The sequence below is a fragment of the Lissotriton helveticus genome, chromosome 3_1, assembly GCF_964261635.1.
Source record: "Lissotriton helveticus chromosome 3_1, aLisHel1.1, whole genome shotgun sequence".
In the NCBI taxonomy this organism is placed as follows: Eukaryota; Metazoa; Chordata; class Amphibia; order Caudata; family Salamandridae; genus Lissotriton; species Lissotriton helveticus.
The window spans coordinates 1,310,132,912-1,310,277,090 of NC_136061.1; the positions used below are offsets into that span (position 1 = coordinate 1,310,132,912).

At 43.0% G+C, this 144,179-nt stretch overlaps 1 protein-coding gene across 1 annotated transcript; it reads left to right on the forward strand.

Moving 5' to 3' along the window:
* Positions 1–43,082: 43,082 nt before the first annotated feature.
* Positions 43,083–76,009, forward strand: LOC144824245 (mothers against decapentaplegic homolog 6-like). Its single transcript, XM_078683388.1, has 2 exons — positions 43,083–43,966; positions 75,918–76,009. Exons 1-2 carry the CDS (start codon positions 43,240–43,242, stop codon positions 76,007–76,009), a joined length of 819 nt encoding a protein of 272 aa, XP_078539514.1. The 5' UTR covers positions 43,083–43,239.
* The last annotated feature ends 68,170 nt before the right edge of the window (positions 76,010–144,179 follow it).

Genomic DNA, 144,179 nt, shown 5'->3' on the forward strand with positions numbered 1-144,179 from the left:
TAAGTGATCGATTCGTATTGTCTTTCTGTATACTTGACTATGTCCGACAAAGATACCTTGTCATACAGTGAGGATTATATAGCCAAACGAATCTAGGAGCAAGGGGCCTCCAATTTCCTTTTGGGGAACGAGAGATTACCAGCAGATGCTGGCCTTAGTGAGAAGCTAGCAAAGTTAGAACGTCTTGAGAAGAAATTGATTAGATCACGACTACATGGTCATGTCCTAACTAAATACCTTGAAGCCAATATAATACCAAAAGGTCTTCAGGTGCGCAACGTACCAGCCATTTTTATAGACGTTCCGAAGTTTCGTGAAGGCTTTAGTTACGTAGCCAATAATTGCTCCAGGCACTGGATGGTGCTTGGAGTTGAGACGGCTATCGACTACGTGAAGAAGCTGATACAAGAAATAGCGGTACTTAAAAACGAAATTCTAGGGGATTCGGCACTCACCAATGCAAAATAGGCATTGGAATGTGTGGAAAAAGCACATCACATTAGGGAGGAAATTGGACAAACTTGCCAAAGGCGTTAAAAACTATGACAAGAAATTAACTTACCCCTACCTCGCAGAGGACTATTACCAACAGGACAGTCAGGGCTTCTTTACCAACAAAGGGAGACAAGGTCCACGTAGGTTTTATACCTTCTCTAACTCCTCCGTAGGACGTGACTCGGACTCAGAAGCTAACAGACCCTCCACAAGTAACTCAGAATACCAGGCACCTCATCATTTTTTAAGGGACGGCCAACAGAGGGGGAACAGAGGCGGGGGCAGACAGCAGAACTGGGATCGCCCAAGGAGATGGGGGCGGACAAGGCCGACACAAGGAACATTCAGGGTCAGGTTTTACCAACCGGAAACCCATGGGGAGATTTCAACCAGAAGGCAAACATACAGGTGGTAATACCCCACATGACTTCTTTAGACCCCACTATTGCAAAAAACACCCTTAGTCTTAACATAATACATCTATCAGACTTTGAAACTAATCGGGCACCTTCACATGTTCTTCCACCAGATAGAGATGTTTTGTTACCATCTGTTGAAACGATCACGAACACAGATAGACCTCATTAACAACCAAGTGGCTAGACCTGTGACAATGGACTCTAACGACATGGACCAAATAAATATAGCGAACAACGGAACGAATGTGACTCCAGCTGAGATGAATGCACCAACTACCACAATACTAATGGAGCCATTATCATACTTGAACCCGGTGATTAATTTATCAAACCACAATCTGACAGATGTGGAGAAAGACATTTTATCCAAGGGGTTGTTATTTGTACCTACGGCTTTACCAGATTCATTCCAGACCAAATTGGAACTTCAAAGATTTTTCCGAAAAATAAGATTAAGATATTTCTTTGCGAACAATAGCTCTACGCAAGCACAAGCGGCTACAGCCTTTAGACCAATATCTACATTCACACCAGCCTCCTTTATGATGAACGAACGGATATTGACCTTTGAAAAAATAGTCTTGGAAGAAACCATGCAGTTGATGAAAGAAAAGAAATACATCAAATACAATGTGAGCAATGAAGAACAAGAAGCATTACAAGAACTCGCAGGAAATGAGGCTATAGTCATAAAGGCAGCGGATAAAGGGGGAGCAATCTTAGTACAGGATACGGAGGATTACATATGTGAGATAGAACAACAGCTCCAAGTACAGGAAAGCTACAAGAAGATCACCAGAGACCCTACATCAGAAATAAAGGCACTGATCAAAGCAGTAACCAAATCTGGAATCGACAAAGGTTTCCTGAGTCAACACGAACATGACTTCCTGAACCAACAGGACACGAGGATTCCAACGATATACACACTACCCAAAGTACACAAAAGACTGGAAAAACCACCGGGCAGGCCGATAGTCTCGGGCTGTGGCTCAATTCTGGAGCCCTTAAATAAGTTTATTGACCATTTTCTGCAGCCTTGGGTGCCGACTACAAAATCCTATGTGCGAGACAGTGTCCATATCATCCAGTTACTAGAAGGCCAAGCATTTGATGGAGAAAAACAGACTCTGGTCACATTGGACGTGTCATCTGTATATACATCGATTCCTCAAGATGCCGCGATTGAAATCATCAGAACCACTCTTGAAAGGAGAGACAGACCACACTGGATTCCAACTGAATTTTTGATTGAACTGTTAGAAATCGCAATGAGAAAGAACTATTTTATTTTCAAAAGAGAATTCTACTACCAGTACAAAGGCATTGCCATGGGGGCGACTTATGCCCCAAGCCTGGCAAATATATTCATGGATGGATATGAGGAAGAATTTCTATATGACTTGACAAATCCCTATCTTGATAAAAATTGATGTATGGAAAAGATACATCGATGATGTTCTGATGATCTGGTCGGGCAATGAAGCAGAGCTGAATGAGTTCCATACCTGGTTGAACAACAGAAGCGTTGATATTCAATTTACGATGACCCACAGTAGTGAAACCATTGACTTTTTAGATCTCACATTTAGAGCAGAGAATGGACGACTTTACACCGATTTATATCGGAAACCTATGGAGAGAAATACTCTCTTGATGTATGACTCTCAACATCCCAGGAATCTAAGGGATAACCTGCCCTATGGGCAGTACCTTAGACTAAGAAGGAATTGCTACCAGAGGAAAGACTTCTTCCGTGAAGCAGACAACCTAACGATCAGATTGAAGGAGCGGGGTTACCCATCGGGCCTGCTCAAACGTGCCAATAAACGTGCATGGTACCAACCACGTGACCTACTTCTAGAGACCAAGGAGAAACCCGAGGGAACTAAAGGCATGGTGTGTGTGACCACATACCACGCAAGGAGTTCAGATATCAAGAAAATTGTATAAAAATACTGGAAGCTAGTGGCAACGGAATTACAAATGGAGGAACAACCAATGTTTGCTTTCAAGCGAGTAAGGAACATAAAAGACTCAGTTGTCAGGGCTTTCCTTGAACCCCCGAAACAATTAGACCTAAGAGGCATGCTCAACCTCCCCCCAGTGGGGGGCCATCACAAATGTGGGAATTGTAAAGCGTGTGATTTTTGTCTAGAGGGATCTAGCTTCACCCATAACACTAAAACATATCGGCAAACGCAATTCACGAACTGCAACAGTACCCATGTGATTTACGCCATCATTTGTCCATGCACATTGGTCTATGTGGGGCAGACAATGCAGAAAGTGAAAACAAGAATTATGCAACACATGAGCAGGATTAGATGCAACACAGTGGGGTCTCAATTAGTTGAGCATTATAACACTCATGGACACAAACCAGAATACATTGAATGGAGGGTATTGGAGAAGGTAACCATAGGCAGTAGAGGTGGTTCCTTATCCAATTCGCTCAATTACAAGGAGTGCAGATGGATACATTCCTTAGACACCGTACAGCAAGGGCTTAACGAGAGGGAGGAGACAGCTAGACAGATGGGCCAATTGTGACATCCATGTCCCTTCCTCTGACATCCCCGTCTGATTGTTTACCATGAAATGTTTGTGGCATTGTCAAGTGACTGCACCAATACTACTATGTAGGTTCCATGAATATACTTGCGGCTCATGATACAACATAATGTCTAGTATTGGGGTCGATATATTTGTCAATTTACTGTATTTGTACATTTGCACTTGTTTTTACGCGGGCATCATTGCTCACCATTGACGGTTTAGAATGCCTTAGAAATAATACGTATATATTTTTTCACGTGATTGACATGTACTAATGAGATGAATATGAATGTACTTAATGATGCACCATTCAGAGCACATGACTCTATAATGTTGTTTAGAATGTTGCAAATACGAAAAAAATTCACAATCCCGCTTATAGTTGGCAAATTATATTTTAACATCATTACAACGTATGTTTACACAAGTATTTCCAAAGATAGGAACCATGTCATAGGTATATTTAGAACCCTAGCAAGGCACGTACCAAAATCCCTAGCCTCATTGAGAAACGTCTAATTCTACAAAACGCTATGACGTCATGCCACCAGACGCCTGTTTTGATACGTGGCGTCAAGTTACCTAGCAACCAGGCTGCGTCCTCGAGGTGAATTGGCTGGTATATACCGGCTTTGGAATCGTCCGGCGCTTCATTGCAGCCGGATACCCCGCTGGATGGTGACCGCGAGCGGGCTCCCGAGCGGTCTGAGAAACTGCCTTAAACGGTGAGTGCGGGGTGCCCGTTACGCTTCCGAGACAAGCAAACTGATCGTCTAAAACGGGTGACAATTGGAGGCACGTTTACTGACGGCTGCCTGTCCATTATATTTATTTCAGATCGCCGAGTTCAATGCGGCGGATCTATGATTGGTAATGATCTACACGCCAATAGACACTGAGAAGGATTCGGTAAGTCTATACGGAATAGAGAAAGTCCAATTTTAAAGATATCAGCCAATTACATGCCTGCACTAAGAAATGTAATATTAAAATATTATAGTAACAGTTACCCATCTTATTTTCAGATGGCCAAAATAACCACGCAACCGGCTCCCTCTCAGTAATTCCAAGTGACTAATTGTATGGTGAATCACGCAAAGTAAAGCGGGCCTGATTCCTTGGAAATATACTTACAGGGTGAGTGTGTGATAGTGAAGCCAAAGGCCACTTACTGAACTTTGAATGTTAGGTAAAAGACTTATCCTGTAATCTATATTATAACCCACAGATTAATTTCCTGATGTGATGACAATTTGACAGCGACATCCTTAGCATTAATCAACCAATGGATTAATAGGTGAGTCGCATATCACCTTATCGCATCTTGCGATTTTAAATGTATATATTTTTTAACATATACCGATTACAAATCCAAACCCTGACAGTTTTTCCGTCCTATCAACAGGCGCTCACACCCTCCCCATGCTCCTGTCCTGAGGAAGACCCGTACAGACCCACAATTCAGGTGTCAATAGGGTCGAAACGTCGACGATACTAGACTATAGGACTAGTGGACTGAATCCAGGATACAAAAGCTAAACAATTTAGCACACTGGACTACATGATCACTGAACTTCGAAAGAACTGGCCTATTAAATTAAATTGCCTTCCTTCTCCCCCTACTCTTCACTCACTTGTATATAAATCACTTTTTTTGTACCACTTATGCACAAATTGTCACAATTCACTCACTTTCTTGTGTTGCGCCGTTTATTGTAAAGTAACATATGAAGATTGATTTTCTTTTTATGCATTCATATTAGGTCTTGACTAAAAAACGACTTCTGACTAAGTGATTAAAACCTTTGTGACCCTATCCTACTGGTTTGGATTTGTAATTACTGGTTGACTTTATGTAAATAATCTCATTTGAAGCAGAATATGATGATGTACAGGTTGTAAGATACTTCGGATTCACACATGATTTAAGGCAACTAGGTTCATACCCGAAAGAACCATTGTTTATATTGAAAATACAGATGTTAGTGCGCCCAACAGGCGAGAAGAAGAAACAAACCACATACGATGGAGTGATTCACTCAGACACCGGAAAGGAGTAGGCAAACACACTCAAGACACCCGTGACAACGAGGAAACTGAGAGGAGACAACTAACACCATACGAGGGAGACAAAATGTCTTGGGATCAAACAAAAGAAATAAACGCTTGGCTATCAAACAATCTCTCCACTACAATAGCACAGAAGACCATTCGAGAGACGTACCCAAAGAAATGTCCCAAAGATAGCTCTGACTTCAAAAGCAGTTCGTCACAGCCTACCAGCTCAAGGGACTTACCAGTCAAGACACACCCAAAAGAACATCCTCAAAGAAAATCAGTAAAAGATTTATCTGATTTAGAAAGCATGTCTGCACAATCACTCAGGTCACCAGAGGCAAGATCAAGAAAACGCCCATGGCGTCCATCACCTGAATGCAAAATGGAATCAGAGAACGTTCTCCCCATCCAGAGCAAAACTTCACATGCTAATGACTCAGAACACTCAGTTACCCCATCACATGTCATGCCAGCTATATCCCCATCAAGACCTGAATAAGATACCGTCACCTTTGATGGGGTCAGCTAGGCTGACTCAAAGAGTTTGCAGAAGGAGAACGAATGGATGAGACATTACCCAACATGTTGAGAAAAGGCTGCCTCACCACTCTGTAAGAAAGGCAAAATGTGGATCGAGAGAAGTCATTCTCAAGGAGAAGGGGATGAGAAAGGAACCTGCAGATGCTCGGATGGTCAGAGACTTCAACAGTCCTGAACGCAAGTGGGAATGGGTGAGGCAAACAGAACAAGTAAATGGGTCCCAAACAGAACAAGTAAATGGTCCCAGAGTCCTCATGAAGCATCGAAACAAATGAAGTCCTGCGAGCCACACAGTGAACATGAGAACCTGGCTGCCACGGATCGCGAGAACAAGGACAGGATGAAATCATATGCAGACGCCCGGCGGAGAGCTAAATCTCCATCCATCCAGGAAGGGGACTGGGTGTTAATCAAACAGGAACAACAAAGGAAAACGGATTGTCGGTTTCGGGCTGATACCTTGGTACTAACACACCAGAAAGGAACCATGATAACTGCGGAATCTGAGAACAAGAGGTTCACACACAATGTCTCGCACTTTCAAAGGTGCACTCCAGCGGTCAAGGATGCCTTGGTCAAGACAACAGAAAGACCAGACAAAGAAGTGTCTCCAACAGACTCTACATTGTTGATGCCTGAGGAGCGGACTGAGTCTGAGCCTGGAAATGGAGATGCGTCTCTACGACCCAAGCGGACCATCCGCCGACCTGTGCGGCTGATCGAGGAACTATAAACATGTTTGAAGTTAATTTTATTTTGTGAAGAAAGGGGAGATGTGATATTGTACACAGCAGTCTAGTGTTCGGGGGTGGAGTCGTAGGAGGAGTAGGAAAGGGAGGAGCAGGGTACAGGAACCAGGGGCGGTCAGTGTAGGGAAGAGGTGACAAGCAGACGTGAATAATAAAGCTCCACTGAATAAACATAGTGTCCGTCTCTTACTTGCAAGGACGACACTACAGGGGGCTTAGTCTGACCCTCGGTCACGATGGCCGCCTGAGCACAGAGCTCTGCTGCTTCAGAAGGCTTCGAGTGGTGTATCGACTGCATCTGTATAATCGAGCTGGCAGAGAGGGTCAGCTTTCAATCTCTGCTGCCCCAGGGGCCATATTCGACACAGCTTCTGCAACTCCCTCTGCAGCCTCCGGCACACGATAGGAGAAGCTGCTCCCCAGCAGAGCGGAATTCAGAGAGTGGTGCTGCTGCTTCAGGGAAAGCCAGGGAGCCTGGAGGATGGCCCTGGGGTGGTGGCTTGCTGTCTCAATGTCTGCCCCTGTCTCCTTGAATTGGAGCCAGGGGCCCATGTATAAGGTCGGAGCGGGGTAATGCAGGCATCACACACCCGTGCTCTGTTTGCCTGGGGCATTCTGAGCCTAAAATACGTTTTGAGGGCCTGGGCCCTCACAGAGCTGAAGGATGTGCAACAAGTGCCTGATGCCCCATTAGGAAGGGGCTAGCACCTGACTTGAGGCCTATTGTTGCTCAAGGAGCATCTGGTCTCCCTTTGGGGACCACTGTTCCCTCATTTGAACCTCTGCAGGCCTGATCTTCGACTCCTGCCCAGGCCGGGGCTCCGCACCACCAGTCATTCCTGGTGGGTCCGTGAGAGCCAGGGCCGGCGTTAGGCATGGGCAGCTGCCCAGGGACCTGCGCTCAGCCCATCAAGATTGGGCCTCGCACCTTTAAAGACTCCATAGTTTCGAGGGCCAGGGGCCCCCCTAAGAATTTACGTCTTTCTTTTGTTATCATTTTTCCCTGCATTTTCAATGTGGGCCTAATGGCTGCATCTGCATGCTGAGGACCGCAATTAGACAAATAAATACAGTGCCCTTGCGTGTGAAGTGCGTCCTGCCCCTGTATCAACGAAAAGCAGAATGTCTTGCTGGGCGCAGAGCAAAAGATAGAATGGCGGCGCCAGTGCTTAATTTGTAAATTATTAAGTGCAGGTGCTCAATTTTTTTAGGAGACCACACCCACTTTACCTCGCTCCACCTACTTCCTCCACTGGCTCCACCCATGTATTTGTCTCCACCCACATTCTCAACTGGCACTGCTGAAAGCCAGATGTAATAACCGGTCTGAATTTCAGCAAGGGAGCCTTCCTCAAATAAAGGTTTGATAGGAGGTTCCCCCCACTCGAGAACATTTTGAAAAAATTGAATTCAAAAAGAGCATTTAAAACACAATTTCAGAATAAATTGTCTGACATGACTAATGTACTGAAAGGGGACACCTATATTTACTACCTTTTTGGCTACCGTCTTCCGATTGTTTATGCCTACGCTCATAAATTTAATGCCATCAAAATGCCATGGCAGAGCTAATACGGAGGGTTGAGTGCTGGCAGTGGAGCAATAGCCACGTAGACAGAGGCAGAGAAAGGACACGCTGTGAAGAAAGGAGAGAGAGTGTCATGCAGATGGTACAGGGCAGTGAAGTTGGAGTCACAGATGGTGCTAATTTTGAACAAAAAAAATCCAGGAGTTTGTCACAATATAGTTGTGATGCGCAAGGGGTTGTTCTGGGTATCTGGATTAGACAGTTCTTAAAAGATGCTGAAGGTTTCTCTTCTTCAGTCAGACCTGTTCAATTAATTTTGTAAATTAAGACTTTTTGGCTCTCTTTATGGCACTTTGGAGGCCTTATAGGTATCTCTTTGAGAGGGGCTACCTTCAGTCAAAATAGTCTTGTGCAACTTGCATTAGAGGGCGAGACTGATTTGTTTCAGTTCCACTGTCACCACATTGGACCATTTGTTGTGGATTTAATGCCAAATTTAATGTTTCTAGTTTTGAATGGGGCCAACTTCACAGAGAGCAGTGATGTATTGTGGTATTGATTGTCCAGTAAGGCTTCAGTGTCATCCTAGTTGAGAAAGTCAGTTATAACAACATTCTGTGTGTCCTCAAGCTCCTCTGTGCTGACATATCTGTAACACTTGGATGGAATAATCACATATTCTTTCTTTCTAAGAAATGCAAGCAATTCTACAAACCTGTGTCCTAGTCCGTTCATGTATATCATATGGAAAAATCTGGTATGAATGGTGCAGGTGTGATCAAGTCAAACCTAAAAGGTAGAGAGGCGCGTGACCGGCGATCTAAGATTGCCGCGCCTTTGGGAGCTCCGATGTGACGAGCGGCGCTCGCAAACGAAGGGCTGTTTTTTGGCGGCAGTTCCTGGATTGAGCTGCATTTTCTGATGTCGGAACAGTCATGCCTTCACTGGGTGCATTTTCGCCCGTTATAATGGCCTCATGAGTGAGTTTTTGATCATTTATTACTCCTCTCGAACTGTGGCCGCCATTTTTTTTTTTCACGCAGCATTTTTCTTCTCCTTTTCTCCACCTCAATGCTGTCTTTGGGCACCAGACTTTTTGATGTATATCCTTCCTTTGTGAAGGCATTGTTTTAATTCTACTTTGCTCTCATGGTATCTTTTTTTTACGCTGACTAACTTTCTATGCTGATGCTGGCAGCCTATCTTCAGTGAATTTTCTGCATGGATTTTACGCCAATATTTCCTCAAGCTTGGATCTCTATACCATCAGCGGCTGCCTCTATCTTCTCCTATTCTCTGCTATGAGTGTGGTCTCCTTGGTTATCTACTCACTAGCGATAACTTTGGTGGTTATTGCTAATACTTGACTCCTGTTGTACATTTTTTTGCCATTGTCTTGGGCTTATTTATTCAATATGGAATCTTCTCACAATGCCAAGACGCATGGCTCTGCCTCTAGCTTACGTAAAGATCCTGCAACTGCAACTGGTAAGCGTCTTAAAAAAGACCCTCCATCTCCATCAAAATCTCCCCCTCAGGTTACATTAGACGACATTATGGAGGAACTACGTTTTATTCGCCCTTTTATGACTGACACTGCCATGACTTTACAGAGGTTAGATGATAAGTGGTCAAGTCTAGATATGAGGCTAATGAACGTAGAGCAGAGGGTCAGTGATGCTCAGGATGTTGTTGCCAAGGTTGCCAATCTGACCAAGGAGGTTGACCAACTCAAGAAAGCTTCAGAGGACTTGGAAAATCGTAATCGACGTAACAATCTTTGAATTTATGGTATTCCGGAGAATTCTGAAGGATCAGACGTCATTCAATTTTTGAAAACTCAAGTCCTCCCTATCACTGGTATTCCTAAGCACCTAGATGTTAATATTCAATGAGCTCACCATCTGGGTCCAAAGAACTCCTCTTCCACTTCAAAGCCTAGAGGGATCATTGCTTATTTTCTTTTATATTCAGATCTCATGACAAACCTTCACAATGCTAAACAACATAAGCAACTAATATGGTCTGGTCATAAGGTGTTCTTCTCTCAGGACGTTTCCAAAGCAACTGCTGCTCGACAGAAAGAATTCCTGGATTTGAGACCCACACTTCGATCAATGAATGCCCGATATGGTCTCATACACCCATGCTTCTTCAAAGTAACTTATAAGGAACGCACTTTCAGCTTTGATGATCCGGTTGACCTTCGGAAATTCATCCACACTCATAGGGATGATCACATGGAACTCAGCAAACCTTAGTTCTTTTGTGGTTTTCTTTGTTGTCTGGTTCTGTTAATCTGTTGTTCTTTTCACTTCTTCTCATGTGCTAACATCTTTTTTTTCTTATCTCTTTGTGTCATAGGCTCCCTTTGTTCATTTGTATGGCGTAATTCCCTCCTTCGTGCTATTCTGATGTTTGTATTGTTCAACCCAGCTTGCTGCCATTCCCTCCTTTTCATTGGTAAGTTTCCTTCACATGTTCTTATTGGTTGCCATTGGTAATTTTCCTCTTCTTTCTACTACTTTTGTTTTTTTTTCTCAACATGACTATTGTGGCTTCTTTGTTATTTTTGTCTCCTGTTCGTGCGGTTGTCTGGTTAACGCCGCCCACCTCTCACTCTACTGTTTTTCACTTGCATGTCTTTTTTGACTGAAGCCATTTGGCTTTTTGTCATCCTTTTTTTGCTGTCATTTTTTGAGGGACTCATTCCCTCTCTTCTTCTTTCTTTCTATGTCTACTCCTTTCCCCCTTTTTCTACCGTTTTTTTCCTCTTCTCTCTTTATTCCTGGACTTTCTCTTCACCCGCTTTATCGCTTCCTCCTCTTTTCTTCTGGTACCTCTTCTACTATTCATTTATTTTTTGCCTTTTATGGTGCATATACAGATAGACTTTTCTCTCTACTTTCGCCTCCTTCATTCTTACACATTCCCGTTTCATTCTTTCCTGCTTTCTTCTTCATAATTTATTTTCTTTCTTTATTCTACTACTTCTATGCTTTATCTTTTCTACCATATTTAAATGACTGGTTTAAGAATAATTTCTTGGAATGTTAAAGGTCTTCGGAATCCGATTAAAAAAACAGCGCATTCTTTCTCATGTAGCAAGATTGAAAGTTCAAGTTGCTTTGTTGCAAGAAACACATTTAGCTTTACAGGATTTGTCTTCATTACGAAAACAATGGGTGGGAGGAGCTTTCTGCTCCCCAGCTGTTACTAATAAGAATGGTGTTAATATTTTATTTCACAAATCCTTAACCTTTCAGTTGTTGAATGAATCATATGATACTGATGGCAGATGGTTGTTTTTGGATTGTATTGTTAACAATGTCAAACTCTCTTTTTGTAATGTCTATGGCCCTAATGGTATCAATCCCACCTTTTGGAATAAGTTTTCTTCCCTTCTCTCTTCACATGACGCAGATGATTTGAATTCGGGGGGTGACTGTAACCAACTAATGGACTCCTTTCTTGACAGGAAATCACGAACTAAGTACATTACTAACAAGATGCAAAAATCTTTCCATAAGGCTATTTCTTCCAGAGGCCTTATTGATTCATGGAGGATTTCCCACCCTGACACTCTTGAATTCTCCTTCTTCTCTCCTGTTCACGCTTCGCACTCACGCATTGATTACATTTTTCTCACTCAACATGCTTTTCAGTTCATGACAAACTCGGAAATAGGTTCTAGTCTCATTTCTGATCATGCCCCTGTTATTTTGGACATGGATTATCCTTCTCCTATTCCCACTTCCAGGCGTTGGCGTTTCAACAACTCTCTTCTTTTAGATCCTCTGTTTGTTGATCACTTTTCATCGTTTATGGACAAATTTTTTCATATTAACCTTCTCTCCACCTCTGATTTTCATTTTATCTGGGATAAAGCTGCTAGAGGTTGTATTATTGATTTTGTATCTCGTAAAAAGAAAAAAGCCATAGCTCATTCTACTCAAATTCTTAACCAAATTAAACATCTGGAACACCTCTATTTCACTACTAATTCTCCTGATTCCTTGTCTTCTCTTATTAAAGCTAAAGTGCAGTATAACAAACACTCCTGGGATTCTGCTTCTAACAATCTTCTTAAATGTAATGCTAAAATGTACGGTGGGCGAAATAGGGCTGGTAAATCACTTGCAAACTATCTCAAAATTAAGAAGCAAAAAAACAAAATTGTATCTATTACTGACTCGCATGGTATTCAGCAATCTTCTGATGCCAAAATCCTTGATTGTTTTGTCCAATATTATTCCACTCTCTATACTCCAGAATCTGAACCCTCTTCGGCACAAATTGATTCCTTCGTTCAATCCATCCCTAAATCCTCTGATAATGTCGTGGACCTTTCTTCCCTGGATGCTCCTATCTCGGAGAGAGAAATACTCAATGCTACTAATCTTTTACCCAAAGACAAAACACAGTACATTTCTACCTTCACTTTAAAACTGTTTTAGTACCACATTTACTATCTTTGATTAAATCCTTCCTGACCAAGGGTGAATCACAAGGATCTTTTACTCAAGCCATGCTCTGTCTCATTCCCAAAAAAGACACAGATCCCTCCCTCTGTAAAAACTATCGGCCCATATCCCTTATTAATACTGAGTGTAAAATTTATGCAAACATTTTAGCCTTACGGATTAATCAAATTATTCCTGACCTCATCAACATATATCAGTCTGGATTTGTTAAAGGTAGGTCCATTACGGATAATTCAAGAACCCTCCTTAATATTATACACCTTGCCTCTAAATTTGACTCCCCTCTTGCGGCTATTACATTGGATGCCGAGAAGGCTTTTGATCGGGTTAATTGGAATTTTATGTTTGGAGCATTAAGATGGCATGGTTTCAGTCCTCCTATTATTAATTACATTATATTCTGATCCTTCTACTTCTATTTGGGTGAATGGTTCGCAATCTGAATATTTTTCTCTCCGGAGGGGTACTAGGCAGGGTTGTCCTCTTTTGCCCCTTCTTTTCGTTCTTGCTCTAGAACCGTTTTTAGAAAAATACACCGCTCTTCTTCTTACATAGGTTTTGTTTATAAAAATGTTGAGATCAAATATACAGCTTATGCAGATGACATTATGCTTTATATTTCTAATCCACTTACTTCTTTGCCTTCCCTTTTTTCTCTATTACAGGATTACTCTTCAGTCTTAGGTTACAAATTAAATATAGATAAATCCGAAGTTTTACCACTCAATAAGTTCTGTCTTTCTCATCTCTTTCATGGGTCTGGTTTTGAATGGAACCCCACTAGTATTAAATGTCTTGCCATTCTATATGCTAACACCTTCAGAGAAACCATTAAAATTAACCACAAAGATGTGCTTAAAAAACTTTCTTCCCTTATAACTGGTTGGTCTCCCCTTTTCTTATCTTGGTGGGGGAGACTTGCAACTATCAAAATGATGTTACTCCCTATTGTTAATTTTTGTCTTTCTATGCTACCTATTTCCCTCCCACAGTATTTTTTTAAATCTATTAATAGTTTACTAACTACATTTTTATAGAATAATCGAAAAGCTTGATTATCTCTCTCTCGCCTTCAACAACCCAAAAACTTAGGTGGAGTAAACTTCCCTAATATCTCCCGTTTTCACTCCGCCTTTACTCTTAAGCAAATATGGTCTTTTTTGGGTGATACTGGTTCCTTCCCCACAACTGCATGGAGTCCTCTAGAACTCGAGCAAATTGCCCCTTTTTCTTTTCTTACTGCTGCTCGTCTTACTCACCCTCCGACACGCTTTCTTGCCCCCACTCTTAAATACTCTAAAGTACGTGCTCTTTCTTTCTTTCGCTCTTTTCTCTCACACGCTGACTTTCACTCTCTTACACCCATATGGTATAACAAATCCCTTAAACTCAACAATAAAGCACTTTTTTGGAAGGAATGGATTGACAAAGGCATTACAACTTATTCTCATCTACTTCATGATGAAGTTCTGATGAACTTCTCTCAAGTTCGTGACACCTTTCACGTCTCCAACACACATTCTTCTCAATATCCACTGCTCATGCATCTTTTAACTGATTTTATTTCACAACAAAGTTTATTGTCTACCTCTCCCCTTTCTCTCCTCCACCTACCAGATTTTTCACTCCCCCTCAAAGCTGCTGCAAATTATAAAATCCTTTCTCCACCTGACGCTAATAGGGCTAAAACTAAACTTGAGTTACTTTGGGAACAAGATCTAGCTCAAGACTTTTCCTTGCAGTTATGGGACAAAATATGGTCTAAACTTCACACAAGCTCCCGATCAGCTAGCACTACACAGACTTGCTACTTTTTTTATAGCAGACTTTTTTTTACCCCTTCTGACTTATACAAATTTAAGTTACTTGATTCTAAAAAGTGTTGGTCCTGCCTTCATCAAAATGCTGACTTTTTACACATGTTTTTCTAATGTGCAGTAGTCAAGTCCCTATGGTCACGAATTTGGCTACAATTGAACAAAATCTTATCTACTGATTTTCCTTTTGAAATTGTACATATTTTCTTAGGTGGCACATCACCCATTTGGGATGTTCACTGTAATGTTCGCAAGTTTATAGATCTTTTCATAGCAATTTCTTTTCAGGTTATAACCACTAATTGGAAAGATACTTCTAAGATATCTTATAACGCCTGGTGGAATTTATTGTGTCATCACCACAGACTTGACCGTGCCTTCGCCACCACGACTTCTTTATTGATTAAGAGAGACTTAATATGGTTGCCTTTGACTGACTTCCTTTCCAGAGGTGTCACAACTTGAAGTTTTCTTTTTTTAGGTTTATTTTGCACCTGCAGATTTGTTTTATATAAATAGAATTGTTTACATTTGCATTACATCAAAATACTGGAGTTTATTTCGTAGGCTGTTCCCTTTCTCTCTCCTTCTTTCCCTTCTTTCTTTCTTCTCTCTCTTCTGTTTCCCCTTTCTTTCTCTCTCCCGCTCTCTACTTCTCTCTTAAACAAAATCCCCTTTAAAAGCTTTTGCCCTTAGTACAGTTTCTTTACCCCCTTTGGGGTTGTGTTTTCCGATGTATTTACTGTATCAAAATTTATCTATTTTTGCTGCCTTTTTATTTCTGTACTGATGTTTTACATTGTGTACTCTGTTTAATAAAGCTATTTAAACTCAAAAAAACCTAAAAGGTAGCTGACTTAAGATGTGCTGAATGCTAATCCTAGCGTATGTGACATTTATGTTTTTGAAAGGCATAAAGGAGCTTGGTAAAATGAGGTCAATGATGACAAATGTAACAAAATATGCACTTACTGGCTCCCTCCATCGTCATTATTTGTAGCCAAACACAAGACATGTGTTATTTACTCTTTATCAAAGTTCGATTGCCATAAGATATATATTCCAATTTAACTTCAATACATGGTGTTTGAATCAATTGAATATTTGAATTGAGGCCTGGGAATGTTTCCTGGCGTTACATCGGGGGTTATACCATCAGCATTGTTTTTTATTAGTACTCAAGACTTTACATTTACCCACATAAGGCTGATTTATGAAGGAGTTTTGCGGTCAAAAAGGCTGGGATTTTCAAAGCGGAAACAAAAAGTATGGAAGTGAGAAAAGGAAAAAAACATTATTGAAAGGAAAAGTGGAGAAAGGGTAACTAAGGGAACTAAACCCCATTTATGTCAGCCTCAGCGAACTGGAAATACGTTTTGTATTATTCCTTTGGCACACATTCAGAAGCCATTTTTGTTTGGGGAATCACTTTAAACCCCTATTTTATCATTAGCTATTACAATTGAGCACCAACTCCCCTTTAAACCTTTAGGGATGGTGCCCTGTTTCGCTCACTGGCGCCTTACAGGGATGGTCAAAGAGGGAGATATTTTTCTTTTCTGGATACTCCCTATAGCATTGATAAGCAATGCGACAAGGTATCACAGGTGCGCAGTGTGATAGGCTGGCGCCAGAGGGAACCACAAAGAGCTTGCACCAGGGAAGTGCAAGGACCCATCCTCACCCTACACTTCCCATCGCTCTGTTTCTATCTCTCCCCATATCGGGCTCGTAGCCTGAGTGCCGGAGATCATTATTTTGCACATAAATTCAATACCTCGTTCAAGCATTACACCAATGAAATCCTTTGTCATTGCAACTAATTGTCCCGTCACACTGTCAGCCGCGGCCCGTGGAGGGTGTTTTGGTGGGGCAGAGAGGCGGGGTGGGGGAGGGGCAGGGTGGGGGGGTGCTAAAAACCGGAGTATGGATAATTGAAGGTAAGTAAACAATTTAATTAATAAAACGAATTTCGTAGCGCGCACTGCATCGCAAAATGTGATGCAGGGTGCGCTACGAAATTCGTTTTATTTATTAAATTGTTTACTTACCTTCAATTATCCATACTCCGGTTTTTAGCACCCCCCGCCCCTCCCCCGCCCCACCTCTCTGCCCCACCGAAACTCCCTCCACGGGCCGTGGCTGCACACTGTGCAAAACAAACTTGCTTCACCCAGCGACAGCCGCACACCGAAGCTTCCAGAATAAACTGATAAAACCTTTCATTGACTTTTAAAGACATGGCAGACACTGAACATTTCAAAATAAACAGATGCCACCTTTCACGTGACCCCGAGAATCTGCGGTCAGAAAACATTTCAAAATAAGCAGATTCCACTGTAAAAGCAGAGTTGGTTACTTACTTGGTTTACTGCCTTTTTCATAGCTGCCAAGGTTTCAGATTGCTTATGTGTGGCATTTTCATAATTTCAGTCTAATTATGAGTGACATTCAACAACTATGAGTGACACTTTCTAGCGAGCAATATCAAGCAATGAAGAAGAGGAAAACAGTTAAATATTAGAAATAACACCAATCATAGCTGCCAAGTTTTCAGATTCCTTGTGTGTGACATTTCTATGGTTTCAGTTCACTTACGTGTGAAATTCACGGACCAAATGTGTGACACTTAGAGTAACACTTTATTGTGAATAAAATAAACAAAAAGATTAACCGCATGCAGAAATAAATATCAGAAATGACACTCCTTTGAGCAACAAGAAGCTTTCAAAAGGTCTTGAAACTGCTGCAAACAGGCTGGAATGGAATTTCACTAATCTACTGCCCCTTGATAAAATTATCCAAAACACTCTTCTCCAAAAGGCTCCCATAGGCGTGCACATTCTCCTCACACCCTACATTTCACACCTTCTCCACTACACTTGCTTGCAGTACCACGGACAAATCACATTGCTGTCTCCAGTTTAAAAATTGCCAGACCATTTTTGGCTACATACACTTTACTACAATACAAATTAACTCCTGACTCCTTCCTCTCATAAGTATACTCCACATTGCAGCTCTCTAGAGACATCACTCTCTAAGCGCTGTGTGCCCCTTCGGGTGTGGCCACTTATCAACTGCTGGGAAATGCTGGAGCTCTGCTGTAGTGGTCCCTCACAGTGGTGGACTGCTGTGGTCCGCAAAATTGCATTTGCCTCAATACTGCTAAGGCCTGAACTTACTGGTAATGCTGGCATCACACTGGTTGGGAGGCCCTGAGCCTCTCTCTCTTGATTCATTGTGGGAAGGGTGGGCATCTGACAATGTTGCAGCTGCTGCTACAATGAACGGTGAGCTGAGCCTGTCGCACTGTTACTCATGCCTAAAGACAGCGATTCCACTAGTTTGCTGTCTACCTCATCTCCTGCATCGGCATTTAGCAAGCATCACCTTTGCCTGAATGGTCACATGCCTGAGACCAATCTTTTTATTTTAATTATTTTTTATTTTTCCCCAAAAAATGTTCCACATATTCCTGTATATGTTACAGCACATAACAGTTTACAAATGATATTGTACATTACGACATTATTCTAATACATTGTGACTTAAAAAATTCAACAAATCAATATATGGCTATATATTACCTATTCCAAATCAATAAAGCAGAGATATGCATTTATAAAGTATTTTGACAACCTTCCGTTCACTGTCTTAGGTTTAACCTGTTGTTTTTCCACCTAGTGATAGGTTGCCATATTCTGTTACCTAGTAACTTAGCTCTCCTGCCTTTCCTCTCATAGATTGCTTTTTCTAAATTGTACGTAGATAGAAGGCTTGCAATCCAGACCTGAAACGAAGGGGGAGCCTTGTCCAACCAATTTCTTGCTATGCATATACGATAAACTGCAAGTGAAACAAAAGTAAACTCTACTGACATAACAGCTGCAGTGTCCCCCACCCCCAAAATAATTAATTCATCCGTCAGTTTAATCTTAATCCTAAGTGTTTTAACAAAGAACTCTTCGATAGCCATTTTCAGGGTAAACAGTTGTGGACACTGAGAAAACATATGCACAATATCTGCTTCAGCTGAGTTACATCGGGGGCATGTTATCCCAGTTGTGCCGCCCCACTGGGCGATTCTAGCCGGGGTGTGATATAACGAGAATATTGTCTTAAAGTGTTGTGATTGTAGGGTAGCGGAGCATAACACTGTTCTGCCGAGATCCAATGATAGCTGAAAGGTTTCAAGCCCTAACCCCAGTTTTCCCATCCATTTTTGGGCGTATTTCGCCCTTTCATCAGTTTTACTGTCTTTCAACTCCGCGTACAACTGTCTTATCGTACAGCTACTAGCTGTTTCTATATAATCCATAACTTTACATTGCCCCAACCCTGCCGGGCCACCTTGTTTTTGCATTACAAAACTTCTAGTTTGAAGATATTTGTAAAAATTATTGCGTTCTATCCCGAATTTTGTTTGTAGCGCCCCGAACTGCAGCATATTCCCATGACTATCAAGCAAATTCCCTATTTTCACTATGCCCTTGTCGTGCCAGTCCCTCATCGTAGTGTCCCTGAAGATGTCCCTCGGTAGTGAACAGTTTGTGTACAATCTCGTATAGTTATTAAATCTACCTAGTCCAAATTTTTTTGTCAATCCTTTCCAAACCCTATAAGCCGCCTTTAGAGTCTTAAACCGTGTATGTTTAAAATAAGTGAAGTCGGTTGTGTTCAGAAACCCATTCTCTGCCCCTTCTCCCAGTAGTGTAGTATATACATTAGTTAGCCTTGTCCTGATTTCCGCTGTGTGGTCTGCACCTCCCCCGCCTATTAACCCCTGGCAGTACTGTAACACAGCAGCCCAATAATAAAGCCTGAAATCTGGAGCCCCCCAACCTCCTTTTTCTCTAGAAACTGTTAGATGTCTATAGGCTCTCCTTGTCTTCCCTTTAACCCAGATAAATTTGTTCAGAATTGCTTCCAGCTTGTTAAACCATATGTTATCAAAAAATAATGGGATAGACCTAAACAAAAATAAAACTTTTGGGAATGTTGTCATTTTTATTAGGTTAATTCGGCCCATCAAGGTCAAATGCAAATTATTTATCCTTTCCATATTCGCTTTTATTTTTGCCAACAATGGACTCATATTGATTTCGACTAGTCGATCTAAGTCAGCTGTGATCTTGATTCCCAGATAAGTGACTTCGGGAGCTACCCTTATGTCATGAAAGTGCACCCAGTTATTTTGTATAATTTGTGTTTTTCCTTTATTCAGTGAATAGCCCGACACTGCCCCAAAGGCTACAGCCTCTTGCTCAATTTCAAGGATAGCCGACCCTGGTTCTGGGGTAACCACCGCCACATCATCTGCATAAGCAAGTGTTTTATATTCATGAGATTGTAACTTTATCGGAAAAATGTTAGGATTCCCTTCCACTCTGCGCAGGAGAGGGTCAAGGTATAAAGCAAATAACAGTGGCGAAGCCGGACAGCCTTGCCGAGTTCCGCGTCTTATGCGTATTCCCGCAGTGTATCCCCTGTTTATCCTTACCTTGGCCGTAGGATCTAAATACAGTGCCTGTATAGCCTTTATGTAGCCTGCTCCAATCCCAAACCATCACAGAGTCTTCCACAGATACCCCCAGGAGACCCTGTCAAAGGCCTTCTCTGCATCCAAGAGGATGGCCGAGGCAGGGTCCCCTGTGGCCCCTGCAGCATTCAATATGGTGATCATCTGTCTTGTGTGTTGCGTTGTCCCCTTGCCAGGTATGAATCCATGTTGTGTTGTGCATACCAAACCCTCAATTACCCTACTTAGTCTCTGTGAGAGTCCCTTAGAGTAGATCTTTGCGTCAGCATTCATGAGTGTTATTGGCCTATATGAGCCGGGATCCAAGTGTGGTTTATCCTTTTTTAAGATTACAATGATGTTTGCTCCAGCCCAAGATTGTGGTACATTTTCCCCCCTCTGTGCTTGTCTTAAAATTTCCAGCATATCAACCCTCACGGTGTCCCAAAAAGTTTTATAGAATTCCGCCGGAATTTGGTCGGGTCCCGCTGCTTTCCCTGAGGGGAGTTTAGTTACCGCTTTATAAACTTCTCCCAGTGACAATGGTAGCTCCAGTGCCTCTTTATTCTCCTCACTCAGTTCCTCATGTGCAATTCCTGTTAAATATCCCTCTATCTCAGTTTCAACATTTCCCAGATCTTGATCGTATAGATCAGAATAAAACTCACTAAACACCTCCCTCACATCATCTACCTTAGTCACAACTTTTCCCCCTTTATCCTTAATTTCTTTAATTTCTCCCGCTGCCAAATTTTGTCTGATACGCACTGCTAACATATGTCCTACCCTCTCATTAAATTTGTAGCATTGTTCTTTTTTCATTAAGTAATTACTTGCCGCTTTATTTGCCAGTTTTTCGCTGGCTTCTGCTCTTTTGAGTTCTATCTCTAATAAGATCTCCTCGACATATTCTTGATTTATTACCGCTTGAGTAAGCTGTTGTTCTAATTCCATTAGGACAAGTAGCCTATTAGTTAACTCGAGTTTTTCATTTTTGCACCTACGGAGAGTATAGGCCAGTGTTTCCCCTCTTATCCCTGCTTTAAAGGTGTCCCAGACCACTCCTGCTGATGCTGTGCCTCTATTCACTTCCCAAAATTGTCTAATCCATACCTTCATTTTATTTACATAGTCTCCCTCTTTAAGTAACCCTCTTTCAAATGTCCAGTTATATTCTTTAAAGATAGGGCTTAAATTCTGAGGGACAGTTAATATTAGTGGGTTATGGTCCGAGAAGACCCGTGGAAGCCTTTCTATTCTTACATCTGATACTACAGAGCTAGTGACTAAGAAGTAATCCAATCTAGCAATAACCTTATGGGGAGCGGAGTAAAAGGTACTGCCAGTTCCAATGGGATTGTGTGCTAACCAAACATCAACCAATACATTGTTAGACATTAAATTAGCAATAGACCTCCGTGACCTCCTTTTACGATCTCCCTGCATCCCCCCACCCAACAAACCCAACCCTGACAATCCATTAATGTTGAAGTCCCCACAAAAGATTATCGGTTCTGTCCATAATGCTAACTCAACATCTAGTAAGTCAAATAGATCGGGTTCGTCTTCATTAGAACCATATACAGATACAATTGTATATCGACCCCCAGCTGTTTTCCCTTCTACCATAACCCATCTCCCTCCTACATCTTCCTTCTTTTTCTCTACCTGCATAATTCCTTTTTTTGCCAAAATAGCCACTCCTTTTGTTTTTGAGTCTTGGTGTGTACATGCTAAAACTTCATAGCCTAGCTGATCCATAATATATTTATCCTTCCCCTGCACATGTGTCTCCTGAAAGCATATGACATCCAATCTCAGTAATCTACACATAGCTGCAACTTTCTGTTTTTTCCCACTGTCATTTAGACCACAGATGTTGATGGTAGCGACCCTCAACGCCATCTAGTCTTAGAGATTAATCCATCAATCGTCACCCTCTTTAATTTTACTACCACTTGCCTTCTCTTGCATATCTGTTTACCTTGTGCTGTACATGACCTTAACTCTACTCCATCCCTACCCCTCCCCCCCCTCTCCCACCCCCCAGAGACCCCCCCTCCCCTTGCTTCCCCCCCTGCTACAGGCAAATAGGTCAATCCTGACCTATGTGTGGCTGCTCACTGCTGTAGTGTCGCCTCCTTCTCCCACCCAACCTGCCCAAGTGTTATCATATACAATACTACCCTAGTACTGTATTATGAATCTTATGCTGGTTCAGTGTCTCTACTCTTTTTATTCCTCTGAATCTCCGTTATTTCTGTCAGATACTCGCCTGCCTTTATTTCTGAGTAAAACATTCTGACACGGCCCCCTGTGATAACTTTCAGTTTGGAAGGGTACATCAGGTACGCTTCGGATCCCTGACGCTGAAATGGTGTACTTAGCTGTCTAAGCTTCCACCTTCTTTCTACTGTTGTGTGGCAGAAGTCCGGCCTAGCAAAGAATGTTACCCCTTCGACTGACATTTTTTTATCTGGTCTGGCAGTATCAAACATTTCCTGCCTGGCCAAGAAGTTACCAAAGAAGACTAACATTGCCCTTGGCAACACATTTTGGGTAGCGCCTCTTGATTTCTTCTGCGTCAGTGGGAATCTGTGCGCTCTCTGAACCTCTAATTCCCATTGCCACTGTGCCTCTGGGTATGCGCCTTTTAGCAATTTGATCACAAATTCCCTCGGGTTCTTCCCCTCCACTCCTTCCTCCAAACCCAAGAGTCTCAGATTATTCCGCCTCTGGCGATTTTCGAAGTCCTCCAGCTTCCACTGCAGGTCCTCGATCACCTTTCCTTGTTCCGTTCTAGACGTCTGCAAGTCTGTGACTTCGTCCTCCAATCTGCCAGTTCTCTCCTCCACCTGCACCACTCTTTCTTCGACCTCCTCATATTTTTTGTTCATTTTCCTTATACTTGCTTGTATTTTTTTAGTGTCTTGTCTAGCTCTCCTGCTTTCCAATCTGGCCTCCATCTGTATTTGTTTCAACATGGCGCACATTCCATCTAGAGTTGCTTGAGGCGGTATTTCGGCTGTATCTTGAGAGGTATTAGTGGGGCAGTTATCAGATGCTTCACCTGGACCATGTTCCTGGTACGTTTTAGAAATACTACCATAATCCCAGAGCAATTTCTTATTTGTACTTGACGCTTCTCTATCTATGTCTCTATCACGTCTTATCATAGTCCTTCTTTTCTTCCTCTGTGTTTCCTTACTTCTGTGCTCATTAGAGTGGGACCCTTCTGACTCAGACCCTGACGACAGATCTGTAGTGATGCCCCCCTCCTCTGAGCCCAATAGAGAGGAGTCAGAACCTTCAGTCACAGAATAGAATTTATCTGCCTCTGGGGAACATGCTCCCCTTCCTTTGTCCCCTTTAATGCCCCTTGCTGTATGACTTTCCAAGCTTTTCATGCTCCCCCAGTTAGACTGAACTAGAATATTACTGTCCCCAGGAGTGGGAGCAAGATTTACCTGCATCAGGGCTTCAAGCATTTGGGCATTATTAACATTCACCAGCTCTTCTTCTGCCTCCTCAAGTCCTCCATTACTTAGTTTGCCAGTACTGCTCTCCATAGGTGTAACTGCCGCTGCACCCGCGTCTGCCTCCATGTCTGCCTCCTCGGCTGCCTTCTCGGCATTTTTTTCCTTCAGCGCGGCTCCCGCGTGGGACGTGCAAGCCTGGAGCCCCGGTTGCCTAGCGACCGCCGTACTTGCGTCCTCGCGGTCGGCGGCTTCCGTGTTTGCCTCCGTGTTTGTAACTGCAGCGCTTCCAGTGACCATGATTGCCGGCTGGATTGCCGGCTGGATTGCCGGCTGGGTTGCCGGCTGGATTTTGCCCGCGAAAGCCTCCGTGACAGTAGACTGTCTCAAATCTTTACCGGGTGCAGGTAAGATGATTGCGTGTTTTGGCGCTCCGCTTTCAGATTGAAGGCGCCTCTGCTGTTGTGGACCCTTTGCTCCAGGGGTCCCCGCTTGTGCAGTTCCCTTGGGTCCCGCCTTTTCCTTTTCTTTTTCTTTGACGACTTTGTCCAGCTTCTCACTTCTCTTGGTCAGACTCTTTTGGGCAGCCGTATTCGCTGCAGTACTTCGTTTATTCATGGCTGTATTTTTCGGGATTGCTCCGGCGCGCTGTGACATCCCAATAACTGTAATGATGCCTTGAATGAGCGCTCTTCTCAAATACTCGCCAAAGTAAGATCGTAGAGCTGACAGCGCCTCCTGTAGCACCCCAATACTTCCTTCATTACTGGTTGCCCTCTGGAGAGTCAGCATGTCACAACAAAAGATTCCAGCCTCATATTCCTCGGATCAGGAGAAGGAGTAAATGCGACTGCTCTCTACAGTAGCATAGCGGCCATCTTGCCCCTCCAAAGCCTGAGACCAATCTTAACCCACATTAAGAGTAGAAGAGGGAAAACAACCCTCTTTAGTACGCTCACTTCATGCTGAAACATTTACCAGCATTTCGAAAAATATGGCTTTTACGGACTTCCAGAATGCTCCATATTTTGTGCTGCTTCACTTAAGCGCACCAACCTCTTCCACAGAGCAGCAGTTATGGGTTGTGCGTCGATCAGACGAGGCACCATTTTGGCAGCAACAGGCACACCATGGAAATCAAACCTGCCCACTGCCGCCTCAGTGTGTAAGGGGGCCAATCAAACTCCGCCAGGCCACAGTGGCATAGCTGCAAAGTTTGCCCTTGCTGTATGTAGATATGCATTAAAAATGCACAGAACATGCAGCACAAGCTTCACAAACTAAGAAGAGCAGCCAAAGAGACAGTAGTGGAGTAAGCTTCATTCCCATGCAGTACAACAGAATAGCCAGCTGCAGTGACATCTTCACCTGCACAAAGAAGAGTCCCAGAAAATTGAATGGCAGTGCAAGAATATTTTTTATACAGAAGAGCTACTGAAAAGCAATTGGCAATTTTATAAAGAGGAGAGTCGATATTTACTAGGGATGTGGAGTACAGATATGGTATAGCTGTCTCCACTTTTCTAATATTACCTTTTACTATATAGACTTCATAAATTTAAAATAGGCAGGCAGCAACACGTGGGGAGCAGCAGTTCAACCTTCACTCATGTTGTAATGCCATCTACAGCTACCTAACTTTATTTTTGTATCCCGCAATGCAAGGATGAGAATCACGGGGCAAATTAATCTTATTTATGTAAATTTGGCCCATGTTTACATCCAAAAATTCAATGACTCGTGAAAACCAAGCATTTGACTTTCGTGTTCCCAGGCTCACTCACAACCCTGTCTATTAATAATGTCATTCGTTTTGTCCAACAGGCTGCGTAGTACCATCTGGGGAAAACCCTTTGTAGATTTGATAACCCAACACACTAATTTATCAGGTCCTCACAGTGCTTAATTTGTGCCAGTGCTTTCCGGGGTGTTAAACGAGGGTTAATTATCCATATTTAGGACACTGAGTGAGGAGATCGAGGCTCCCAGACAAGAAACCAGAGCCAGTGGTTGGCACTTCCTACGGTAGTATACATTGGAGGGGACAAGATAAGGCTCTTACAGGCAGAATGTCACTTGTGGGCTGAAAGGTACATTCAAACAAAAAAGGGGGGACTCCAGGGCTTTGTTAGGGGTCCAGCATATGTGCCCTAAAACATTCATAAACAAGAAGGGTATGCTGTTCCCACAAGGCGGACAACGAAAAGGGGGGTAGAGGATGAGGGGATCCTCCTATTCGGAACTAATGTCCTCACACACCCAGCAAGCTAGGTGTCATGCTTCATCATATGGACTTGTTCCTCGTCGGGCCGGCACTGCAATGCCCGACAGGCACCCTAAATGGGGCTCCTATCGGAAATCTTTTGTTCCTGCCGTTTGGTGCATGGGTGTGAGGGCCCTAAAGAACAGTGTAGATGTGGTGTGTGTGATTGATATTAAAAAAAGTTTTTTTTAATGTTGCATAGTCCGCAAAAACCCTTTATTAAAATGGTAATCCACCTTCCTAAAAACAAGCTGAGTGGCTGTGCTCAGGCTCAATGGTTCAATAGAGCTCAGCTCTACTCATGTGAAGTGGTCGATATGTTTCATGCGTTGCGGTCAATACTGATCCATTGCATTTCATCAGGATCTATTCTATTCAGAAACTATCTACACGTGGTAGTGGTGGTGGACAACAATGCTCCTACCTACCACACTCCTTGGAAGCGAGCACGCAGTCCCGTCACTCCTAGTGGTCACCTAGCTAATAGCTGCTACTCAGGGTACATTAACACCACCTACATGTGTGACTGGAAAACGTGACAGGAGGTTCTGCATTGTGATTAAAGTTCCATGTTTTCCGTTCTTACTGATTTTTACAGAAAAACATTTATTTTCTTGTCTGTATATGTTTTTAAATGTGAATTTTGGGTGCTTCTGTGTGGATTGATAGGTAAGGGAAGTTAAAAGGAATTTTAGTAAAGAGGCCTAAACAGCAGTAGATATGCACAGGTTGATATAAAATGCAATTTTTTTCATATATGTGCATTGATTTATCTTCTGCTGCTGGTCATATCACTGAAACCTGGCAGGCATTCAAGCATTACGGCATATTTATTGATTAAACTGATGTAGAAATATACCCGTTTCAGCTTTATTTTATTTTTAAAAACATAATAAATAGGGATAAATACAGATAAAATTGGCAAAAAGTAAATATGGATAAATACGACGGAAATGTAAAAAAAAAATCATAAAACCGGGAGCCCTAATTGTGATTTATCTGGCTGCGGCCTAAAACCCTGCAAAACACCTGCCAAGGAAAAGTGCTTTAGCATGTTGCAAAACCTACTTTTATACATTAGATATGTCAGTCAAATAAGGCTTGTAGTACAGCGACCTCTTTAGGTTGTTTATTTTCATTTCCTGTCTTGTCAAGCGATCTGTTATTTAAAGTCCCCGACTATTAGTGGATTATGATGGGGATATTTGATGAGAAAATCTCCAGTGATGGCTGCCTGATCATCGAGTGCTTGGTTTTTCTGATGCAAAACTGGGTTGACGTAGCCATGAACATTAGATCCTGAGCTAGAGAGTAATAGTTCAAGTCAAGATATCAAGTCCCAATTTTTGTAAGTTTTTTCATTTTATTCTTCTTTGGTCTTTTAGTAGAGTTAATCCAATCTTCACACGTACAAAAACAACCGCTGCCAACACGTGTTTCGTCAAGGTCATCAAAACCAAACGACTTCGTCAGGGCTGTAAGCATTACAATAAATATGAACATAATTACATTCCACTCAGGAGAGGTTGTCAAGAGTCAAAAACATTTGCTATTTACATTAAGTAAGCAAAGCGGCTTTCGTTCAAACCCTAAAATACAACTTATTTGTAAAGTTACACCACAAGGGTTAGATAAAACTCACAAAGAGTATCTCAAAGTTGTCTTGAAAACACTCAATTTACAAGCCAACCAGCCAGGTGAGAGTTTTTATGCAAAAATAGTTCAAAATTCAGTTAAACCCATGTAAAACATTCCCGAAAAGAGAGGAGAGAAGTGAGAAAGAAAGGCATACCAAGAAAAGGTAAGTCAGTCTGTGCGAGGACAGATAGCACGTCCAGATGTAAAGAGTCAAAGGCAGACACCGTGATTAAGAAGTCCATTACGTAACCGGTGAAACAAGTGATGTTGTTATGAATGAGGGATCGAGTATCACATAGAGTTCCATAACGTGATATATCCAGAGTTGTTCGAAGGGCAAGGGATAGTCACCACACCCCACCAAACGGTACCGAATAAGTAAATATGAAAATAGGAAAATCGAATTGTACAGAGGTTCCATCAGAGTAAGCCAAACGGAGATACTAGCCCATAACTATTCAGCCTCGTGTAAAATAATAATGAACTAACAAAAGGGATGGGCTCACCCTGGAGATTTCATGAAACTGTCATGTAGAAGTCCGGAGATAGTAACTCCAAGTTCACAATCTGCAACAAAACTGCACACAAACAGCATATTGGATGACCCTTCCAGTTACAAAAATACACGATAAAAAGCGATTAGTATGAACCAACAGATCGTATATAATGAAAATAAGATGCTGCACTCACTTAGGCATGCAACATATGACGTATTAGTCAGTTCCAAGGGTGTCCTGTCCTTCCAAGCAAAGAAAAGCAGTTCATGTCCCAAATATCCAGGGACTAAGTCGCTAATATTTCCACGATAGGGTAATTACCTAGAAGCCAAATGTAACATAAACTAGGTTAATATTCCCCCTCAAAGCTAAACGTCAGCAGGGTACTACTACCGAGGCAATAGTTAAAACCATAGCGTACTCTATTAATTGCCAAGAAAATAAAACAATAGCGTTCAGAAAATAGTTAACGAATCCAGAGACGGACCAAAAGCCAAAACTGCACCCATGTCACAGGGACGTTAACCAAATTTATACACTAAATACACTTGCCAAAATATTTTTATAGCGCAAGTCAGTCTAAAGTTAAATCATAGAGCTATGTTTGATGTCGCGTGTTTGATGTTTTAAGTAGCTTGAACAACATGGCGCGGTAGCTGCACGCCGGTTTACATTGGGGAACTTGCTCCTGTTCGGTCTCTGCACTCGGAGGTACGTGGGGCCGCCTCATGATTTAACTTTAGACTGACTTGCGCTATAAAAATATTTTGGCAAGTGTATTTAGTGTATAAATTTGGTTAACGTCCCTGTGACATGGGTGCAGTTTTGGCTTTTGGTCCGTCTCTGGATTCGTTAACTATTTTCTGAACGCTATCGTTTTATTTTCTTGGCAATTAATAGAGTACGCTATGGTTTTAACTATTGCCTCGGTAGTAGTACCCTGCTGACGTTTAGCTTTGAGGGGGAATATTAACCTAGTTTATTTTACATTTGGCTTCTAGGTAATTACCCTATCGTGGAAATATTAGCGACTTAGTCCCTGGATATTTGGGACATGAACTGCTTTTCTTTGCTTGGAAGGACAGGACACCCTTGGAACTGACTAATACGTCATATGTTGCATGCCTAAGTGAGTGCAGCATCTTATTTTCATTATATACGATCTGTTGGTTCATACTAATCGCTTTTTATCGTGTATTTTTGTAACTGGAAGGGTCATCCAATATGCTGTTTGTGTGCAGTTTTGTTGCAGATTGTGAACTTGGAGTTACTATCTCCGGACTTCTACATGACAGTTTCATGAAATCTCCAGGGTGAGCCCATCCCTTTTGTTAGTTCATTATTATTTTACACGAGGCTGAATAGTTATGGGCTAGTATCTCCGTTTGGCTTACTCTGATGGAACCTCTGTACAATTCGATTTTCCTATTTTCATATTTACTTATTCGGTACCGTTTGGTGGGGTGTGGTGACTATCCCTTGCCCTTCAAACAACTCTGGATATATCACGTTATGGAACTCTATGTGATACTTGATCCCTCATTCATAACAACATCACTTGTTTCACCGGTTACGTAATGGACTTCTTAATCACGGTGTCTGCCTTTGACTCTTTACATCTGGACGTGCTATCTGTCCTCGCACAGACTGACTTACCTTTTCTTGGTATGCCTTTCTTTCTCACTTCTCTCCTCTCTTTTCGGGAATGTTTTACATGGGTTTAACTGAATTTTGAACTATTTTTGCATAAAAACTCTCACCTGGCTGGTTGGCTTGTAAATTGAGTGTTTTCAAGACAACTTTGAGATACTCTTTGTGAGTTTTATCTAACCCTTGTGGTGTAACTTTACAAATAAGTTGTATTTTAGGGTTTGAACGAAAGCCGCTTTGCTTACTTAATGTAAATAGCTAATGTTTTTGACTCTTGACAACCTCTCCTGAGTGGAATGTAATTATGTTCATATTTATTGTAATGCTTACAGCCCTGACGAAGTCGTTTGGTTTTGATGACCTTGACGAAACACGTGTTGGCAGCGGTTGTTTTTGTACGTGTGAAGATTGGATTAACTCTACTAAAAGACCAAAGAAGAATAAAACGAAAAAACTTACAAAAATTGGGACTTGATATCTTGACTTGAACTATTACTCTCTAGCTCAGGATCTAATGTTCATGGTTTAAACTGTACAAACGTGGCCCCCTTGGAGTCACACTTTGTCTGATCCTGGTTGGGTGACCAGTATCTGATCCTTTTTGAGCTTACCAAATATTGTTTCGTATTAATAATTTTTTCTTTCCAGCGCAAACTTTCCCCACTCACCCGTTCTCCTTTGTGTTGTGGGTTGACGTAGCAGTTGAATAATAGCAATCGAAACGGTTTATAGTGATTTTTTTTATTCCATTGATAAGTAATACTTGGATTTCAGGTGAGGGAGGTGCAAGTGTGATTACTTCCAACCTTCGGGAATGCTTGATGTAAACAGAGAGGCTGCCCATTGGCCGCCCAAAAACATTGTGTCTTGAAGCCGTGACATGGATTTCGAAGTACCCAGAAAGAGCTGTAGTAGATGTTGCCCATGTCTCCTGGTGACAGATTAGATCATAATAAAGGAAACGCCAGAAAGCAAATGGAAGCCTCAAAATTCCCCAAATGCAAGACAAAGAGGGGAAAAAGTGTTGCAGGGCGCCATAACTGGATCTCTTCGAGCTGCCTATAAGAAATGCGCATGGGAGCATCGTACTAAAAGAATAGAGGATGCCTGGCTTAAAATGTTCTCTCTTCTTAAGGAAAAAAATCCAGCTCCATTTTGGAAATATATTAAGCAAGTCAGTCATAGTGGCCAGTCTAAGGAGAATGGGGTACCCGAGAATGTTTGGGTGAATCACATCAATCAGCTCTACAACAGTGGGACAGGGGATCTGTCAGCCCTCCATTCGCCTCAAGCACTAAGGGCCATATGTATCATTCCAAATTGCGATCGCAAACACCGAAATTCACAGAATTTCGGCATTTGCGATCGCAATTTGGCTCAGTTGTATGTATGAAAGAAAAACTGCCTTGCAAAAACAGAAAAAGTGCAATTTGGCCTTAAGGAATTGCAAATTACCACCAACTTCAAGTTGGTGGTAATTTGCGATTTCTCAGAAAAATGCACCTTATGCCGTATGTGCACACATGCACATTTCAGGGATGCAACAGGGTGTCCTTTTGACACCCTGGCACCCTTGAAATTGCATTCTCAATTTGCAATTCTCTAATTGAGAGGCCCATAGGAAAGAATGGGGAGGTATTCCTTAATTGTGAATCGCAATTTGCAATTCGCAATTAAGGAATATGTAGGATTCGCAAAATTATTTGCAAATCCTACATACATAGCGTTTTGCGATTCTCACATAGTGATTCACAAAAAATCGCTATGTGAGAATCGCAAAACCAAACTTTCATACATAAGGCCCTTAATCATGAAAACATCCAGGGTCCAGGCATCTCTGAAGCCGAAGTGATCAAGATCATTAGTCGCATGAGGAATGATGGTGCGCCAGGGCCAAATGGAATACCTGCTACAGTTTTTAAATCATATCGATCCTTCTGGGCAGAGCTTCTTACACCTCTCTTTAAACAAGCCTTTCTTACAGCCACAGCTTCATCTACCTGGCAGGGGCAAATAATACATCTACTTTACAAAAAGGGTCACCGTTAAAATCCGGACAATTATAGGCTAATAGCTTCATTGGATATCGAAGCTAAGGCCTGTGCTCATGTCCTGTTGGCAGAACTCGAAAACTGGGTTACAGAAAACAGCATCCTCCCCCGTACTCAGTCAGGCTTCAGATCAGGCTGCTCAACGACAGATAATATAATAGCGCTGTCCTACCTGTCGTGGAGAGCCACCTTGGCCAATCAGCTACCTTTATTCTGCTGTTTGGTGGACTTCAGTGCAGCATTCGATAGAGTCAATCAAGCGACGCTATGGAGCAAATTAAATTCCTGGGGGATACCATCTGCACTCCTCTCTGCACTGATATCACTGCGTCAGAAAATCTGGGTGAGGATTAAAACAAGTGCCACAACAGTATCTGCAAAAATTGCAACAAAAAATGGTCTAAAGCAAGGATGCATATTAGCCCCACTACTTTTTAATCTTTATACCGCCGACTTGCCTAAAGAATTGGCAAGTGCAACTTTTGTCGCCCCAAAATTGGCTACAGATTAGGCAATATGCTGACGACATTATTATTATGGACCATACAAAAACAGGTCTACAAAGAGTGCTCACTGCCCTTAACACATATAATATAAAAAACAATCTTTTGATGAATGAGTCAAAAACTAAAGTCATGATTTTTGGGAAACATCAAAAAAAGAAAAACCTGTCTTGGCGAGCAGGTGGTCTACATATAGCGACCTGCACTAGCTATAATTATCTAGGAGTTTGGTTTAACGAAAGGGCAAATCAAGTAGCCCATCTCAAACATCTTCAGCCCAAGGGAGCAGTGGTTATACATAGTCTGAGGTGCTTGAATCAGCATTTGCACAGCCCCACAGCCGAGTCAATCTTAAGGGTCCTACGCACCAAACTGCTTCTGGCAGTGTCGTATGGTCACCTGGCTTTCCCTGGCAAAATGGATTAATTTTTAGTGAATTATCAAATAATGGCCTACAAGAAAATATTTTCAACTCCCCAGCACGCAAGGAGGGTGAGGCTGAGACTTGAGCTGGGCTTGGCAAGTGCAGATCTTCATTGTCTGGGAGACTTAATTAAATTCTATATCTACACGTTGTGTGCACCAGCTCAATCCATGAAAGAACAATTGCAATCAGTGTTCATGGACGAACTCTCTCCTTGGTACAGACAGTTGCACTTGGCCATTTCTACATTTAAGATTGAAACTATAAACTTCACTAATTCAATTAATCCCCTGTCAACGTGGAAAAAAACAATAAAAAGCCAAATTACTCTAGTATCATTTGAGATAGATATTGCCCGGCTTCCCAAAAAAATACTCCTTACAGCTCTGGATGCCTTGTATATCAAGTGGAAACCTCAACCATATTTTAATTACTCTCTCCAATCTCAGACTCGTAATAAAATTATTTATATGAGGCTGTTAGCCCTACCAATTCATGACTTTATCCCACTGTGGGCTTGGAGGAATGGTCAGCTAACTTGTAGGCTCTGCAATTATCCACAAGTCCTGGTTAGATCTGCTATGTTGTTGCCCTCATCTTGCCAATGATTGCCGACGTCTACTGGTCCCAGTCTATCGGGAAAAGTTACTGAGACATTGCAGGGAAGCATCTGATGTGTGCTTCAGTGATAATTCAGCCCAAGTTCTAGCAAGGGCTGGGAACTTTGTTAACATTATTTTAACTGCATTGCATAATGCCCAGAGCTAAGAAACTGACAAGTTTTATTCTTATTGCACAAATGAACAATGAAGAAAGTTAACCATTAGTAATAAGCATCGTGACACTTTTGTTATTTATTTTTCTTTTTTTATACTATACACTTCCCTTTTGGACTAAACGGCTAATTGTGATATATAGCCATCAACCTGAAACGCTGCTTTTGGAATTGACATTTATTTCATATTGCCAGATTTGATAAATGTGTATACAATTTTTTTAATTTAATTTAATTGAAATTTTATTAGGTATCAATATGATGTTTGTGTGTTTCGGTTTTAATTAACTGTATAATAAAAGAGAGAGATAAGTCAGTCCTCAGCGTGTCATGTAGCCCACAGGATTAGGTACTTATTCTAAAAAAATGGAGGAATGCTAAATATTAAGAACAGTCTGTCCTTGCAGTGACCAGCTGCCAAATGCTGCATTCTCTATATGGGTATATTTTGTGCTAGCATAAGGATAGGCTTAGTTGTGATGAAAAATTAACTAAACACCTCAAGTTCTTTTTATTATTTCCCAACGATCTAGCACAATTGGTGAAGGCAGATTTTTAATAACTTTATGGGAAAGGTAAGTTTATGAAACTGTACTTCGCCCTGCCTGAAGATTCCAGCAGTACATGTATTCAGTTCTGCTGTACATTCTGCCTGACTGTGATTTAAGCATTCATGAGGAGTAAAAAACGTTTATGCCAGTAAAATAATGGGACTACATCGAGAGCAGAAAGGATGATGTGGAGAAATCACTGGCCAAATATTCAAGTTTTGGCATTTGGGAGTGAAGGGGCACAGAAGGCCAAACAAAGTTCCTAACCAGAGGCCTGGTTTATGAGTAGGATTGTTCAAGATTTCATAATATTATTTAGAAAAACTTAACAAAGTTTTGTGAATATCATGTGAAAATCTAATCATAAGTTGCCAGTATCTTCCATGAAATTGTCTTTCAAGGACATACCTTGCATAAAAAAAGACACACTAGATGTAGGCAGGAGATAGGTTTCAGCAGAAAATGTCACTCAGCAGGACATTTTTCTGGTCAAGCCATTCACTCGCAAGCACAAAAATATGCAATACTGCATAATCCAGAATTTGTGCTTTAAAAAAAAAAAAAATTGACTCAACGCATTATAAGCGAATTTCGCAGGGTACTTACAATTTCACCACGGCTTACTATTACATTGGTATGTTAAGTGGGTCCTGGAGTGCAAGATGCCTTTCATCGTAGGAGTCCTCCTTAGCTATGCTTCCAGAAAGGAGAAAATATGTTTCCAACAGTCAAAAGGTGTGGATTCCAGTTTCCATGGGGTAGGACCTGGGAGAGGATTGAACACTCAGAACTGAGAAGCCATTCTTAACAAAGGCTTCAGGGATTGTCTGCAGACAAGCATGTGGGATGGCTGATTCTATGGGAACTGAGTCATGAGTTGTTACCAATCACAGGGTATTGCACAAGATACAGTTGAGACGTCCCCTGCTCTATCCATGAGCAGCTAATCCGAAATCTCCTGGACCTCGCGAATAATCAAAAGACGGAATCATTCTGCCTGAGCTGCCTTTGAAAATGACTGAAGTATATCATGTTTTCTACTTGAACCAAAAGACATGAACTGGCATGAACTGATCTCCAAGGATCAGTTGACAGACCTCTTGTACTTCCATGGGGAAATTAAAGAATGTCTCAATCTTGTGTGGCAGAAACAGCTGTCCAGTTAGGAGTGTACTGCACTATCTCCTGTGGGAGCCCTGCCTGGAGAGAGACGTAGTCCATAGGAGCCTTGCTCAGAAGGCGGAAGGAGTGGGGGAGAGTAGAAGTGACTTTTCAATCATCTTCAAGAGGGGAACTTTACCAGTTTTTGGCCTCTGGAGGATCTCAACAAGGCACCAACCGCATGATTCATCAAGCTAAATTGCACTCGCAAAGGGCAAGATTCTCAGAATCTTGCCTTTTGCGAGTGCAATTTTTGCATTTGGGATTCATCATCCCAAATGCAAAATTCGCTATTTAAGAATTCGCACATTTGCGAAGAATTAAATTTAAGGAATCTCTATTTGAGATTCCTTAAATGCAATTCATGAAGCATTTTAAAATTGCGAAAATGCAATTTTGGGCCTCTATTTACCGAGAGGTCAGACCTCTCGGTAAATAGCAAAAACTTAGAAAAATGCATTTAAATGCATTTTTCTAAGCTGCATGTTACACACACACATGTCCTTTGGACATGTGTGTGCGCAACACCAATGTAGATTACATTTCAGGGGTGCTACAGGGTGTCCTTTGGACACCCCTGCACCCTTGAAATCGCATCCTTATTTGCGATTAGCTAATTGCTAATCGCAAATAAGGAATAACTCCCCATTCATTCCTATGGGCCTGTAGGCCCATAGGAATGCATGGGGAGTTATTCCTTATTAGCGATTAGCAATTAGCTAATCGCAAATAAGGAACATGTAGGAATCGCAATATTTATTGCAATTCCTACATGAATCCCGTTTTGCAAGTCCTTAATAGCGATTCGTTATGAATCGCTATTAGGGGCTCGCAAAACGGGAGATTGATGAATCAGGCTGCAAAGTCCCTGAAGAAAGACTTGACCTACGAATGGTTGGAGGCCAAAATGGCTGTCCGATCTCTTACTGTTCCCTCTAACCAAAGGTTAATTCAATGAAATGTTTTCCATTGGATATAATATAGCCCTGATCGACTGTGGAAAATGGGAAGATCACCAAATTTGGAGTGCACATGTAGTGGTGATTAAGAAGGGCCATTTTATTAAATAATCTGGAGATGCCCTGTCATTGCCAACTATTGGTGGAAAATACATGATTCCCTAGTTAAAATACTACCAATACCCAACGGTATAGACCCGAGAGTGGTACTCCTTGGAGTAATGGAGGGTTGGGCTAATTATCAAACACAGAGGATAATGGTGGGCATTGGGTCTCTTGGGGACAAGGAGATTTTGCTAGATAGTGGAGATCCACTGAGTTGCCACCTTTAATGGTGTGGTCCAGAAGCATAGACTTCTGCTGCAAGGCTGAGAGAGAGGTTTACAAATGGAGGGTGTGTGCATGTGTACACCAGAGCATATGGAGCACTTGGACTTTTAAAGATATTGATGCCTGGAATGCTTGCTTTCAAATGCCATACTGTATATTTTATTATATATGAGAAGATGATTGTGACTCCTTACATGTATGGGGTAATGAGATGCCACTGTAGTTGGTGCCAATGTATTACGTTTAACTATGTTTGGTATTAAATTAAAACAATAAAAAGGTGTTTAAAAAAATTGATGTGACGTACGTGCCTCTGAATTGGTGTTTTTTTCCAGCAGACTTCGAGGTCACAACAGGGCTGCCATAACTTCCAGGCTCCTGCCTTACCCCACTGGAGATTTTTGAGAACCAAAAAATTAACTAAAAGAGTCACATAGACCCTGGTAAGCAGCTCACCTACCAACCAGGAGTGCAGAGGCGATGACATCTGCTCCCCTAGAGGAGGATTGGTCGCTATACTTAGAGATCGCTAACAAGCAGGCAAGGATTGCTGTGCCTTCAGCCGAGCTACTGGTGCCAAAGGGCGTTGAAGCTTTGCTGAACGGGTGTCATGTTTGATTACCTACTCTGCAGTTTTATTTTTGTTTTCAAGAAACAAACTCCTAAAGTGTAAATTTGTTTTTTGAAAACAAAAAAACAATATGGCCCTAACATGCAGCAAGATTTCGCTCTGATAATAGGGTACATTGTATGTTTTCCTTGCATGGGACTGCCAGGCCTCAAATGGCAGTCCCAGGAAGGTAAAACAAAAGATGGGTCCGAGTCCTTAATTAGATCAAGGCACCGCTCACTTTGACCTAACAGCCCCTTTGTGGATGATCACCAGGTCAAAGCAGGTGTTGAGATAGTGGAGACTTTGGAAGCATAAAAATAGGGGCTTACTTACAAGAAAGTGCTGCAGTGTGGCACAGCAAGCCCGTTGGCTGTGCCATGCTGCGGCACTTTCAAAACACAGGGATATGTCATATTAACAACAATAAGATGCATCCCTGTGCGTTCCCCTGCACTGGTACACAATCGGCTCAAATGCGCCACTTAGGCACTCTTGTGACATGGTGTAAGGGTGCCTGTGTTGCAGGAAGATTGATTCAGTGCAGGAAGGGGTACCTTCCTGCAAAAAACGATAAAAAAATAAATAAAAAGAGGTGATTTCCTCTTCCTATGTGTGCTACAGAAAGCAGCATCTGTAGAAAGAGGACCAAATGAGGAGAAGGTGCGCCTCACTACGCCACCACTGGAATGCGGTAGCATATGACACATTTTCAGGTTTATGAATTCTCGTAAATCTGGAAATGTGGCAGAATACATGGGTGTTGGGTGGGAACACCCACAGCAACACCCATGTTATGACCTTTTCATGCAGAGTGTTGCGTGAGAAGGGGCCATATTTAAAAAGACAGGAAAAGCTACGCAGGGTGGCTTTATGTGCCATGTAAATATGGGCAGGAGTTTGCGCCAGCGGTACGTCACAAAAAGTGACGCACAGGTGGCGCAAGCGGCTTGTCAATAATCCCATAGTACTTCCTAGACTTTAAATAGAGTGGGCCGATTTGGAGAGGTCCTCCCACTCCACCAAATTCTAAATGAAGCCCTTAGTCTTAACAAATAACTAAGGGACATATTATCAAGAAAGGGCGATACATTATCGTCGCTTTTATCGGCAGGAAACTGCTGCTAAAGCGGCGATAATGGGCCTGATAATATGCCCTTGTGAATTCCCATAGAAGCCCAGGTTAACACCAGAACCTGGGCTTCTATGGGAATTCACAAGGGCATATTATCAAGCCCATTATCGCCGCTTTAGCGGCAGTTTCCTGTCGATAATCACGGCGATAATGTATCGCCCTTTCTTGATAATATGGCACTTAATAACTCTGGACCAGGGCGACGCAGTAAGGACACCTTAATAGCAAAGTGATATCAACAAATACGAAGCAGAGCTTTCGGCACTATGACTAAGGGCTTCAGTAGGAACCAGGAATAAGTGCCCAAATCCAAGGGAGCCTCTCGAAATAACTAAGTACATTGATGTGACCCCTTACATCAGGTGTTGCTCCAACCTGACAAAAATTGCATATGCAAGATTTACTACTGTGACTGCACAGCTACCAAATTGGCTCTGGAGCTGTGTCAATATAGTGGTGATGAGGTAATTTAGGTATTCACCCCATTCCAATAACCACCTTTTGTTGAATACAGCGGAAGCAAGAGAAATGCACCTCACTGACCAAAATATATATAACACATTGTGGCAACTGACAAAGGCATCGCTTTCTGGTTGTAGAAAAAATCAACTCATAAACCTTCCCGGCAAGAGATCTGCATGCCACTGTATATCTGTGAATTTTTTATAGTGACGATAGTTAGCCAGCATGCAAAAGCCAGCATGCCCTCACGTTTAATGAATGACACATTAACATTATATATTCTTTTGCTTTGGATTCCAGCCCTGTTAACCTATTGTCACACAGCAGAGTTTCTCCCCACTTCTGCAAATATATACATTGTGGAATTCCAAGAACGCTTTATTTCTGATCGGCTAAACCTGGCGTCAAATTCTCCCTTGTAAATATTTTTTTTTTTACCTTAGTTGGAAATGAAACTTCGAAAGTTGTTCTGCTATAAATATTTTGCATGTTTTACAGGTCTGCAGCGGTGAAGTGTACATTTCAGACTTGAGTTAATTGATTCTGTGGTTATCTCTGCCTCCCCACTGCACTGTGAATTCTATCCAGTGGTCGCTGGGGACCACAGTACCTTTTTGGGGGGGACAAAGCACATTTTTTTTCTCATCAGACATTTACAGAGAGCAAGAGAGAACAAGCATTTACAATGCAATGGTTTCGACTTTTTTAAAGTTTGAGCTTTTGTTATTGCTTCAATCCCTGACTAAGCACAGCCACGTTTGTATCTCTCAACATCCTTCACTACATCCCAACACTTCCCACATAGACCATACTATAAACCCACACTACCAGACATCCATACCAAAAACGGTAGTCTCTTACCTGACAACCCGGAAATACTTAGTGACTTCTTCAAGGCTTTTGATCACTATAGAAATAAAACATTACTGCTGGATGAGCAAACTTCTTCCAGAGGTTCGAGAGATTTTCCAATCTGCTAAGGTATAGTTTTCTGGTGCTGGAAATAGATGGCAGAAAGGAACTCGTTGTTTGACGTTTCAGGTGGCTAGTTGCTAGTACGCTGTGGGAGACAGAGATCCAGACTGTACACAAGGGCTACGCGTACCATACCTGCAAGTCAATCATCGAGGAAACACGCTCGCTAACAACTAGGTTTTAAAGAGACAAAGACCGCAGTCGCCTTTAACAAGGACAAGAGTGGAGACACCCCAAAACCGAAAGTGATAAAGGCAGTCTACACCAGAAAAGAAGAAAGCTGTGGAAAGAGGCCGAACACGGGCAGCGCCTGAGTTGTACATGCAAGACTCTAGTGATAAAGCGCTATAAACGTGCGCACTCAGGGAGCTAGAACCAAGCCAACCCCGCGTGCGTGTCCGGGGTCTCATCAGCGCTGGAACACCCCCCTGTGAGGCACATGTATGTGACACGGCTTCACATGTCACGGAGATTTCCAAATAAAGCTCCTCAGACAGCGCCTGGATGGATCCGTGCAAGAGCTAGAAGGCACGAGGCCGGGGGGTGGCTCGCCCCATCCGTTCCCACTGACCCCCAGATTGGAAAAGCCCCCCTGGACCCCCGGGCAGCCTCTCCAGCCGATCCCGTCTCCCGGTGCTGGGCTCCTCGGCGCTTCCCAAAGATTAGAAGGAAACGAGGCGTGTGCTTCCATCCACGCTGACTCTTCGGGGCAGAGCATGTGTCCCCCCTTTATTCGACCCCCCCCCCCACCCCAGACTCTAAACCAGACTCGCGGTTTATAGCAGAGTGAGATCAATCTACTCCCCACCCCCATGACCCCTTACCGTACGCGGCGCCCCGGGCCCCCCGGCCCCTCTGCACTCTCAACGCCCACCGCAATGGACTATCTCGTGCATTTATTTAAGCGCTTTTGTATAGCGCTCAGTTTACCCCGAGGCGTCGCAGCGCTTTTACAATAAAGCGAAGTACAATACAGAAGAACATCAGAGGAACGCGGTCACAGCTGAGGTGACACTACGGGCACCTACACCAGTTATTATGTTGAGCGGTTCATATTAACACATTATTCCATATTCACTAAAGATTGCAGATCAGGAAGCGTTGGCGTGAATTGAATGCTTAAATACATGTGATATATTTACAGAATTGACTGTCTCGAGCTCCAAGCAGCACGCACTCCACCCCCCCCCACCATCTGACATGGGGTGACTCCCCACCCCCTCATCTGACATGCCCCCCCCAGGCCCTCAGACGGAGCCCCGACCGTCTGCGGCCACATTACACCAGGAGCAGCACACACACCGACTCGAAGGGCCGGGGGCCCGCGATATACCACAGAAAGTCCACAACGAAAGAAAGTACAACAAGCATGCAGAAGGTGCAGTGGCACCGGGGCCCAGGGGTCCGAGTGCCCAGCGCACCACAGTAATAGCTGCTTATTTTCCCACGAAACCATGGGATGGGTTCCTTCTTCTTGCTTTCCAGCAGCTTCTTGATATTTCTCACCGACGTGCCAGCTTTGCCATCCCACTGCTGAAGAGAGCAGGGCTCCTTTGCTTTATAAAAGCTTCTTTTTATCCCTACATAGTATCGCGACAGAAGGCTCTATTCTGCAAACGCCACGTGAACCAGACAGTGAGCCCAGTGAATGAAGCTGTTCCCGGGTATATACATCTCAGCACAGTTCAGCGGGTCCTTCCTGTGTGGGGGCGCCTGCTCCTCGGCTACAGAGGGTTCGTGGCACTAGCCAAGGCTCTGGGTGCATTTAAACCAAAATAGGCCTCAATTACGATGAAAAATATTCACCACTCATGGTGCCAAGGGTATCTTGGCACGGATCTGGAAGGAAGCTCGCGCTGATATGAAGACAATTCAAGTTAAAAATATTCGCTTTCCTTGACGCTGCTGGGAAGTTACAGGCCAAGTACTGGGCTATTTGGTTTTCTTTTAGAGTGTTCTCTTCGACGAATTAGGTGCCATTCCTACAGTGCACCTCGATACACACGGTCAGCGGGAGGGGGCGGGAACGGCACACAGTCAGCGGGAGGGGGGGGCGGGAACGGGCACTCACCTGGACTGCGGGAACGGACAGCGGGAGGGGGGTCGGGAAGGCCGCAGGAAAAACATGAAGCGCACGGACAGGGGGGGCGGGAACGGCCAGCGCGAGGGGGTTCGGGAAGGCCGCAGGAAAAACATGAAGCACACGGACAGGGGGGGGCGGGAACGGACAGCGGGAGGGGGGTCGGGAAGGCCGCAGGAAAAACATGAAGCACACGGACGGGGGGGGGGGGGGCGGGAACGGACAGCGGGAGGGAGGTCGGGAAGGCTTCCTCCGTTGGCGGTCAGCCGCCGAATGGCCAAAACAAACCTGGACGCCAAAAAAAAATAAGCCCCGCCCACGGCCGCGATGACGATGTGAAAAGGGTGGAGAGGGAAAGAATCGTCGGGAACGCCCACCAATCACCTCGGGAAATGACGGACAGTTCTCTCTTCCAATGGCTAGCCTCCATTTATGGAGCTAGCCAATGGAAGATAGAGGCTGAACTAAAGCACACAGTGTAACTCAAAAGATTTCGACCTGCGCCGAAAAGCTGCGCAGCGCAGCTTTTCGCCAGGTAGAAACCTAAAAACTCTTCAGAGAACTGCTGGAGCAGCCGGGAGCGGCGCCGCCGGGAGGCCCCTTCTTCAGAGCCAGCCGTGCTCCTTCTCGGACGCGCACTGGACCTCGACTCCCCTGCAGCCGCCGGGCCTTGGGGGCGAGGTCTCGGTTCCTTATAAACGCAAGGATTTTACAGGACGTTTCTTGGCCTCTTTGCTCGGCGCTGCAGTGGAAGTGCAGTTTTCCTGCTGCTTTTCTTGCTTCTTGGTAAAGCTGCTGTAGGGGGGTGGGGGGTGGGGGAGAGGCAGAGCTCGGAAGCAGCCGAGGGTCGCCTCCATTTCACAGGGTGAGCGCCCCGCATCTGTGGCCCTGCACACTCGAAACCTGTGTTTTATTCATTGCAATACAAGCGCCCCGAAGACTGTCCACGGCAGAGCAAGCACTTCGTCGTTCTCCTCCTGTTGGGGCCCCTCGTGGGGAGAGTATCGGTTTCAAGCACATGAACTTGAGAGTTCTCTCCGTTTTTAGCCTTAATTCTTTAATTTTGCCACGTTTGGCCTCAGAAACTGGAGGGGCTCAGCCCACGCAAAGAGGATGTTGGCACTTTGTGCCTCTGTGAGCTGATGGATTTCCACTTTCACGAGCAGTTCACATCCGGATTTACCTGGCTTTCCTCGGACGTGCTGTGACCCCACACGCGGACGTCACTTTAAAGCGAGTTTCTGCGCGCTTCGTGGTGTGCATGTGAAGGATTGAAATCTAGGACCCCCCCTCACCCCAAACCCGTTTTGGGTGATTCCTTGATGTGTGCGGGCTCCGGACGGGCATCTGTTGTTTGCAGTTTGATGGACGGTCTCTTCGGCTGAACGTGTGCTGCCCCCGGAGGGGTGGTGCACGGAGCCCCATGCATCTCCGGGTTCCTGCCCCCGAGGGGGACTAGGGAGCCAGGCAAGATCGGACCCAGGAGCCGGGGGAGGAAGGAGGGGGAAGCAACTCCGGATCCTCGTCGCATGTTCAGGTCCAGACGCTCCAGTCTGGTCCGGCGCCTTTGGAGAAGCCGAGTGCTGCAGCAGGGGGAGAATCGGGCCGGGGGGCGTCATGGGGGCTGCTCTGCCAGCCCTGGGGCCAGGCATGGCGGCGTTGCTGGGACCGACGTGGGGCAGAGCGCAGGTACTGCTGGGATCTCCTGGGGGCACCGTGGAAGCCCCGCGGAGACCCCTGGGGGGTGGACAGGGGACACCTCTGAAACCGACAATGGAGACACGTCTGCGACCCCCGAGGGGCTGGACGGAGGGGCAGCAGCGAGCCCGGAGGACTCGGACAGGACGGTGACCTGCTGCCTCTTCCAGGACAACTCTCCCTCGAGCCCCCGCACCCCGGCATCCCCCCAGTCTCCCGCCATGGGATCCCCACGGTCCCCCGTCCCGCCCGACCTCGAACTGAAAGCAGTCACCTACTCGCTTCTCAAGCGCTTACGGAGCCTCGAGGCGCTGCTGGAGGCTGTGGAATCCAAAGGAGCTATGGTAGGGGACTGTGTCCCGCTGCCCCCTCGCTTGGCCGAGCTGCGGGTGGGGGGCTTGCCCGCCTCCCCCCAGTGGCTACTCTGCAAGCTCTTCCGCTGGCCTGATATTCAGCGCCCTACCGAGCTCAAGGCGCTATTGGGCTGTCAGAATTTCGGGAGGTCGGAGGACAGTGCCTGCTGCAACCCCTACCACTACAGTCGTCTGTGCGGGCCAGGTGAGCTGGTGACGGGGTGGGTGTTGTGGGGGAGAGGGATGTGGTTGGGGCAGTGTTGTGGGAGGTAATGTAGTGTTGATTCGTTTCACAGTCCATACTTCTGATGGTGGGCAGTGTAGTGTGTCTCTGGAGTAGTGATGAGCCACTGTGTCCCTGAGCAGCGGGAGGGGGGTCGGGAAGGCTTCCTCAGTTGGCGGTCAGCCGCCGAATGGCCAAAACAAACCTGGACGCCCAAAAAAATAAGCCCCGCCCACGGCCGCGATGATGATGCGAAAAGGGTGGAGAAGGAAAGAATCGTCGGGAACGCCCACCAATCGCCTCGGGAAATGACGGACAGTTCTCTCTTCCAATGGCTAGCCTCCATTTATGGTGCTAGCCAATGGAAGAGAGAGGCTGAACTAAAGCACACAGTGTAACTCAAAAGATTTCGACCTGCTCCGAAAAGCTGCGCCGCGCAGCTTTTCGCTAGGTCGAAACCTAAAAAAAAAAACACGCACAAGGGAAAGAAGAGAAGGGCAGAAAACCTGCCACAAAGGGAGAAAGCAGTAACCCCAAGAGTGAGATAAAAGGGCAGAGAGGACTTGGTATTTGGATTAAAGAGTCAGGAGGTGAATTCCAGACTGCACAACCTTGGTATTCATTCATGCGCAAATAACACTTACCTGAGCTACTGAGCATACAGCCAGATTCATCATAGTAAAATCGGCTCGCAAAGGGCAGATTCTGAGAATCTGGCCCTTTGCGAGCGCTATTTTTAGGTCGAGGACCCAACGCTGGCTTGCCAGCCGGAAGTCGGAGGTTTAATGATGTTCAGTAGGGCAGTTTAACCCGCCTCTCTGCTCCGTCTCTCCTCCATTGGCTGGCTTCCTAAACAGAGGCCAGCCATTGGAGGAGAGAGGCGTCACTCGAAACAAGCCCCGTCTCTTTCGGATTCGGGGGCGTGTTTTTGGTGTTCTTTCCACCTGTGACGTCATCCGTCACTCAGAAGCCAAAAACACGCCCCCGAATCCGAAAATGTTCGGACGTTTGCGGCCGCCATTGTTGCTCGGGACAGTCTCGCTGCCACAGGTAAGTTTTCTTCTGTCCCTGATTGTGCCGTTTTTTCTTGTCTTGCCTTCTGTGTGTCTGACCCTCAGTGTTCTTGCCTCTGCCCCTTCGCTGTGCCTCTGCCCCTCTGTGTTCTTGTCTCTGCCTCTTCATTGTGTGTCTGCCCCTCCGTGTTTTTGCCTCTGCCCCTGGGCGGGAGCAGGGAGGCACCTCTCGCTGCTCAGATTGTGCCGTTTTTTTCTTGTCTTGCCTTCTGTGTGTCTGCCCCTCCGTGTTCTTGCTTCTGCCCCTTCGTTGTGCCTCTGCCCCTCCGTGTTCTTGCCTCTGCCTCTTCATTGTGTGTCTGCCCCTCCGTGTTTTTGCCTCTGCCCCTGGGCAGGAGCAGGGAGGCGCCTCTCGCTGCTCAGAAATGCGTGAGCGGGAGGAGGCTGAGAGCGCTGCCCCCAGGACACGAGGACCCCCGCAGCACGGGGCTGGAGGCAGAGCAAAGCCCGGGAGCGGAGCATGGAGCCCGGGGCTGTCCCGCTGCTGCTGCTGGAGATGTGCGGTGAGTGAGTGCGGCTGCAGACCCCCGGGTGGGTTGGGGGTGAACTGTTTGGGGTGGGGGTAGAAAGTGCCCCCCTCCCAAGGTGTGGGCCAGGAGATCCGCACTCCCACACTCGGAGACTCCGGACTTGTGGCGCCTAAAATGTTTCCCTCTCGAGAAACTGATCAGCTTCTCGTCCCATATAGCGCCTCGCACGCGAACCAAGGTCCGAAGTGCTCCTGTAGATGACCCCTTCATGGGCTTCAAACCTCTCCGTCTGGACAGACTTTAAATGCCCCCCCCCTAGATCTTCATCCACCCCATGACAGTGTTCCCTCTTCTGATAGATTTGGACACCATTCCTGATATGCTGTTTTTTCTGATCTACTTAGACCGTGCATGAAACCGACTTGCCTTTCTGCTAGCGTTGACCCCAAGATATCTCAAGTTAGACTTAGAACTCCCCGTTTTGATCCCCCTTTCTGGCTTCAACTCCCCTCCTCATTTATTTTCTTGACTTGCACCCACTACTGATAGACTTGAACTGCCCTCCTACCCCATCCCTTTGGATTGTCTTGGGTTCCAACCAAATTATGATTGCCCCCACCCATTTTGATAGACTTGGACCCCCCCGCCCCCCACCCATTAAATCAATTTTCGAAAAACATCCACTCCCTCCCTGGCTAGCCTTGGACTCCTCTTTTCGTGGTGTACTGTGTCCGGCGTTAAGTTGACCCCTCACTCTTGTAAGCACAATAGACTGAACGGAAGCACACCAAGATTGTCATTGTGTAATGTGGTTAAGTTGTGCAGTGCTTTACGCCAATAAAAGGCACCTCAAAGCACTCCTATACGCACCATAGGTTGAACAGAAGCAAACCAGGACTGTCCTAGTGTTATGCGGGTAATCTGTGCAGTGCTTTATGCCTGTGAAAGTGCACCTCCAAACGCTAGAGGTGCTGGAGAGGTGGAAAGAGCAAGATGCATGAACTTTCCTAACATATGAGGCTGTCAAATGTAAGACCAAGGCTGGAAACATGGTCTCTTCCCAACATGGTGTCGACCCCAGCTAGATCGGTTCTCTGTAAAGCAACATGTGAGAAACTGCTTCATGGCGCATTGTGTGCTCGTCGGAGTCATTCGTCGTGTCTTAACAGCATGTTTATAGCACTTTCTGCCAGTTGTATGACTGCATAGTGCTTACTTCATGTGCCCCGTTACAGACGGCTTCAATGTGATTTTCTCTGGTAGATGAGTTGTTGGTGTACCTTAGGCTCTCGGAAGGCAGTTGCTTCAAGGCGCTTGCCACTTGTGTTGGACTGGTGCAGAGCGCCATATATGTGAGAATGGCTGAGAGAACATAGCAGGGAAAGATGCAACAGAAGAGGGGAGGGGCAGAAGGGTGAAAGGTACAGGATGGGGAGGCGGAGACATGCACATGATAGTGCGGAGAGGAGTTAGGCAGCACGAGGAAAGCTGCGTGATGCGAGGAAGGAAGAAGGCGAAGGCACTCGTTTCCCGAAATGAATGGGGCTGCTGTTAAATCCTGAACATTACTCCGTCGCTTTCTCTTCCTCTGTGCCTCTTTTGAAAGCCTCTCGAAGATCTCTCGTACAGCGCCTAGAGGCCGCAGGCGTTGCTAGGCTTCCTCTGGGTGCTATAAATACCCCTTGCCTTCTGCCCCCCGATTGCACTCTTTTTTCTTGCCTCGGCCCCCCTGATTGTGCCATTTTTCTTGCCTCTGCTCCCCTAATTGTGCCATTTTTCTTGCCTCTGCCCCCCTGATTGTGCCATTTTTCTTGCCTCTGCCCCTCTGATTGTGCCATTTTTCTTGCCGCTGCTCCCCTAATTGTGCCATTTTTCTTGCCTCTGCCCCCTCAATAGCTTTTCTTGCCTTCTGCCCCCTGATTGCACTCGTTTTTCTTGCCTTCTGCCCCCTGATTGCACTCGTTTTTCTTGCCTTCTGCCCCCTGATTGCACTCGTTTTTTTCTTGCCTTCTGCCCCTGATTGCACTCGTTTTTCTTGCCTCTGCCCCCCTGATTGAGCCATTTTTCTTGCCTCTGTCCCCCTGATTGTGCCATTTTTCTTGCCTCTGCCCCCCTGATTGTGCCATTTTTCTTGCCTCTGCTCCCCTGATTGTGCCATTTTTTCTTGCCTCTGCTCCCCTGATTGTGCCATTTTTCTTGCACTTGGGATTGTGCCATTTTTCTTGCCTCTGCCCCTTCGTTGTGCGTCTGCCCCTTCCGTGTTCTTGCCTCTGCCCCTTGATTGCACTCGGGATTGTGCCATTTTTCTTGCCTCTGCCCCTTCGTTGTGCGTCTGCCCCTTCGTTGTGCGTCTGCCCCTTCCGTGTTCTTGCCTCTGCCCCTTCGTTATGCCAAGCTGCCATAAGAAATAGGGTACTTTACAATTCCCCAGAACCATCAGAGGTGTGGTCAATTTCTCTTCATCTGCTTAGAAATCTACTTCTCGCAATCTAAGTCCAATACCAAATATTAGAAAAATGTAAGATAAGCACCAGCAAGAGGTTCTTTAAATTCTACATAAAGACACCTGCTACGAGACAAATTCTTTCTCATCAAAACAAAATAATGGACTTCTTCATTTTGTATGCAATCTTTTGACTGAAGCTGGAGAAGAACAGCAGCTCACTGGCCGGTCCATATAGAAAGTATATTATGAGGTACTTTAAATTTTTCTAAGGCTCGATGATTGCTTTTACAGGGTGACCTAGTTAGCTTGCCAGCTTTTCCTCAGAGAGTGAGCATGGCCAAGCAGGGGACCCAAGATTTTGTCAATTTTCAGAAGACTTTCAGGAACCATATTTTGCCTGTTATAGTCTTCCCTCTTTGGATTCTTGCTCATCAAATCTTGTTGGTTATTCTTCATGCTCTTCCATAAATAATACTGTCCTTCTTGCATATCGGTGCAAGTGGTTCAGGGAATCAGGATTGTTTATCAGCCACAGCCAGTAGGTTCAGAACAATGGTGACGTCATATGAGCTACCAAGCTAGGCCTTGGGTGAAACAATATAATGGGCATAAATATTTTACCAATAATTGTACACACCTTGACTATTTTCTAGAGTAAGGCACCTCTTGATGCATCAACACAGTTTTTGTCTAGCATGTTTGAGGTTTGAGAACAGGCCTATTGGTGAAATGTATGCTTTGCTACGTTAAAAGCCTGTTCATCTGAAATGCCACAAATACTAAAATCAAAATAAAGAAAAAAGAATGCAGTTTTTTTACTCAGTTAGCAGATTGCATCAGCCTTTAGGCCCATAGGAATGAATGGGATAGCCATTCCTTATTTGCGATTTGCAATTAGCGAATCGCAAATAAGGAAGCAGTAGGAGTCGCAAAAAATACTGCGATTACTACCTGCATCCCCTTTTTGCGAGTCTTTAATAGCGATTCCTTAAAAATCGCTATTAAGGACTCGCAAAACGGGACATTGATGAATCTGGGGAATAGTTCTGAGCAACGGCAATCACTCTTTAGGCCCATAGGAATGAATGGGATAGCCATTCCTTATTTGCGATTTGCAATTAGCGAATCGCAAATAAGGAAGCAGTAGAAGTCGCAAAAAATACTGCGATTACTACCTGCATCCCCTTTTTGCGAGTCTTTAATAGCGATTCCTTAAAAATCGCTATTAAGGACTCGCAAAACGGGACATTGATGAATCTGGGGAATAGTTCTGAGCAACGGCAATCACTCTTTTCCAAAGAAAGCACTGACCCACTGTGGTATATAAATAAATAATACCGGATCTATTTTTGAATGTATGAATGAATAACAGATAGCTCAATAAAATAAGAGTCAAGATTCGAGGTAGTAGGAGTTTCTGCAGGTTTATTACAGCATAAGGACAGGATCAGGACAACCTGCATAGGATGACCCAGCAGCTGCTGGGGCCGGGTCTGGGATGAGCGCGCTAACTTTTAATAACAATACATCAACTTATATACATAGCGCAAACACATAGCATTACATTGCAGTAGGCGTAGCAGTGGGTGGAGCAGAAGGCGTGACGCGTAGCAGTCGCGAAAGATAACAGTAAAAGTAGGTGTAACTGGGAGTATACATAGACATGTGATGCAAACGTAACAGAATATGTCATGAATGGGCGGAAACATAGGAGGGGGCTACCTAAGGAGCCGGGACCTCTAACCTGGTGGTGCGCGAAAACTGGCAATGACGTGTTACTAGGAGAAGCTGGGGGCTACGAACTCTGTGCTAGGAGCAGAGACTAGAGTCTGGAGGGTTGGAGCGACATGTACCTAAACCCTATCTGGTATCTGATGTTTAGGGAACATGTTGATATAAACTAGAAGTCATGAGGGGAAAAGCTAACTTGATTCTAAGACTGGACCATGCATTATTCTACATGTAGTGCGTGATGAAGAATATTAAATGACCATTAATACAGTATTTCTCTAACGTGGAGCCGAATAGGCTAGACAATGACGGAAACTATTGATGCAGTTCAGTAGCTTAGGAATGCAGAGAAGAAGGACTGAACTGATAGCTGGAATCATAACATACTCTTGGCAGACTCAGAGGCAGAGCCAAGCTGCACCGGGCACTGCGAGGCAGGAAGTAAGTGAAGGGTCGAGGATACAGGTGGGGGCTGTATCGCTCCTCAGCGAGGCTTTCAGGAGACAGGAGCTGAATCTGTTGTCCGGGCCCTTTTGAGGCCTGGAAACGGGGACTTTATAATGAAATAACGTGCACACTGAGAAACGTGGCAATATAACTTTACATAGGCCTGATATTCGTAGTATTCACGAGGACTGGAAACTGACATACCAGAGGTGGACACAACTGTAATTGCGTCATTAATCAGACATGGGGAATAACATATGCATATTGGTCATGCACACATAACCTATGATGGATGAGGCGTAGGGACACAGAACATGGCAAAATTTACTTTTCCACATTCCCTCCTTGTCACTACGTTTCCATCAGGAAACATCAATTTTCATGATACCATCTATCATTTCATACAGTACCATTTGCTCGTCTCGAATTGTCTTGGAACGGGATTTAGAACGGGGCTTGGGACTAGGAATACAAGAGGTAGCACACATGCTGCAAATCGCAGGGCCACATTGTATACAAAGGCAGCAGCTGAATATGATCGCTACTGCAATACCTAGAAAGGACAGGACTTTCCATCCCCATGCGGAAATTATATTCCAGAACCAACCGGACCATGTCCAGGTGCCTGGATCTTGGTGTAACAGATGGGCAATTTTATGGAGTCTGGTTATAGCTGAATAAACAGACGGCGCGTTATTTGGAATGAAAATGCAGCAACTAGATCCGATGACTCTACAGGCCCCGCCCCTATCGGCCAGTATGACGTCAAGGACGAGACGATTTTGCAAAACGACAAATCTCATAGCAGATTGTTCTTCGGTTAGGTTACCTAGAGCAGAGGCAGTCTCATTTACTACAGCTTCAAGGGTTCTTGTTAACCTACGGATCAGTTTACTATTCTGGACAGGTCCTACAAAGAAGAAGAAACCTTTATTGAAATCTGTATACTGTTCTAGAGTAGTTTCAGTATAATCGACAATTGGGGACTCCCTTCTATGTCTAATGTGTACTAGATGTGTGTTTCTGTGATAATCAGATGGGGCTAGGAAAACAGGTGGCAGTAGGAAGGCAATGTAACAGGTTCCCTCCCAATCGAGGGGCAGACGGACATATGCGGTCTGACCACAAATAAAATAAGAATGACGTGAAGCTTTGAAAACAGATTTCCCACTGTCACTATACTGGATAACAGTAGTACATTCACTATGTCCTACATGTACAGAACCATAACTACGGACACATAATTCGCCTTTGACAGGTAGTACTGAAATAGCAGGTAAGTCTGGAGTAGTATCAGACTGAACATTCAGGACCATAAAATTCGACGAATAATTACCTAAATTATATACTTCATTTTCTAGATCTAAACCTGTTCTGTGGGGGAAACCTTGCTTGTCTGAAAAACATGTACTGTTAAGAAAAGACATATCTGTTGAGGATGACGTTAGCGTGGACCATGCTCCACACGAACCATTATGTGAGAATGGATAAGGAAAGAGTGGCAGAACTCCCTTCGGTGTCTGGAAAGGGGGGAGTCGACCACACACCCAACAATTAGTGGCATTGCTGGTCTGGTGTGAGTAATGTAACATACGGATAAATGTGTTGTTGCGCATAGCGAGGCGGTATGAATATTCGTGAGGAGGCAGATCACTAAACGTGTGCTCTACTGTAGCATTAGCAGACATATTTACATGAGGAACTGGAAAATACAGATAGAACGCATAGCTGGTGCAGGAAATCAAAATGCTGATGAATAATACGAAACTCAGAAAAACGATACATTGAATTGAACTTCGACTGACTCTCTCACTATGGGGGTCTATTTTATACATGTCAGAAACAGTCTAACCGTTTCACCTAGGGGAGGACTTATACAATCAAACTGACTGACTTATTAGACCTGAGCTTTTGCTTATACTCCTGCTGCGGAGTTTTCTCTAACCAGGGAGGGGTTGTAGTAATGTCTTTTGCGGGACAGTCCTTTAAAACAATGTTCTGACAATCTTTCAAATCCTGGGAAATGTTTTTAGAAACGGATTTCAATCCTTTAAAAAGTTTAATATGAGAAAGGTGGATCCATCCTTTTCTGCCTTCCAACTTGACGGCTGTACGGGTGGTGAGGAGGACCTGACGGGGCTCCTTCCAACGAGGCTCCAGCGGACTTGATCGGTCAAAATTCCGGACCATCACTAGGGAACCTGGAACGATTTCATGCGGTGCCACCTCGGTATTGTCTGGAAATGCGGCAGCAACCTGTGAACGACATGAGTTGAGGGCAGACATCAAGGAAGCTAGGTAATCTGTCAGCATATTACATGAAACATCGGTAATACTTCGGGGTCTAGGAGTACCCCACATATTAGGGGGGCGGCCGAATACGACCTCATACGGGGACAGACCTGATCTGGAATGTGCGACCATGCGCATATAAAACAAAGCAACTGGCAGAGCTACTAGCCAGTCCACACCTTTTTCTTTACAAACTTTGGCAATACGGATTTTTAGGGTTTGATTATGTCTCTCGACTAGACCGGCTGCTTCAGGATGGCGTACACAATGAAACTTCCACTGGTACCCTAACAACAGGGAAACATGCTTCATCAGTTCAGAGGAGAATGGCTGGCCGTTATCAGAATATACGACTCTAGGGAGTCCGTATCTAGGGAAGAATTCACGAACCAACTGCTTGGCAGTGGTCGCGGCTGTGTAATCTGGGACTGGATATGCTTCTGTCCACCTGGACAAAGCGCATACAACTACAAGGACATACTTGAAACCTCGACATCGCTCCATCTGAATATAATCCATCTGGAGGACCTCAAAAGGGTGGTCAGGAGGCTGGAAACCACCTTGTTCCACCGGGACACCTTTACCTGGATTAAACTGACAACATATCATACAGGTACGGACTTTCTGCTTGGCTGCAGCTCGTAAATGCTTGTTGAACCAAATGTTCTGGATACTGTCTAACATAGCTTTTTCTCCTAAATGTGCTGGACTATGTGCGGTATTGATAATGACTTGAACCATAGAATCGGGGAGAAACCATGTGGCTCTACCCTTCGTTAACCATCCTTGATTCGTCTGGACCCCTCCTTGTTCAGACCATTTCTTGATTTCGTCGGGAGTAGCATGTAACTGGATATCTATGACATCTTGTGTAGGGTCCTTAACTGTCATGCATGTAATCGGATCTGGAGTATGTGTCTGATTAACTGGAATGTCTAGAGTCTGTGCTGTAAGCTTGGCTGTGCGGTCTGCTAGATCATTACCTTGGGAAATAATGTCAGTAACTTTCGTATGTGCTTTGCATTTCATGATGGCAATGGATGTCGGTAAATGTATGGCATCTAACAGGGCTTGAATAAGGAGACCATGCTGAATCTTGGTTCCATGAGAAGTCATGAAACCTCTCTCCTGCCAGAGCACTCCGAAGTCGTGTACAACTCCGAATGCGTAACGTGAATCTGTGTAAACATTAACTTTCAGGTTCTTGGCATGTATACAGGCTTGTGTCAGAGCGACTAGCTCTGCTGCTTGAGCGGACAGGGTATCAATACGGTGTGTTTCAATAACTTCAGTGTCAGTAGTCACTGCATACGCGGCGACTAGTTCTCCTGTACTAGTTCTCATACATGAACCATCCACATAAAGTGTCAGGTCGGGGTCTGGTAACGGAATGTCTGTCAGGTCTTGTCTTGGCTTTGTCGTAATGTTAACTACTTCCACACAGTCATGTGTGGCTGGATTTGAATTAACTGATGGTAACAGTGTAGCAGGATTCAGGACGTTGCAGCGTCTAATTTCTATGTGTGGCTGGAACAGTGTCAATTCATAACCTGTTAAACGTGCAATTGTCAAGTGCTGAGTTTGTGTTCGGTTTAAAAGAACTTCTACTGAATGTGGAACTTGTACTGTCAGGGAATGTCCTAAAACTATGGAATCACTTTGTCTGATAGCTAGTGCTGTGGCTGCAACTGACTTGAGGCACGCAGGCAACGCCTGGGCGACTGGATCTAATGTGCTCGAAAAATAAGCACAGGGCTTGTATTGTCCTGCTTGATCTTGTGTGAGAACAGATAATGCTGTACCTTCCCGTTCAGTAACAAAAAGTGTAAAAGGCTTACTGTAGTTCGGTGTAGCTAGAACTGGAGCTTGGCATAAAACTTTCTTTAACTCGTTGAAACTCAGTGTATGTTCAGATGTCCAAGGGAGGACAGTCGATACGGCTGCCTCCTGTGTCGTTAACTGTATCAGTGACTTGGCTAGAAATGCATACTGGGGAATCCATTGTCTGCAATAAGAAGTAAGGCCGATAAAGGCACGTACCTCCTTCTGGGTTCTGGGCTGAGGAAGACTCGCTATTAACTGGATACGGTCTGGTGTCAACTGCCTACCCCTCTTGGACAGTAAGTGTCCTAAGTATACCACTTGCTGGACACAGAATTGAAGCTTCGAAGGTGACACCTTGTGCCCCATCTCGGCTAGAAAATACAAAACTGTAAGTGATGCTCGCTCGCAGTCACGTTCAGAACGGGCTGTGATCAGTAGATCATCGACATACTGGAGTAGGGCAGTGTCAGTTGGCATGTGAATGTTGTCTAGTTGTCTCTTGAGTGCTTGACTGTAAATACTAGGGCTTTCTGTGAAACCTTGAGGAGCGCGTGTGAACATATAGCTCCTTCCATTTAAACAAAATCCGAAAAGAAACTGGCTGTCTGGATGAATTGGAACACTGAAAAATGCATTCTTGAGGTCTATGACAGTGAAAAACGTGGCTTCGGAATCAATAGCTGTTAACAGGGAAGAAATGTCTGGGACAACTGGGTACTGAGGAATAATACATTTGTTAAGCTCTCGTAAATCAATCACTAATCGATATACTGGAGGTGCATTTGGATCAGTACGTTTCATGACTGGAATGATCGGAGAATTACATACATTGGAGTCAGTTTCTACAACTACTCCTTGAGCCATGAGCTCGTCAATAATTTTGGATAAGGCTGCTACAGCCTCAGGTGGCAATCTGTACTGTCTGATTCGGGGTAACACTACACCTGGTTTGAGAGTCACACGATGGGGTGTGATTTGCATGTAACCTACATCAGTTGGACCTTGCGCCCATAAATGCTGCGGAACTTTAGACAATCTTGAATCAAAATCTCGTAATACATAGTGACCCTTGAAGTCACGTAGGAACAGACGTATTCCCTCTGGGGAACAGCAAATAACTGCACCTAATTCTTTCAGTGTCTTAATGCCTAATAGATTTTCTGGACATGACTTAGTAAGTAACAGATCAGTAGTACGGGACAATGGACCTACTTCTAGAGTGACTGGCTTTGAAATCTCGTTAACTATTGGCTTTCCTGAAAATCCAAGGGAAACATTTCTTGAGCCTGAGAGCGGAGCCCCTGGAACTTCGGCGTGACTGATTGTGGTCCTACTTGCCCCTGTATCGATCAAAAACTTTCTGTCTTTCCCTAATACTTGACTGTGAACATAGGGACCTTCTTGATCTACAGGTATCTCGATGAGAGGCAAGCCTACCTCCCTCTCTAGGCTGTTTCATGAATATGGCTGGTACTCTGGATACTCTGTCTGAGCATACTGGTACATCTGCGATGTAACGTGCTGTGTTGCAGCAATGGGCTGCGGTGCGGGAACTGTCTGTTGTGCATTCTGTGGCTGAGGAGTCTGTGAAACTTGTTCTTGTCTAGGCGGACGTGGTCTTTCTTTAGTCTTACCAGTAGCTATATTATGTTTCAGAACTGCACACTCGTTTATAAAATGACCTGGCTGTTTACAATAATTGCAGTTCCCTTTAACGGGAGCTGCAGGATGACTGGCTTGATTCGGACCCCTCTTCTGACTGTCTTGAGGAATAGATTGTGCAACTAGCACTTTCATTTTCGTGTCTTTCATACGTTTTCTTTCGTGTTCTTGCTCTTCCCTGATTCTATTCTGGTGATACTGGAGCATCTGGAGCATCTGGGACGGGGTGTTTGCTTGCCAGGTGCTTTCGACTTTCAGAACTCGGTTTTTAATTTGTGGACTTGAATTCTCGACTAATTTAGTAACGAAAAGGTGAGGGTATGACTCACTACTTGTCTTGAGACCACTGTTAATACTGAAACATTTCTCAAATCTAGAATAAAAATCACTAATATCTTCATCTTGTTTCTGTTTACAGGCTGAGATTGCATCCCAGTCTTCCTTCCTAGTTGTCAATAATCTGGGTAAAACTTGAATCAATAATTCTGGTAATTCTTTACATTTATCTCCAAGACCGGTACCTGGTACCCGTGCCTTGTCTTCTGCTTCTAGGACTGCCCAATCGATCTTTTTCTCTCCCACCTCCCATTCCTTTTCCTTTAGCTTTTCATACACCCCTGCGGGTAGCAGGACCTTTAACATTTTAACGATATCTGGGTAAGTGTATTCTCCCATCCGGAGCATGTCTTTTAATTCTCTATGGAACCCTGCTGGATCTTTGTCATGACAGGGAATTAATTTCTTCATTTCAAGAAGTTCCATCTTTGAAATCGGAGTGTATACAAACACTTGTTGCATTTCGCCACCCGCCCCTTGGACTGGGTGGACTTCTCGTAACGGATTCTGTCTGTCTATGTAGAATGATTTGCTTTCTGGGGGTGAAACATGAACAAAATGCGGATTCAGAAACGTTCTATACTTGTGACGCTGTTCTAGAATGACACTAACTAAATCGGTACCTAGACCTCTCCATCTATACTGGAGTAACTCGTTCAGGATATCGTGTAACGGACCTGGATCAGAGTGTTGACCCTCATACAGAGTAATGAGGTACTGGATCATATACATACCCACCAGTCGTTGCTCGGCTGGGGGCAGTTTCAGAAACATTTGTGCCACTATTTCGTCTGGAAAAGTGGTAGAATCAGTAATCCATCGGACTGCTGATCGGGCTAGTTCTTGTTCGTGCATAGTACTTAATTCACTGTAACCGACTCGTGATTTCAGAATGTGATCGGTAGCTTGGAATACTTGTTCTAGAGAACCTTGTTCTGGTGCTGGATGATGAACAATAGACTTGTGTTCTAGACGTAAATGGCGATCTGGAAATCTAGATTTTCCTACATACGCTATTCTGGCGGGATTCTCGTTCTCTTCCTCTTCAGGATCAGAGATACTTTCTTTCTCGCTTACTAGTGCTGCTTTACGCTGTTCGTGTATCTTTATTATTTCTTTACGGATTTTCTTGTACATACTCTCCATAGCACTGACGGTCTTGTGCTTACCCTCGGCTATATTATCACTCCACCTTGTCAGAATTTTCATCTCGGCGGAATCGTTAGACGGGTAATCTTGTTCTCTTATTAGACAATTGATCAGGAACTTTGATATCATGAGCTGGATCTCGGCTTTCCTTTGAGACATAATCTCGCCAATACTTTCTGGATCATCCCCTGTACGGATGAAACGATATATTCTGTCTAGATCTTCTTTCATATTCGGTAAGGTGACTAGATACTCGGTCACTCTCCTTACACGTAAGGAATATAAAACCATATTATATTCGCCTGGAACTGGATCATAGACACATTCGTTAAGGGTTTGCCTGATTTCTGTAACAGACTGATGTTTAGGCGTGCGCTGTAACGCTTGAGCATGTAATTCGAGTAATGTTAAACGCTTGTGTGACGGCGGGGTTTGAGGAAGACCTCCTCCTGCGGCCCCTAGACTAGAATCGTCGACTGACATTCTTCGTCCTGGCAGGGTCGGTAATTGTAACGTGGGCTGGACTTGTATGGCGGGCTGGACCGGGGAAGCTGTTAAGGGCACCCCGGTGTCTGGAGGAGCATGAACTACCTGGTTTACAGGGACTGGCGGAGCGCGAACAGGATTTGCATATTCGGGGACTGTGTCGTCCAGATAGGACGAAATAAAAATATCAGCTGCGGTCGGTTTGTGACGTAGCTTGGTCGGAACTAATGGTGGCGGGAAATTACTAGATGCCTCTGGGGTCGCTTTTGGCAAACCTTCGGCAAGAAGAGGATACATACCCTTAATGAGGGCATGCCTCTGTCTGTCTGACTGTTCGGCTTTGACTTGTTCACCTGTCTCGATTAATTCTCTTTCTTGGGCTCGTTCCTGGGATTCTCTACTTAACTCTGACTTTCTGACTTCTTTCTCGGTCCTTCTATGGGCTTCCTTACGCCATAACTCGATGGCATCTTTCTGTGACTGTCTGGCTTTCTTTTTCCATAATGCTTCTTCTACTCGCATGATACATTCGGCATCCCATGTACCCGATACGGGCCATCTATACTTTTCGTCTAACTGTTTGGTATACTCTACCCATAAATCTAGATACAATATGGCGCTTATGCCATGTTTCTGATACATAAAATGACCTGGACTGTCCCTGGGCGGGACAGGAACTGCTTCCTCTAATAAACCCTTTCTAGTTTTTAACTGACGTAACTTGGAAAAGAGCGGCATTGTAAACTTGAATCGGAACACAATACAATACACGAAAAACAATAACAATTGGGAAAACAATTCAGGCATACCACGACATTGGAAATACATTGAACAACATTATAAATGACAGGTCGAACAGAATATTACCTGGAATACTGAGAACAGAAACAGAACAGAGTTTCTCGAGAACGGAACAGACTAGAGTTACTGGATGCACTGCTATAACAGTACGGAACATACCGGTCCCATAAAGGGACGCATCAAGACCCGTATCCACCTAGGTGAACACTTCGTTTGTGAGTCTGGGCACCACCAACCCACGGACCAGGAGTCAATTTAGATTGGTCCTGTCTAGATACTACCCCAGCAATGGTACTCACCGGGCAGCAAGAACGGAAAGGCCTCGGACTGGACTGGACGACGGACGACGAACTTCGGACTTCAGTTACGGGTGGGCCTCCGGATACCTCGGACCTTGGACTCTTGGCTTGGGCTCTGGTCGGGACTCGCCGCGTTCCTCCACCGTCTCGTTCGGATGCTGGACCGCCTCCTCCGTCTCCTCCGTGGGCCTGAGGGATACTTGAGGCAGAAATATCTGCACGTGGCCGGTATGGTTCCGTCACGGCTGCAGAGGGTCAGGGGGTCGGCGTGGCTTCACCGACGCGTGGGGAAAGGGCAAGTCCCTGTTCGGGCGCCATTATGTGGTATATAAATAAATAATACCGGATCTATTTTTGAATGTATGAATGAATAACAGATAGCTCAATAAAATAAGAGTCAAGATTCGAGGTAGTAGGAGTTTCTGCAGGTTTATTACAGCATAAGGACAGGATCAGGACAACCTGCATAGGATGACCCAGCAGCTGCTGGGGCCGGGTCTGGGATGAGCGCGCTAACTTTTAATAACAATACATCAACTTATATACATAGCGCAAACACATAGCATTACATTGCAGTAGGCGTAGCAGTGGGTGGAGCAGAAGGCGTGACGCGTAGCAGTCGCGAAAGATAACAGTAAAAGTAGGTGTAACTGGGAGTATACATAGACATGTGATGCAAACGTAACAGAATATGTCATGAATGGGCGGAAACATAGGAGGGGGCTACCTAAGGAGCCGGGACCTCTAACCTGGTGGTGCGCGAAAACTGGCAATGACGTGTTACTAGGAGAAGCTGGGGGCTACGAACTCTGTGCTAGGAGCAGAGACTAGAGTCTGGAGGGTTGGAGCGACATGTACCTAAACCCTATCTGGTATCTGATGTTTAGGGAACATGTTGATATAAACTAGAAGTCATGAGGGGAAAAGCTAACTTGATTCTAAGACTGGACCATGCATTATTCTACATGTAGTGCGTGATGAAGAATATTAAATGACCATTAATACAGTATTTCTCTAACGTGGAGCCGAATAGGCTAGACAATGACGGAAACTATTGATGCAGTTCAGTAGCTTAGGAATGCAGAGAAGAAGGACTGAACTGATAGCTGGAATCATAACATATTCTTGGCAGACTCAGAGGCAGAGCCAAGCTGCACCGGGCACTGCGAGGCAGGAAGTAAGTGAAGGGTCGAGGATACAGGTGGGGGCTGTATCGCTCCTCAGCGAGGCTTTCAGGAGACAGGAGCTGAATCTGTTGTCCGGGCCCTTTTGAGGCCTGGAAACGGGGACTTTATAATGAAATAACGTGCACACTGAGAAACGTGGCAATATAACTTTACATAGGCCTGATATTCGTAGTATTCACGAGGACTGGAAACTGACATACCAGAGGTGGACACAACTGTAATTGCGTCATTAATCAGACATGGGGAATAACATATGCATATTGGTCATGCACACATAACCTATGATGGATGAGGCGTAGGGACACAGAACATGGCAAAATTTACTTTTATGGAGTTTCCCCATAATTCTTGTCAATGGTGGGGATTTACTCCTGTCCTTAACAGTAATACATATTTGACTATTTACAGTGTGTGAATGGCCATATGAAAGTTTGAGAACACCCACAAATGTGTTTGTTGGTGTGCACCAACTTTCCATACCATCCACGCCAAAGAATGTTCACTCTCAGCCGATAAAGATTTAGGCTCTCGTGTATTAAAGAACCGTTACCGTTACCAAACCTGTTTTGCAAATGGTTATATAATTTGCGATGCGACCTATGTACTAAGAGATTGAATAACAATTTTGCATATTTGCCGAGGGTCTCAAAATAACCTACCTCATGAACATTAGTTCGGGAGCTCCTGAAAATAGCAGTGAATGCTAGAATAGGGGCCAGTAAGGACAGCAGACCATTATCCTTGAATTTGCATTCTCAAACAGGAAACATTTTTTTATTAAAAAGCTGTGCATACGTTTCTTATTTAGAAGCACCTGGGGGCGGGGGGAGGGACATGGTCCCCTGCAACAGTGCTTTTAACTGCAAACCCCCCTGAAGCTTACTGAAATGACTCCCAAAGGAGAGCCACGGACTCCCTTTGCAAATCATTCACCACCATGCTTGAGGTGTGAGTAACTTTTCAATGTTTTACAACTGCATTTGTATTCACAAATCATTGATAAATTAAGTTATAAATCACAACTTGAAGAGGTCGCCCCTTCGTAATGATTCATAAAAATCCTTCTGTGAGTAAGAAATGCTTTTTTAACTTGCAAAATTGTTTAGTACCTCTGCCATTTATGCCCACATGAACTCACACTATAACGGGGTAGATTTTATACGTAAGTCTGTTTAGTAGAGTAAATTCATCTTTTTTTAATTCCAAATTTGAATTTACACTTGTAAATCAAGTCATCTGCAAACCTCAGCTGAATTTAGAAGTTTCCCTGGATTTGTGAATCGGGCCCTTAGCTTCTCGTCAGTGATGTTGCTCAGGACTGTGTAGCACCGAAGACAATTACTAGCACATCCTTGTGGGACAACAAACTGGTTTTTGCACACACCTGAAATAGTTTGAGAATATCCCCCCAGTCCATGTGTTTTCTACTCATTTTGCTTGTTTCTTTCCTTTGTCCTGAGAAGAAGTTCAAAAATGGTTGCATGGGAGAAACTTAGATTAACTTCTAGTGTTAGCTTAATGTTATTACGCAATGGACATTTTTGGGTAGACAAAGATATTCTCTGCGGGTCCTTTAGCCCGTAAGCTATTTTATAATGTCATGCGACCAATTAAGTAAACCAGAAGGGATATATTATCACATGTGCTCTTGTTGTCAAGTTCCCTGTGGCAGAGTTTAAAAAAACAAGCATTGAAAATGCAATAGGTCTCACCTTTGATTAAGTTAAAGCCATTTGATTTGCTAATGGTATTGTATTTCAAGGCAAATGGCTTTAACTTAATGAAATGCGAGACCTATTGCATTTTTAATGCTTGTTATATAGACTTCCCATTGTGTGAACTATGTTCTAAAGGTCTGTCATTTGTGGGTAGTGGAAAAAATCATATAAGTTCATAAGTTTTTGAAATGAAAAATAACACACAGTACACTATCAGAAAAGAATGTTAAAGCTTTGCATATAGTACAGAGCACTTACCGCAGCACATAAATAACTGGGTTTTTTCATGTTTACGCTTAAAATTGTAATGACAAACATGTCAAACTTGAAAGTAAACAAGCATTTGCAATGCAATAGGTCTCGCATTAGGAACGTTTGAGCTATTGGTATTGTAAATGACACATTTTTTATTTATGTGTTGGTTTTGAAAATAGCAAAATTAATAGCTTTGTCATTTACAATGCCAATAGTTATAACTTTCGCAAATGTGACACCTATAGCAATTGTAATGCAATGTGTTGTATTTGCGTGACTTAGATGTATTGATATTACAAATAACAATGGCTTTTAATTTTTTAAAATAATTAATACTTAAATAAAAGTTATTGTAATTTATAATGGCAATAGCTTAAACTTTTGTAAATAACTTTTGTAAAGATTATGTTCAGTGTATTTTATTGTGACAAATCCAAGAACAGAAGTGAAATATTAACATCTTTTTGTAACATTTGTAATAAAGCTTAAAACATTGAGAGAACATATTTGAACCAGTTGTTGTTGAATGGTTGCACAGATTGATGCTGTGGTGGCGCTGAGTGATGTTGTGGTGGCGACGAGTGATGCTGTGGCGTTCAGTGATGTTGTGGTAGCGCTTAGTGATGTTGTGGTGCCCCTGAGTGATGCTGTGGTGGTGCTGAGTGTTGCTGTGGTGATGCGATAAATAGATGGAGAGAGTGTGATAGATAGATAGAGTGAGGGCGATAGATAGATAGAGTGAGGGCACTAGATAGAGTGATTGCGATATATAGAGTGAGGGCGATAGATAGATAGAGTGAGGGCTATACATAGATAGATAGATAGATAGATGGATGGATGGATGGATGGATAGATAGATAGATAGATAGATAGATAGATAGATAGATAGATAGATAGATAGATAGATAGATAGATAGATAGATAGATAGATAGATAGATAGATAGATAGATAGATAGATAGAGTATTTGTGTGGCGTGTAATTATGTGGCACTGAGTGGTATTTGTAGTGTATGTTGCGTTGAGGGCAGTGTAAATATGTAGCATACAATTGTGTGGCATGTAATTATGTGACCCTGAGTGGTATTGTTTTAGAGTGTATGTTGCATTGTAATTATGTAGCATAGAATTATGTGGCACTGAGTGGTATTGTGTGGAGTGTATGTTGTATTCAGTAGAGTGTAATTGTGTGGTGTATAATTATGTGGCACTGAGTGGTATTGTTTGGAGTGTATGTTGCATTCGGTAGAGTGTAATTATGTGGCTTGTAATTATGTAGCATATAATTATGTGGCACTGAGTAGTATTGTGTGGAGTGTGTGTTGCATTCGGTAGAGTGTAATTGTGTGGCGTGTAATTATGTGGAACTGAGTGGTATTGTTTGGAGTGTATGTTGCATGTTGTGCAGTGTAATTATGTGGCGTGTAATTATGTTGCACTGAGTGGTATTTGGAGTGTATGTTGCATTGAGTGCACTGTAAATATGTGGCATGTAATTATGTGGCACTGAGTGGTATTTGGAGTGTATGTTGCATTGAGCGCAGTGTAATTATGTGGTGTGTAATTATGTGGCACTGAGTGGAATTTGGAGTGTAAGTTGCATTGAGTGCGGTGTAATTATGTGGCGTCGAATTATGTGGCACTGAGTGGTATTTGGAGTGTATGTTGCATTGAGTGCAGTGTAATTATGTGGCGTGTAATTATGTGGAACTGAGTGGTATTTTGAGAGTATGTTGCGTTGAGCGCAGTGTAAGTATGTAGCATATAATTCTGTGGCACTGAGTGGTATTGTGTGGAGTGTGTGTTGCATTCAGTAGAGTGTAATGATGTGGTGTGTAGTTATGTGGCACTGAGTGGTATTTGGAGAGTATGTTGCATTGAGTGCAGTGTTATTATGTGGCGTGTAAATATGTGGCACTGAGTGGTATTTGGAGTGTATGTTGCATTGGGTGCAGTGTAAATATGTGGCGTGTAATTATGTGGCACTGAGGGGTATTTGGAGTGGATGTTGCATTGAGTGCAGTGTTAATTTGTGGCGTGTAAATATGTGGCACTGAGTGGTATTTGGAGTGTTTGATTGCATGGAGTGCAGTGTAATTATGTGGCATGGAATGATGTGGCACTGAGTGGTATTTGGAGTGTATGTTGCATTGGGTGCAGTGTAATTATATGGCGTGTAATTATGTGGCACTGAGTGGTATTTGGAGTGTATGTTGCATTGAGTGCAGTGTTATTATGTGGCATGTAAATATGTGGCACTGAGTGGTATTTGGAGTGTATGTTGCATTGGGTGCAGTGTAATTATGTGGCGTGTAATTATGTGGCACTGAGGGGTATTTGGAGTGTATGTTGCATTGAGTGCAGTGTTATTATGTGGCGTGTAAATATGTGGCACTGAGTGGTATTTGGAGTGTATGTTGCATTGGGTGCAGTGTAATTATGTGGCGTGTAATTATGTGGCACTGAGTGGTATTTGGAGTGTATGTTGCATTGAGTGCAGTGTAATTATGTGGCGTGTAAATATGTGGCACTGAGTGGTATTTGGAGTGTTTGATTGCATGGAGTGCAGTGTAATTATGTGGCATGGAATGATGTGGCACTGAGTGGTATTTGGAGTGTATGTTGGATTGGGTGCAGTGTAATTATATGGCGTGTAATTATGTGGCACTGAGTGGTATTTGGAGTGTATGTTGCATTGAGTGCAGTGTTATTATGTGGCATGTAAATATGTGGCACTGAGTGGTATTTGGAGTGTTTGATTGCATGGAGTGCAGTGTAATTATGTGGCATGGAATGATGTGGCACTGAGTGGTATTTGGAGTGTATGTTGCATTGGGTGCAGTGTAATTATATGGCGTGTAATTATGTGGCACTGAGTGGTATTTGGAGTGTATGTTGCATTGAGTGCAGTGTTATTATGTGGCATGTAAATATGTGGCACTGAGTGGTATTTGGAGTGTATGTTGCATTGGGTGCAGTGTAATTATGTGGCGTGTAATTATGTGGCACTAAGTGGTATTTGGAGTGTATGTTGCATTGAGTGCAGTGTTATTATGTGGCGTGTAAATATGTGGCACTGAGTGGTATTTGGAGTGTATGTTGCATTGGGTGCAGTGCAATAATGTGGCGTGTAATTATGTGGCACTGAGTGGTATTTGGAGTGTATGTTGCATTGAGCGCAGTGTAATTATGTGGCGTGTAATTATGTGGCACTGAGTGGAATTTGGAGTGTATGATGCATTGAGTGCAGTGTAATTACATAGCATATAATTATGTGGCACTGAGTGGTATTGTGTGGAGTGTGTGTTGCATTCAGTAGAGTGTAATTATGTGGCATGTAATTATGTGGCACTGAGTGGTATTTGGAGTGTATGTTGCATTGAATGCAGTGTAATTATGTGGCATGTAAGTATGTGGCACTGAGTGGTATTAGGAGTGTATGTTGCATTGAGTGCAGTGTAATTATGTGGCGTGTAGTTATGTGGTACTGAGTGGTATGTGGAGTGTATGTTGGATTGAGTGCAGTGTAATTATGTGGCATGTAATTATGTGGCAATGAGTGGTATTTGGAGTGTATGTTGCATTGAGTGTAGGGTAATCATGTGGTGTGTAATTATGTGGCACTGAGTGATATTTGGAGTGTATGTTGCCTTGAGCGCAGTGTAATTATGTAGCATATAATTATGAGGCACTGAGTGGTATTGTCTGAAGTGTATGTTGTATTCAGTAAAGTGTAATTATGCGGTGTGTAATTATGTGGCAGTGAGTGGTATTTGGAGTGTATGTTGCATTGAGTGCAGTGTAATTATGTGGCATGTAAGTATGTGGCACTGAGTGGTATTTGGAGTGTATGTTGCATTGAGTGCAGTGTAATTATGTGGCGTGCTGTTATGTGGCACTGAGTGGTATTTGGAGTGTATGTTGTATTGAGTGCAGTGTAATTATGTGGCATGTAATTATGTGGCAATTAGTGGTATTTGGAGTGTATGTTGCATTGAGTGCAGTGTAATCATGTGGTGTGTAATTATGTGGCACTGAGTGATGTTTGGAGTGTATGTTGCGTTGAGCGCAGTGTAATTATGTAGCATATAATTATGTGGCACTGAGTGGTATTGTCTGAAGTGTATGTTGTATTCAGTAGAGTGTAATTATGTGGTGTGTAAATATGTGGCACTGAGTGGTATTGTTTGGATTGTATGTTGCATTGAGTGCAGTGCAATTGTGTAGCACATAATTATGTGGCACTGAGTGGTATTGTGTGGAGTGTGTGTTGCATTCAGTAGAGTGTATTTTTGTGGTGTGTAATTATGTGGCACTGAGTGGTATTTGGAGTGTATGTTGCATTGAGTGCAGTGTGATTATGTGGCATGTAAATATGTGGCACTGAGTGGTATTTGGAGTGTTTGATTGCATAGGGTGCAGTGTAATTATGTGGCATGGAATGACGTGGCACTGAGTGGTATTTGGAGTGTATGTTGCATTGAGTGCAGTGTAATTATGTGGCGTGTAATTATGTGGCACTGAGTGGTGTTTGGAGTGTATGTTGCATTGAGCGCAGTGTAAATATGTAGCATATAATTATGTGGCACTAAATGGTGGTTGTAGTGTATGTTGCATTGAGTGCAGTGTAACCACAGGCCAAGAGATTCAAACATCAAAACGCCCACCTACCACCTCGGGACACCTCACACTGATTTATGGTACTCCTGCACCTCCCAGGTTTCGTCACGGCCCGGCCTGCCTCCACCCAGGCCGGCAGTGCGGTTATGTGTGCTGTGACAGAGGCTCCCACCGCCAGGGGACACCTCACACTGATTTAATGCACTCCTGCTCCTCCCTGGTATCCTCAGGGCGTGGCCCCACCTCCTCCCGGGCCGGCAGTGCGGTGATGTGTGCTGTAGCGTAAGCTTTTCAGTTAGCCAGAAGGAGGTGAACATTGCCATATGCTCAATTTGCGGAGCACGTGTTAGTTGGGGTAAGCTTGGTACAAACTTTGGTGGCAGGGGCCAAATGACCCATTTGAGATAGCACCATACAATCCGTTGGGAGGAACATATTAGCGGGCACAAAACTGCAAGTGTTGTTGGAGAAAGGAGGTGAAAGCCGTCTGAGCAGGGAATCTGAATCTGATCATGGTGGAAGGAGAAGAACAAGAAGACATCTTCATTACACAAAGCAGCCCTCTCCCCAGCAGTGCAGTAGTATCGCCCAAATCAGCAACATCGCAATGGCACAAAACTCAGGTCGAGACACCAAGGCAACAGAGGACAGTGACTGCCCCACTTAAAAGCACATTAAGCCTACCACAGCCTGGTCTCAAGAAGTCACCTGCATTAGTGGCATGAGGAAAGAAAACAATTCAAGCTACTATTCCTTGTATGTTTTGGCCAGAGGGCCAGTATGAATGCAACCATCCAACAGCACATTTGTACAATGCAAAGTGGGCTAAAATGTTCGTGCTGGATCTCCTTCCTTTTTCTTTTGTTGAAGGCGTGGATTTTCTTTAATATGTGGCAGCTATCTGCCCAAAATGAAAGGTTCCCAGCTGGTCCTATTTTGCTAGAGTTGCTGTTCCAACGCTACATCACAATGTGCTTGAATTGCTTGGACAAGCTTTGCAGCAGACTACTGTCCACACTATCCACCTGACATTAGTCATGTGGACCAGTTGCCAAGCGACTGATTACATGTGCATCACTGCACACTGGATCTCTTTTGTGGGTGTTAGAGAAAAAATATCTGCAGGTGTTGACACTGCTTAGATTTTGAATGCTGCTCGGAAGCATGCCACAGTAGCGATGTTCACAATGGAGAAATCACATACAGCTGCAAACATTTTGGAAGACTTTAACAACAAGGCCATTGAATGGCTGCGACCAAGAGGGCTTAAGATTGGATTTGTTGCCACAGACAATGGCAGTAATATAATTAAGGCCATGGCTGATAATGGTTATTTCAGGGTCCTGTGTTTGGTGCACTGCATCAACATAATTATACAGCACTTTCTCAAAAAAGAAGATCAAGTAAGCAACTTACTGTCCACCTGCAGAAGAATATGCACGCATTCCAGCCATTCATTTAAAGCACGGAAGCAGCTGAGGGCCAGTCAGCATGATAATAGAATGCCTGTTAAAGCACTCATACAGTGGGTGCCAACACACTGTAACTACACTTATTACATGCTTGAACGCCTGTTTGAGCAGTACACACCTATCAATGAATATGTCATGCAAAGAAGAGATGCAACTGTAAAGGCATGATCCTTGGGAAGGACCAATGGGGCCTAGTCAAATGCCTGACAGAGATGCTGCTTCCTTTTGAGGTGTTCACAAGGAAAGCAGCAAAGAAGACAGCACCATGGGCAAAGCTATCCCATTGATCGAAATGATTCGACCAGAAAAAGGCACATTTTATAATCTGCAACTGATCCTAGCTATGTGGAATCCAGCCGCTGCATCTTCACACCGCCCGCAGGCTGCAGTGGGGAAGGACGCAAACACCGAAGCGCCGTGCCGCAGCTTTTCCGACTTCCCCATTTCACGACCCCAGACTGTCTACCAGGGGGTCCAGCGGAATTTTTGAGCGTTTTGAGCATTCCTCAGCAGGTTCTCTCCGCTAGCCCTCCATTTGCCGCCCTCTTTGCCTCTTCGCCTCAGCCCCCGCCTCCACGGCCAACAGACAGCGACCGCTTCCTCCCCCCCCATCAAGATCAGCGCTGAAGCCCGCAAGCCACAAGAGGACTGCGCAGGGGGTGAGTGGGGGCGGACCTGGTCGAACTGCGGTACAAGTGGGGTGAGAGCCAAGCAACAGGCAAGCAACGACACAGGCAAGTGGGCAGGTGCGTCGGCGGGACACCGGTGGGTTCTCTAGTGTGTAGGACGGCGAGCAGGAGGTCGCAGATTGAAGCGCCCAGGAGAGTCACGGTGGGGGTCTGGCCTGCGATCCCCAGTGAAACCTGCTCTCTGCTTCCCCTAACCCCTTCATCGCCACCTACCGTTATTACTGCCACCGCAACCAACTGCCATCGTGCCACCATGAAACAGAACACAGAACTCAGCTGCCTCGCACATTCTAATTCCCCCCATCTAATCGCAGCCACACCCACTCCCCCCTCAAGGGGTGGTGTAACGGAGGATGCGGTCAGGGAGAGTTAGAAGCACACCTCCACTAAAGATCAAGGAGAAAGCTAAAGAGGCAGCAGCCAAAGAACTCCAATGTATGATCTCCCCTGGCCCCCGTCCTTCTGCCAAAAACGAAATACATCAGGGGCCAGAACCTGGAGCTTCAACAGACATGCAGCCACTGCTTATGAAAGCAACAACTGTAGCAACTGCAAGCAACTGGCTAACAGCCGCATTATAAATACCTTCAGCAGCAACTCCTGTAGTGAAATGGGGTGGCAGTACCAAGCCCGTCCCCATGGACCCTCCTAGGCACCACTCAGCACCAAACAACAGTAAATGGGCACTGATCACTGACTTTTTAAAAGTTGTAATAGAATCTACCTCATCTAACCGACACCGCCACCGCAGTAATTCCGGCGCCTTCAACACAAGAGGTGAAACCAGCACCAGCCCAGCGAGTGAGGTCACGACATGTACAGTGCGGTAGGAAAGGTTCCCAGTCACCACAACATTCGGAAGCCCCCCACGAAGCATCTACAGGCATTGCAAGCCTCCAGCTCCTATCATCCAAAGCTCTCATCCCTTTTGAACCCAGACATAAGCAAAATAACCAAGTCTTCGAGGCACAAATACATAACCCTCCCGCTTCTGTCGATTATCCCAAATATCAGACATCAATTTTATTTTCCCCACGTACAGATGGACCCCAAAGTTACAATGAAGGGCCCCCTGCCGACGAGACGACCACAAACATCTTGCACTCAACTGGGAACTCAACAGGGAACCAGACAAAACCCCAGGGCGTCCAGAACATCGGGGACCAGGGATTTGCCAACCCCAATCCCATTAAAAAGCCTGTTTTTTCTTCATTCCTGTTCGAAGCGCAAGCAGAACAGCATCACCGCCAGTCCCACCGCCAGGTAACCCAATAGGAGGTGCAGTCCTCCCTCCCCGCCATGCAGGACTTAAACATTTTTCAGCCATCACCCCAAACCAGGGAACAACTTAGCAGGACCCCGGTCTTTCTACACTCCCCTCCGTCAGCACGCTCAATACATAGGACAAACGGCGCCCAGGCCTCCCCAACCGAACCAGGCAGTACTTCAACCCCATCAGCCTGGCAGCTCTTGCTACAAACAATGGACAAAATTGCCAAAGCAAAGTCTTACCACGCAGACAAGCTGGATACCCAAGTGGACCTTCGAAACATCTTAGCAATCCACGTTCAAGGGGTAGTTTCAACGAGATGGTCTCGAGGGTGCAGCGAGACCAGGAAACAACATATCAAACGTTTAATTGCCATTGCACCCAAATAATAGACAAACTAGGGGAGGTTCCCACCATCCTGTCAGATCTACTTGTTACAACCAGGAAAGCCACAAAAAAGAACACCCCTCAAACAGAGTAAGACTACAATGCACCATGGGCGACAGATACCGAACCACCTAGCCACGTGGGCGAGCAGTCGCAAAGCGGCGCAGTTTCCATCTCAGAACAATTACTGATAGACCTCACAGCACCTAGTCCAGCAACCAACGCTACCAACCCAAACATCTCAGCCCCTCAACCAACTGAAAATGGGGAGCAACCACTAGCCGAGCCACTTACATCAATCAAGACACTAACCAAGCATGAGAGAAAATGCATAAGAAAAACAAGAAACAAAAGGCACTCTAGACAGGCAACTAATTTATTTCCAGTCTACACCGATCAGGGATTGAAACATAGCGACCACGATGCGGCCCTCACTTCTCCGAAATAACTTCATATAATGATCAATTGAACCCTCCATCCTCGCGTCCCACCCCTCCGAACCGCCTAAATAACATCAAAAGGGAACCACCGCAGCCAGAGAAAGTATATAGTATTTTTAACCCACCTGTCAGGGGACTTTAATATGAACTTACTGCAAGCCATTAACGAGCGTACACACGCACCGAAACAACGAGATACGGTTGGCAAGAGATGTGCGGCCAGTCTGACGGAGCTTTCAATGAGAATGCTAAACGGGAGCAGTCCGACAGACAGTCCAGCTGCATACACCAGGATTACTCAAAAATCAGCTTCAACCATACCTTCACGGATCACGAGTTCTTCCCATTTATCACAAATTTTCAAATATTGATTAGGACCGAAAGCGACCACCAACCGCAAACATTTACGTTACAAAGTAACATAGAAAACCTAGTGCTACCCAGAGTATTAGCCCACCAAATGCAATGTTTCAATTTAAAACGTCTGGCATGGAAATCAGATTCGATTAATGACATCATGGGGACATGCACCCACCTCCTAGAAAGATTTCAAACAGAACCCATAAACACTCAGGCATGGGAGCGCTTTACCCTAGAATTAAATCAAAAATTTTGCAAGCAGGCCACAGGAAAAAAAAGTAAAAAGACTCCAAGGGGCTGAATGGTTCACAAAAAACCTCAGGACGCAAAAACAACAATTGAACAAATACCTCAGGAGACTACGCACCCAGTGCTCCGCCCCCTCCCAGGACCTCTTGCAACTAATTACCAAAGCCAGAAAAGACCTAAAAAAAGACATTAAGGCTGCAAAAAAAGCGTTCCAAGAACAAGTCTGGGCCAAACTCCACCATTCCACCAAACAAAGGGACTCTAGGTTGTTCTGGGAAATAATTAACCAGTTAGCAAATGGCAAGAACCGGCATCACAATTCTGACATCATGGAGGACTACTGGAGTGCCCACAAATATTATCTATACAATGATATGTCAATGGTTTGTCTGGCAACGGATGGCTCAGAACCAGGCGTGAAGCCAATTGTAGCAGGCTGCATCAAACCCCCCCCCCCCACTCCGAAGCATTGGAATATTCTCCGCAAATCCGGAAGGAGCAAGTACTAAAAATCATTAAAAAATTGAGATCCGAAGGGAGCCCCAGGACCCAACGGGTTGCCAAACGCCTTGTTCCGGCATAATCCCTAATTCTGGTCTGAACTCCTTATGCCACTTTTCTCTTCAATCCTAGCTTCTTCTACCATCCCAGACTCCTGGAGGGGCAGTATTTTATATTACCTGACAATATATAAGTCGGGTGCCCGCTCCGACCCCTCCAACTACCTTCTGATAGCCCTAATCGATGTGGAGGCTAAAATGTATGCATCAAACTTGCTGGCCGACTTGGAGGACTGGGTCAGAAGTAGTCACCTCATTCCCTACACCCAAAAAGGATTTAGGGCAGGGATGGGAACACTCACGAACATCTCCGCGGTCACCCTGCTAGCCAACCAAGCCCTCGTAAAGTCCAGGCCTTTGTATGCATGCTTCATAGACCTGAAAGCAGCCTTCGACAAAGTCCCAAGAGCTAAGCTATGGGTAAAAATACTCAACTGGGGTGTTCCAACCAAACTCCTGGACGCCATAATCAAATTGTATTCCCAGACGTGGGTTCAGGTCAGGAAAGGTAACGGGCACAGCATAACCAAAAAGTTCCAAACCCTTAACCGGTTAAAACAAGGGTGTGTGCTGGCACCCTGCCTCTTTAACATCTACATCGCCGACCTAGATAATCAACAACAGTAAATTCAATCCGACCCCCCAAAACTGGGCAACGTCCCCACACCCAGTCTTCAATACGTGGACGATATTGCGCTCCTCGCTCTAACACCTGTAGGTCTGCAGCGACTCATCACCAAACTAGGAGCTTACACCACCAAGGCCCAATTTACCATCAACCACCAAAAAACAAAAGTGATGTGTTTTGTCAGACGAATTAAAATAAAGGCTCATCGCAAATTCATCTGGTACCTGGACGGGAAACCTTTGTCCCCGGTAGACTCATATGTTATGTTATGTTATGTTATATGTTTCGTATAGCGCGCAGCTGCCCCAGCCAATATCTGGTTTCCTAATAGACCGTAACCTCAACTTCAAATTACAATTGGGGCAAGGCCATACCAGAGCTAAACAACTGCAGTTCGCCTTCAGAGTCTTAAAGAAAAAACTCACAGGGTGCTCTACAGGCCATCTGCTTAAAGCCATCTCGGCCAAATTCTTACCCTCGATTTCATACGGCTCGGAAATCCTAAATATGAAAGATGTCATTTCCCTAAACTCAGCACAATGAACCCTCTTTAAGGTCCTGTTCTCCATCCCAAGACACATCTCACAATCCCAAATTCGTCTTAAGTACGGCCTGAGAAACCATATTCCCGACAGACAAGGGGCATTAGCCAAATACTACTGGAGAATGAGGGATGCAGAGGATAACACTCTTGCACACTACTGCTGGAAGAAAATTGAAATCCAATCCAGGCTAAGTAACTCAACGTTCAGTGTTCTGAAAGACTCCCTCGCGGCATTGCAGGTCAAGGAGGCCTGGCTCACCCTCCCCACTTACTCCAGTTTCAAAACCGTAGTAAATAACGCAATCAAAAGGACCTCCCTACTAATGGATAAAGCAGCTGTCTAAAAAAAAAAACAGGCCTGGGCCGTGATTCAAGGCTATCAGTGGCTGAGACCTCAACCATACTTTTTTCTTTTTTAATTTATCAAACTTTTATTGAGCATACAAGATTCATACAGCATCTACATGAGTGACGCTCAGTGAACTTCCTCATAATAAAAACCAAAGGTCACAATAAGTTGTGTCTGAAGACAAGCACCATACATAAAACAGTGTTAAATTGGTTGTCACCGATAACATGACCTCCCCACTTCCAACATCCCATGGTGGAACAGTAAAGTCCGGGCATCTCAAGGCTTACTGAATTCAGAGGCCATAGTTGCAGTGTTCATTCAGAGTCTAAATCAGTACAGGTAATTAAATACTCCCGCAGAGAGGCCCATAGATCTTTGGGCCGTGAGGAGAGTGAGAGTTCTTCTGCATGAGTCTCCAACTGGTCCCTACAGTACACCAAGTCTTTCAACCAGTTATCCGCTTTGGGGCACATCCGACTATCCCATGTAAACAAAGTGCGTCTTTTTGCCAATAATAAGGCCAACTGTACAAATCTCCCCATCATACCTCGAAGCTGGGGATCGTGACCCAGCAAACACAGTGACGGCGTATTGTGTAAGTGTACTCCTGTCATGTCAGTGATAAGAGCCAGGACCTTTTCCCAGTAAGTAAACACCTGCCTGCACTGCCACGCTAGATGTATAAAGCCAGCCCCCCCTAGCCCACATCATTTACACTCATCCGTCATTCTGAGACCGATCTTCCAAAGTCTGTGGGGGGTGTAATATGTTTTTGTAGGAATTTAAGGTGAATGATTCGGAGATTGCTATTGGACGTTAAGCGTCCCGTAATTGAGCATATTTTCATGCCTTCCTCCTCTGTGAACCTCAACCATACTTACTAGACCACTTCTCCCAGGAGAGAAAACACTACCTAACGTTACTCCGGCTGGGGTCATTTCCATCAAAAGACCTGACACCAAAATGGAAATACCCCTGGCAATCCAAGGAATGTCGCTTATGCGGAGGATGGGACGAGTGTCTTTTACACTTACTATGCATATGCCCTTCCCTGGTAGTGACTCGAAGAACGGTCCTCCGGGAAGCCTTCAAGAAGGAACAAATACGGACATGCAGAGCAGCCGCCATCCAATGTCTCGGAGGGCTATCAATCCAACTGTCCTGTACAGCAATAACATTTCTCAAAATGACAGCAAAAGAACTGGAAAAAAAGGAAGTCATTCACTAATTTAATAAGTTCCAGCATTCCCACTAAAGGCATTGTCTAAACGTTTTAAACTCTTCTGTTTTTAATATCAAAAAGTATTTTTACTAATGGTGGTTCCCCACCCTTTTATGATTTTTTTTAATGAAATTAAATAAAAGTATTTATGATTGATTGATTGGTCTATCCCATTGTTGAACGTGCTACAGGAACATCTAAAGGAGGTGTCTGCAATGTATGAAGGAAAAAAAACATGCGTATGGCTTGGTGGAGAGCTCAATCCTTTGCTTGTCTGCTAATACAAGGGTTCAAAGAGACATTGTGCCCTCCAAGCATTACATCTGTGCCACAATTCTTGATCCACGGTACAAAACGTTGCTGTCCACTCTCATTCTTTTCAAGATGGGTATGTTAGAAAATACAAAACATGGATAGCTGAGCAAGGCAATGAGCTTCGAAAAAGAACTGTAAGGAAATAGAGGCCCACTGGCCCAGGGCACAAGTCGTGTGGTGCAGCCTTCAAGTTCAGATCCTGAGGGCAGTGATGATGGCTCACAGCAGCAAAAACCAACAAGAAGAACACCATCAACAACACTAAGACCAGGAGCATCTGCCCCCAAATATGCAACTGAGTGGTTTCTACTGGCAGGGATTAAGTACAGCACAAAGGCAAAGGCAAAAGAGGTCGAACAAAGTGGAGCACCAGCAATGAACACTGCGCAAATGGTCCAGGCCTATCTGGATGATGCAACAAAGGTCTACCTTGATCAAAACCCATTGGTGTATTGGTATGGGAAGAGCACCACTGGCCAGTGCTCAGCAGTCTGGCAATAAACTATCTGGCTTGCCCTGTAGCCAGTGTCTCCACTGAGCGTGTTTTCAGTGCTGCTGGTGTCGCTGTCACAGTGAGAAGGACCAGTCTCTTGCCCCAAAATGTGGAGAGATTAACCATGATCAAAATTAATCAACACTTTATAACACCAGATTACACCATATGTGAAGTAGCACAGGAGGAATATGATGGAGACTCAGGCCATGGAAGTAGTGTTTTAGATGACCTACTTGTGAGAAGTTAGCCTGGCATATGCTGTCCACTAGTTCTAGTGGGCACCTTGCACCAGTCTAATCGACCCTTATTGATGGTGGTTTTAAAGTCAACCTTATAAAAAGCTATTCTAGTGGTAGCATGAACCAGCAGTCTTCAGGCTAAGACTTCAATAGGCCAGTAGGCAAGTTGTTTTACCATATATTATCCCTTGAATACCAAATGAAAGGACACCACACAAGGTATATATCAAATATATATGTATTTAATCTAAACACAACCCCTCTGCACTCTTTATGAGGCCAGAGGTCAAAATACAATACAAGTCACACAGTTAATATACAATAAGTTGCACAGTATACGGTATGCCCTAGGGGCCTCACAAACATATACTAAGAAAGGGGTATAAGTATCACGTGAGAGTTAGAAAGCAGGCCTGGGGCCTGTGGGATCGCTGGGTGTGAGAAGTTGGCCTGGTATATGATGTTCACTATTCTAGTGAGCACCTTGCACCAGTCCAAACAACCCTTAAGGTGATTGGTTGTAAGTCAACCTTATAGACAAGCTATCCTAGAGGTAGCATGGACAAAAGCAGTCTTAGGCTAAACTCGAGAGGGCATGTGAAGCCAGCTGTTTTACCATATGAAATCCCTTTAATACCAAATGAAAGGCTACCACACAAGTTATATATTATAAAATATATGTATTTATTACTAGAATAATCCTCTGTACTCTTTATGAGGGCAGAAGCACAAGCGTTTAAACAAAGAACTTAATATCATACACTAAGCTGCACAAGTTTGGATAAGGCCGGGTGGCCCGTAAAACCATATACTAAATAAGTGGTATAAGAACCACGTCACGAACAATGGTAGGGCCTAGGGCCTTGGGAATCGCTGGGCCTACACTGGAATAACAGTTGTTAGGAAGCAGGAGGCCCACGGGATGCGTGTACAAGGTCTAAATGCACATGCATACACACATAGAAGTCAATGGTCCGTAAAAGTTTTGAAAGTTAAGAGTTTGGAGACTTCCGACTGGACTAGAACTTAACCACCTAAAACTAGGACACTAGGGATGTAAATCTCTACAGGAGCACCGTAGTACTCGCGTTACCTCACCCACAGGAAGCGGGTGCATAGGTGTCAAAGTGTGTCGGGTTTCGTCGTGGAGTTCTATGGAGCCTTGGAGAAAAGATGCTGCAGGCGACCAGGAGAGAAGAGTCCGGTTGGATCCAAGGGTGGATCAAAGATGTAGAGTATCTGAAAGCAGAGGGGACAGAGTCTGGGTCACTAGCCAGTGACCTGAGTGGAAGCAGGAAGGAACCAGGCGATGTCGGGCGCAATCAGGTGGTTGTCGCAAAGCTTGTCTCTACTGCCACGTGGACCAGGAGGTATCAACGATGACCAGGAGCTGGGCACGGACTGTCCCACAAAGGCTCTCGCTGTCGGCGGTATCGGCTTCCGGATTGGAGTCAACAAGCCTTGGCGAAAGGCAACCCACGCAGGAACAGAAGAGGACTTCTTACTCAGACCAGCAAGGACTGAGGGGCTTCTCCTTCGCAGGGAAGCAAGGGCCAGTCTGGAGCAACCAAACCAGCAGTGTAGATGTGGGTTTAGTAGTCACAGAGGCCACTAGCTAACGGGCAAGTGACCGGACAGATGCATCGAGCAGGAAAATGCAAAAGTGCCCCACACAGCACTCGGTGAGTGTGGAGGGGTGATCTTCGGTGCAGTTGATGCTTGGGGCTGGGGCTTCTCAATCCCCAATGCACAGCTTCAAGGGTGCCTCGGGAGCTGCACAGGAAGCGTCTCGCAGTCTTTTCAAGATAGCCGGCCCCACGTCTCCTCCACTGGTCTCAGCTTTGCTGTGACTGTGGATCGGGCTGAAGGAAGTCTGGAAGTCTGGGTCTTGTCAGGCTTTGTGGTCGGGCTCTGGCGGGAGCGTTGGACAAAGCAAGTTGCTGAGCGCTTGATGGTGCCTGCTTGCGCAGGATGGCCACTCCTTGGCCACAAGGGAGATTCTTCAGTATCTTCTTGTAAAGTAGATGGTAGAAGGTCCAGAGTTCTGTATCAAAGTTTCAGTCAGGATAATCTGATGTCTTAGGACACAGCTCCTACCCTTATTCCAAATCAAGGGGCTGGATTTACCTGCTAGGTCCCTCCAATGGGTGGGACCAGGGAAGGGGGTGGTTACACCCCTTTCCCTTTGTCCAGTTTTGTGCCAGAGCTGGGGCTTGTGTGCCCCAGCACCGGTTTGAACTGGCCTATGCATGGGGCACCTTGTGCGCCCCAGGCATGTCTCGTTGTTTTCATCCCTCCCTGCCTCAATCCACTATCTCCTGTCTGGGGTGGTGCTAGCACCTCCCTGTGACAGGAAACCTATTGCCCAAGCCTCCCGTGCTGGAAGGGCTCTCACCAGCAGGAGGTCAGACTTGTGTCTGTGGCAGTAGCATCCATTTTGTGATGCTGGGGCTCTGGTTGATTTTAACCGCGTTTAAGGAAAGTAACATGTCTTCTCCCTCTAGATGGGTGAAATGCTACCCCCGTCGGCAGAAATGGTGAGGGGGTAGTATTCCAAAGCGTATGACACCTTACACAACATGTTTCGATAAAGCCAAACCAAAGTTAGCAATAACCGCGAGGATTATAATGCACTTAAGAGTATATGGTCTGGCAATATCATAGAACAGCTATAAGGACATGGTTCCGAAAGCTGCACACAGGCTCAGCTCATGCTAGAGCACCATCTCACATAAAACCAAGCACTCTGCCTTCAGGATTGTTAAGGCCTGCCATGGGAGTGACTTATAGGTGCATATGTGTCTCTATGTAAAGGTAGATATAGGAATACTATATCTAAGCAAGGGGTGAATACACCACCTTGCCCCAGCTGAGTGATCAGCCAGTTGTGTCAAATTGGAAGGCCAGCCAGGGGTGGCAAAAGATATGCTGCAGCCCCTGGTAGGCTTTGGATGCACATATGCCCTGGGTGCCTATGGCACACTATACAGGGGCTGATAAGGTGACCCAAATACCAATTGGAGATGTACCTAGAGTACATGGAGTCCATTTTACAGTGAGAGCAGATAGCCTGGGGTCCTGATTAGCAGGATCCCAGGCCAACTAAGTCGAAAACCAGCTAAACACAAGGAAAGAAATCTGGGGTAACCATAGTCAGATATCCATCCTCCTACACTGGGGCTACACTAAACAACCAAAGGTTAGGAAGTAGGAGGCCCACGGGAGACGCGTGCAGTGTCTAAACACAGTTGCGAGTTTCCATTGACTTTCCATGGGAAACGAAGAAGTTACAAAGTTACTGTTTAAGGACACTTCCGGATGGACTAGGATGGAACCCTTTTAAACTAGGACACTTCAAGAGTCAAGACCCATGGGAGCACCAGAGTACTCGTGTTACCTCACCATGGGAAGCCGGGTGCATAGGTGTCTTTTCGTGTCGGGTTTCGTCATCGTTTTCTATAGAGAGCTGCAAAGAAGTGCTGCAGGCGACCAGAGGAAAAGTGTCCGTGTGGATCCAAGTGGGTATCGGTGATGTGAAGAACCTGAAAGCAGAGGGGACAGAGTCTGGGTCACTAGCCAGTGACCAGGAAGGAACCAGGCGATGTTGGGTGCTTTAAGGTGAAGAAGGTGAGTTTGTCTCTTCAGCCACGAGGTCCAGGAGGCACTGATGATGACCAGACGCTGGATTCAAGCTGGTCCACAATGGATCTAGATGACTGCGGTGTCGGTGTCTGGATTGGATCCAACAAGCCTTGGCAGCTGCAACCCATGCAGGATAATGAGATTGACTCTGTTACAGACCAGCAAAGTCTGTGGCACTTCTCCTTTTCAGGGAAGCTGGAGCAAGCCTGTAGCAACCAGGAAAGTAAAGTAAATTCAAGAATGCATCTTCAGGAGGCTCACTAGCCAACGGGCAAGGAACCGGGAAGACACATTAAGCTCAAATGCAAAGGAGGGCCCACGGGACACTCGCGGAGTGTGGGGGCCTGGTCTTCAGTACAAATGGTGCTCGGAGCTGGGGCTTCTTGTACCCCAATGCACAACTTACTGAGGCTTCAGGAAAGGAGTGCAGGTAGCAAAATGCAGGATGTCTATGATGTCTGGTCCCACTTCTCTCGTGTCCGCCACGGGTCTTAGCTTTGCTGTAGATGTGGATCGGAGTCAGAGAAGTCTGGAAGTCCAGTTCTTGAGTCGCAGAGTCTTCAGGTTCCGACGGGAGCCTTGAAACTGCAGACTGGCAAAGTTGCTGGTGGTGCCTGTTTGCACAGGGTGGTCACTCCTTGAGGGACAATGGAATGTCGAAGGTCCACGATATGTCTTTCAAAGATTTGTCCAGGATAATCTAAAGTCCTGGGGACACAGCTCCTATACTTATACTAAGGATGGGGGCTGGATTACCTGACTAGGTCCCTCCTATGGGTGGACCTGAGAAGGGGGTGGTTACACCCCTTTCCCTTTGTCCAGTTTCACACCAGAGCTGGGGCTGGAGTGCCCCAGCAACTGGTTTGAACCGGGCTATGCATGGAGCACCTTGTGTGCCCCAGGCAGGGTCTAGATGCATTCACTGAATGCAGCCCTCCCTGCCCCAAAACACAAAACCCATGTCTGGGGAGGTGCTGGCACCTCCCTGCCAGCACCTCCCTGGACAGGAAACCTATTGTCCAGGCACCCTTGCTGGAGTTTCCCCCAGCAACAGGAGGTCAGACTGGTGTCTGTGGCAGCAGCATCCATTTTGTGATGCCGTGGCTCTGTTTAACTTTAACCGGGTAAAGCAGTAACCTACATGTATTTTCCCTCTAGAAGGGTGGAATGCTACCCCCGCCGCCAGAATTGGCTGTGGGGGGTAGTATTCCAAAGTGTTTGACACCTTACACAACATGTTTTGATAAAGCCAAACCAAAGTTAGCATTAACCCCGAGGATTATAATGCACTCAAGAGTATATGGTATGGCTATATCATAGAACAGCTATAAGGAGATGGTTCCGAAAGCTGCAGAAGGGCTCAGCTCATGCTAGGGCACCCTCTCACATAAAACCAAGCACTCTGCCTCCAGGATTGTCGAGGCCTAACATAGGAGTGGCTTATAGGTGTATATGTGTCTATATATAAAGGTAGATATAGGTATACTATATCTAAGTAAGGGGTGATTACACCACCTTACCCAGGCTGTGTGAGCAGACCTGTGGTGTCAGTTTGGAAGGCAAACCAGGGGTGGCAGAATACATGCTGCAGCCCCTGGTAGGCCAAGGGTACCCCAATGCCCTGGGTGCCTATGGTACACTATACAGGGGCTCACAAGAGTGACCCAGTAACCAATATGGTATGTACCTAAAGTACATGGTATAAATTTAGAGAGAAAACAACTGGGCTGTGGGTCTGATTAGCAGGCCCACAGCCACACTAAAGTCGAAAAACCAGAGAATCACAGCAAAAAGTGGGGGTCACCATAGGAAACAGACACTACACAAGCCCCCCCCCCCAATGCAGGGACATTAAACTAACCTTGACCAGTTGAGTCTTAATGTTCTAAGTGGAAATATCTGGCGAGTCCATCTGCATTGGCATGGTCAGTCCCAGGTCTATGTTCCACTGTAAAGTCCATCCCCTGTAGGGAAATGGACCACCTAAGCAGTTAGCACTTGGAGAAGTGTGGCTCAATGGTTAGAGCGGCAGACCCTGATGCAGAGGTCTAGCCCGGGACCAGGGTTCAATTCCCCGCCTCGGCGGGGCTTGGGCTCAAAAATTCCACGGACCTGATAATTCTCGCCTTGGTGCCTATTCCAATCATGGAGCCCCACTCTGCAACTCTGGGCAATAGCTTGCTTAATCTCCACAATGGCCCCCACAACGCTAAGGATGCCTGGCCTCCACCTTGGGGGTGCCCAGGAGTGGACACCTCACAGGGAAAGCCAGGATGGGTTTCACAGCGGTATGAATACAAGCGCCTTGAGACCCTTGCGGGTGAGTAGTGCGCTATACAAGTATCAATTTACAATTTATCAATTTACAATTTACCCTTCATCTGATATAGCCACAAGAGGGGCTTATGGTCTGACTGAATCTTGAAGTGAGTACCAAACAAGTATGGCCTCAGCTTCTTCAGGGCCCAAACCACAGCAAAGGCCTCCCTCTCAATAGCTGACCAACGTTTCTCTCTAGGGGACAGCCTTCTGTTAATAAAAGCTACTGGCTGGCCTTGACCATCTTTATTCAGTTGTGAAAGCACAGCACCTACCCCCAACTCAGAAGCATCTGTTTGAACAATGAATTCTTTGGAGTAGTCTGGACTTTGCAGAATAGGAGCAGTGCACATGGCCTGCTTTAGGTCATCAAATGCATTTTGACAGCTGACTGTCCACTGAACTTTCTTTGGCATTTTCTTGGAAGTTAAGTCATTAAGGGGTGTCACTATGGAACCATACCCCTTGACACATTTCCTGTAATACCCAGTCAGGCCCAAGAAAGCTCTGACCTGAGTCTGGGTGGTTGGCGCAGTCCAGTCCATTATGGTCTGGATTTTGCTCTGCAATGGTTGAACCTGACCTCCACCTACAAGGTGGCCCTGGTATACAACCTGACTCTGCCCTATCTGGCACTTGGTAGCCTTGATAGTTAGGCCTGCCTTTTGCAGGGCCTCCAAAACATTCTTTAGGTGGATCAGGTGATCTTCCCAAGTGGAGCTAAAGACAGCAATATCATCTAGATATGCTGCACAGTAGTCATCCAGCCTGAGAGGTCTTGGTTCACCAACCTTTGGAATGTGGCAGGTGCATTTTTTCAGACCAAAGGGCATTACCACAAATTGATAATGTCCTCCTAGGGTTGAAAATGCTGTCTTGGCTTTTGCATCATCAGCTAGTCTGATCTGCCAGTAGCCAGCTGTCAGGTCAAATGTACTCAAAAACGTGGCAGATGCCAATCTGTCAATGAGTTCATCTGCCCTGGGTATTGGATGAGCATCTGTCCTAGTGACAGCATTGAGGCCTATGTAATCCACGCAAAACCTCATCTCTCTCTTACCATCTTGGGTGTGAGGTTTAGGCACCAGGACTACTGGCCTGGCCCAGGGGCTCTCTGAGGGTCAAATGACTCCCAAATCCAACATCTGTTGGACCTCTGTCCTGATACAGTCCCTGACATGATCAGGTTGCCTGTAAATCTTACTTTTAACAGGCAGACTGTCCCCAGTGTCCACTTCATGAGTGCACCAGGTAGGCTGACTTGGAGTCAGAGAAAACATATGTCTGTAGGACTGTAAAACCTGTCTGCAGTCCTGTTGCTGTTGGTCAGTGTCATCATCAGGGTTCTGAGAAAGCAGGTCTGGGAGCGGGTCACTCTCTTCCTCCTGTCCCTCATCTGTAGCCATGAGCAAGCCCATGTCTGCCATGTCTGCCCTGTCAACATATGGTTTCAATCTGTTGACATGAAGCACCCTGTGGGGGCTCCTGGGAGTCCCAAGGTCAACCAAATAGGTGACTTCTCCCTTCTGCTCAACAATAGTGTGGGGTCCACTCCACTTTTCTTGGAGAGCTGCTGGGGCCATAGGCTCCAACACCCACACTTTCTGTCCTGGCTGGTAAACAGTCAGCACAGCCTTTTGGACATGCCAGGCCTTTTGCAATTCCTGACTAGCCTCAAGGGTTTGGATGCCTTTTTCATGTACTCAGCCATCCTGGAGCGGAGACCAAGTACATAGTCCACAATGTCTTGTTTGAGAGGTAACTCCCATCCCTCCTTCACCAGACAAAGGGGTCCTCTCACAGGATGCCCAAACAGAAGTTCAAAATGGCTGTAGCCAGCCCCCTTCTGTGGGACCTCTCTGTAAGCAAACAAAAGGCAGGGCAGCAGGATGTCCCATCTCCGCCTAAGCTTTTCAGCGAGACCCTTAATCATGCCCTTTAAGGTCTTGTTGAATCTCTCAGCTAGACCATTGCATTGTAGATGACAGGGTGTGGTGAACTTGTAGTTCACTCCACACTCTTTCCACATAGCAGTCAGATATCCAGACATAAAGTTTACACCTCTGTCTGAGATAACCTCCTTTGGAAAACCCACTCTTGAGAAAACTCCCAGGAGGCTCTTGCCACAACAGGTGCTGTTGTGGTCCTTAGGGGAATAGCTTCTAGGTATCTGGTGAAATGATCCACTACCACCAGAATAAACCTGTGCCCAGAGGCTGTTTGGGGATTCATTGATCCAACAATGTCAATCCATATACGTTCAAAGGGAACCCCCACCACAGGTAGTGATATTAGGGGGGCCGTTGTGGTGCCACCTGATTTGCCACTGGCTTGGCAGGTGACACAGGAGCGACAAAACTCCTTGGTATCCTCTGACATATGAGGCCAGTGAAAGTGAGGGACATGCATGTCCCAAGTCATGTCCTGGCCAAGATGTCCTGCAAGGGGAATATCATGGGCTAGTGTGAGAAGGAAGCCCCTGAAATCCAAAGGTATGACCAACCTCCTGGAAGCTCCAGGCTTGGGGTCTCTAGCCTCTGAACACAGGAGCCCATCATCCCATTAGACTTTTTAGGTCCCACTAGCATTCCCAGCAGCCTCAGCAGCAGCTTGCTGTCTGAGGGGTTCAAGAGAAGGGCAGTCCAACTGCGCCTGCCTCAGATCTGCCCTGGAGGGTCCCCCTGTCCCAAGAAACTCAACCTGATCAGGCTCAAGCTCTTCTAGGACAGTTTCCTCCTGGGTCTCACAATCAGCTTCCTGAGAAGGCTGATCCTCTTCCTGAGGCAAGGGGGAAGGCACTGCCTTAACCCTACTGATTCTCCTCCTGGTAGGCAACTGGTCCATTGTTCCAGAATCCAGTGCCAGTTCAGTGTTGCTATATCTGACCTGTGACCTAGTCACAGGAAGGACATGTGCTGATATCCCTAACATTTCTGCATGGGTCCTATACTCCACTTCAGCCCAAGCTGAAGTCTCCAGGTTATTGCCAAGCAAACATTCTACAGGGAGGTCTGAGCTAACCACAACCTTTTTGAGGCCAGTTACCCCTACCCAGGAGAAATTAACAATTACCATACTGTGAGTGGTAGTGACTTTGCTAGCATTGGTCACTAGGTAATTTTCACCTACAATGATCTGTCCAGGGTCCACAAAGCCAAGCGTCACAATTGTGACACTAGCACATGTGTCCCTGTAGGCCTGAGCCACTTTGTCATTAATTAAAGGAGTTTGTCTATACTTGCCCAAGTTATTGGGACTCACAGTGGAGGACAGAATTATGTCCCTTTCATAGATCAAAGCAGCTTGAGGTGGTATTCTGACTAGGCCAGAATCAATCTCAGTTCCCAGGGTTAACCCTACTACACCCTTCTGTTGAGAACCACCACTTGGAGCTGGACTAGGGGGAACAGTTGCCTTCGGGGCAATGGTGGCTGGAGCTGCCTCCTTCTTGGTGCAATCACTGGTCCAGTGAATATTTACCTTACAAAACTTGCACCATGGTTTCTTTGGACCTTCTTTCTTTTTAGATTGTTGGGAACCCCCACCCTTAGAAGCTTTTTGGGGACCTTGAGTAGACTTCTGGTCTTTTGCTTTCTTCCCACCCTTTTGGTCTTGCTTCTTCTGATCACCACCTTGGTTCTGTACCGTCTGCTTCACCCTGGTTCTGACCCATTTGTCTGCCTTCTTTCCCAAAACTTGGGGAGAGGTCAGATCAGAGTCAACCAGGTGCTGATGCAATAACTGGTTCTGACAGTTGTTAAGAATTTGTTCTCTCACAATCAAATTATACAATCCTGTATAATCATTGACTTTACTGCCCAGTAACCAGCCCACCAGAGCCTTAGTTGCACAATTTACAAAATCAGTCCAGTCCTGAGTCTGTGTCTTTTGGGCATCCCTGTACAGCAACCTGTACTGCTCAGTGGTTAGGCCAAACCCATCTATTAGAGCATTCTTCAGGACATAGTAGTTGTCAGCATCCTGTTCATTAACTGTCAGGAGCTTATCTCTGCCTTTATCTGAAAAGGAGAGCCACAGGATTGCTGCCCACTGACTTTGGGGTAGCTGCTGTACTTTGCAAGCCCTCTCCAAAGCAGTTATCCATTCGTGGATGTCATCCCCAATCTGATAGGGAGGGACAATCTTGTTCAAGTTTCTATGGTCATGAGACCTTTCCTTATCTCTAGGAATTATGCTGCCACCAGTGGGCTCTAGCCCACTGAATTTCTTCTCTCTCAAGAGCTAGGGTCTCTTTTGCAGGTATACAGACATAATATTGATTCAAAAATATAGAATAGCACAAATATCGAAGTATAAATATAGAATGGACAAAATATCGAATGGACAGAATATAGTGGAGAAAAATATCGTTTTGAAGGTAAGTAATTTAATATCGAATTTTTAAAATATAGAAAGTTAAAATATCGAAGTATATAATATAGTAATTAAGATATATCGAATTTGTAATAATATCGAATTTTTTTAAGTGTTTTTTTATGTTATTTAATTTTTGTGTAATTTAATTCTGTAGCGGGTTGTGGGTTTATAGGGGAATAGGGTGGGAAGTAATTTAATTGTAATTAATTAAATGTGTTAATTTATTTATAGGTATTTATTTTGAATTAATTGTTAATAAATTATTAATTTGTAAATAATTAATTTTTAATTGGTAATATATTTTTAATTGGTAATTAATTTTTATTCATTGATTAATTGATAATTATGCTAATTTTATTAATTTATTTTCCGTAGTGGGTTGTGGGTTTATAGGGGAATAGGGTGGGAAGTAATTTAATTGTAATTAATTAATCATTTTTATTTATTTATCGGTATTGATTTTTTATTTATTGTTAATTAATTGTTAATTAATCTGTATTAATAGGAAATTAATTCTAATAACTAACAGTTATTTGTATTTTTAATTGATTAATTATTACATAATTTTAAATGTGTAATTTATTTTAATTGATTTTTTATTGGTATTGATATTTAATTTATTTGTATTAATAAATTAAATGTTCACTTTCCCTACTGTTAAACTCACTAGAGTGTGAATAGTTATTTTTACCCCACGCTATCCAACGCTTTCCCAACTGTTGCACTCTCTGGAGTGGGAATAGTAATTTTTACCCCTACGGTATCCAACGCTTTCCCTACTGTTGCACTCTCAGGAGTGGGAATAGTAATTTTTACCCCTACGCTATCCAACGCTTTCCCTACTGTTGCACTCGCTGGAGTGGGAATAGTAATTTTTCCCCCTACGCTATCCAACGCTTTCCCTACTGTTGCACTCTTTGGAGTGGGAATAGTAATTTTTACCCCCACGCTATTCAACGCTTTCCCTACTGTTGCACCCTCTGGAGTGGGAATAGTAATTTTTACCCCTACGCTATCCAACGCTTTCCCTACTATTGCACTCTCTGGAGTGGGAATAGTAATTTTTACCCCTACGTTATCCAATGCTTTCCCTACTGTTGCACTCTGGAGTGGCAATAGTAATTTTTACCCCCATGCTATCCAACGCTTTCCCTCCTGTTGCACTCACTGGAGTGGGAATAGTAATGTTTACCCCTACGCTATCCAATGCTTTCCCTACTGTTGCACTCACTGGAGTGGGAATAGTAATTTTTACCCCTACGCTATCCAACGCTTTCCCTACTGTTGCACTCACTGGAGTGGGAATAGTAATTTTTACCCCAACGCTATCCAACATTTACCCTACTGTTGCAGTTGCTGGAGGGGTAATAGTAAATGTTACCCTCCCGCTATCCTACAGTAAAAATATTGTATATTTATATGTTAATATTTATATATGTATATGTTAAAAAATCAAATTGTATGTTTATTTTTATAACTTAAATTAATTATTTAATAATTTTAAAGTTATTTAAGTATTTTTAAATATTTTTTAGTTAATTATGGACATTGTTTCAATAATTTTAAATTACTTTTAAGACATTTAAAAAAATTCGATATTTTGACTTACTATATTTTTTTTAGATATTTTTGATTCGATATTTTTGTACTTTACCTGTTTGAAGATAGGACTTCGATATTTTTGCAAGCGCAACTTCTTGCCTCTTGATCCTACGCTTGACTTCTTTCATCCTAGCTTTGTGCTCTCTCCTCTGAGGGGAAGTTATCCTCCTCAGAGCAGAGGCACTGGAACCCACTGAGGAATCAGAGTGATCATAACCACTGGAAAGTGATATGCGCCTTCTGTTTCCACTGTTAGGCCTATTTGGAACGTTAGAGGGGGGTCTACCATGTCCCTCTCCACCTCCAGATAGTCCTGTGTTGCCCAGGTCAGCTTCATCAACTGCATCCTGGTCAGCATCCTCATCAGAAACCAGTGAATCTTCTCCAATGGTATTTTCCTCTGTTGAGAGATGGCCCCCCTCTCTACTACCTTGGTTACCTGTGTCTGATGCATTCTCTACATCACGAGCCACTAAGATATCTACCAGGTGGTTAAAGGTTGGACTCTGTCCTTGTCTCAGTCTTCTGGCTGAACACAGACTTCTCAGTTCTTGAAAAGTAAATGTGTCATATTTAGAAGGCACCCTCTGGGTTTCTTCTTGAAGAGGTCCACTAAGGCCTGCTTCCAATGGCATTTTCTAGGAAGGTGTGGTGTGTGCACCTACCTACACTAAATGGTTTCCTACTAGAACCTCTCCAGGAGTTGTAGTCAGGGTGTGCTAAGCCCTTACCACCTACAACTACTAAGTTCAGTAGAACTTATGTATATAAGACTTGATTTATATGTACCTACAGGTACCTTGATATGATCTTTCAGATGACATTACAAGATTATTTGGTAAAACAAATTGCAAGCTCTTATCCCAATCTCTGCACCCCAATGTGAGAAGTTAGCCTGGCATATGATGTCCACTAGTTCTAGTGGTCACCTTGCACCAGTCTAATCAACCCTTTTTGATGGTGGTTGTAAAGTCAACCTTATAGAAAGCTATCCTAGTGGTAGCATGAACCAGCAGTCTTCAGGCTAAGACTTCAGTAGGCAAGTTGTTTTACCATATATAATCCCTTGAATACCAAATGAAAGGACACCACACAAGGTATATATCAAATATATATGTATTTAATATAAAAAACAACCCCTCTGTACTCTTTATGAGGTCAGAGGTCCAAATACAATACAAGTCACACAGTTAATATACAATAAATTGCACAGTATACGTTATGCCCTAGGGGGCTCACAAACCATATACTAAGAAAGTGGTATAAGTACCACGTGAGAGTTAGACAGCAGGCCTGGGGCCTGTGGGATCGCTGGGGATACACTAAACAACCAAAGGTGAGCAAGTAGGAGGCCCGCGGGAGACGCTTGCAGTGTCTAAACACAGTTGCGAGTTACCATTGACTTTCAATGGGAAACAAAGAAGTTACAAAGTTACTGTTTAAGGACATTTACGGATGGACTAGGATGGAACTGTTTAAACTAGGACACTTTGAGAGTCAAAACCCACGGGAGAACCGGAGTACTCGTGTTACCTCACCCAGGGAAGCCGGGTACATAGGTGTCTCTTCTTGTCGGGTTTCGTCGCCTTTTTCTATGGAGAGCTGCAAAGAAGTGCTGCAGGCGACCAAAGGAAAAGTGTCCGGATGGATCCAAGGGGGGATCGGTGATGTGAAGAACCTGAAAGCAGAGGGGACAGAGTCTGGGTCACTAGCCAGTGACCAGGAAGGAACCAGGCGATGTCGGGAGCTTTAAGGTGAGGAAGGTAAGTTTGTCTCTTCAGCCACGAGGTCCGGGAGGCATCGATGATGACCAGGCGCTGGATTGGAGCTTACCCACAATAGATCTAGATAATTGCTGTGTCGGTATCCGGATTGGACCCAACAAGCCTTGGCAACCGCAACCTATGCAGGATGTCAAGATTGGCTCTGTTGCAGACCAGCAAGGTCTGTGGCGCTTCTCCTTTTCAGGGAAGCTGGAGCAGAGCAATCAGGAAAGCAAAGTAAATTCAAGATGCCGTCTTCAGGGGGCTCACTAGCCAATGGGCAAGGAACCAGGAAGATGCGTCAAGCTCAAATGCAAAGGCGGGGCCCTCGGGACACTCACAGAGTTTGGGGGCCTGGGCTTCGGTGCAAATGGTGCTCGGGGCTGGGGCTTCTTGTACCCCAATGCACAACTTACTGAGTCTTCAGGAAAGGAATGCAGGTAGCACAATGCAGGATGTCCAAGATGTCCGGTCCCACATCTCTCATGTCTGCCACGGGTCTCAGCTTTGCTGTGGATCTGGGTCAGTGAAGTCTGGAAGTCCAGTTCTAGAGTTGCAGAGTCTTCAAGTTCCAACAGGAGCCTTGAAACTGCAGACTGGCGAAGTTGTTGGTGGTGCCTGTTTGCACAGGGTGGTAACTCCTTGACCACAAGGGAGATGTCTTCCGTCTTCCAGTCAGAATGGAATGTCGAAGGTCCAAGATATATCTTTCAAAGATTCTTCTAGGATAATCTAAAGCCCTGGGGACACAGCTCCTATACTTATACCAAGGATGGGGGCTGGATTACCTGACTAGGACCATCCTATGGGTGGACCTGAGAAGGGGGTGGTTAAACCCCTTTCCCAGTTTCATGCCAGAGCTGGGGCTGGAGTGCCCCAGACACTGGTTTGAACCGGGCTACGCATGGAGCACCTTGTGTGCCCCAGGCAGTGTCTACATGCATTCACTGAATGCAGCCCTCCCTGCCCCAATACACAAACTCCTGTCTGGGGGAGGTGCTAGCACCTCTCTGGACAGCAAACCTATTGTCCAGGCCACCCTTGCTGGAGTTTCCTCCAGCAACAGGAGGTCAGACTCGTGTCTGTGGCAGCAGCATCCATTTTGTGATGCTGAGGCTCTGTTTAACTTTAACCGGGTAAAGCAGTAAGCTACATGTCTTTTCACTCTAGAAGGGTGGAATGCTACCCCTGTCGCCAGAAGTGTTTGACACCTTACATGACATGTTTTGATAAAGCCAAGCCAAAGTTAGCATTAGCCACGAGGGTTATAATGCATTTAAGAGTATATGGTATGGCTATATCATAGACCAGCTATAAGGAGATGGTTCCGAAAGCTGCAGAGGGGCCCAGCTCATGCTAGAGCACCCTCTCACATAAAACTAAGCACTCTGCCTCCAGGATTGTCGAGGCCTACCATAGGAATGGCTTATAGGTGTAAATGTGTCTATATATAAAGGTAGATATAGGTATACTATATCTAAGTAAGGGGTGATTACACCACTTTACACAGGCTGTGTGAACAGACCTGTGGTGTCAGTTTAGAAGGTAAACCAGGGGTGGCACAATACATGCTGCAGCCCCTGGTAGGCCTAGGGTACACCTATACCCTGGGTACCTATGGAACACTATACAGGGGCTCACAAGAGTGATCCAGTAACCAATCTGGTATGTACCTAAAGTACATGGTATCAATTTAGAGAGAGAACAGCTGGGCTGTGGGTCTGAGTAGCAGGTCCACAGCCACACTAAAGTCGAAAAACCAGAGAATTACAGCAAAAAGTGGGGGTGACCATAGGAAGCAAACCCTACTCTCCTACACTACTTCTGGGCGAACCATCAGAGTTTGAGACAAGCTCTACTTCCCTGACTACTAGGCTTTCTTTCTTTGACATCCAAAAACACAACAAATCTAGCTAGGGAACATTATTTGCTGTTTTATTTGTATGTCTGACTGTCTGGTTGACCAATTCATCCCCACCGACTTACTCTTAGACACGTTTTTATTGCTGGATATGAGTTGTTGCAACTGCGTGCAGTGAATGAAGAAGTCTGACTCGCCCTCTGAAGCCATTTCACTCAAGCCAGACATTGGACAGAGAATAGAAACAAATGTGTGCCTGCTGCCAACCCTGGGTGGTGACTATTTCTGCTTTACTACCCTAGAGGGATTGTCCCACCCACATGTGACATTTATAATTCGATTTACACTGGCAATTCTCTGCTCCGTAAACAAATCTAGGATCTGCATTCTGAAATGTACCACCAATCGATCACAGTGAGCACACCGGAGGAACAGGTAAATGCTGGCATGCATTGCACACTGAGTGATTGTTGTTTGCTGTTGTGATGTGTAAGTTGTTGTGATATGTCATCTTCAATTTGTTGAGGATTGATTGAGCAGAGATGAGATGATTCATGTGCAGACAGGCAGTGTGAGACTGGTTGTTTGTGTAATGTGTAAGTGATAAATTTGAGATTCTCAAAATGTTGGTGGCCTGGCCTCCGGCAGGTGATCTATAATTTTAAATTTTCCTCTGTAGGTTATTTTTTTTCCTTTCCCTTTGAAAGACAAGATAGCGAGATTTCTTCACCGGGTTCAACTCCACTCCACACTGCTTTGTTTTTTATTGCTTTATGCTATATATTTATACTCCACAAAGACTCAGACACAAGCAGTACCTTAGATAATGCAAAGTTTGCAAACACAAAAAGTGACTCAATCTTTCCCTTTTTGTTGTTCAATAACAAAAGTGTACTACTACAGGCCAATCTATTGCATTTTGAGTTGGGACACTGTTGGTACAGAGTTGGACACCATACTCTGGGTCAGACTAGGAGGATAAGAGATGATGGAATAACTCAGGGCCTGTGCGTGAGCGTGACTACTGCGAGAACTGCCACCAGAAGAAGATGGAAGTTTTCAAATTCACTGAAACTAACCGATTTATATGATGATGACTTTGAAGTGGCCTAAAGGTAAACAACATCACCAGACCTACACAAGTCTGTGTAGTAGTGGTGGTGAGTGGTGTGACTGACAGCAGTGGGTTGATTTTCTAACTGATTGGGAAAAACCTTTGTTGCTGTGTGTGAGTGCTTACTGCTCAGTGCTGTCTGGCTCCAATTCATCGTTCAATCGGAAGCTAAGTGGTGGTTGGCTGGGGAGGAGTGGTCTGTTGTTGAGGTAACTGCAGGAAACAGACATTTAGCCATGCTGTCTCTGAGTCTTTTTTTTTTTTGCTGAGTTTTATATAGCGCGAACTAGACCCGAACCGAATCAGGTATCAGAGCGCTTTACATAGCACCAGTTACGTTACATGAAGACACACTTTCATTTAGGCACGGGGAGATTAAGTGATTTGCCCAGAATCACAGGAGGTTTTTGGCGTTGTTACCGAGGCTCGAACCCAGATCCCCCGGTCCGAGGTCGAGCGCCTTAGCCGTTAGGCCAACTCCTCTCTTCTCTTCTTGTTGCACACTCCTCATTATGCAGCTTAACTTTTCTCCTTGACTCTTCAATATCCTTTCTGCTTTTCATTCTACAGGCCCTGTCCTTTACCCTGCACCAAACTGGAAAAACAAAGTAACATACTCACACTTACCTTACTAATCCGCATCCGCCAGGCAGCCAAGATTGACAGACAGTCCAAGAGGAATGCTGATGCAACTCCCAATTTGGCAATACAGTATCTTTCTTTTTAATCTTAATCAACCTTACAATTTGTGTGTTGTTTATGTTTGTTACTTGACTCCTACAAATATTTTATTTTTATTGGATATCTTTCAAAGCTTGTTACAACAGTTACAGAACATAATGTAACTTGGGTCTTTCGGGGGGCAGACAGACAATTTGATTTGGTTTACCTGTTCTCGTACCCATCATCATGAATGCATTTCCTTTTCCTCCCATAACAGATTTATGAAGGTCGGCTGCAAAGATGAACATGTTGTCCTTTTGTAGTGTTTGTCTTTGTCAAACGTTCCCTCAAATCCAAACAGATAGTATATCCTGAGCTGATATTCCCAATAAAGAGTCCTCAAAGACAAGTTGATCATCTCAATCTTCTTTTTTATTTCGTAGCATTTCTTCAAAGCAAAGGTCTAGCAGCCAACACGTGTTTCGTCCTGTGTGGTGTGGCAAAAAGAAGATTGAGAAGATCAACTTGTCTTTGAGGACTTTTTATTGGGAATATCAGCTCAGGATATACTATGTGTTTGGTTTAATGGTATGGTTCTCCACACCATTTGGTGAACGGTGGATGGCCGTTACCTTATCCTTTGAGCTATAATTACGTGGATTTGGGAAACCATGCAGCCATTGCTTTGCCTAATCACATGTAAGAGAAGAACTTTGGGAGATTGCTGTGTTACAATAATCTATATATTAGGGAAATTCATACACCCACACCCCCTCCAAATCCTTAGGGGTTAATATAGTTGCAGACTACAGAGACTAGGAGTAGAGAGTAGTAGGACAAGTGAGGGTACCGCATAACTATCTGCTGGTGTGTTACAGTACCAGCAGATTTTAAAAACTGGCTGTGGGCCTGTGCTGCAAAGGAAATAGTGCGAAGTAAAAGAGTAACCCGCAACAAAGAATTAAATCATATGTACAGCCATAAAACATTTATTTCCCTAACAAATCCCTCAACAACCAGCTGACCCATCTCCCTATCTCCAACAAATGTCCACAGACACTCCAAATGTCTGTTAAAAATGCCAAAATCCCCAAAAATCTGATTATCCCAACTCCCACATTCCCACCCTCTCCCCAACAAGTCCCACTCACCAAATAAAAGATTAAAAAAGGGCAGAGAGACCTAGCGGCGGGCTAAGACTCGGAGCTGGCACTCCAACTGGTTGAACCGCTCCTCCATCCTCGCTTCCTTTTGACCCATCCCCAGGAGCATGCGGCGCAGAAAGGCTCTATAGTCTATAAGGGGGAGCAGCAGTGGTTGATAAATAGTGGCGGGTGGGTTCCTGACCACAGCACCGTACAACTGGAGGCACTTGGGCCTGGCTGAGGCTAGGGGCATTGGAGGCTGCAGCTGCTGCCGCCTCCTCCTCCCCCAGGACCACCAGCCACTGATTGTTGGCCTCCAGCTTCCTTTGCTGGGTCCTGGCTGCTGTCCCCTGCCTTTGGGGTTGTGATGAGGATGATGGTGGATTGGCTAGAGTAACTATATCAAGAAAGAAAAAAGATACATCTTAACCAATACTCTTAGCAAAACAGTGTCACATAAAATGATATAGTGGTACAGTTACACTAGCAGTCCATAACATTTGCTGGTATCCTCGATTCCTCAGCCCATTCGATTTTGATGTGATTACAGTTCCAGGCATTAAGCACTATGGAGTATACAGCTATCCTTCCTCTCTATCATTTAGCTAAATGAATGCAGGCATGACAGCTCAGCTTGAGCCCTAGACAGACATATTTGGGTCGGGTTATACAGTACTTTGCTACTGTCTGCAGGTGGGGCAGCTGTACCACACAATTGTCTTTTTTTCTATCATGGCCATGTTAAATCAAATGCTCACTTTCACTCTGACTACAACAAGGCAGATGAATAGTTACTAATATATGAAGGATATACAGCGCAACGTGAGATATTACTATTGTAACTATGCAGCCAATAGGCCACCCATGGCTAACAGTGGTGAAATACCATGGGTAGGGAGGGCGCCTCGGAGGGAGGCGATTGATGATGATGGGTGGGTAGGGGTACATAATATATGTTGTGAGTCAAGGTCAAGGGAGTAATCTGAAATACAACCTCGCTCAAACCTTTGAATCAAAAACCTTGATAAAAAAAATGTTCTTGTTTACTCTTCTTCCCAGGGATTTTTTCCATTTTTCACTCCATTTTTCTTATAGCATTATTTTTATTCTCCACCCTTTGCTTTGCTACTCAGTCTCCATATAAGTTTTACCTTCCCTCCATCCAGTCTTCACTATGAATAATACTAGTACCATCCATCCATCCAAACATGGCTATCATTCTCAAACTTTTAACCAACATACATTTGTCATTTTAACTACCCATGTGTCCTTGTTTTGACCCATCAAACCGCCTGGAGGATTCCTTTCACCCACACACTTTCACACACGCAGGCAGGCATAATTTCTTTTACCTTTCACCCAACCTTCATCCATCCACCCATGCATGCATCCTATCAGCCAACTATATCCATCCTTTCACCCACACATCCTTCTCTGCCAGAGTCATATTACATTTCACCTGTCCTTCCTCCTTCCCTCCTTCTTTCCCATCAACCCATAAAGGTCTGACTCGTCTTCATGAAACTTTCTCTGCTGAGTTGAAGATAGAAGACGCCATTAGCTACTCAACTACGGCTGTATATGCTAATGCTAAGTAGTAAAGAGGGGTGTCTTCAACTGTTGACAACTTAGTCTCACTTTCAACAGTACAATGTACACCCTTGCTGCGTGTATAAGAATTGTCTATAAGCAACTAATATAACTTACCACCGTCCGCCATTGCCACTGGCTCACCCCATGCAGCTGCCACATCTGCTTGCTGGATGGCGACGTTGTGCCAGCTGGCCCACTGTTGGTCAGTGCGGCTAGAAAAAACATTTAAAACATTTTTAGATGCCATATGTGCTTGACCCTATTTATTGTTTTCTGTATCAAACTTGAAAATACATACACCACACACATCACTAGCACTTCGGCTACAGTCACAGTATGTCCTATCAAAAATAATAAAATATCCAGTTGGGCATTTTGTTTTTAATGGTGGCAATTTTTGAAAAGCCTCTCAAAAATGCAACCTGTAGTGTAAAGTAAAGGACTGTACTGAGCGGCTAAAGCTAATGGTGAACCTGAGTTTTTGAAAAATAATAAGAGAGGCCAACTGGCCGGACAAATGGGCATAAAGTCTTCTTGGTTGGCAAATATAATGGTGCTGTCCTCCTCATACTTCCTTCCAGCCATGGTGCAAGGTAAATAGTTCACCATCAACTGCTGCTAATAATACTAGGCCTAGATCAGAAGAAGACATAACTTTGGGGTGTCCAACGTGACCAAAGCCACTCTCTCGTTTTACTGATTGAGCATGAGAAAGTAAAATAAAGCCTTCTTATCTCAACAAACATGCGTAGAATACCTTACTTGGGCATGTATTCTGCACGGCAGAGAAGTAGTATTAGAAGTAGTACTAGTAGAGTAGTAAGGATCAATGGGTTCCCTGAACTTTACAGTACCTCCACTAGACAGTCCACATAATATATATAGGGGGAGTGAAAGCTGACTGAAAAATCAGAAGAAAAGAAGCAACAGAGAGGCAGTTTGAGGTGAAATACAGACACTAGAAACATAAAATAACTTTAGTAAATAATAGAATAATGCAGTGATCTCAAGATTTTTAAAACAAATAGATCAAAGAGGATTTGGGAACGAAAAAAACTAGGAAATATTTAGAAGAAATTAAGGAGCAGTAAAAGTTAGGGGAATATATATTAATATTAACAGCAGGTGGACTTACTGGGGCCAGCAGAGCTATCGATCGAGGAGCGTTCTTCCTGCTGGGAGGCACCTGCAGCTCCCTCACCCCCTTTACCCACCTCCGACAAGGTCTTCCCCCAGGATGCTGATGCATATAAGACATAACTAAAGAGACAAAAAATAATTGGTGGTAAATAAATAATTGCTCTAAAAAATGGGAAACAGCCATTGCAATAACATTGAACTTTCCTAAATCATATTGACTAGAAGTAGACTAGTATAGTGGACTGTCCTATTGATTCCACATTTCCTAAACCTACCTAGCTCACCTATTCCAAAGACTTTCGAATGAATTGCAACAAATTATATTTGCTTCTAAGTTCCGATCTCATTCGCAATTATTCTCAACCCCCTTTGACATGCCAATTTACTTAGGAGTCTATTATGATATCGGGCGGAGGCACCACCGTGGTGCTGGAGGTGGCAGAAAATGCATTTTCCGCACGCCAGCAGCAGTCCTCACGGCTGCTGTTTTAGTATAGCCAAAAATAGCCCATTTCCCGTTCACCGCGGTGCGAGGCGCACCAACATAAAAGTGCGTCTGCCACCGCGGCGGTGGGAGCCAATGGAGACTCATCGCCATGCGGAATGACGTCCCGTCTGGAGTACAAATCAGGATGCCCCAAACATCCAGTTGCACCGCAGCAGAGAAACCGCCAAACCAGAGATGGGAGAAGCACCACAGAGGAGCCCGAAACCAGAGTCCCGGTCCCTTCCAGCCGGTCCTGACCGCAATGGAACCAGCTCTACACGTCTTCAAGGTGCTGTACCTGATACATTACCAGCAACTCATGCACCATCATGGATGACGCCACAAGTACGCAAACACACAATCCCACACACAACCACAACACACAACTCCTGGGCTGATATGGTGTCCCTGGCCACACCAGACACCATGGTGGGGACTGGAACACATTCACAAGTGCAACCACACATGTCCTACCTGACACAAAAGCACCCCTCTGCATCCGGGTCGCCCATCTACCGTGATCTTGAATTAATGTCCCGGTCATGTCACCGCAGCAGTGAAGCCGCGTGAAAACATGCACACAATGCAGAAGGCATGGCCAGCGCCAGGCATGGACAGTGCACAAAGACCACAGGGTCACACCTCAACCCCCCACATACTAGCCCCTCCAACATGAAGGTACCTGCCATGTGCCTCTCCTGTGCTCCCCCATGCACAATTACTAGCCAGGTGAGCCCACATCCTGCACCAGACACCAAACAACTAGGGAGACAGCCACAGCAGGTGTGGCTTCAGAGGAACACACAGCACTGAAGCACAGGGCCAGGGCAACCCACACACCACAACAACACCACACTCATGGCAAGGAAACAGAGTCCAAGCACAGAATGAACATTCACACAGAATACCAACAATCACTCAACTGGACACACAGCCTTCCAAGTCACACAGACATACTCCACACTGACACACAGCCACATACACAGACCACATGCCAGCAGCAACGGAGGACAACAAATAGGAAAGCTAAAGTGAGGTGCAAACAAATGGAAGGGCAAGGAGCCAACCACCAAGCATGTGAACATCACATGCAAGACAAGGAACATATAACAACACCCTCAGCCCATCAAATCACACATGGCTGGCACAGTGAGTGAAGTCAAACCACACTGACCTCAGTGCAACAACTCAGGGAAACCGCAAGGCAACCCATGTGAAGGCACAAAGATGAAAGGAAGGGAATTAAGTCAAACTGTGAACAGTCACACATCTGTATCCAAACACTTGACAGGAGTATATCAGCAGCACAACACACAGGGCCAATTGCAACACTCTATGACTGTCAGACACAAGTATAACCCATCACACATATCCCCCTCCTCACACCTGCAGCACACAAAACCAGTGTCAAATACACACAAGGGTGCCAATAATGTCCAGTCAATATACTGACAAACAATCACACTCCCCGGGGGATCCACAAACATCACACACACAGGGAAACCTGGACCAATGTGTGCACAAAAACAACAGCCAAACACTTAACTCAATAAAAACACACACAGAACCACAACAAGAGCAGATAGGACATGTGCAGCAAAACTGTGGACAGGCAATGGGATCAAAGACACAACAGGAGTACAAAACCTCATCATCCAGGAACAATGCACAGACAACATACCACAACACAGAGAAGAAGTGCATCAAAACAAAACAACGATGGACACAAACTGGGAGAAATGTGCCTACAATGACACACAGATATACATACCACACAACCCATCAAGTCAACATGGTGTCATATTGTACCACATGCATGCACATGCACACGAATAACAAGAGACAGCTCAAATATGAGAGAAGGAAACACCACGGAACACCATCACAACCCCAGGAACTAGAATGGGCCTCAGTACATGTGACAGACACACAAGTAAGGCGCAAAACACATCTGAATGAAACACACAAACAAAACACACACACAGGCATGCAAATACAACACCACACACGGAGCACCTGTCAACTGCAAGAAACAACACTGTCCAAAGACTGCACACAGTCACATCAGACACACAACAGATGCACATGCCAAAAAATCACATAGCAAACACAGCAGAACATCAGGGGGCGCACACCAGGCAAGGACAAGGCTACATACACTCACAGCACTGCATGCACAACAGGCAGTGTGTGCACAACAAACAGACCTGTTCCACACAGATATGACTGACACACCATGAACACCCACAACAACAATCAAAACAGCGCACAGACAACACCACACACAGGAAGTCAAGCAGTCCTTCAGAAACGACACATATACATGCACAAGTCTGGAACAACAAAGTGGAGAAAACAGGATCAGAGGAAACAAGCCATAGGCAATGATGATGTGGCATAGCATGCATGTGTCACAGTAAACCATCCCCACACAGATAACATTTTATTTAGCAAGGACACTGACAAGGCAGACAAATGGAGTAACTTCTTTTTATTCACACATGACACAGATAGGCACCAAAATTAGACAAAAGCAAGGCCAGTGACCAGGGCAAAGTGCATTTGAGGTTCACGAGATCCTGCACAGGCAAGTGTTAAACAGCAAGGAACAACAAGGCAAGTGGCCTGGGCAAAGTGCATTTGAGGTACATGATATTCTGCACAGGCAAGTGGTAAACAGCACGGAACAACAAGGCCAGTGGCCAGGGCAAAGTTCAGAGTAAGTCCATGAGAAGCTGTACAGGCAAGCGGCAAACAGCAGGGAACGGCAAGGCCAGGGTCCAGGGCAAAGTGCAGATGAGGTACATGAGATCCTGCACAGGCAAGTGTCAAACAGCAAGGAACAACAAGGCCAGTGGCCAGGGGTAAGTGTAGAGTATGTCCATGAGAAGCTGCACAGGCAAGTGTTACACAGTTAGGAACAACAAGGCCAGTGGCCAGGGCAAAGTGCAGAGTATGTCCATGAGAAGGCAGGTGTTAAACAGCAAGGAATAACAAGGCCAGTGGCCAGGGTAACGTGCAGATGAGGTAGATGAGATCTTGCACAGGCAAGTGATGAACAGCAAGGAACAACAAGGCCAGTTGCCAGGGCAAAGTGCAGATGAGGTACACGAGATCCTGCACAGGCAAGTGTTAAACAGCAAGGAACAACAAGGCAAGTGGCCAGGGCAAAGAGCAGAGTATGTCCATGAAAAGCTGCACAGGCAAGTGGCAACAGCAGGGAACGACAAGGCCAGTGTCGAGGGTAAAGTGCAGATGAGGTATATGAGAGCCTGCACAGGCAAGCGGCAAACAGCAGGGAATTACAAGACCAGTGTCCAGGGCAAAGCGCAGAGTATGTCCATGAGAAGCTGCACAGGCAAGTGGCAAACAGCAGGGAACGACAAGGCCAGTGGCCAGGGCAAAGTGCAGATGAGGTACATGAGGTCCTGCACAGGCAAGTGTCAAACAGCAAGGAACAACAAGGACAGTTGCCAGTCCAATGCTCAGAGTTGTTGCATGAGATCCTGCACAGGAAATTTGTGTGACTGTACCCTGCCATGGTCAGCAACACAGTCAGGGTGGAAACAATGGTCAGTACAGGCACCGCTGTGGGTAAGACAGGTGTGTGAGGGGAACTTCCACTCAGACTTGGCTGTCGGGCTGACTGGGAGATGGCTGTGTGTCGGGGACAGTCGGAGGACTGGACTGGGGAGAGAAAGTCCCAGCTGAGGCTGAGGCATCAGTGGCAAGGGAAGCTGGAGGGTTGCTTGGACCAGGTGGTGTAGTGGCACGTGGAGGTGGAGTGATGCTGCCATGAGACACAGTGTGGGTGGGAGATTGTGGAGAGGTGCCTTTCACTTCTTGGGGAGTCTAAATGGCTTCCCTGTCTTGAGATTAATGGAAAGTGGTGTGGACACAACAGGCACACTCACCACCAAAGCTGCATCAGGTGCAGATGGTGGCCCTACCTCTGGGGACATGCTGGATCCAGCAGGACACTTGGCCTGGCCTTGCCTATGCCTCTCCATCCCCTGTTTAGCAGGTGTACCACTTACAGTGCCCTACTTTCCCTGCTTCACAGGGCTTTGGATGGGATTAGAAGTTGTGGGTGAATCTGCCTTGGAGCTCTTCTTATGTGTACTCTTAGCAGTCACTACCTTCTCATCGGGCAGGGGAACTGTCTGCTTGTCTCTGCAAGACGCTTTTGGGATAGAAGAGTCCTGGGCTGGGGATACCTCTGAGGCATGTGACCTTGAGGCCTGCTTCTTGCCTTTGTGGCCCTTGGTGTCTCCTGAGGGGCTTTTGTCTTTGCGCTCTGGGATGGCTTTAGTTTTCTATGGGGATGATGAAGTACCATAAAAATAACATAAAGGGCTATACCTACTAATAGCCCCAATTCCATTACCAAATAATCAGTCAGTTGGCAGTGAAGAAAGTTCAATCATTTATTACGCAACAAATACTCTAGGAGGAGCTTCTCCAACCCTCACCCATCAGGTGCGCGGAGAAGACTGTTGGCTCGCATTCAAACATGAGGTTATATACTTTTCAGTTCAACACATATAATCACTGTAAAAGGAAAAACACCAGTTGGCCCTCGAGCTCCAGGAAAGAACCATATATGGCACACATGATTACTTCAAAGCTTAACTATTTATTAATGGGAAGGTCAGGAGGGGTGACTCCCTTTCATCTTGGTGCTCGGGAGTGTAGGCACGGCGCCTCCAGGAATGCGCTTATCGCACCCAAAGCCAGATGTGACCTTGAGTCTCAGGACAGTCGAGTAGACAGCCTACGTTCAGCTGCTCCCAGTAATTAAGATGAACTGGGGCTTGGCAACTGTCAGAGACTAACACGTGATCACAGCCTGTGTTCGAGAATAGATTCAAAAATGGCATCTGTATGGTTCTCGGCCTACTCTGTTAGCAGTGTTAACGCAAGGAGTGAATAAATGCTGTCCTCCCTGCCAAGGCAATATATATATAAGCGTTCACGGAGATATGTGAAAAATTGAAGTTAAGCCAAGGTGTTGGAATATCCGTGAACCGCCACAAGCGTGTACCAGATGCTGAGGAGCTGCTGCAGTGCAGCGGACTAAGACTGCTTAGTGCAACGCGGTTACCACACTCGTGTTGCCGACTCATGCCCCTGAGAAAGCTGCGGCTGAAAGAAGGGAATTAGAGGCGGACATTGTATTAGAACAATTGCGACTTGCCAAAAACATTTGATTGCCTGAATGCAGCATTGTGGGACTGGTAGTCCCCAGTATCGGCGCAAGAAGGATAATTGAATGCAGGTGAGGCTCCGAAGCCACTAGGAGGAGGAGCCCGTTGGCAAGCACGCATTTGGGATGTTAGCACTTGATAAAGGCTCATGCCGAAACCGGTTGTGCATACAAACCCCAATAAATTGCAGCCTCAGAACGCCCTGCTGTGTCCTTTGTTATCTTTGACCGCAAGGAAGGAGAAAGTGATTTGATGTTACCGCTCTACCCAAGGGGCGTGCAAAGGACCCTTTCAAAGAAGCGTTCACGGAGATATGGGAAAAATTGAAGTTAAGCCAAGGTGTTGGAATATCCGTGAACCGCCACAAGCGTGTACCAGATGCTGAGGAGCTGCTGCAGTGCAGCGGACTAAGACTGCTTAGTGCAACGCGGTTACCACACTCGTGTTGCCGACTCATGCCCCTGAGAAAGCTGCGGCTGAAAGAAGGGAATTAGAGGCGGACATTGTATTAGAACTATTGCGACTTGCCAAAATGCTGAATGCAGCATTGTGGGACTGGTAGTCCCCAGTATCGGCGCAAGAAGGATAATTGAATGCAGGTGAGGCTCCGAAGCCACTCGGAGGAGGAGCCCATTGGCAAGCACGCATTTGGGACGTTAGCACTTGATGAAGGCTCACGCCGAAACCGGTTGTGCATACAAACCCCAATAAATTGCAGCCTCAGAACGCCCTGCTGTGTCCTTTGTTATCTTTGACTACAAGGAAGGAGAAAGTGATTTGAGATATATATATATATATATATATATATATATATATTGTATATATATATATATATATATATATTACCTACTGGCGGTTGCCAGTAGGTATATATAGTTAGGATTTTATCTCTATGGGATTTTTGAAAATTCTATGTCTAATAACTTTGGCGTTTGTGGACGGAATTGGCTGAAATTTTCAGGAAAATGGAACATTTTGTTTCTGAGCAGATACTGAAAATTTGGGGGGGGGTTTTCAAGGGGGGGCTGAGAAAAAAGGGGGGTCCCAAAACGTGTTTTTCCCATGTTAATTTCCATAGGGCGGTTGGCCTCACTTTTAGCCCGAACGGCTGAATGGATTTGCACGAAACTTGGCAAAATTGTAGGGACTGGTAGCCCGATGTGCCTTTGCTAGGTCTCAATATATGTGATCCAGTGGATTTTGAGAAATTAACGTTCAAAAAAAGATATATATCTGTAAGCGCGCTCCGGGCAGCGCTCCGGTTCGCGTACCTGACAAGTAACGGAACTTTGCGTAGCGAAGCTGATTGGCTCTCCGGTGTCTGTCAACATTCTAAACAGTCCGGAGCGGCCGCCATCTTGTCTCTCGGTAGGATCGAGAGACAAGAGGAGGCAAAAACAAAGGGGGAAATTACCATAAGGGGGCATAGTAGATCCTCCCTGACCCCCTAGGTTTTATGTGGAGGCTTTAAAAGGGCCCCGCGGGGCAAAAAAAAAAAAAAAAAAATTGTTTTTTTTGGGTGGGGAGCGCCCGGTACGCGCACCGGGAAGCGCTCTGGGGAGCGTACTATAAGGAAAAAAGAATGATAGACTTTTCAAATATTGTATGTTAATTGATTGTTTGTTTTGTTGATTTTTTTTTATTTCTTTATTTTTTTAAGCAATTATTTATTATTGTGATTGTGTTTCAAAATTTAATAAAATGTCTAATATTTCACTGTCTGAAATGTCGTTATTTTCATTGAACATAGCTTGTAATGTTTGAGTGTGTAAAATGTCCTCATTTTCAAGGAGGACATCTACTGATTGCACACATTGCAGTAGTTCTTGGTCCCAAGTTTCATCCATAAATTCAATGTCATTTGGATCAATGATTTCTTGGTTGGTCTCTGCAAGGACAATTTCAAATGAAACTTTCTGTTCGCCTTCCATTTTGTCTGAAATTTGCATTAAAAAATATATATTAGTAGAGATAAGGCACTGTTAGGATTAATTTTAGATAGGCAGTTTTTAACAGTGAATTTAACTTTGGGCAGTGTATAGTATCAGAGTGGAAGTAGGAATATAAAAAAGTGTATGTGATTTAACGTAAGTAAATTCATAATTATACAAGAGAAGCCTAAGTCCATCCATAACTATAACAGAGAAGTCTATCTAAATCTATAACTACTACAGATGGATAGTATATAACTATCAGAAAAAGTTTACCATATTAACTTAAAGTGCACAATATACTTCAGTTTTTAAAATAACAACTTACCTTTAAAAAGAAGTTGAAGTTATTAGTGAAAATCCTATTGAAATGTACACCAGGAAGTAGTAGTCAAAATGGCTGTGTTTCCTTCTCTTCCTTTATATATATTCAGGTACATAACCAATCAAATGTCAGGTAAAAAAAAATAGAAAATGAAAGTAACATTTTAATTGGTTGTCAATTCCAACACTTCAGATGTGTTTTGTGAAGTAATTTACCTCAGGGTATTTAGAGAGGTCTACAGGCTAAATGGCTAAATGGAATTCCAACCAAATTTGTGAAAATGGTAGGGATTGGTATGTAGTATGAGCTAATCTATATTTGGTGAAAGTGTCTCCAGGGTTTCTTCTGTAAATTACTTTCCCACCTTTTTTGATGGAGCGCTTCCCGGTGAGCGCCCCGGTACGCAGTCCACCATTTTGTGTTTCGGTCGAATTAAGATACAAGATGGAGGGCAAATAATGTTCAGAATGGGTAGAAGGGGGCACGGTAGACGTATCTTGACCCCCTAGGTTTTCTGAGGGTGGCTGAGGAGGCCCATATGTGTGGAAAAAAAACATTTTTTTTAAAAAATTTCGCGTGGTTAGCTTCCGGTTCGCGTTCCGGGGAGCGTACTTTGTTGAAAATTTGTGAAAAAAGTTAGAGTAAAATAATAATTGTGAGTGATCAGATGTAGGGTAGCTCTGAGAAGAGCTTTTGGGTTTATGGTACATTTAGGTACTTATAAGTAGGTACCAATGCACAGTCTTAAATTCAAAATGAAAACTCTGTTGCCCTCATCTGAGAAGTGAACTCCATCTCCTCTGTAGATATCTTGCATGTAGTAACGCAAGTTATTGTTGTACATGGAGCCCATTCCATGGTCTCTCATGTAAGCTGAAACAGATTTGTTTACATGCTTCCTCGACTTCTCAATTTGTGGACAAAATTGGTTCGACCACCTCCATTTCTGTCTTTGGCATATATTTGAATATACCAAGGCAGTTTGAGGAAAAAGTGCCATCAATTGCTCAAAGGTGTCCTTTAAAAGCATTTCCAGACCTACACCAGTCAAAGTGCCCAAGTCATTTCCTCCACAGTGCACAATTAACAGGTCAGGTTTAGGCAAATGCATAAAGGTTTTCACCAATGGTATCAATTGGTGACATTTTAATCCTCTGTGGCCAAACCACTTAATTTCAACATCTTGTAAATTGGGGTTAGGTAAATTTCTGTTCTCAGCATACCTTTGAGCCCAGTAGATGTAACTATGTCCAACAATCCAGACAGAAAACATGGTGAGAGGAGGTTCTGCTGCAGTCAGATGAAGTGTGGCAATGAAATGGGAGTTGAAAAAATAAGAGTTTAAAATGAAAAAAACTGTGGAGTTTCTGTGTTAAGGAAGCAGTAGCAGTGATTGGTGGATTTTGATTGCTGAAAACAGAAAGTTAGGGTGCATGGATGTGTTGTTTGAAAGGTGTAATTTGAATGGTCAAGAAAAAATCATTTAATGAAAGATTGCACTGGATACGCAGGTGCACTGAGAGTTCAGAGTTCAATTGAAACATTGTTGTGTGAACTTGCAAACATGAGAGGTCTTTCAGGAGGTGGTTGCTATGCAAAAAAGGCAGAAAGGCCAGAGGGGGGAAGGGTGTTGATTTGAAAAAAGTGAGGGAAGAGTTTTGATTGGGTGACATGAGAGATATGTGTGATGAGTTACAGCATTTCTGTGCTTTTCATAGCTGCAGACTCTGGAGTGCATACCTTTTGCTCTGCTAAAGACAATTTGGTGTGTTTCTGAGACTGTTTTGAAACTCATAAAGTATTTGCTAAGGTGAGAAAAGATTCATTTAATTTAGGTAGAGAATAGTATGGTTTAGGGAGAAAATTATGAAGAAAGTTGTGTATTTAAAATGTTGCTTTGTGTCAAGTGTTTTACAAATAGATTTTGTTTCTTTGTGTTACATAGCCATGTTAAAAGTGATGCAAAAAAAGTGCAAGGGTCTTACAAAAATGCTTTCATGTGTCTTAGGGTATTTTAACTCACTTCCCCATAAATGTATAAATATAATTGTTTTACAAGATGTGTTTAAAAACGTTTTTAAAAATCAATTAGGTTTCTTGATATGTACTGCTAGAGTTTCATAGGTTGCTTGGGGCATATTTTCAAGGCTTTTGACTTCCTTTGATGTAATTTTTCCCATTTTAATTTAAGACCTTTCCCTGTGGTGCAAGGTCCTTGTAAATATGCCCCCATCTGTGCTTGGCAAATTTAGATTTTAATTCTTTGACTAACATAGCCATGTTAAAAGTGACCCAAAAATGTTGCAAGGGCCTTAAAAAAACGCTTTCATGTGTCTTAGGCCATTTTAAGTCATTTCCCCTTGAATGTAGGTATCTAATTGATTTAGTTGATGTGTTTAAAAACGATTTTTGAAATCAATTAGGTTTCTTGATATGTACTGCTAGAGCTTCATAGGTTGCTTGGGGCATATTTATAAGGCCTTTGTGTCTCTCTGATGTTATTTTTCCCATTTTAATTTAAGACCTTTCCCTGTGGTGCAAGGTCCTTGTAAATACGCCCCCATGTGTGCTTGGCAAATTTAGATCTTGATTATTTGACTTACATAGCCATGTTAAAAGTGATCTAAAAATGGAGCAAGGGCTTAAAAAAAACGCTTTCATGTGTCTTGGGGTATTTTAAGTAACTTCCCCATGAATGTATGAATATAATTGCTTTACAAGTTGTGTTTAAAAACGTTTTTTGAAATCAATTAGGTTTCTTGATATGTAATGCTAGAGGTTCATAGGTTGCTTGGGGCATATTTATAAGGCCTTTGAGTCTCTCTGATGTTATTTTTCCCATTATAATTTAAGACCTTTCCCTGTGGTGCAAGGTCCTTGTAAATACGCCCCCATGTGTGCTTGGCAAATTTAGATTTTGATTATTTGACTTACATAGCCATGTTCCATACAGTTCTAACCTTCTGCGTAGTCTTTGATATGCTAGACTCCATCTGCACTGTGAGATACCTAAGCAAAGGAAACATAGGTGATGTGATTGTGAAATGAGGAAAAGAAACTCCACATTTTTCAATTACATCACCTGTGTTTCCTAAGTTTACGAATGACATTGTGCAGATGAGGTTTAGGTCTGTCCACAGACACAGAAGAGGTCTGGCCTTTGTTCAAGAGTGAAGTGGGTGTGACTTACTTCATTGGTAGGCCTTCACATGTATTATCTCCTCTGTAGTCTTCAACAAGCGTAAATTTCATCTGCAACCCTGAGTAGGCCTCACCTCAAACAAACCTCTGGATAGGGCACACCTTATCGTCATCCTGAATCAATCATTTAAAATATTAGGGACAGATTTATGATAGGTGTATGCCTCTTTTGCGTCACTGTGCGTCACTTTAGTGACGCAGCGACGGTGCAAAAGATTTGCTATGTGGTGACATATTTACAACTTGATGCATCTAGGCAGATGTGTCATGCTGTAAAGTCCCGTGCCACATGAAACCGATGCAGCAGTGATGGAAAAGATGCACCATGTTGCAAGACAGGCCTCATTTCATCTCCAACAAGATAGGAAGCTGAATCTTATGTAAATGTCAAAATTGTTGTATACACTGCTCAGCTTATGTGTACTCTTTCATATGCTAGAGTCCATCTGCAGTATGACATACTTAAGCAAAGGAAACACAGGTGATGTGATTGTGAAATGAGGAAAAGAAACTCCACATTTTTCAATTACATCACCTGTGTTTCCTAAGTTTACGAATGACATTGTGCAGATGAGGTTTAGGTCTGTCCATGGACACAGAAGAGGTCTGGCCTTTGTTCAAGAGTGAAGTGGACATGACTTACTTCATTGGTAGGCCTTTACATATATTATCTCCTCTGTACTCTTCAACAAGTGTAAATCTCATCTGCAACCCTGAGTAGGCCTCACCTCAAACAAACCTCTGGATAGGCCTCACCTTATCGTCATCCTGAATCAATCATTTAAAATGTTAGGGACAGATTTATGATAGGTGTGTGTCTCTTTTGCGTTGCTGTGCGTCACTTTTGTGACGTAGCGGCGGTGCAAAAGATTTGCTATGTGGTGACATATTTACAACTTGATGCATCTAGGCAGATGTGGCATGCTGTAAAGTCCCGTGCCACATGAAACCGATGCAGCAGTGATGCAAAAGATGCACCATGTTGCAAGACAGGCCTCATTTCATCTCCAACAAGATAAGAAGCTGAATCTTCTCTAAATGTCAAAATTGTTGTATTCACTGCTCAACTTATGTGTACTCTTTGGTATGCTAGACTCCATCTGCACTATGAGATACCTAAGAAAAGGAAACACAGGTGATGTGATTGTGAAATGAGGAAAAGAAACTCCACATTTTTCAATTACATCACCTGTGTTTCCTAAGTTTACGAATGACATTGTGCAGATGAGGTTTAGGTCTGTCCATGGACACAGAAGAGGTCTGGCCTTTGTTCAAGAGTGAAGTGCACATGACTTACTTCATTGGTAGGCTTTCACATGTATTTTCTCCTCTGTACTCTTCAACAAGCGTAAATTTCATCTGCAACCCTGAGTAGGCCTCACCTTAAACAAACCTCTGGATAGGTCACACCTTATCGTCATCCTGAATCAATCATTTAAAATGTTAGGGACAGATTTATGATAGGTGTATGCCTCTTTTGCGTCACTGTGCGTCACTTTTGTGACGCAGCGGCGGTGCAAAAGATTTGCTATGTGGTGACATATTTACAACTTGATGCATCTAGGCAGATGTGTCATGCTGTAAAGTCCCGTGCCACATGAAACCGATGCAGGAGTGATGCAAAAGATGCACCATGTAGCAAGACAGGCCTCATTTCATCTCCAACAAGATAAGAAGCTGAATCTTCTGTAAATGTCAAATTTGTTGAATACACTGCTCAACTTATGTGTACTCTTTGATATGCTAGAGTCCATCTGCACTATGAGATACCTAAGCAAAGGAAACACAGGTGATGTGATTGTGAAATGAGGAAAAGAAACTCCACATTTTTCAATTACATCACCTGTGTTTCCTAAGTTTACGAATGACATTGTGCAGATGAGGTTTAGGTCTGTCCATGGACACAGAAGAGGTCTGGCCTTTGTTCAAGAGTGAAGTGGACATGACTTACTTCATTGGTAGGCCTTTACATATATTATCTCCTCTGTACTCTTCAACAAGTGTAAATCTCATCTGCAACCCTGAGTAGGCCTCACCTCAAACAAACCTCTGGATAGGCCTCACCTTATCGTCATCCTGAATCAATCATTTAAAATGTTAGGGACAGATTTATGATAGGTGTGTGTCTCTTTTGCGTTGCTGTGCGTCACTTTTGTGACGTAGCGGCAGTGCAAAAGATTTGCTATGTGGTGACATATTTACAACTTGATGCATCTAGGCAGATGTGTCATGCTGTAAAGTCCCGTGCCACATGAAACCGATGCAGCAGTGATGCAAAAGATGCACCATGTTGCAAGACAGGCCTCATTTCATCTCCAACAAGATAAGAAGCTGAATCTTCTCTAAATGTCAAAATTGTTGTATTCACTGCTCAACCTATGTGTACTCTTTGGTATGCTAGACTCCATCTGCACTATGAGATACCTAAGCAAAGGAAACACAGGTGATGTGATTGTGAAATGAGGAAAAGAAACTCCACATTTTTCAATTACATCACCTGTGTTTCCTAAGTTTACGAATGACATTGTGCAGATGAGGTTTAGGTCTGTCCACGGACACAGAAGAGGTCTGGCCTTTGTTCAAGAGTGAAGTGCACATGACTTACTTCATTGGTAGGCTTTCACATGTATTATCTCCTCTGTACTCTTCAACAAGCGTAAATTTCATCTGCAACCCTGAGTAGGCCTCACCTTAAACAAACCTCTGGATAGGTCACACCTTATCGTCATCCTGAATCAATCATTTAAAATGTTAGGGACAGATTTATGATAGGTGTATGCCTCTTTTGCGTCACTGTGCGTCACTTTTGTGACGCAGCGGCGGTGCAAAAGATTTGCTATGTGGTGACATATTTACAACTTGATGCATCTAGGCAGATGTGTCATGCTGTAAAGTCCCGTGCCACATGAAACCGATGCAGGAGTGATGCAAAAGATGCACCATGTTGCAAGACAGGCCTCATTTCATCTCCAACAAGATAAGAAGCTGAATCTTCTGTAAATGTCAAATTTGTTGAATACACTGCTCAACTTATGTGTACTCTTTGATATGCTAGAGTCCATCTGCACTATGAGATACCTAAGCAAAGGAAACACAGGTGATGTGATTGTGAAATGAGGAAAAGAAACTCCACATTTTTCAATTACATCACCTGTGTTTCCTATGTTTACGAATGACATTGTGCAGATGAAGTTTAGGTCTGTCCATGGACACAGAAAAGGTCTGGCCTTTGTTCAAGAGTGAAGTGGATATGACTTACTTCATTGGTAGGCCTTCACATGTATTATCTCCTCTGTACTCTTCAACAAGCGTAAATTTCATCTGCAACTCTGAATAGGCCTCACCTCAAACAAACCTCTGGATAGGCCACACTTTATCGTAATCTTGAATCAATCATTTAAAATGTTAGGGACAGATTTATGATAGGTGTATGTCTCTTTTGCGTCACTGTGCATCACTTTTGTGACGCAGCGGCGGTGCAAAACATTTGCTATGTGGCGACATATTTACAACTTGATGCATCAAGGCAGATGTGTCATGCTGTAAAGTCCTGTGCCAAATGAAACCTGCGTCAGTTTTCATATAAGTGTTTTGTTGCAAGGTATGCATTAATTTGCATGAAAGCCCTGTAAAACTAACACAGTGAAATTTAGAAGATTTCACTGAGTCAGCTTTATAGCATTGTTGAATCAAATCCTTACGCCTGTTTGAAACAGGCATAAGAAGTGATGCACCATGCAATGTGAGGCTTCCTCCTGTGCATTGCAGTAGACATGTCGCGCTTATGACGTGATTCCTGCAATGTGCTGCTTTTGCGGCACAGATGCGTGACGCATCTGTGCTGTTTTTGCTCAATGATGCTCCACATTGTAAATGCGGCACACTATGGGTGGCAGAGCAGCGGTGCACATTAACTGGTGCATCCGTGGGGATGCGCCACTTAGCATAAATCTGCCCCTGTACATTTAAGTAAGAGCAGGGGACACAGAGTCGGTGAGGCTTATCCAAGGTTAAGAAGAGATGAGTCCTGTTCACTGAAAACTTGGACATAGGCCTCACCTCCTCAGCATCGCTGGACATGGCTAAATAATAGCTGCAAAATGTTACTCTTGTTAAACAAATTTACTATTATAATCTCTGAGATTTGTCTCTTACTCTGCAACATCTCATTGTTGTTCTCTTTCTTTAAAGATAACGACAACATCAACATGAGTGACAATTAGCAATCAGTTGATCTCGACCTCATCATTGAACTTGTAATTGAAACGTCAGTGGAAGTAGATCCCTTGGATGATTTAAATCCTGAGGATGATGAAGAATATGATGAGGATGCCGATTTGTCAGAATTGTATGACATAGGGTGGGAAGCTGACGTGCTTGAGCCTATGGAACTATAAACATTTATTTTTAAAATTTACAATAAATGAAAAGTAAAAATGTAAACTGTTTAATTTTAAATTAAACACACCTTCAAAAACAGGTTATGTGTAGTGTCTGCAATAAAATATTAAAATATGCTCATAAAATTAGATCAGATTCACATATAAAACAGGACAGGTAAAATGAAGAAGAATTCCATTTCTTTTCTGCTATTTCTGTATTCTAAATTTGCCAAAGCACTAAAAAATATTATATGTAAAAATGTTAAGTAGTATGTTAAGTTTTTGATGACTGTTATTGATTTACTGTTTGGTAATAGTGGTTAATAACATTTTTTATTATATTTTACCACAGATTCAACTGCAGATCATTTCAAATTTTGAGAATGCCAACTAAGGAGAGAATGAGAAAGGCTACAAAACGTCAAAGACAGCAGGTCCATCATTTACAGCAGCAGTCCTCTACAATAAAAAATCGTCAAGTCACCAAGAAAGCACCGGGTAAGACCACGAAAACATTCATAAGAAACATTTCTAGAAAAAAAAGTAGTACTACAGAAAATGTTTTTGTCCAGAAAAAGAGAAGCAATTTAAACGGAAAGGAAAGGCCAATCAAAAATGTTACTGCTAGAGCAAGAGATAACTCTGTGCATGATAGTAGAAGGAAACAACAGTTTAGGGACATTCGTAAACGAATGTTCCGCAACAGGATAATTGGCAATTTGTTAAAAAATATTGAGAAAGGTCAACAGAAAGTGGTTTTTTATAAGAGAAAAAAAAAAGTTGAGAAAGTTATTGATCAGGCATTTGAAATTAAACGAAAGTTATTTATTTTGATAATCAATAGAATTAGGAAGCTAAACAAGGCAATTTATGATTTCAAAAGAAATAGTAGATGGAAGAGAATAGTTAATCGTAGTAATTTTTGTGAAGTTTTTTCCGGAGAATGGATGCATAGTTCAAGTTGTGAGGCATTTTTCAATGAGGAGAGTTATTTCCAGGATAATGATTTGGTGCATGCAGTTGACACCAGCGGTCGAGCTTATGAGGTGAAAGATGGTTGTCCAGTTGAAAAAGAAAAACTTGTGACAACAGAGGCAGAAGAGATGTTAGGTAATGAGGTTTTAGGAAGACGTCCTAAGGGACCTGTGTACACCTGGAAGTGTAGTAGTATTTGCAGTGTGCGACAGGATTCCATCAATTTGCTTTGTGATTTTGTACGGACATTTAATAAGCAAAGTTTGAAGCAGAAAATGAAGTTGTTGCAAGAATTAGATCCTTGCAGAGTGAGAGAAGTGACAGGTTTGCATGGTCATTCACTGGCTTGTCTTTCCAGGAGAGTATGCCAGAGTGTTTTTCATCATTTCAGGATGCTAGCAGTGCATCATAATAAAGTGAGGAAATTAGTTAGAATGTTGTATTATGCTAAGAGTCCAGCAGTTATGCTTAAACAATTATGCGCTGCTCTTTTGCATGGTTCTGAAATAGATGTGAAGAATATGTGTGAAGAAATTGAGTTTTGTTACTTTGGAAGTAAAGAGGAGAATGTTGAAATTGACCCAGAAGAAGAGGGTAATGTGGAAGATAGTGTACAGGTTTCCAGTACAGATAATTTTCAGAAGGAAATTGCCAAGTTTCAGGTGAAATCAAGTGAGAGGCCTAATTTCACTTGTGTGTGTTGTCGACGCACTTATTATAAGAATCAGACTAAGTTAGTGGATTTATATGCAAGAAGTGAAAGGGAAAATAATAGTGAATGGAAGGATTTCGCTACATACTTGATGGTAGAAAATTGTTTTGATTTGGGATCGGATCAACGTGTGTGTACTTATTGTTGTAACAAATTAAATCAAAACCAGATGTCTGCTAGAGCGGTTCATAATAATCTGGAATTGGTTGAGATTCCTTCTGAATTGAAGGATTTAAATACTTATGAATCTATTTTGATTCAAAGTATCCATCCCTTTCAGGCTATTGTAAGAATGGAGCCAAAGACAGGGAAATTGCCTCCATCAGATTTACAGAGAGGATTAAAGGGAAGAGTTGTTTATTTGCCTCTAGATTTGAAGAAAAACATTAACACAATTGGAGTAGAAAAAGTGGAAGAGGAACCTCTGGTTATCTTAGTTAATGGGGTTCCGACAAAGAATAAAAAAATATGGCAAGATTTAGTGGATGTTAGGAAAGTAAAAAAGGCAACATTGTATTTGAAAAAAAATAATAAGTACTATAAGAATGTATATGTTGCAGAAGAGGAAGTAAGTGAGGAAGAGGATAGCGATTTGTGTGCTGGTCAAATTGAGAAAGTAGAACCCTCTAAAAGTGAAGAAATATATGAACATTATAGTGTTCATCCTTTGCATTCCAAGGAAGTCATGGGGAATGCTATTGAGTTGTTTCAAATGAAACAAGCCAAAGGGAGTCCCATTAGTGTCTGGGAGGAAAGTTTGGAAGCTCGGTGTTTTCCACAGCTATTTCCAACAGGTCAAGGAGGAAGATATGATGAGCGACCTCATCAAATTCCTGCTTCTGAATACCGGACTTTACGATTGTATGCAGAAGATGCTAGGTTTCGACAATGCATTCCCTATTTGTTTCATCTCCTGTTTGAAAGCGATCTGTCTGGACTGTCATATGCAGTGAACCACATCTTGAAAAGTGGTACACAGATGCAAAACATCTCCGCAAGTGACTTTATGGATAAAGTCAATGTCCAAGACAGTATTTTGGATTGTCACCTGATTAATCTCATGGCGTGTCAGCGTGGTACTAATGAGTACTGGTACCGTCGTCATGGTGATTTAAAATGTATGCTGAGGAACTTAAGAACTCCCACATGGTTCCTCACTCTGAGCTGTGCCGAGTATGGCTGGGAAGACTTACTTGAATTTCTACGAGAGGCAAATGGAAACATCGAAAACATCGAATTCAAGACACCCGGAGAACTGTGCTCTTTGGATCCAGTGAATGTATGCAGGTACTTCAATCATAGATTTGAAGCTATGATGTCTTTCATCATGAATAAGAAGAATCCACCTCTTGGAGAGGTGTTGGATTTCTTCTGGAGAAAGGAGTACCAAGCAAGAGGTGCTCCTCATATACATATGCTGCTGTGGATCAAGGATGCACCTAAATTTGGAACAGATCCAGAAGACTTAGGGATGAGTTTCATAGAACAGTATTCTACATGTGCTGTTCCAAACGCAAAGGAGGACAAAAGTCTAAGAGAACAAGTTCTACGCTTCCAAAGCCATCGTTGCGGAAAGTACTGTCGTCGTAAATTCAGAAACAAGGACAAGTGCTACACCAAATGTCGTTTCGCCTTTCCACGACCGGTGATTTCTAAAGGAAGAGTGAACAGTTTGATGTCTTCGCTGCGACATAATGTGATGAAGAAATCACCTAAAAACACGTACAATTTGAAGAGGAACGAAGAGTCCAAGTACATCAACGACTACAACCCAGTGATTTTGTCCATGTGGAATGCTAACATGGATATACAGTTTGTGGCTGATAACTGTATGGCTGTGGCTCGGTATGTGACATCTTACATCACCAAAAAAGAAAAGACAGAATTGAAGGATATGTGGGAGGACATTTCCCATGAAAAGAGCCTCAGTAAGAAGTTGTACAGTTTCAGTCTGAAGATGTTGTCGCATCGAGAAATCGGAGCTTACGAATGTTCTGACCGGTTGTCTTCAGCAAGTCTCTATGCCAAATCTAGGAGTATCGTTTGGGCGAGTCTTGGTCTTGCTGCAACGCGTAATCGAGTTCTGAAACCTGTGCGGGAAATTGAGTATTTGGCGGAAAAGGAGCCAAACAGTACCGACATTTTGAAGACCAACATGTTGGATACATATTATCCAAATTGAAGCAGTCACCTCGAGAATGTTTGTCTGTATGAGGTTCTACAAAATTACATATTCAAGAGGAACATCAAAGAAGATATTGATAAAGGAGTGTATGCTGTAATTGGAAGTGAGGGATGTCTGGTCAAGCAAAGAAAATGCCACTTGGTAAACCATCGAAAATTGAGTGGCGAATCTCCTGAAAAAAAGGAGTTTTTCTATTTAGCACTTTTGCAACTTTTCAAGCCTTGGCGTACAGAAGAGGAACTGCTTGGAGATTTCCTCTGTTATGAATACTCTTTCACTGCCGCCAAGGAGACCATAGAATGTCCTGCTTTTCCCAAATATGTACAAATGTTGAATGCGGAAATCGAGCAAGAAGCAACGATTGCAGCCGAGATTGCCAGAGACAGTTCTCAGGACAGTCAGAGTTCTGTTTCATTGAGTCAGGATCCACTAGGAGGACCTGTTATCGAAAATGAAGCTGCCACTGCCATGAATGAAGTGGAAAGAGCCATGGCACATGCTCAGGAGGATGTGGTTAACTTAGAAGACTTGGAAAGACAACTCAACGTTGAGCAGAGGAAAATATATGACGAAGTTATCAAGCAAATTGATCATGGATTAAGTCATGAGAAGAAAGAGTGCTCATGTACATCGTTGAAGCCTGTCCGACTGTACGTGAGTGGAGAAGCGGGAACTGGAAAGAGTTTCCTCATTAAAGCAATTTCATGTTATTTGAAGGAAAGGACTGAGTCATCGCTGTCTTGTGTTGTCACCGCTCCAACTGGACTGGCAGCACATAACATTAAAGGTATTACTTTGCATCGTCTACTGATGCTGCCAGTGGAGCATGATAACAAATTACAATACCACAAGTTATCTAGAGATGCTTGTTGTGAAGTTTCAAGAGTCTTGAGGAAAATGAAACTTCTTATCATTGACGAAGTAAGCATGGTTTCCAATGTCATGCTTGCCTTTGTGCATTTGAGAATGCAAGAAGTTCTTAAAACAGAGTATGATGTGTTATTTGGTGGCAAACACATCATTGTTTTAGGAGATCTTCTGCAGCTGACACCAGTGAAAGGACAACCTGTGTTCAAAATGCTCACGCATGAAGATACCAGGAAGTGCCTAGGGAGCATTGGCAACGTCAATATATGGTTAAACTTCAATTATGCTGAACTGCATGAAAATATGCGTCAGGCGAAGGATGAAGTTTACAAGAATATTCTACAAGATGTTAGAATTGGAAAAGTGACCGAGCATGGGAAACAAGCTTTACATGCACGATTACTGTGAAATTTATATCCAGAACAAGACGTTGTGCCTGAGAATATTTTTCAGAAAATTACTGAGAAGAAATCTGGAATATGTTTGATGCCAACTCTTGTAGAATATGCCATCTTCAACAACAAAATGTTGTATTTAGAAAACCAAGAGATTGTGAAACTGGAAGCTATTGACAGAGTAGAGCATATGGGATCAACAATTATTTTGTCTGAGAATTTGAAAACAAAATTGGATTCATTAGAGAAGACTATATCTAAAACTGCAGGTTTTGAAAAGACTCTGAATGTGTGCTTAAATTGCCGTATAATTTTAAGAAGGAATTTACATGTTGAAAGAGGTCTGGTAAATGGATCAATGGGTAATGTTGTTGATTTTGTGAAATACAGAAATAGAGATGGAATTGAATTTTTAAAAATTAAATTTGATGGCATTGAGGAAGTACAGCTAATTGGTCGTTGTTCTGCTAGATTTTTGCTTGTAAAAGACTTATATGTTCGCCGTAAGCAGTTTCCTGTTTGCTTGGCATATGCGGTGACAATCCATAAATCACAAGGTTTAAGTGTAGACAGTGCATTGGTGAATATTGGCAGTTCTGTGTTCAAGGAGGGTATGGCATATGTGGCATTGTCACGAGTTAGAACTTTATCGGGATTGTACTTGATTGAGTGTGATGTCACAAACATTTGTGAGGATCTAGATTGTGTTAAGGAATACAATAGGTTAAGAAGAGAGTATGCGCCACATTTGCCTCAATATCCTTTGTTTGAGAAACGTGTGGTAGGCTGGAAACGAAGAAATGTGACCAATACTAGGGAGGTTGTACCAAAAAGACGAAAAGTTGATGAACCTGAAATTATAAGCAGAAAGAAAAAGGATTCTGTTGAAGATGTTGTTGGTTTTCAATTTGAAAACAGTTCTGGTGTCAGCTGCTATGCTAATGTAGTGGTTAATGTTTTGTTTTCTCTACAAAATGTAAAAGAAGAGATTGTGGTCAATTTGGATCACAGATTTTGCAGTTTGTTAAATTCTGTGTTAGAGAAATGTAGCACTGATAGAACAAAAATAGAAAGTGTGTCTGAAATTCGAAATCTGTTAGACAGATGTTCAGGTCAAACACAATTCTCTCAAAATATTCAGCAAGATTGTCAGGAGTTTTTAATGTATATGCTTGATGTATTGCATGCTGAAGGTGTAGATGTAGATCACCTGTTTGGGCTTTCTTATCAATGGCAGCATGACTGCGAGAACTGTAGGGTATCAAGTACTACTAGTGTAGACTCAGAAAGATTTATATATTTAACTTTGCCAGACAGTAAATCAGTGTCCTTTAATAAGCTAGTAAAAGCAGCTGATCACAACATGGAGTGTAGCCAATGTAAATCTGAAATGATGTCAACATTATGTATACGAACATATGGCCAGTATGTCATTTTAATGTTCCAACGATGTAGGGCTGATGGAACAAAATTGACAACTTTAATTAAAAATTTTGTAGCTTCGCATTTGTCAATATCAGGAAGGACTTTTGTAACTGCAGCAATTATATATCATGACGGTCCTTCAATAACATCAGGACATTACACAGCTTATTTAAAGTCTAGAAACGGCTGGTCATTCTGCAACGATTCTGTTTTAACTTTCCAAAAAAAATTGCCGTATGACCTTAAACATTCTTACCTGGTGTTTTTAAAACCAAAATTTTAGGAAAAGAATCTCGGGATGTGCTCTGAGGAATTTCAAGAGGTTCTAATGGCTCCTACACGATTTGGCCTTGAGGATAAGTGTAGTACAGAGACAATAGTTCCTGGAAAAAAAGAAGATTTTCTTACAGAAAGTGGTGGGCACAGATTAGTTGAAGGACAACAGAGTATTTCCCAAAGCAAACGGTCTTCTTACCATAACACTTGACGTCATGGAAAAATAACTGCACTTTGAATGAGTTCAGAAAAACTGTTTCTTTTTATAAGCTAGTTCAAGCAGCCAATCAAAACATGGAGTAGAGGGAATGTAAGTCTGCAATGCTGTCTAGATTATTGGTCCAAACTTTTGATTATAATGTCATTTTAAAAATCCAATTATATAAACCTGATGAAAGTAAGTCTTCAACTTTAATTACAAATGTTGTGGCTACACAGTCGTTGATTTTAGGAAGAAGATTTGTAACTGCAGCTATTATATTGCATGATGGTTATTTGACAAGATCCGCTTATTACACAGGTTATTGAAAATGTAAAACAATTTGCTGTTTCGGAAATTATTGCCATTTGACTACGATACAATGTTGCCTTTTTACTAAAAAATATTCTTACTTTCTGTTTTCAGAAAAGAGAATTTAGGGTAGGTAACTGGCGTATAATGATTCTAGGGGTTGATACAATTTTATCTACTGTTTTATATTGCTTTGTGATTAAAAGTGATGTAGAGAATTAAATAATTGTAGTAGTCATAGAGGTAGTGTAAGTCTGCTTTATAGTAAGCAGTATCAGTGTCATAGGAAATGTAGAACATGAGTGAGCAAAAAGGGTAAGATATTACTAGTCTAGGATTGTGAAAGTGATCTTGAACGTTTTCTTTCTGAAAGTTGCGGAAATACAAAATGACGGGATTTGCTTACAAGAATTCCAAGAGTTATAAATGGCTCTTACACGATTTGGCCATGAGGAAACGTGTGGTAGAGAGCGAGAAGTCATTTATTGTATGTAACGTATTTTTCAAAACGATGGAGCTTTTCTTTCAGAAAGTGGCGGGCTGAAAATAATAACAGCACAACAGAGTGTAAGCTGTTCATAGGATATCCTTCGACGTCATAGAAAGTAAGTTACTTTTGAGGAGTTTTGATTTCTGATTGGTTATGTTATATGGGTTTTTTAAACACAATCATTTTGATTGTGTTTTTTTTTCCCCGCTGTTATATGATGAATACCTTCAAGTCACTGTTTTTAGTGAAATTTGATACATTCTGAGAACAGCAAAAATAAACCATTTAACATGTATAGTTAATTCTGTACTGTTTGTATTTATGATGTACATTTAGAACTGTGTAGGAGGCATGGAGAAGGTGAGGCTTCTGTAAGTGTCAAAGTTGTTGCATTCAGTGCGTACTCTTTCATATGCTGGACTACATCTGCATAATGAGATACCTAACCAAAGGAAACACAAGTGATGTGATTGTGAAATGAGCAAAAGAAATTGCATATTTTTCAAATACATTACCTGTGTTTCGTAACATTACGAATCAAATTGTGCAGATTAAGTTTAGGCCTCTCCAGGGAAACAGAGGAAGTTTGAACTTTATTGGTTGCCCTGCACATGTATTATCTCCTCTGTACTCTTCAACAAGGCTAAATTTGATCTGCAACCCTGAGTAGGCCTCACCTGAAACAAACGTCTGGATAGGACACACCTTATTGCCATCCTGAAACAATCATTTAAAATGTTAGGAACAGTTTTATGATGATTGTGCACCTCTTTTGCGCTGCGATTGCGTCACTTTTGTGAGACAACAGCAGTGCAAAAGATGCACCATGTTCCAAGATAGGCCTCAGTTCATCTGCATCAAGATACTGTTAGTTTAAAATGTATATCTTTAGGACTGTGTAGGGGGCCTGGAGAAGCAGAAGCTTCTGTAAGTGTCAAAGTTGTTGAAAAACTGTTTGTCCTTCAATCTTTTCCCTTGTCTTTTCTAATTTTTAAATACATGTTTTAATATTTTTCAAATGTTTGTTCTCTCTTTCACAGATTGAAAGTATAAAAATAACAAGTGACTAAGTTAACGACAATTATAAGGTAAATGTTTTGTACTCTTTTCGTTACATTTCTATCACATTTAACTACTATTAGTTCCACTGCTTCATTTCTTTAACCCTAACTTTCCTGCCTTTGCTACTTCCCTCATTCCTTTCTCTATTACTTACTTACTTACTCTACTCCTTCCACTCCTTTTCTCAGTCCCTCTCCTCATAGTTCCTCACTCTTGTTCACTCACTCCGTCTCTATTACTCTTAGTGTCTCTGACTGATCACTCTTTCACTACTTGTTCATTATGCTTTCTCTGTGTAGTTGAAGCACACTAAGGGGCATATTATGAACACAGCCAATAAAATTATTGCTGCTTTTATCGGCAGAAAACTGCTGCAAAAGCGGCTGTAGCGGCAGTTTTCTGCTGCAAAAGCGGCTTTAGCGACACATTTCTGCCAATAAAAGCTGCGAAACTTTTATTGCCTATGTTGATAATATGCCCCTATGTTATTTACATTTCTTTGCTGTTTCAATTATTCCTTTTCTGTTACTTCTTCTTTTCTGCTTTCTGTTTTTTCTCTCTGTTATTCCACATGTTTTAATCTTATTTTGAACATTCACTCACATTCTCTAAGAAACTCTTCTTTGTTATTCTTCTACTCCTTTTTTTCTTTCACTTCCTTATCTATTTTCTTTTTCACAATTATACCCTCTTCCATCTTTTCTTCGGTAAATAAATCTATTAAACAGTATCTCTGGTTTAGTCCCTATAGCTGTCTTTGTTTTAACATTACTCTCTGTTTACTTCCCTTATACTTACTCTTCTTTTTAATTTTTTTTTGGTTCGCTCCCGGTTCGCGTACCGGCGAGCGAACCGGGAAGCGAACCAAAAGAAATAGAGCTTGCCAGAGTGCTAAACATTCTAGCAATTTTTTTATAAAGGGGAGGTAGTTCTGAAAAGAACTTTTTTTTAATGTTTTTGTTGTTTTATATATATATTTTTTTTCTGAACATTTTTTTTTGTATTTTTTGAACAGTTTTATTTTTTTTGGGTTTTTTTGGGGGGGAAACAACAAAAAACAGGCATTGGAAAGGGCTCAACAGGAGCAAAAGATTTTTTTTACTTTTTGGGGCGTTTAGAGCACTTGTGGTTTTCAAATGCTCTGTTTATTAAGTTAATGCTCATATTGGCACATGAGAGCAATGTACCACAATATAAACAGGTAATCTTCATATGGACAAAGTTGTCCTGAATGTTTGGCACGGTTTCCCGTGCCTCTGGCCCCGACAGAGATACCTGTGACGATGTCCTGGCCACAGGAGTTGGTGGATTGTCCTGAAGGTGACGCATCTCTGCCCGGCTGTAGTTTAGTGGATGCCACCTCAGCATGTGACGGTGCATAGTATAGTTGCCGTAACTATACTTCTTTTCTGTGCCTCTAGATAAGTCCTCTTTACATATCAGGCACGTCACATATCGAGCATTAACTTTTTTCTGTCCTTCAGGAAATGAAAGAAACTGCCAAATGAAACTAGTTTTATGATGAGATACCCGGGGCTCCTCTTGTAAAAACGGTGTTTCCTGTATCTCCTGTTCCTCTTCTTCATCCTCTTCCTCCTCTGTGTTGGTAATGAACTGTGGAGGTGGTCCTCTCTTCCTATGAGGAGGTGGTGGTGGTGGTGGGGGTGCACCAGCTGAAGCTACTAATGAAGCCATTGCTCAGTGATCACAAAGGGTCTTCCTCTCATAAAGATGAAAGTCAGAGTGAAGAAAGAAGGAGGGGTTTTCATCATTTTGGAAAAAAAATAGGTCTAAACCAATGAAAAGTGTTATTTTTAGGTCACATGACCTAGTCTTACATGATTAGGAAGCCAAAAGTGAAATGAACCAATGAAAAGTTTTATTAACAAGTCACATGACCTCTAACGCTCATGTTACGCGCTGCGGAACGCTCCCCGGTTAGCTTCCGGTTCGATGAGAAGTATTGTTTTTTCCAAATGATGAAAACCCCTCCTTCTTTCCTCACTCTGACTTTCATTATTGTGAGAGGAAGACCTATTTTGCTTCTTGGAAGACCTATTTTGGTTGTGTGAAAATGGCTTCATTGATTGCTGCAGCTGGTGCACCCCCACCACCACCTCCACCTCCTCATGGGAAGAGAGGACCACCTCCCCAGGTGGTTACCAACACTGAGGAGGAAGATGAAGAAATGGATGAGGAGGGAGAACAACCACAATTCCTGGAAGAGTTGCCCCGGGTTTCAAGAAAGAAAGCCAGTTTCATCTGGCAGTTTTTTTCCATCCCTCCTGGCCAAAAAAAGGTCAATGCCAGGTACGCAACATGCCTCATATGCAAGGAACAATTGTCCAGAGGGACGGACAAAAAATACAGTTATGGTAATCACACCATGCATAGGCACATGACGAGGAAACATCCCCTAAATTACAGCCGGGCGGAATTAAGGGATATGATGGACAATCCTAGAGCAACTCCTGTGGCGAGATCAACAACATCGGTTTCTTTAACACCAGAGGAGGCACGGGAAACTGTGCCAAATATCCAACCAAATTTTGGGCATATGATATATTCATGTATGCGCTGTCGTGCATTATTAGCTTGTGGCAACATGAGCATCAATGCACTCAACCTTGCATATGAACACCATGATTGCCCTAACCGCCCCCAGTAATTTTTTTTTGCTCCTGTTGAGCCCTTTTCAACGCCTGTTTTTTGTTGTTTCCCCCCCCCCAAAAAAACCAAAAAAAATATAAAATCGTTCAAAAAATACAAAAAAAACAAAAAATGTTCAAAAAATACAAAAAAAATATAAAACAACAAAAATATAAAAAAAGAAGTTCTTTTCAGAACTACCTTCCCTTTCAAAAAAAATTGCTACAATGTTTAGCACTCTGGCAAGCTCTATTTCTTTTGGTTCGCTCCCGGGTTAGCTTCCCGGTACGCGGACCGGGAGCTAACCAAAAAAAAAAAAAAAAAAAAAAAAAAAGTGTAAGTATAAGGAAAGAAAACAGAGAGTGATGTTAAAAGAAAGACAGCTATAGGGAGTAAAGAAGAGATACTGTTTAATAGATCTATTTACCGAAGAAAAGACAGAAGAGGGTATAATTGTGAAAAACAAAATAGATAACGAAGTGAAAGAAAAACAAGCATTGGCATAGCCAATAGATCTCGCCTTTGGGACCTTCTAAGTATTTAGTTATGCAGCATAATATCCTTGGTGCAGCAACATCAACTGTTGCATGTCTAAACACGTATAAGGTCCCAAAAGCGAGACCTATTGTCTATGCCAATGCTTGTTTCTTAAGTAGAATTGCAATATGTCTGACTCTTCCATGTGAAAAGATCTTATCTTGTGCTCTAAAGATTGCTAAAGTCTCGACAGAGAACAGGCTAGGCTGTAAGTAGGGTAAATTGCGCTTGGTGATCTGTTTGAGGGAGCGTCTGCTTTGCCTGGTGTCTTTGGAGAGCAATTTTGATTGTTATACTGGACAATATAGCCCTAATGTAAATAACATAGGGGCATATTATCAACATAGGCAATAAAAGTTTTGCAGCTTTTATCGGCAGAAATGTGTCGCTAAAGCTGCTTTTGCGGCAGAAAACTGCCGCTAAAGCCGCTTTTGCACCAGTTTTCTGCCAATAAAAAGAGCAATAATTTTATTGGCTGTATTCATAATACATGCTTCAACTACACAGAGAAAGCATTATGAACAAATAGTGATACAGTGATCAGTCAAAGACACTAAGAGTAATAGAGATGGAGTGAGTGAACAAGAGTGAGGAACTATGAGAAGAGAGGGACTGAGAAAAAGAGTGGAAGGAGTTGAGTAAGTAGGTAATAGAGAAAGGAATGAGGGAAGTAGCAAAGGCAGGAAACTGAGGATTAAAGAAATGAAGCAGTGGAACTAATAGTAGTTCAATGTGATAGAAATGTAACGAAAAGAGTACAAAATATTTACCTTATAATTGTCGTTAAATTACTCACTTTTTGTTTTTATACTTTCAATCTGTGAAAGAGAGAACAAACGTTAGAAAAATATAAAAACATGTATTAAAAAATTACAAAAGACAAGGGCAAAGATTGAAGGACAAACAGTTTTTCAACAACTTTGACACTTACAGAAGCTACACAGTCCTAAAGATATACATTTTAAACTAACACTATCTTGATGCAGATGAAGTGAGGCCTATATTAAAACATGGTGCATATTTTGCATTGCTGTTGTTTCAGAAAAGTGTTGCAAGACACTAAAATTTTAAATAATTGCTTCAGGATGCCAATAAGATGTCTACTATCCAGAGTTTTGTTTCAGGTGAGGCCTACTCAGGGTTGCAGATGAAATTTCGAGTTGTTGAAGAGAATAGAGGACATAATACATGTGAAGGTCTACCAATGAAGTGAGTCATGTCCACTGCAATCTTCAACAAAGTCCAAACCTCCTATGTTTCCCTGGACAGACCTAAACTTGATCTGCACAATGTGATTCGTAATGATAGGAAATAACATCAGGGACAGTCAATTGCCTTATAAAGAAGCATACACCATTATGTCCTTGTCATGAATTTAAAAACAATTCCTTTTCCCCAAAAACGATTTTCAAATCATAATTTCTAAACACTGCACATGGGAAAATGACTTAAAATGTCATTAAAACACATGAAAGCATTTTTTGATTGGCTTTCCTGCATGGTAGGGTCACTCTTAACATGGCTATGTAACACAAACATTCAAAATCAAAATTTTCCATACACATGTGAGAGCATATTTACAAGCAATTTGCGCCACATAAATCATAATTTTCTCCTTAAAGCACACTATTCTCTATCTAAATTAAAGAAATATTTTCTCACCTTAGCAAATACTTTGAGTTTGAAAACAGTCTCAGAAACACACCAATTTGTCTTCAGCAGAGCAAAAGGTATGCACTCCAGAGTCTGCAGCTATCAAAAGCACAGAAATGCTGTAATTCTTCACACATATTTCTCATGTCACCCAATCAAAACTCTTCCCTCACTTTTTTTCAAATGAAAACCCTTCCCCCTCTGCCCTTTCTGCCTATTTTCCATAGCAACCACCTCCTGGAATACCTCTGGTGTTTGCAAGTTCACACAACAATGTTGCAATTGAACTCTGAACTCTCAGTGCACCTGCATATCCAGTGCATTCTTTCATTTAATGATTTTTTATTGACCATTCAAAATACATCTTTCAAAGAACACATCTGTGCACCCTAACTTTCTGTTTTCATCAATCAAAATCCACCAATCACTGTTACTGCTTCATGAACACAGAAACTCCACAGTTTTTTTTTCATTTTACACTCTCATTTTTTCAACTGCCATTTCATTGCCACACTTCATCTGACTGCAGGAGAACCTTCTCTCACCATGTTTTCTATCTGGATTGTTGGTCATAGTTATATTCACTGGGCTCAAAGGTACGTTGAAAGCAGGAATTTACCTAACCTCAATTTACAAGATGTGGCAATTAAGTGGTTTGGCCACAGAGGATTAAAATGTCACCAATTGATACCATTGGTGAAAACCTTTATGCATTTGCCAAAACCTGACCTGTTAATTGTGCACTGTGGAGGTAATGATTTGGGCACTTTGACTGGGGTAGGTCTGGAAATGCTTTTAAAGGACACCTTTGAGCAATTAATGGCACTTTTTCCTCAGACTGCCTTGGTATATTCAAATATATGCCAAAGACAGAAATGGAGGTGGTCAAACCAATTTTGTCCACAAATTGAGAAGTCGAGGAAGCATGTAAACAAATCTGTTTCAGCTTACATGAGAGACCATGGAATGGGCTCCCTGTACAACAATAACTTGCGTTACTACATGCAAGATATCTACAGAGGAGATGGAGTTCACTTCTCAGATGAGGGCAACAGAGTTTTCACTCTGAATTTAAGAATGTGCATTGGTACCTACTTATAAGTACCTAAATGTACCATAAACCCAAAAGCTCTTCTCAGAGCTACCCTACATCTAATCACTCACAATTATTATTTAACTCTAACATTTTCACTAATTTTCAACAAAATACGCTCCCTGGGGCGCTACCCGGTACGCGAACCGGGAGCTAACCTCGCGAAATTTTTTTTTAAAAATGTTTTTTTTTCGCACATATAAGCCTCCTCAGCCACCCTCAGAAAACCTAGGGGGTCAAGATAACTCTACCGTGCCCCCTTCTACCCATTCTGAACATTATTTGCCCTCCATCTTGTATCTTAATTCGACTGAAACACAAAATGGTGGACTCCCGGAACGCTTAAGGTCCGCGAACCGAGGCGCTCAACGGTTCGCGTACCGGGTCGCTCCCTGGGAAGATAAAGAAAATAAAAAATAATCAACAAATCCAACAATCAATTAACATACAGCATTTGAAAAGTCTATCATTCATTTTTCATTGTAGTACGCTCCCCAGGACGCTTCCCGGTTCGCGTACCGGGCGCTACCCACGCAAAAAAACAAAAAAAAAATTATTTTTTTTTTGCCCCGCGGGGCCCTTTTAAAACCTCCACATTAAACCTAGGGGGTCAGCGAGGATCTACTATGCCCCCTTATGGTTATTTCCCCCTTTGTTTTGGCCTCCTCTTGTCTCTCGATCCTACCGAGAGACAAGATGGCGGCCGCTCCGGACTGTTTAGAATGTTGACAGACACCGGAGAGCCAATCAGCTTCGCTACGCGAAGTTTTGGTACGCTTAAGGTCCGCGGACCGGGCAGCTATATATCTTTTTTTGAACGTTAATTTCTCAAAATCCACTGCAGCACATATATTGAGACCTACAAAAGGCACATCGGGCTACCAGTCCCTACAATTTAGCCAAGTTTCGTGCAAATCCATTCAGCCGTTCGGGCTAAAAGTGAGGCTAACCGCCCTATGGAAAACTCAATGTTAAAAACACGTTTTGGGACCCCCCTTTTTTCTCGGCCCCCCCTGGACGAACCCCCCCAAATTTTCAGGGGCTGCTCAGAAACAAAATGTTCCATTTTCCAGAAAATTTCAGCCAATTCCGTCCACAAACGCCAAAGTTATTAGACATAGAATTTTCAAAAATCCCATAGGGAAAAAATCCTAACTATATATACCTACTGGCGACCGCCAGTAGGTAATATATATATATATATATATATCCAACACTTGCAGAAACCAATTCGGAATGAGGCTACCCAGAGATGAAATATGCTTGTTTATTTCCGACAGCTTGCCAGCAGGAGCACATTAAGAAACCAACTCGCATCTCAATAAACCTTGCCAGACGCGTTTCAGGAAGCAAATCCTTTCTTCAGTGGCACAATGAAAAACAGGAAGAAACGCCTCAGTCTTTAAATACATTCTTCGCACCTGCCTCCATGGGCGTGGCCTAGAGGCCTTCTGGGCGCTGTAGTTCATGTTAAATCTCCCCCAGTGGGTGCGTTTCTTCGAGTTCAATTACTTCAAATAAATGATGCCCAGGGTTCCAAAAGGCACCTGCCTTGCTTTGTAGCTGCCAAATGAGCTTCAGACTGGCACCCCCCTGCTCGAGGTAACAGCTTGTCTCTGTTTGTAATTCACAGCTCTAAGTGGTGCTGTGACAGACCTGCTAGGAAAGCAGTGAGCTTCATTCCACGACCTGGAAAGCCGTTATAAATCCAACACTTGCAGAAACCAATTCGGAATGAGGCTACCCAGAGATGAAATATGCTCATTTATTTTGGAACCCTGGGCATCATTTATTTGAAGTAATTGAACTCGAAGAAACACACCCACTGGGGGAGATTTAACATGAACTACAGCGCCCAGAAAGCCTCTAGGCCACGCCCATGGATTTGCATGAAACTTGGCAAATTTGTAGGGACTGGTAGCCCGATGTGCCTTTTGTAGGTCTCAATATATGTGCTCCAGTGGATTTTGAGAAATTAACGTTTAAAAAAAGATATATATCTGTAAGCGCGCTCTGGGCAGTGCTCCGGTCCGCGGACCTTAAGCGTACCGGAACTTCGCGTAGCGAAGCTGATTGGCTCTCCGGTGTCTGTCAACATTCTAAACAGTCCGGAGCGGCCGCCATCTTGTCTCTCGGTAGGATTGAGAGACAAGAGGAGGACAAAACAAAGGCGAAAATGACCATAAGGGGGCATACTAGATCCTCCCTGACCCCCTAGGTTTAATGTGGAGGTTTTAAAAGGGCCCCGCGGGGTAAAAAATTTTATTGTTTTTTTTTGCGTGGGGAGCGCCCGGTCCGCGAACCGGGAAGCGTTCTGGGCAGCGTACTGCAATGAAAAATGAATGATAGACTTTTCAAATGCTGTATGTTAATTGATTGTTGTTTTTGTTGATTATTTTTTATTTTTTTTATTTTTTAAGCATTTTTTTTATTGTGATTGTGTTTCATAATTTATTAAACTTTCTAACATTTCATTGTCAGAAATTTCATAATTATCATGGAATATACATTGTAGTCTCTGAGGGTGTAAAATGTCCTCATTTGCAAGGAGGTTATCTACTGCTTGTACACATTGCAGTAGTTCATTGTCCCAAGTTTCATCGAAAAATTCAATGTCAATTTGATCAATCAATTCTTGGCTGCTCTCTTGCAGGTCCATTTCAAAAGAAACTTGGTTTTCGCCTTCCATTTTGCCTGAAATTTGGATTAAAAAAATATATATTAGTAGAGATAGGGCAATGTTGGGAATAATTTTAGATAGGCATTTTTTATCAGTGAATTTATCTTTGGGCAGTGTATAGTATCAGAGTGGAAGTAGGAATATAAAAAAGTGTATGTGATTTAACGTAAGTAAATTCATAATTATACAAGAGAAGCCTAACTCCATCCATAACTATAACAGAGAAGTCTCTCTAAATCTATAACTACTACAGAGGGATAGTATATATCTATCAGAAAAAGTTTACCATATTAACTTATAGTGCACAATATACTTCAGTTTTAAAAATAAAAACTTACCTTTAGAAAGAAGTTGAAGGAATTAGTGAAAATACTATTGAAATGTACAGCAAGAAGTAGTAGTCAAAATGGCTGTGTTTTCTTCTCTTCCTTTATATATATTCAGGTATATAACCAATGAAATGTCAGGTAAAAAAAGTAGAAAATGAAAGTAACATTTTCATTGGTTGTCAATTCCAACACTTCAGATGTGTTTTGTGAAGTAATTTACCTCAGGGTATTTAGAGAGGTCTACAGGCTAAATGACTAAATGGAATTCTAATCAAATTTGTGAAAATGGTAGGGATTGGTATGTAGTATGAGCTAATCTATATTTGGTGAAATTGTCTCCAGTGGCTTTTCTGTGAACTACTTTCCCACCTTTTTTGATGGTGCGCTTCCCAGGGAGCGACCCGGTACGCGTACCGTTGAGCGCCCCGGTTCGCGAACCTTAAGCGTTCCGGGAGTCCACCATTTTGTGTTTCGGTCGAATTAAGATACAAGATGGAGGGCAAATAATGTTCAGAATGGGTAGAAGGGGGCACGGTAGAGTTATCTTGACCCCCTAGGTTTTCTGAGGGTGGCTGAGGAGGCTTATATGTGCGAAAAAAAAACATTTATAAAAAACATTTCGCGAGGTTAGCTCCCGGTTCGCGTACCGGGTAGCGCCCCAGGGAGCGTACTTTGTTGGAAATTAGTGAAAAATGTTAGAGTAAAATAATAATTGTGAGTGATCAGAGGTAGGGTAGCTCTGAGAAGAGCTTTTGGGTTTATGGTACATTTAGGTACTTATAAGTAGGTACCAATGCACATTCTTAAATTCAGAGTGAAAACTCTGTTGCCCTCATCTGAGAAGTGAACTCCATCTCCTCTGTAGATATCTTGCATGTAGTAACGCAAGTTATTGTTGTACAGGGAGCCCATTCCATGGTCTCTCATGTAAGCTGAAACAGATTTGTTTACATGCTTCCTCGACTTCTCAATTTGTGGACAAAATTGGTTTGACCACCTCCATTTCTGTCTTTGGCATATATTTGAATATACCAAGGCAGTCTGAGGAAAAAGTGCCATTAATTGCTCAAAGGTGTCCTTTAAAAGCATTTCCAGACCTACACCAGTCAAAGTGCCCAAGTCATTACCTCCACAGTGCACAATTAACAGGTCAGGTTTGGGCAAATGCATAAAGGTTTTCACCAATGGTATCAATTGGTGACATTTTAATCCTCTGTGGCCAAACCACTTAATTTCCACATCTTGTAAATTGAGGTTAGGTAATTTCCTGTTTTCAACGTACCTTTGAGCCCAGTGAATATAACTATGTCCAACAATCCAGACAGAAAACATGGTGAGAGAAGGTTCTCCTGCAGTCAGATGAAGTGTGGCAATGAAATGGCAGTTGAAAAAATGAGAGTTTAAAATGAAAAAAACTGTGGAGTTTCTGTGTTCATGAAGCAGTAACAGTGATTGGTGGATTTTGATTGCTGAAAACAGAAAGTTAGGGTGCACGGATGTGTTCTTTGAAAGATGTATTTTGAATGGTCAATAAAAAATCATTAAATGAAAGAATGCACTGGATATGCAGGTGCACTGAGAGTTCAGAGTTCAATTGCAACAAAGTTGTGTGAACTTGCAAACACCAGAAGTCTTCCAAGAGGTGGTTGCCATGCAGAAAAGGCAGAAAGGGCAGAGGGGGGAAGGGTTTTCATTTGAAAAAAAGTGAGGGAAGAGTTTTGATTGGGTGACATGAGAGATATGTGTGAAGAATTACAGCATTTCTGTGCTTTTGATAGCTGCAGACTCTGGAGTGCATACCTTTTGCTCTGCTGAAGACAAATTGGTGTGTTTCTGAGACTGTTTTCAAACTCAAAGTATTTGCTAAGTTGAGAAAATATTTCTTTAATTTAGATAGAGAATAGTGTGCTTTTAGGAGAAAATTATGAATTATGTGGCGCAAATTGCTTGTAAATATGCTCCCACATGTGCATGGAAAATTTAGATTTTGAATGTTTGTGTTACATAGCCATGTTAAAAGTGATACAAACATGCTGCAAAGGCAATCAAAAAACGCTTTTCTGTGTCTTAAGGACATTTTAAGTAATTTTCCCATGTGCAGTGTTTTGAAATTATGATTTGAAAATCGTTTTTGGGGAAAAGGAATTGTTTTTAAATTTATGACAAGGACATAATGGTGTATGCTTCTTTATACGGCAATTGACTGTCCCTGATGTTATTTTTCCCATTTTAATGTAAGACCTTTCTCTGTGGCGCAAGTTGCTTGTAAATATGCTCCGACCTGTGCATGGGAAATTTAGATTTTAAATGTTTGTGTTACATAGCCATGTTAAAAGTGACCCAACCATGCTGGAAAGGCAATAAAAAAACACTTTCATGTGTCTTAAGGACATTTTAAGTAATTTCCCTGTGGGCAGTGTTTTCAAATTATGAATTGAAAATCGTTTTTGAGGTAAAGGAATGTTGTTAAAATTTATGTGCGCCATATGCCCACAAATTTCGTTTTCAGGGGTGCAGCAGGGTGTTCTTGAGACACCCCTGCACCTTTGGAAAAATTCCTAATTTGCGATGAGCTAATTGCTAATCGCAAATTGCACCTTCATTCCTATGGGCCTCCTGCTCCATGGAAATGAATGGGTAATTTGCAATTAGCAATTTGCTCATCGCAAATTAGGAATGGTAAAGAATCGCTATTTATTCCTTAAAATTCGCTATTTTGGAAATGCAAAATAGTTATATGATACATATGGCGGTTGATGTCTAACAAGATAAGAAGCTTAGGGATACATTTATGATGACTGGCGCAATGAAGTGGACATCACTTACTTCATTGGTAGAGCTTTACATGTATTATGTCCTCTGTATTCTTCATCAAGCGTAACTTTAATCTGCAATCCTGAGTAGGCCTCACCTTAAACAAACCTCTGGATAGGCCACACCTTATCGTCATCCTGAATTAATCATTTAAAATGCTAGGGACAGATTTATGATAGGTGTATGCCTCTTTTGCGCCACTTACAAAACACTGTCCACGGGGAAATGACTTAAAATGTCCTTAAGACACATGAATGTGTTTTTTTAAAGCGTTTGAAATTTTTTGGGGTGACTTTTAACATGGCTATGTGACTCAAACAGTCAAAATCTAAATTCACCATGCACAGGTGGGAGCATATTTACAAGGAATGTGCTCCATGGGGAAAGGTCTTATAATGTAATATGGGAAAAATGACATCAGAGACACTGAAATGCCTTATAGAGAAGCATACACCATTATGTCCTTGTCATAAATTTGCAAACCATTACTTTTCCCCAAAAACGATTTTCAAATCATAATTTGAAAACACTGCACATGTGGAAATTACTTAAAATGTCCTTAATTCAAAATTTGCTATTCCTTATTTTGCGATTGCACTGAAGGATTTGCAAATTTTGCGATTCCTTAAATGCAATGTATCAAACAAAAAATATGTAAAAAATGATATTAAGGATTTGGAAACTACCACCAACTTCTAGTTTGTGGTAATTTGCGAATTCTTTTCAAAAAGCATTTTTTTCCAAAAAACAAAAGGTGCCATATGACGCCTATACATGTCCTTAGGGCATGTATGTGTGCCATATGCCCCCAAATTTCTTTTTCAGGGGTGTAGCAGGGTGTTCTTGAGATACCCCTGCACGCTTGAAAAAATTCCTATTTTGTGATGAGCTAATTGCTAATCGCAAATTGCAACCTTCATTCCTATGAGCCTCCTAGCCCATGGAAGTGAATGGGTAACTTGCAATTAGCAATTTGCTCATTGCAAATTAGGAATGGTAAAGAATTGCTATTTATTCCTTAAAATTTGCTATTTAGGAAATGCAAAATAGTTTGATGGTACATATGGTGGTTCATCTGTAACAAGATAAGAAGCTTAGGGATACATTTATGATGACTGGCGCAATAAAGTGGACATTACTTACTTCATTGGTAGGCCTTTACATGTATTATCTCCTCTGTATTCTTCATCAAGCGTAACTTTAATCTGCAATCCTGAGTAGGCCTCACCTTAAACAAACCTTTGGATAGGCCACACCTTATTGTCATCCTGGATTAATCATTTAAAATGCTAGGGACAGATTTATGATAGGTGTATGCCTCTTTTGTGCCACTGTGCGTCACTTTTATGATGCAGCGGCGGTGCTAACTTGCAATTAGCAATTTGCTCATTGCAAATTAGGAATGGTAAAGAATTGCTATTTATTCCTTAAAATTTGCTATTTAGGAAATGCAAAATAGTTTGATGGTACATATGGTGGTTCATCTGTAACAAGATAAGAAGCTTAGGGATACATTTATGATGACTGGCGCAATAAAGTGCACATTACTTACTTCATTGGTAGGCCTTTACATGTATTATCTCTTCTGTATTCTTCATCAAGCGTAACTTTAATCTGCAATCCTGAGTAGGCCTCACCTTAAACAAACCTCTGGATAGGCCACACCTTATCGTCATCCTGGATTAATCTTTTAAAATGCTAGGGACAGATTTATGATAGGTGTATGCCTCTTTTGTGCCACTGTGCGTCACTTTTATGATGCAGCGGCGGTGCAAAAGATTTGCTATGAGGCGACAACATTACAAATTGATGCATTTAGGCAGATATGTCATGGTGTAAAAAAAACGTACCACATGAAACCGATGCAGCAGTGATGCAAAAGATGCACCATGTCGCAAGACAGGCCTCACTTGGGGCCATATGTATCAAGCTAATTAGCATTCGCAAAGATCAAAATTCTACGAATTTCGGCCTTTGCGAATGTTAATTAGACAAATGGTATGTATCAAACAAGTTTGATGCAAAATAAGGAGTAGCACAATTTTCTATGCCTTATTTTGCAATTGCACTGAAGGATTTGCAAATTTTGTGACTACTTAAATGCAATGTATCAAACAAAAAATATGTAAAAAATGACATTAAGGATTTGGAAACTATTGTGGTAAATTGGTGGTAATTTGTGAATTCTTTTCAAAAAGCTTTTTTTCAAAAAAACAAAAGGTGCCATATGACGCCAACACATGCCCTTAGGGCATGTATGTGTGCCATATGCCCCCAAATTTCTTTTTCAGGGGTGCAGCAGGGTGTTCTTAAAACACCCCTGCACCCTTGGAAAAATTCCTAATTTGTGATGAGCAAATTGCTAATCGCAAATTAAACCTTCATTCCTATGAGCCTCCTAGCCCATGGAAATGAATGGGTAACTTGCAATTAGCAATTTGCTCATTGCAAATTAGGAATGGTAAAGAATTGCTATTTATTCCTTAAAATTCGCTATTTAGGAAATGCAAAATAGTTTCATGCTACATATGGCGGTTCATCTGTAACAAGATAAGAAGCTTAGGGATAGATTTATGATGACTGGTGCATCACCAGGGATGTGTCAGTCATCCTGCGCCGCTGTTCCGCCACCCATGGTGTGCTGCATTTAGAATACGGGGCATCATGGGGCAAAAATGGCACAGATGCGTGATGTATCTGTGCTGTAAAGGTAGTGATTGCTGGAGTTGTATCGCAAGTGCGATGCAGCTCAAGCAAGGCTCAGGGGTGCCCCATCTCCACAATGTTGTGTCAAGACCTATGCCTGCTTAAAGCAGGCGCAGGGTTTTGACGAAGCTTTCCCCTATCTGATTGTAAATACGGCACACCATGGGTGGCAGAGTAGTGGTGCACGTTAACTGGTGCATGCCTGGGGATGTGCCATTTAACATAAATCTGCCCCTTTACATTTAAGTATGTGCAGGACACACAGAGTCGGTGAGGCTTATCCAAGGTTAAGAAGAGATGAGTCCTGTTCACTGAAAATTTAGACATAGTCTTCACCTGTTCAGCATTGCTGGACATGGCTAAATAATAGCTGCAAAATATTACTCTTGTTAAACAATTTTACTATTATAATCTCTGAGATTTGTCTCTTACTCTGCAACATCTCATTGTTGTTATCTTTCTTTAAAGATAAAGACAACCTCAACATGAGCGACAATCTGCAATCAGTTGATTTTGACCTCATCATTGAACTTGTAATTGAAACATCAGTGGATGTTGATCCCTTGGATGATTTAAATCCTGAGGATGAAGAAGAGCGTGATGAGGATGCAGATTTGTCCGAATTATATGACATAGGATGGGAAGCTGACCTGCTTGAGCCTATGGAAATATGAACATTTATTTTTAAAATTTATAATTAATAAAAAGTAAAAAGGTAAACCGTTTAATTTAAAAATAAAGACACCTTCAAAAGCAGGTTATGTGTAGTGTCTTCAATAAAATATTAAAATATGCTCATAAAATTAGATCAGATTCACATATAAAATAGCACAGGTAACATAAATATAAATGTCATTTCTTTTCTGCTATTTCTGTATTGTAAATTTGCAAGGACTAAAAAATCTTCTATTTAAAATGTCAAGTAGTGTGTTAAGTTTTTGATCACTGTTATTGTTTTACTGTTTGGTAATAATGGTTAATAACATTTTTTATTATATTTTACCACAGATTCAACTGCAGATCATTTCAAGATTTCACCATGCCAACAATAGAAAGACAGAGAAAGGCTGCAAAACGTCAAAGACAGCAGGTGAAAGAAAATAAGCAGCAGTCCTCTAACAAAAAGATTTGTCAAGTCACGAAGAAAGCACCGGGTAAGAGCACAAAATATTTCATAAGAAATATGTGTAGTAAAAAAAATATTACTACAGAAAATGTTTCAGTCCATAAAACGAGAAGGAATTCAAATGGAAAGGAAAGGCCAATCAAAAATGTTACTGCTAGAGCAAGAGATAACTCTGTGCATGATAGTAGAAGGAAACAACAGTTTAGGGAGATTCGTAAACGAATGTTCCGCAACAGGATAATTGGCAATTTGTTAAAAAATATTAAGAAAGGTCAACAGAAACTGGTTTTTTATAAGAGAAAAAAAAAAGTTGAGAAAGTTATTGATCAGGCATTTGAAATTAAACGTAAGTTATTTATTTTGATAATCAATAGAATTAGGAAGCTAAACAAGGCAATTTATGATTTCAAAAGAAATAGTAGATGGAAGAGAATAGTTAATCGTAGTAATTTTTGTGAAGTTTTTTCTGGAGAATGGATGCATAGTTCAAGCTGTGAGGCATTTTTTAATGAGGAGAGTTATTTCCAGGATAATGATTTGGTGCATGCAGTTGACACCAGTGGTCGTGCTTATGAAGTGAAAGATGGTTGTCCAGTTGAAAAAGAAAAACTTGTGACAACAGAGGCAGAAGAGGTGTTAGGTAATGAGGTTTTAGGAAGACGTGCTAAGGGTCCTGTGTACACCTGGAAGTGTAGTAGTATTTGCAGTGTGCGACAGGATTCCATCAATTTGCTTTGTGATTTTGTACGGTCATTTAATAAGAAAAGTTTGAAGCAGAAAATAAGGTTGTTGCAAGAATTAGATCCTTGCAGAGTAAGAGAAGTGACAGGTTTGCATGGTCATTCACTGGCTTGTCTTTCCAGGAGAGTATGCCAGAGTGTTTTTCATCATTTCAGGATGCTAGCAGTGCATCATAATAAAGTGAGGAAATTAGTTAGAATGTTGTATTATGCTAAGAGTCCAGCAATTATGCTTAAACAATTATGCGCTGCTCTTTTGCATGGTTCTGAAATAGATGTGAAGAATATATGTGAAGAAATTGAGTTTTGTTACTTTGGAAGTAAAGAGGAGAATGTTGAAATTGAGCAAGAAGAAGAGGGTCATGTGGAAGATAGTGTACAGGTTTCCAGTACAGATAATTTCCAGAGGGAAATTGCGACGTTTGAGGTGAAATCAAGTGAGAGGCCTAATTTCACTTGTGTGTGTTGTCGACGCACTTATTATAAGAATCAGACTAAGTTAGTGGATTTATATGCAAAAAGTGAAAGGGAAGATAATAGTGAATGGAAGGATTTCGCAACATACTTGATGGTAGAAAATTGTTTTGATTTGGGATTGGATCAACGTGTGTGTACTTATTGTTGTTGCAAATTAAATCAAAACCAGATGCCTGCTAGAGCAGTTCATAATAATCTGGAATTGGTTGAGATTCCTTCTGAATTGAAGGATTTAAATACTTATGAATCTATTTTGATTCAAAGTATCCATCCCTTTCAGGCTATTGTAAGAATGGAGCCAAAGACAGGGAAATTGCCTCCATCAGATTTACAGAGAGGATTAAAGGGAAGAGTTGTTTATTTGCCTCTAGATTTGAAGAAAAACATTAACACAATTGGAGTAGAAAAAGTGGAAGAGGAACCTCTGGTTATCTTAGTTAATGGGGTTCCGACAAAGAATAAGAAAATATGGCAAGATTTAGTAGATGTTAGGAAAGTTAAAAAGGCAACATTGTATTTGAAAAAAAATAATAAATACTATAAGAATGTATATGTTGCAGAAGAGGAAGTAAGTGAGGAAGAGGATAGCGATTTGTGTGCTGGTCAAATTGAGAAAGTAGAACCCTCTACTAGTGAAGAAATATATGAACATTATAGTGTTCATCCTTTGCATTCCAAGGAAGTCATGGGGAATGCTATTGAGTTGTTTCAAATGAAACAAGCCAAAGGGAGTCCCATTAGTGTTTGGGAGGAAAGTTTGGAAGCTCGGTGTTTCCCACAGCTTTTTCCAACAGGTCAGGGAGGAAGATATGATGAGCGACCTCATCAAATTCCTGCTTCTGAATACCGGACTTTGCGATTGTATGCAGGAGATGCTAGGTTTCGACAATGCATTCCCTATTTGTTTCATCTCCTGTTTGAAAGCGATCTGTCTGGACTGTCATATGCAGTGAACCACATCTTGAAAAGTGGTATACACATGCAAAACATCTCGGCAAGTGACTTTATGGATAAAGTCAATGTCCAAGACAGTATTTTGGATTCTCACCTGATTAATCTCATGGCGTGTCAGCGTGGTACTAATGAGTACTGGTACCGTCGTCATGGTGATTTAAAATGTATGCTGAGGAACTTAGGTACTCCCACATGGTTCCTCACTCTGAGCTGTGCCGAGTATGGTTGGGAAGACTTACTTGAATTTCTACGAGAGGCAAATGCTAACGTAAATAACATCGAATTCAAGACACCCGGAGAACTGTGCTCTTTGGATCCAGTCAATGTATGTAGGTACTTCAATCATAGATTTGAAGCTATGATGTCTTTCATCATGAATAAGAAGAATCCACCTCTTGGAGAGGTGTTGGATTTCTTCTGGAGAAAGGAGTACCAAGCAAGAGGTGCTCCTCATATACATATGTTGCTGTGGATCAAGGATGCACCTAAATTTGGAACGGATCCAGAAGACTCAGTGATGAGTTTCATCCAACAGTATTCTATGTGTGCTGTTCCAAACGCAAAGGAGAAGAAAAGCCTAAGAGAAAAAGTTCTGCGTTTCCAAAGCCATCGATGTGGAAAGTACTGCCGTCGTAAATTCCGAAACAAGGACAAGTTCTACACCAAATGTCGTTTCGGTTTTCCACGACCGGTGATTTCTAAAGGAAGAGTAAACAGTTTGATGTCTTCGCTGCGACATAATGTCATGAAGAAATCACCTAAAAACACATACAATTTGAAGAGGAACGAAGAGTCCAAGTACATCAACGACTACAACCCGGTGATTTTGTCCATGTGGAATGCTAACATAGATATACAGTTTGTGGCTGATAACTGTATGGCTGTGGCTCGGTATGTGACGTCTTACATCACCAAAAAAGAGAAGACAGAATTGAAGGATATGTGGGAGGACATTTCCCATGAAAAGAGCCTCAGCAAGAAGTTGTACAGTTTCAGTCTGAAGATGTTGTCGCATCGAGAAATTGGAGCTTACGAATGCTCTGACCGGTTGTCTTCAGCAAGTCTCTATGCCAAGTCCAGGAGTATCGTTTGGGCGAGTCTTGGTCTTGCTGCAACGCGTAATCGAGTTCTGAAACCTGTGCGGGAAATTGAGTATTTGGCGGAAAAGGAGCCAAACAGTACCGACATTTTGAAGACCAACATGTTGGATACATATTATCCAAATAGAAGCAGTCACCTCGACAATGTTTGTCTGTATGAGGTTCTTCAAAATTACATATTCAAGAGGAACATCAAAGAAGATACTGAGAAAGGAGTGTATGCTGTAATAGGAAGTGAGGGATGTCTGGTCAAGCAAAGAAAATGCCACTTGGTAAACCATCGAAAATTGAGTGGCGAATCTCCTGAAAAAAAGGAGTTTTTCTATTTAGCACTTTTGCAACTTTTCAAGCCTTGGCGTGCAGAAGAGGAACTGCTTGGAGATTTCCTCTGTTACGAAGACTCTTTCAATGCCGCCAAGGAGACCATAGAATGTCCTGCTTTTCCCAAATATGTAGAAATGTTGAATGCGGAAATTGAGCAGGAAGCAACGATTGCAGCCGAGATTGCCAGAGACAGTTCTCAGGACAGTCAGAGTTCTGCTTCATTGAGTCAGGATCCACTAGGAGGACCTGTTATCGAAAATGAAGCTGCCACTGCCATGAATGAAGTGGAAAGAGCCATGGCACATGCTCAGGAGGATGCGGTTAACTTAGAAGAGTTGGAAAGACAACTCAACGTTGAGCAGAGGAAAATATATGACGAAGTTACCATGCAAATTGATCATGGATTAAGTCATGACAAGAAAGAGTGCTCATGTACGTCGTTGAAGCCTGTCCGACTGTACGTGAGTGGAGAAGCGGGAACTGGAAAAAGTTTCCTCATTAAAGCAATTTCATGCTATTTGCAGGAAAGGACAGAGTCATCGCTGTCTTGTGTTGTCACCGCTCCAACTGGACTGGCAGCACATAACATTAAAGGGATTACTTTACATCGTTTACTGATGCTGCCAGTGGAGCATGACAACAAATTACAATATCACAAGCTATCTGGAGATGCTTGTTTTGAAGTTTCAAGAATCTTGAGGAAAATGAAACTTCTTATCATTGACGAAGTAAGCATGGTTTCCAATGTCATGCTTGCCTTTGTGCATTTGAGGATGCAAGAAGTTCTCAAAACAGAGTATGATGTGTTATTTGGTGGCAAACACATCATTGTTTTCGGAGATCTTCTGCAGCTGACACCAGTGAAAGGGCAACCTGTGTTCAAAATGCTCACGCATGAAGATACCAGGAAGTGCCTAGGCAGCATTGGCAACGTCAATATATGGTTAAACTTCAATTATGCTGAACTGCATGAAAATATGCGTCAGGCGAATGATGAAGTTTACAAGACTATTCTACAAGATGTTAGAATTGGAAAAGTGACCGAGCATGGGAAAGAAGCTTTACATGCACGATTACTGTCAAATTCATATCCAGAACAAGATGTTGTGCCTGAGAATATTTTTCAGAAAATTACTGATAAGAAATCTGGAATATGTTTGATGCCAACTCTTGCAGAATGTGCCAAATTCAACAACAAAATGTTGCATTTAGAAAAGCAAGAGATTGTGAAACTGGAAGCTATTGACAGAGTAGAGCATATGGGATCAACAATTATTTTGTCTGAGAATCTGAAAACAAAATTGGATTCATTAGAGAAGAGTATATCTAAAACTGCAGGTTTTGAAAAGACTCTGAATGTGTGCTTGAACTGCCGTATAATTTTAAGAAGGAATTTACATGTTGAAAGAGGTCTGGTAAATGGATCAATGGGTAATGTTGTTGATTTTGTAAAATACAGAAATAGAGATGGAATTGAATTTTTAAAAATTAAATTTGATGGCATTGAGGAAGTACAGCTAATTGGTCGTTGCTCTGCTAGATTTTTGCTTGTAAAAGACTTATATGTTCGCCGTAAGCAGTTTCCTGTTTGCTTGGCATATGCGGTGACAATCCATAAATCGCAAGGTTTAAGTGTAGACAGTGCATTGGTGAATATTGGCAGTTCTGTGTTCAAGGAGGGTATGGCATATGTGGCATTGTCACGAGTTAGAACTTTATCGGGATTGTACTTGATTGAGTGTGATGTCACAAACATTTGTGCTGATCTAGATTGTGTTAAGGAATACAATAGGTTAAGAAGAGAGTATGCGCCACATTTGCCTCAGTATCCTTTGTTTGAGAAACGTGTGGTAGGCCGGAAACGAAGAAATGTGACCAATACTGGGGAGGTTGTAGCAAAAAGACGAAAAGTCGATGAACCTAAAATTACAAGCAGAAACAAAAAGGATTCTGTTGAAGATGTTGTTGGTTTTCAATTTGAAAACAGTTCTGGTGTCAACTGCTATGCTAATGTAGTGGTTAATGTTTTGTTTTCTCTAGAAAATGTAAAAGAAGAGATTGTGGTCAATTCTGATCAAAGATTTTGCAGTTTGTTAAATTCTGTGTTAGAGAAATGTAGCACTGATAGAAGAAACATAGAAAGTGTGTCTGAAATTCGAAATCTGTTAGACAGATGTTCAGGCCAAACACAATTCTCTCAAAATATTCAGCAAGATTGTCAGGAGTTTTTAATGTATATGCTTGATGTATTACATGCTGAAGGTGTAGATGTAGATCAGCTGTTTGGGCTTTCTTATCAATGGCAGCATGACTGCGAGAACTGTATGGTATCAAGTACTACTAGTGTAGACTCAGAAAGATTTATATATTTAACTTTGCCAGACAGTAAATCAGTCTCCTTTAATAAGCTAGTAAAAGCAGCTGATCACAACATGGAGTGTAGCCAATGTAAATCTGAAATGATGTCCACATTATTTATACGAACATATGGCCAGTATGTCATTTTAATGTTCCAACGATGTAGGCCTGATGGAACAAAATTGACAACTTTAATTAAAAATTTTGTAGCTTCGCAGTTGTCAATATCAGGAAGGACTTTTGTAACTGCAGCAATTATATATCATGACGGCCCTTCAATAACATCAGGACATTACACAGCTTATTTAAAGTCTAGAAATGGCTGGTCATTCTGCAATGATTCTGTTTTAATTTTCAAAAATAAATTGCCGTATGACCTTAAAAACTCTTACCTGGTGTTTTTAAAAACAACATTTTAGGGAAATAATCTCGGGATGTGCTCTGTGGAATTTCAAGAAGTTCTAATGGCTCCTACACAATTTGGCCTTGAGGATAAGTGTAGTTCAGAGACATAACTTCTAACCATAGGACTGGACGTCATGGAGAAATACGTGCACTTTGAATGAGTTCAGAAAAACTGTTTCTTTTTATAAGCTAATTGAAGCAGCCAATCAAAACATGGAGTAGAGGGAATGTAAGTCTGCAATGCTGTCTACTGTTTTACATTGCTTTGTGATTAAAAGTGATGTAGAGAATTAAATAATTGTAGTAGTCATAGAGGTAGTGTAAGTCTGCTTCATAGTAAGCAGTATCAGTGTCATAGGAATGTAGAACATGACTGAGTAAGAAGGGGAAGATATTACTATTCCAGGATTGTGAAAATGATCTTCAACATTTTAATTCTGAAAGTTGCGGAAATGCCAAATGACGGGATTGGCTTACAAGAAATCCAAGAGTTATAAATGGCTCTGACCAGATTTGGCCTTGTGGAAACTTGTGGTAGAGAGCAAGAAGTCATTTATTGCATGTAACGTGTTTTTAAAAACGA

Bases quoted from the DNA above. Each gene is read 5' to 3' on its own strand.
- LOC144824245 (XM_078683388.1), top strand. From the start codon at position 43,240: ATGTTCAGGTCCAGACGCTCCAGTCTGGTCCGGCGCCTTTGGAGAAGC. The intron at 43,967-75,917 runs GTGAGCTGGTGA...TTATAACACCAG, and splicing joins CAGTCGTCTGTGCGGGCCAG to ATTACACCATATGTGAAGTA.